Below are 144,179 nucleotides of genomic sequence, written 5' to 3'. Positions count from 1 at the left end.
TGGAATAGCCTTCGTATGAGAGGAGCTTCCTACGATTTGAGCAGTTCAGCGATCTCAGCTGAAATTTATTTCATTTCCTTAAGTCACTTAAGGCAGATGTCTGATTGGTACACCTGAGAACAATTTATACTTATGGTGGAGTCGGATCCGAACGTCACCGAGCTGCCAAAGCTATGTTTTCCTTTCAGCTATGTTGTTATTCACCGCATAAGCTGAAGTTCCAACACAGCTCTAGATATACTTTTAATCTGTTGGTCAATTTCGGGATCGTTAGTCGCTAGTTTGACTACTAGTAATTGTGATGTTTCCCTAAATAGTGAACGTATTCTATTATCGAAACGCTAAGCAATTACTTTCACTAAATTAGTCATAAATTTCAGTAACTGTTTCAATGACAAATACATAGTGAATAAACATTTGAGATTCGAAAAAAAGCTGCCAGCAGCTTTTACTATGAGTCGTTGCGTTGTCAGTGCACACCTCAGCACAAAACGAAGTTGTAGCAAAATCATAAAATACGGTGGCATTGCCACGCGTTTTTTGTGGTAGTTAATCTGCATTTTCTGCATATGCACAACAGACTTAGGAACGTTTTACTAATTATATTCCATTCAGACCTTTTTTGTGACTGGTATATCGTTGTGTCCGAATAATACACTAAAGACCAAGGTTTCAGGAACATGCAAATACAATATCAAAAACTTAAATAGTCTTCTTATTCACAGAACGTAGCTAGAAAATGCTGTGACAAGAAGGAAAATTATTATGTATTGCCGACGCAACATAGTACCGACGTGCAAGGTACTGGACCTTGACTTTCCAACAGCTAAAAGGGTCATTTAACATATTTTTGTATGTCAACCCGTATAAAATATTTCGAATAACTTTCAGTAAACAACAGTGTTACTGCTCAGTTGATCATAATTTGTTGTATGAACATAGTTACTTCGGAATGCTTCAGCTCCGTCTCCATTATATGTGCTTGTAAGCAGTGGGAAAACAAAATTCTGATATTGTGAGGAAAGTTTAATAATGTTTTAAAGCTGGGGTATCTTTTCTTTTCCATCCAGTCCCACATTCTTGTCGATTTAACGCAATTTATTTGTGGTAATCGGACATACAGGCTTTACGTAACGAAAAGAACTTAATTGGGATGCTCGTTTTACTACTACAGTGCTACATTTTAATTACTATAATTGTGATACCGGAATCTTTGGAACGCATTCAGACAGCACTGGTTATCAAAAAGTTTAATTTGGTTGACACCGGATGTATGGCAATCTATTTGCGTAGCAAATACGGCAAAGAACTTATCTGTGATGGCGGTGGGTCGGAGAATTACTGATTAACCATTTCATGGGAAGGAGACTCATTTTAGTTGAGAGAAACATGAACACACCAGACACGGAAACATAAGAGCTAAAATTTAGCAACTTCTATTCCCGATTACTGCATCTGCTCTGTGGACTGGTGATATTAGTTCCACGTGAATTAGGACAAGCAGTATACGTTGCTCACATCGGCAGTTTGACGGACTGCCGTAAGTGTTAATCCTTTGGAGAGTTATCAGTCCCTCGAAAACCAATTTAAATAACCGAAATGGTCTTTCGATTGACCATATTGGCACCGAAATAGTGTATCATAAGGAGAAAAACAAAATAAGAATTTGATTTTCAGAAAATCTTCCACCACGGAAGATCGCAATACGTACGGTACCTCCTTTCAGTCACTAGACAAATTCCGAAAACGAAAAACTAAATCAACTAAAATAGCTCACCAGAGGAAACACATCGGGACTGGACGAGATACTGGGACGCTGTATAGAGATTACTCTAAGAACTTATGACCCCTCAAGTAACACTTTCTCGTAGGTCGCCAGAGCATCTAAGGATAAAAAGGATTGGAAAAGAAGCTCAGGACATTCCGGTTTTCGAAAAGGATCGTCAGATAGATGCACGTAATTATATACCAATATTGCGAAGAAAATTTGTTGGAGAACATTGGAACATTTTTATGTGCACCCAGTACAAGGTTTTTGGAGAAAGGAAATCCAAAAAGAGTCTACTGAAGACACAGGTCTTGATCAACTTAGTGATTAACGTCGAAAGTTCCTTGGGGTACACGGAGGTGAATCTTTTGGCAACGGAACGGTTACAGTGCCAAAATATCGTAAGCGAAATGAAAAAATTTCTGCGGAGAATCGATTGATGGCTCTGGAACAGGTAGTACCATGAAAATTCTTTTAATTATAACACACTTCGCGTAAACAGTTCAAGTCCATTATTGTTAGATTACAATATTGACGATAAATCAATAGAAACTGAAACAACTACAAAGTATGTGGCCTTAACAGTCAGAAGCAACCTGAAGACGAATGACGACGTAAAAATCATTATAAGAATTAGTGGAAGACGGTTCAAGAGAAGCTACTGTTGAAATTGTGAGAGAGTAAGTCCCGAAGAGAATCGGTTTTCTCCCTTACAGCTCTCACGAAATGATAAAGATGTGAAACCCTGAGTCATTACAGACCTTACGGTAGCGTATTATTACGCGATCTTCTGAAGCGCCTCTCGCGAATACAACAGGAAAGTTGGGAATTCAGAAGCACTCTCGGCCACACGCCGTAAAGTGGCTTGCGGATTATAGATTTCTTTGTAATGTTTTAGGCGATTCACAACCGAGACTGTGAGATCCACATTCGAAGCACTCAGGAAATATTTGTAACCACCGTCCGAAAATACATTGATGGCTCTCGGATTCAAGCCCTGTATTATTCTGATTAGGACGTATGAGATCATAGCAGTCAACAGCAGCGGTTTTTATAGCTGATGCACACAGTCGGAGGTTTCTGCGTCAATGTTGATGGCTGAGGGCAGACAATTATTGGTCACTTACCTCCACTGGCTTCATAGTTTTCTCTTATATCCGCCTGTCTTCAACAATTAACCTTGTTTCGGTGTCGACCTAAGCTCCTTCTAGCAGTTATATACAGCTCACTTCACTTTTCACAAGCTTCTCTTTCTAGAAACACTGACACGCACCCGAACAGTTTCAGTTCACCAGGCAGACGAATGCTAGGCAACGCACCAATCAGATTCTGTGATGTTTCATTGTTGTGAGGCTCGCTTGGGTACAATGCTAAAGAATTATCATCGCTTATGGCTCTAGAATACCTTCTGGCCATTCGGGATTTGTTTGTAACTGCCGTACTTATCCATTACGACAGTCCTCGTAAGAAAAGATAAACAATTTATTTTTTCATCATCAAAAATCCGGAATCTAATTTAATATTCTCCTGAAGGAGCAATATAAAGGGTAAAAGAAACATTCAGTAGTTCCCACATTTTTCGCAGTTACTTTGACTAGAACCGTTCCTCGGTTTATTTTATTGTGGTGGGATCGAAAGGTTTGCATATTGTGATATTCTGGCAAAAATGGACACGAAATATGATTGCAGGAGGCATTTGCCGTGAAATTCGGAAATTTATGCATTACAGCAACGCCGCAATTGACGTAGGTCGTTGAGTGTGTTGATATTTAACCGACACTGAATAGCGTGAGTGTCAAAATGGACAGATCTTGAGGCGTAAACGTTGTGTAATGAAGAGTGAACGGCAGTACACAATGGTTCAAATGGCTCTGAGCACTATGGGACTTATTTTCTGAGGTCTTCAGCCCCTAGAACTTAGAACTACTTAAACCTAACTAACCTAAGGACATCATACACATCCATGTCCGAGGCAGGATTAGAACATGCGACCGTAGCGGTCGCGCGCTTCCAGACTGCAGCAGCTAGAACCGCTCGGCCACTCCGGCCGGCGCAGCCCACAATGACGATACCTTCTATGTGTTAACGAATTAACGAAGGAGTAGAGCATACAGTTGTTTCTATATCAAGTTGGCCGGCACAGGTTGGGCGTATGATGTACTAAATGATACAGTTCCCTGTGAAATACCCTCAATGAATATGGCATGTACACATACGACTGAAGGCTTTACATTTGATATGTGAGATACCACAAAAGTGCTACAGATGGGAGGTTTGCGTGACCCTTTCTAGAACAGTGCAATGCGTGAAAGGCACGGAAAAAATGTGATAGGAAGAAGGAAAGAAGACTGGTTTAAACGTCCCAAACAAAAAGATTGAGAACTGAGTAACTGAATGAAGAAGGACGTTTCATAGTGGGGGAAAGGAATGTACCAGGGCGAAAGATGCAGATACATTTCATATTAGAAGTTATACGTGTACACAAAAGTTGACAGTAATCAAGAAACGACAAAACGCTTTCAACTGGATAAGTGAAGAGCTACAGACTAGAATGAACTTAATCATGCGATGTTTATGTTACAAATATAACAATTACCTGTAATCCAACACGTTCATAATTCGCAAATTTGCATCTAAAAGAATGAAGTATGTATAGGAAATTTCTCCCCTTAATATGATGCGTGGTTATCCTCCTCGGTTTTCTATTGGCGTGTTACGTTTTCGGTCAATACTTTTTCAGATTCAGAGACCTATTTGTTATTTCGGTTTGTGAATATTTTCCATCACCTAAAACTTACGTCACGTCGCAGTTCGATGTGAGCACTTATTACCACAAGGAGAAGCAACTATGAACAAATGCGCAGGAAGTGTGGTCAACTCTACGAAGGAAAAATTGTGCTTGTTGTTGCAGTATCTCAAATCCGTATACACCTTCAGACGTTGGCATATCTCTAGAGATCTCTAAAGAACCAAGGCGACGGAGAATAATGACTTCCAATACCCGGTCCCAGTAACGAACAGCCGTTTGTCTTGATATCAACGCAGACGGTAAGGAAATACTGAAATGCAATCTTATTCGCTATTGTGGGCCACAGGTCGAGCGTTTGGGCTCATAGAACCAGGAAGGTTAGGACACCACAGGGTCTACGGCGAGCACAGGGAAGTGTACTACAGCACCTGACAGCGCGTGTAGATCAACACTGTCTGAGGCGCTGTGGTGATACTAGGCTTGCTACTTCTTGACTTAACCTTAAGAGAGACAGGTCCACAATTTTGGCTGCCAAAGGGCGAACACGATAAGCTAAAGAAGTTAAAGGCGTAAGAGCCACATCGAATAAGGGGATGATGACATGCATTGACAAAGAGTAACATGAAATCTGGGACAGGGTCGAAAGAGGAAGGAGAGCTTAGCAGTTTCTTCCTCAGACGAAAAGAAGGACCATAGTGTCATACTTCCTTCCAACCACGGCAGCTATACACTAAATGTGGGGACATGGTCCGTACCTACCTGCTTACTGAGTACATATGTTAATATGGAGCAATCGGCAACCCCGGCATCATCGTCTAAGAATGTCCAATCAGCCTAGATGTTACAGACAACGAAAGGAACGCCTTTGGTAATATGAGGCGTGTATTTTAACTAAGTATCGTTTTGAAATTTAAAAAAAATGACGTGCAATGATATCTCAATAATTTTATTTTTACGCGAAAAGATGTGATGAGATCTTCGGTCGGATTCGCCACATGCGAACGGGCATCGTCTTGCAGCAAAACGATGCCTCGGAATCAGACAATCAATGCAGTAGCTTACTGTAAGACATTGCACAATCTGAGCCGTTCAATTTAGAACAAAAGACGTGGCAAGATGAGCAAGGACAAAAAAATGGTTCAAATGGCTCTGAGCACTATGGGACTTAACATCTGTGGTCATCAGTTCCCTAGAACGTAGAACTACTTAAACCTAACTAACCTAAGGACATCACACACATCCATGCCCGAGGCAGGATTCGAACCTGCGACCGTAGCGGTCGTGCGGTTCCAGACTGTAGCGCCTATAACTGCTCGGCCACTGCGGCCGGCAGCAAGGACAAGGGCAGGATTCGAACCTGCGACCGTAGCGGTCGCGAAGTTCCAGACTGAAGCGCATAGAACCGCTCGGCCACAACGGCTGGCAGCGTCAGTATCCTGCAGCACAGGAATAGCCCTTGTACAGCCGCAAGCATTGTAATGGCAATGTGCTTAGTAACTGTAAACATCTTGGGTGCTTCGCGAAGGACTAACCTAGGCTATTCCCGAAGCAGTGGGTATCACTAGCCACCAAGTGTTGGCAACGCAGTGCGCTGAAGAATTGCTCCTCTGATTATTTAAAGACTCAATCGATGAGCGACAGTGCACCTCAGCTATGCACGGAAAGGTCATTGTAACCAATCCAACTGGGGTGAGAGGTGGAACGGCTCCTGCTGTTCTGGCCTCCAGGAATGGCCGACTTCCGGCCCTCAACTTGGTTGACTTGAACTGGCGTGAATTCTCAGAACGCGATGTGCCTCCGCCACCGCGTGGCTTCTACGACGATTCGAAGTAATTGCCAGAAAAACAAGACAGATTTCTCCATCTTGGGGAATTTCTATGTTAATTAAACGAGGTATACTTTATTCATGATGTTACCTCCACGTTATGGTCCTCTATGTAGGTAATACCTCGGTGGTGTCTGCGAACATGGGAAAATTAATTTAGCAACATCAACTCAGTAATTACGTTTGATTAAATGGTAATTAATGAATGCACTCGTCTGAGTTAGGTGAGGTTTACTTGGAATTTATTTGGAGTTGGAATCTGTGATCAGAATTGAACATTTAATTTTATTTCTCTTTCTTCCTTTGTGATGAAGACAGGTCTGGACAGATGCTGTCGCTTTGCCACGTTCGTTTTATGCTGGACAAAGTTACTATGATACAACTGACCCATCAAGATAGCGATTTGGGAAATACACCACCTCAAAGTAAACAGAGACCCCTCTGACTCCAGTACATAACAACATCAAGACACTCAGAAGTAACACAATTAAGGCATTTTGTATGGATAATAATTTAATGATTAGTACCTAGCTGGACAACCTGCGTACAATATACACTACTGGCCATTAAAATTGCTAAACCACGAAGATGACGTGCTACAAAAAAGAAATTTAACCGACAGGAAGAAGATGCTGTGATATGCAAATTATTAGCTTTTCAGAGCATTCACACAAGGTTGGCGCAGGTGGCGACACCTACAACGTGCTGAAATGAGGAAAGTTTCCAACCTATTTCTCAGACAAAAACAGCAGTTGACCAGCGTTGCCTGGTAAAACGTTGTTGTGATGCCTCGTGGAAGGAGGAGAATTGCGTACTATCACGTTTCCGACTTTGATTAACGTCGAATTGTAGCCTATCGGGATTGCGGTTTATCGTATCGAGACATTGCTGCTCGCGTTGTTCGAGATCCAATGACTGTTAGGAGAATATGGAATCGGTGCGTTCAGGAGAGTAATACGGAATGCCGTGCTGGATCCCAACGGCCTCGCATCACTAACAGTCGAGATGACAGGCATCTTATCTGCATGGTTGTAACGGATCGTGCAGCAACGTCTCGATCCCTGAGTCAATAGATGGAGACGTTTGCAAGACAATAACCATCTGCACGAACACTTCGACGACGTTTGCAGCAGGATGGACTATCAGCTCGGAGACTATGGCTTCGGTTTACCCTTGACGCTGCATCACACACAGGAGCGCCTGCGATGGTGTACTCAACGACGAACCTGGGTGCACGAATGACAAAACGTCATTTTTTCGGATGAATCCAGGTTATGTTTACAGCATCATGACGGTCGCATCCGGTTTTGGCGACATCGCGGTGAACGCACATTAGAAGCGTGTATTCGTCATCGACGTACTGGCGTATCAACCGGCGTGATAGTATGGGGTGCCATTGGCTACACGTCTCGGTCACCTTTTGTTCGCATTGACGGCACTTTGAACAGTGGACGTTACATTTCGGATGTGTTACGACCCGTGGCTCTACCCTTCATTCGATCGCTGCGAAACCCAACATTTCAGCAGGATAATTCACGACCGCATGTTGCAGGTCCTGTACGGGCCTTTCTGGGTACAGAAAATGTTCGGCTGCTGCCCTGGCCAACACATTCTCCAGATCTCTCACCAATTGAAAACGTCCTGGTCAATGGTGGCCGAGCAACTGGCTCGTCACAATACGCCAGTCACTACTCTTAATGCACTGTGGTATCGTGTTGAAGCTGCATGGGCAGCTGTACCTGTACACGCTGTCCAAGCTCTGTTTGACTCAATACTCAGGCGTATCATGGCAGTTATTACGGCCATGGGTGGTTGTTGTGGGTACTGATTTCTCAGGATCTATGCACCCAAATTACGTGAAAATGTAGTCACATATCAGCTGTAATATAATATATTTGTACGATGAATACCCGTTTATCATCTGCATTTCTTCTTGGTGTAGCAATTTTAATGGCCAGTAGTGTATTTTGCAAAATAATTCCTTAGCGTACATACAATTTGTTCTCAGTACTGTCTCCATTATTTTTTTCGTATTTTCATGGCCTCAGCCCATTGTTCCCCACTGCCCCGCTGCCTTGAGGTGCGAGCGCTTACAGCCACTAGTCGTCGCTTTGTAATACACCGTCCGGTTAAGTCTAAACAGGCCGGCGATTTGGTTTTTCGGCGTTCTCTGCGTGTGTAACGGGTGACAGACTTGCTACGGTGGCCCAGTTGCGGAACCTGCTGTCATAGACATGGGACGACACACTTAAACATCTCAGTTAACATAGTGGTACACATATTGTGTACAAATTGGCCACATCATATTCCTATCTACTGAACATATCTAATCGGACGTGGGGTCTTCTGTGATGTCACTTCAACTTTCCAGGTCCCAGAACTAGTACTCTACCTTAAGGAAACATAATTCTTTTGTTAGATGGACGAACTCCTTGGGCTGTCTATTCTCTAGCGATTCCGCTACGTTAACAGTCTGACCCTTCATTTGCTTCTCAGTTATGTCTCTTAAATTACTATACAATTATTGTAATATTCCCATCTACACTACATTTATTGTTTTGCTCTTCTCTCCAACGTTCGTTTTTCCATCGAAATCACTGGCCCTGGGGAAGGTTGCTAGATCGGTACTAGCCTCAACACAAGGCAGCATTTTCTCCGCAGATCGGGTTTTTCCTTGCTTTCTATATTCTGGGATTTCCGAACAAACTGTTCGTCGAGACAAACACGGTCATAATGGTATCCTGATTGTTCACTCCGGCTATCCCTTTCTCTTCCCCACATTAAACTTTACCCCTCTTGCAGTGCGTTTTCCGCAGTGTATATTTACATTTGCCTCATGCAAGTGCGTTTCTACACCCTTTTAAATAAAAGCAAAATACCGGATTTGGACGTTTGATGAGTCCTTCATCGTATTTTCCTAGCATACCGATAACATTACATAAATTTTGAGTTGCATCCGTGGTTTAGAGCAGGCCGACACGGTAGCTCAGCGTGTTCGGTCGTAGGGTTAGCTGCACTCTGTAATAAACAGAACTGAGTAAACGGATCAACGAAGAGCCTGAATGGGTGTCGTCGGAAGACCGCTCTGAACGAATTCAAAGATCAGTATAGAACAAAATGAGAGCAACCGAAAAGAAAGAAGAAAAGAGGTAGCGTCTTTGATTAGTAATCGAGGACTCTCGCTGCTGCTAGTGATTTTTTTTTCTCTGTTCTCATGTAATGCTTATAACAGGTTTAGTAGGACTGTGCAAATTATCAGTATCTAAGTACTCATTTAATGTTAACATTATCTTCACCTTGAAAATTGGTGTAAAAAATCGAAATGCAGATGGTTCGTTTCTCGCCACGTCCCAACATTTTTTCCTAACATACACCTAAAAAAAAAGGCTCAGTCGGGTAAAGGTCCGCGCCGTAAGTAGGGGATCCCGGGTGCGAACCCCCGCCCCCCCCCCCCCCTCCAAAAAAGTGGTAATCGTCAAAAAAAAAAAATGTTGCGTCGTGACCTCTCGTTCAATAGGGTGAGTGGCAGTACGTTCGCGTCCACCTTATTCTACTTTTTCATCTTCACTTTTTGATTTCTGAAAGATTCTGAGTCTTTCTTGTTCATCTAATACAGGTATTACGACATGTCGAAAGTCGATATTATTTGTTATAAACAATGTATCCACTGAACTTCTTGGTGCAAAGACCAACGTGTGGAATGTTTCCCCAGTAGACAGAAATCTTAACTTAACTGGCACTCATTTCCGAAAGTAAACACATCTTACACACTCGAAGTTTTTGCTTTTATGAAACTTTCTGTTAAGTATATACGAGGCGTATTCGGAAAGTAAGGTTGGATTAGGCGCGGAATGGAAACCACTGTCAAAATCCAATGTAACTTTTCGTAGTGGCTTTAGTGTGCCTGTCGCTCTTTTCAAGTCAGAGCACAAAGCATTTAATATAAAAAAAAATCGAAAGCGTCCACGGTCCCAGGTTCGAATCCCGCCACTGCTTACATATTAATTAATAATCTGCTTCGGCGGCCGAAAGCTTCCGGCATAAGACGTCAGCCTCATTCTGACAAAGACCGTGTCAAAAAGAGCGGACGAGCTTACAAAGGTTCAGAGCACACTCTTGTCCTTGGGATGACAAGCTGCCACTAAAGGTGGAAGAATCAGAAACGACCAAAGGCATGTGGGTGCAGAAGGCAATGGAAACCACTGTAATAAGACGCATAACGTTTAGCCACAGGATATGTAGAGTGTAATTGAAAAAGTGTCATGATGATCTCTCCATTGGCAAAAGAGTCGGGAATAGTACCCCATCAGGATCTCCAGGTGTGCACTTGGAAATTTTGGAAATTTGTGGTTATTTCCTATAGGACCAAACTGCTGAGGTTATCGATCCCTAGGCCTGCACACTACTTAATCTAACACAAACAAACTTACGCTAAAGACAACACACACACGCATGCCCGAGGGAGGGCCCGACGGGGGCAGCCTCGCGAACCCTGGCAAGATGCCATAGACCGCACGGCCACACGGCGGTGCGAGGTGGTAACTGCCAAGCAGCAGATAACCATGAGAAAAAGATTGAATAATCGACGAAAGGATAACGTTCTTCGAGTCGGGACTTGGAATGTCAGGAACTTGAACATGGCAGAGAAACTAGATAATCTGAAACGGGAAATGCAAAGGATAAATCTAGATATAGTAGGGGTCAGTGAAGTAAAATGGCAAGAACACAAAGATTTCTGGTAGATGAGTACAGGGTAATATCAACAACAGCAGAAAATGGTATAACAGGAGTAGGATTCGTTATGAATAGGAAGACAGAGAGTGTGTTACTATGAACAGTTCAGTGATAGGGTTATTCTTATCAGAATCGATAGCAAACCAACACCGACATCAATAGTTCCGGTATATATGCCGACGTCGCAAGCTGAACATGAAGAGACTGAGAAAGTAAATGAGGATATTGAAAGCATATTACAGTACGTAATGGGAGACGAAAATCTAATAGTCATGGAGGACTAGATTGCAGTTGTAGGGAAAGGAACAGAAGAAATGGTTACAGGAGAAAATGGACTTGGAAAAGGGAAAACGAGAGGAGAAAGACTAATTGAGCTCTGTAATAAATTTCAGTTAGCAATAACGAACATTCTGTTCATCAATCACAAGAGGAGGAGGTAAACTTGGAAAAGGCCGGGTGATACAGTAAGATTTCAGTTAGATTCCGAAATCAGATACCAGATTGTAAGGCGTACTCAGGAGCAGATATAGACCCAGGTCACAATATAGTAGTGCTAAAGAGTAGGCTAAAATTTAAGACATTAGCCAGGAAAATCAACACCCAGAGAATTATGATACGAAACTAGTAAGAAATGACGAGATACGCTTGAAGTTCTCTAAGGGTATAGATACAGCAATAAGGAGTAGCACTATACGCAGTACAGAGGAGAGGAATGGAGATCTCTAAAAAGTGCCATCACGGAAGTTGTAAATAAATCATAGGAACAAAAAAGGGAACTGCGGAGAAACCGTGGGTAACAGAAGAAATACTTTAGTTGATCGGTGATAGGAAGAAGTACAACATTTTACGGGGAACTGAGGAATACAGAAATACCAGTTGCTGAGGAATGAAATGAATCGGAAGTGCATGGAAGCTAAGACGAAGGGGTTGAATGAAAAATGTTAAGAAATCTAAAAAGAAATGATAGTTGGAAGGACAGACTCAGCATACAGGAAATACAAAACAACCTTTCGTGAAATTAAAAGCAAGAATGCAACGAGAATTCCACTGTTAAATGCTGAGGAGACAGCGGATAGGTGGAAAGAGTACGTTGAAGGCCTCTATGGTGGGGGGGGGGGGGGGGGGGGGGAATTTGTCTAATGTGATAGAAGAAGAAACTGGAGTCGATTTAGAAGAGATAAGGGATCCAGTATTGGAATCAGAATTTAAAAGAGCTTGGGAGGACTTACGATCAGATAAGGCAGAAGGGATAGATAACATCCTATCAGAATGTCTAAGATCATTGGGGGATGTGGCAACAAAACGTCTATTCACGTTGGTGTGTAGAAGTATGAATCTGACGACATACCATCTGAATTCCGGAAAACATCATCCACACAATTCCGAAGACGGCAGGAGCTGATAAGTGCGAGAAATGTCGCACAATCAGTTTGACAGATCATACATACTAGTTGTTGACAAGAATAATGTACAGAGGAATGGAGAAGATAATTGAGGATGTGCTGGATGACGATCACTTTGGCTTTAGAAAAGGTAAAGTCACGAGCGAGGCAATTCTGACGTTGCGGTAGATAACGGAAGCAAGACTAAAATCAGCGCACGTTCATAGGATTTGTCGACCTGGAAAAAGCAGTCGACAGTGTAAATGTTACAAGATCTTAGAAATTGTGAGAGACATAGGGATAAGCTATAAGGGGTAAAATACAGTACGTACAGGAGCTAAGAGGGAATAAGAAGAGTCAACGATCAAGAACGAAGTCCTCGGATTAAAAAGGGTGTAAGACAGGAATGCAGTCTTTCGCCCCTCTTTTTAAATCTGAACATCTAAAAAGCAATAAATGGAAATAAAAGAAAGGTTCAGGAGTGGAACTGAAAATTCAAGGTTAAAGGATATCAATGATTCGATTCGCTGATGACATTGCTATCCTGAGTGAAAGTGAAGAACGATTACATGACCTGCTGAATGGAATGAATAATCTAATGAGTAAGGAATATGGTGGGCCGCATCAAACCAGTCAGAAGACTGATGACCCAAAAAACAAATAGTTTTCTTTCTAGATAATGGGCTCAGTGCAGTGGTATCTCTCTCTCTCTCTCTCTCTCTCTCTCTCTCTCTCTCTCCGTCTCTCTCACTGTCTCCTCTCTCTCTCTGTCTCTCTCTGTATGTGTGACTGTGTGTGTGGCTCGGGAGGGAGGGTGGGACTTGGGAAGTGGATCCGTCCGACTTCTCGACGCTCTTGTGAAGGCGTTGGCGTTACATACAGATTCTCAAACCTCATCTCTCTGCGGTAAATGTTAGTGGGGGAGTGTTTCATAATTACGCATGTCATGCCTGTCACACACCGCAGTCACTTTCCCTTTGTCATCTGCCTAAAAAAGAACTAAATCCTCTTTATTGCAACACTTGTCACCTAACCCCACTGCGAGACATGAGCTCTATACTTCCGGTTTCCACTCTTGCGCTTCATCTCAAGCCTTTTCCAGTGGTATCAGCCACTTGTGCTTAGTGGACTCCGTAAGTTTTTCCTCAGTTTCCTTCTTAGTACTTGCTAATCGAAAGACAGCTACGTAAATCACAACTTATAACTAGGTGCACATTACCTCAGGAATACACAGCATAAAGGATAATTGTAATAATCTCACCTCGTTTCCCTAAGCAAAAGAAAGTTATGTGAACTACACTATCATCACAAAATCACGCTCGAGAATGCTAAAGTGGAGTCTGAATTAATCCGGTGGCATGATGGGATAATGAACGGCTTGATATTTGCAATATTCTGTATGCGTTCCACGGCATCGGTTTCTGTGTCGACGACTTGGTAGCTGTGGTCGCCCAGAACTTATACGACTCTGTATGGACTGTCATATAGGGGACAGATCTCGACTAGTTTCTTTTCTGAGGGATCAGATCGGTGATGGTTTCGGACTAGAATCAAATCGCCTTCCTTAAACGTAGGATTCTCAGCTGTGTGATGATGTTGTACCTTCTGATCAGCTTATTTTTTCCTCAGTCTTGTTAGTGTGTTCCACAATTTTGTTTGGAATACCTCTTTTGGGGAAGGAGGTAATTGCACCGCGGCAATGACAGGCGCAATTACTGGTCTCTGGAGCATAAGCTCGGTAGGGGAATAAACAGCAGAGTCGTGGATTAAACTGTTAAATGACCTCTTCGAGATGCGCGATATACTGTACCCATTTGGTTTGTCGAGCTTAAGAGTGAATCCGTATCAGTTTCCCCACTTCGAGGGAACACCGTTCAAATGTGTCTGCGGCAGCATGGTAAAGGCTTGTCCGGCGAACAGTGACTCCTCACTGCTGTATTTCGACGACCCAGGAGCGAGATGTAAACTACGGGCTACCTTTGCTTTTTCCGACCCTGTGAGTGTAACACCGCGAACAACTCAAGAGATCGCCTAGATAGGTGCACATGTGAAGGGCTTATTTCAATAGTGGTACAAGTGCGTTACCTCCACTTTTCTGCCTATAATTCTTCTGAAATAAATGATCCACACAAACAGAAAGAAAGGTTCATCTCTAGCAAGAAGCCATATGCTTGAATATTTCTGGTATCTCAACTGCAAGTTTTTCAGCGCTCATTTCGGTCTCTGTATCACAAAATGAACAAAAATGGACTTGTACCACTATTGAAATAAGCCCTTCATGTGTCAACGAGTGTCTTCCAAGTGGATCCAAAACAGCGGCTAGCTTCGATATGCCTGATCTGATACGAGAAATTCTTCCGCAGGTAAGTTTTCTAAAGGATTCTACGGGCAGCTCAGCTCCAATCCCAAATCACTACACACAGCCATCGGGACTAGATTGACTGTGCTCGTCAGCTTTCCTAAGTAACGTCTGTTACGAAAGCGGCTGCTATTGGTTGTGTACTATCGTTGTCGTTCTAAGACTGCACATAGTGTGCAGTTTTCTTGCTTTTCCTTCTTAGTGAATGAAAACACTGGAGGGCACCGGTAATCAAGTCATGTTCCTGTCAACTCTAAGACATGTAGTCGATCCTGTCACGGTCAACACGTCTGTATCCTTCGGTTGTTGGAGGATGTAACTGTAACAGATTAGTAAAGAACCACAGACTAACATTTTTCTGTAACAGATCGCTAATCAGTCGATCGTCTGTTCCAGGCGTTTGTGGACTTCATTTCTTACAGCAGATGTTTCATCGCATAGTAAGGAACTGATTTACAAAAGGAGCATTAGCGAAGCTACAGACAATGAAATTCTAGACAATTTGTAGAAACATATACTCAAAAATTAACACATAAATAAGAGGAAGCACTGTACAAGTTTTCATAAGTTATCAAACACGGAATGCAGCCGCTTCGGGGAGCAATATACTTGCTAAAGGACAAGTTTAAAGTATGCAACTGCACACAACAAAACTGTCTTTAGAACACAGACCACACCCAGAGCGAGCACTGAAATGAAGTAAAGCGTACCGCTATACCAGAAAAAACAAACAATGGTACAGATTTATTGTAAGAGTAACAGCGGTCGGCCAAGACAGCTTTCCATGCTACATGTCAGTCTGCAGCACCAGTACCTCGCGGCGCAGGCATAGCGATAGTAGAGTACCAACTACTGTAATTTAGACGTGCTTAGTACCTCTAAACATCACGAGTGGTTGGTGGACGAGTAAACTAGGCTGTTCCCATGATAATGGGAAGCACTAGCCGCCTAATGTCGGTAAGTACCGTACACTGAACCTTGGTGCATCTCTACAATTTGCAACGGAATAGACTGTAGAGCTGCACCTCTGATTACTTACAGACTAGGTCAATGAGCTACGGTACAGCTCCGCGGTACACGTAGTCCTTGTAGCCAAAGAGGTGGAACCGTTCTTGCTATCCTGGCCGCCTGGAGTGGCCGAGTTCCGGTCCTCAAGTTGGGCAACCTGAACTGGAGCGAATTCTCAGAACGCCTCCGTCACCGCATGGCTTCAACAACGACACGAAATAACGGCCACACAAAAAAGCTTTATTTCGCTGTTGGACGATTTCTATAGTGATTAAACGTGAAATGTTAAATTCAGCCGACGCCTCCAACTGTTGGGACTGTATATAGACAATACCTCGATAGTGTCTGTGGACTTGGGAAAATTAATATAGTAGTGTCAGTTCAGTAATTAAGTTTAATGTATTGTGAAGTAATTAATCGACTCATCTCCGCTAAGTATCACATCATTTGGATCTTTCTCTTTTTTCTCTGAGTTAGAATCTGTGATATGAATTAAATGATTAATCTTACTACGCTCTCTTCCTTTGTGGTAAGGAATGGTCTGGACAGATGCTGTGACCCCGATACGTGCGTTTTGTGCTTGACAGAACTACTGTACTACAAACTGAAACGAGATTCAGACTTATTATTTGTTATCCACGTGGTGTCTTTTCATACGAGCTCGCCTCTAAAACATCAAGAAAGGGACGCATGTTGAGGACAGTCTGGTGAGTAATACACAACTGTGGAGGACGTACATCTCATCAAATTTAAGTTCTCCAGAAAGCTGTCTCGTGGATATTCTTGGCCTTATATTGCTCCTGTTGTGGCGTTTCTGGAATAGGTCGAACTTATCATATCCCTTGTGCCTCGCAACCGTCACCAAACCTCTCAAATGACACTTGGTGGTACCTTCTACTTCGCTGAGTTTGATGTCACTGTCTCATTCGTAGTGAAGCTTCCAAGGATTCTGTAACAGAGAGGAAAGGGCATTAACCGACGGGTCCAGCACATGGATTCTCGTTACATTCATCTGACACTCTTGTTCCAAGCCTGGAGTTCTCCTTTGCAGTGTTGTTGTAACATTTGCGGTTCTTTCCAAAATCCTGGCTGACAGTCATGCGGCTGCTCATATTTTCTTGTTATATTTCTCTTAATTCGCAGCCAGTTCCTCACCACTAACGTACTAGATAGGTGGATTGCTGACACAGACTGCTACAGCTTTGGATAACGAAATCCAGCAATAAAACTTGTCGTTACTGCAAACGAGGAAAGTAAAGAGATCGACCAAATAACTGAAAGAACTCATAGTCGCAAGTAGCCCGCAAAGCAGGGGTTGCTTTCAACCGAGGTAAAGGTAAAGCTACGGGCACTAACTGCTCTATTCTTCAGGGAAGCTATGACACTGGAGTCCGAAAGTGTTTCCACCACTTAAAATGGGTGCTCAGTCTGTAGAAACGAAAAGCATGTTACATCAGTGCAATTTTCATCAGGAGGTCAGGACAGTCGGATAAAAGCCACACGCAATCAGTACAGACAGGTTGGTAGAAGGTCGTGAAAAGTGTTGAATCATCAAACGAACACATGTCACCTAGACAGTGTTGTTATTCATTGTGAGGCATCGTCAGAAGGTAGGGTAGGTACTTCTGGTTAGTGAGACAGAGTTCAAAGTATAGAGTAGTGTCGGTACACTCCACTGTAATGCGGAATTGACCATTAGACGTCACAAGAGGTCGACTCGGCAGTATATACCGAGATGGGGAGTTGTGGATTGTCAGCAGAACACGTAGTAACTGTAGACTGAGTGTGTTAGGAGAACTCAGCAAATTTTGAACTTGAAGTAGTCACTGGATGTCAACTGAGTGCAAAGGAAATGGTGGTACGGTACGAGGGTGCTTTCTATCTTTAAGTGTGGTCCTGTTATTACGCTTAAGACAACTCTAAAAACTCAAGGATACGAACTCATATAACAGTACTGAGGGTCATTTTGGAGGCGATGATTGTTCAATATACCCTATCATTAAGCAGCATATTTGAGCCAATGGCTACTAACTACAACACATCTGAAATGGAGTAGGTTCCCCAGAGTACTGACCTGATTCCATGGGAGTGCTCCTGGGATTAATTAGAACGCTGACTTCACACCAGATTCCACCGTACAATCGTACCACGTTCTCTTGAAGGTAATCGTCAATTTCGTCTCTTACTTACTGAGAAAACTAAACAGCTAAAAATTATTTTCAATATTTGTCGGTGGTATATGAAAGGAGGAAAAGAGGCTTCTTAAAAAACTTAAGAAGGTGTCTGACCAGGAAGTGATAACTCAAATTCAAGACCAAATTTCGAGTCATGCTGCAGTACTACAGCTTAGGAAAAAATTCTGAAGAACTGGGTGTCAGTATGGAGAAGGTATTGTCACGGATTAAGGAAGAAGCAACACAAACAGCCAAGAAGGCTAATGGTTGTGTTTTGTGCAGTTGTGACGAATTATCTGGTTTCGATTAGAATCATTTCATATTCATCAAAAAGCTTTATGTACTTAGAATTTCAGCAAATGACAACATCCTCACGCTTGCTTGGCGCAGTTTGATTTTCCACACCCATCACCTCGGCCTGGCAGTCGTGTGGTTATTTGGTGGGTAACTGCAGTGTAGATGGTGCCTTAGAGTACAATTGCAAATAAAATGAGAAATTTCGATGTTTAATTCCTACATACTGGTCTCAGGAAGCACAAGACTGAGTAAAGCGCGGTACACTAATGATGAAAAACTTTTGCAGTCTGACTTTAAAACTTCCGCTTGGTTCCTTGTGAGTGTATAGTCAGGAAATCAGTTTTTACAAATTTTCTAAAGTCCTGTTGAACGAACTTGCATTTGGATTATGGAATTTCCCTCACAGCTCCACTAAATCGTTCTGTTCGGCGTAAACATAATCTCTAAAGAATTTCAAGATTTAGTACAAGAGGTATGGTGGACGTGAAGAGGATAATGGTGGCCGGAATGATAATTTTCTCCGTTTATGCCGAGGTCACTCGGAAACGAAAGATATGATTGCAAGTGACATGCTTCGCTTAAGGGTCGACATGACGATAACGACTGAAGTCGTTGTGTGTAACTTCCTGATAGAAATAAGGAGGATAATTTTAACAAAGAGAATAGTCGTCGATAAGTTAGGGATGTGGGGCAGCAGTAATCGTCAATTGCTGTAACACTGTTGTGTACATCTTATTTTTATATTGGTTAATATTTTTTATTTGTGTGCAACAAAGTAACGAGTGTGTGCTCTTTTAAAGAGTAGTTTGTGTGCCATGATGCATTCCATTGATGAGTTCTTCTATGTGCTATTGCTTTTTAGGCCACTCTGTGTGACATTGCATGAAGACGGGGTCATGGTTTTGGTGTAATAATGTGGATGGATCACCGTAGAATATATCTTTGTATGCCACTTTATTAATTTTTCTTATGATGCTGATGTTGAATGAAATGTTATGGGAGCTTCTGTCGGTGAAAAACAATTGCAACGACTGAAAACACATAAATATACACACGCAATGTTACAAAGTACACAGAATACCACGTCATACAATAGATGCAGTACCACCAGCAGAGCCTCAGTAACGTGATCTGATAAGTGAATTTGAACGAAATGTATTTCTGCCTCTAGGTGGCGTCAACCTAAGTTATACATCTGAAGTCTGCAACCATTAAAGTTACCTATGAGACACATTACACCTAAAATCTCTGTGTGAAAAACATGCTGTGCAGTGGTAAAGAATATGTGTTATGAAAAAACCAAATGTTGCAAAATGGGCTTCAGAATCCAGTCCCACAACTTACTGAAAGAGGAAACTTGGATGAGTGTTACGGATCGCAATGCTGCCACGCTGTTACTGTATATAATAAAATATGCTTCATTATATGCACTGGTCACCAAAACATCACGGCGTGTTGGCCCACACTGGAACGAAGTACAGCCGCTGCTCTGATAGCAAAGACTCGACAGTCCTCTAAGGGTATGTGGTATCAGATGTCCATGCACAGGTCACAAAATTCCCATGAGTTATGGTCCAGATTTCAATGTGCGAAGTTCACTCCCGATAACATTCATATGTTTGTCATCTGTATCACACCAAACAGATTTGTTGGCCAATACATCGATGCGAGTAGATGCTCCTAAAATCACTGCATCAAAAATATGGGCTTGTGGGAAAGTCAGGTGTACTGCTGAAAGATGCCAATATTCGCGTAGTCCACAGCTGCCTTGGTGATTTTATTTACTACCATAAATATCACGAGAGCTAGCATGAATGTCCCCCACAGAATAATCCTGACCCAGGGGCCTACGTCCCCTTATATGTTCACTTTCCTCTCGTTTCTTCTACCACATATTCTTTCCCTACCCTTTTCCCTACCGATTCATAAAGAAATGACCGATAATTTGATTTCAATAAACCTCTAAGTTGCCTCCTCATTTTAGTTCTTCTGTACTAACGGTCCCGTTGTGAACGTTTCTGAAATCACAATAAACACGTACATCTGTGTTTCGTGCTGCGAGACCCAGAAAAGAGACAGAATAAAAGACTCATTCAATATATATATATATATATATATATATATATATATATATATATATATATATATATATATATATATATATATATATTTCTCATGAGTCTACTGACTGGTTTGATGCTGCCCGCCACAAATTCCTTTCCTGTGCTAACCTCTTCATCTCAGAGTAGCATTTGCAACCTACGTCCTCAATTATTTACTTGACGTATTCCAATTTCTGTCTTCCTCTACAGTTTTTGCCCTCTACAGCTCCCTCTAGTACCATGGAAGTCATTCCCTCGTGTCTTAGCAGATGTCCTGCCATCCTGTCCCTTCTCCTTATCAGTGTTTTCCACATATTCCTTTCCTCTCCGATTCTGCGTAGAACCTCCTCATTCCTTACCTTATCTGTCCACCTAATTTTCAACATTCGTCTATAGCACCACATCTCAAATGCCTCGATTCTCTTCTATTCCGGTTTTCCCACAGTCCATGTTTCACTACCATACAATGCTGTACTCCAGACGTACATCCTCAGAAATTTCTTCCTCAAATTAAGGCCGGTATTTGATATTAGTAGACTTCTCTTGGCCAGAAATGCCTTTTTTGCCATAGCGAGTCTGCTTTTGATGTCCTCCTTGCTCCGTACGTCATTGGTTATTTTACTGCCTAGGTAGCAGAATTCCTTAACTTCATTGACTTCGTGACCATCAATCCTGATGTTAAGTTTCTCACTGTTCTCATTTCTACTACTTCTCATTACCTTCGTCTTTCTCCGATTTACTCTCAAACCATACTGTGTACTCATTAGACTGTTCATTCCGTTCAGCTGATCATTTAATTCTTCTTCACTTTCACTCAGGATAGCAATGTCATCAGCGAATCGTATCATTGATATCCTTTCACCTTGTATTTTAATTCCACTTCTGAACCTTTCTTTTATTTCCATCCTTGCTTCCTCGATGTACAGATTGAAGAGTAGGGGCGAAAGGCTACAGCCTTGTCTTACATACTTCTTAATACGAGCACTTCGTTCTTGATCGTCCACTCTTATTATTCCCTCTTGGTTGTTGTACATATTGTATATGACCCGTCTCTCCCTATAGCTTACCCCTACTTTTTTCAGAATCTCGAACAGCTTGCACCATTTTATATTATCGAACGCTTTTTCCAGGTCGACAAATCCTATGAAAGTGTCTTGCTTTTTCTTTAGCCTTGCTTCCATAATTAGCCGTAACGTCAGAATTGCCTCTCTCGTCCCTTTACTTTTCCTAAAGCCAAACTGATCGTCACCTAGCGCATTCTCAATTTTCTTTTCCATTCTTCTGTATATTATTCCTGTAAGCAGCTTCGATGCATGAGCTGTTAAGCTGATTGTGCGATAATTCTCGCACTTGTCAGCTCTTGCCGTCTTCGGAATTGTGTGGATGATGCTTTTCCGAAAGTCAGATGGTATGTCTGCCAGACTAATATATTCTACACACCAACGTGAATAGTCGTTTTGTTGCCACTTCCCCCAATGAGTTTAGAAATTCTGATGGAATGTTATCTATCCCTTCTGCCTTATTTGACCGTAAGTCCTCCAAAGCACTTTTAAATTCCGATTCTAATACTGTATCCCCTATCTCTTCTAAATCGACTCCTGTTTCTTCTTCTACCACATCAGACAAATTTCACCCTCATAGAGGCTTTCAATGTATTCTTTCCACTTATCTGCTCTCTCCTCTGCATTTAACAGTGGAATTCCCGTTGCGCTCTTAATGTTACCACCGTTGCTTTTAATGTCACCAAATGTTGTTTTGACTTTCCTGTATGCCGAGTCTGTCCTTCCGACGATCATATCTTTTTCGATGTCTTCACATTTTTCCTGCAGCCATTTCGTCTTAGCTTCCCTGCACTTCCTATTTATTTCATTCCTCAGCAACTTGTATTTCTGTATTCCTGATTTTCCCGGAACATGTTTGTACTTCCTCCTTTCATCAATCAACTGAAGTATTTCTTCTGTTACCGATGGTTTCTTCGCAGCTACCTACTTTTTACCTATGTTTTCCTTCCCAACTTCTGTGATGGCCCTTTTTAGAGATGTCCATTCCTCTTCAACTGTACTGCCTACTGCGCTATTCCTTATTGCTGTATCTATAGCGTTAGAGAACTTCAAACGTATCTCGTCATTCCTTAGTACTTCCGTATCCAACTTCTTTGCGTATTGATTCTTCCTGACTAATGCCTTCAGCCTACTCTTCATCACTACTATATTGTGATCTGAGTCTATATCTGCTCCTGGGTACGCCTTACAATCCAGTATCTGATTTCGGAATCTCTGTCTTACCATGATGTAATCTAATTGAAATCTTCCCGTATCTCCCGGCCTTTTCCAAGTGTACCTCCTCCTCTTGTGATTCTTGAACAGGGTATTCGCTATTACTAGCTGAAACTTGTTACAGAACTCAATTACTCTTTCTCCTCTTTCATTCCTCGTCCCAAGCCCATATTCTCCTGTAACCTTTTCTTCTACTCCTTCCCCTACAACTGCATTCCAGTCGCCCATGACTATTAGATTTTCGTCCCCCTTTACATACTGCATTACCCTTTCAATATCCTCATACACTTTCTCTATCTGTTCATCTTCAGCTTGCGACGTCGACATGTATACCTGAACTATCGTTGCCGGTGTTGGTCTGCTGTCGATTCTGATTAGAACAACCCGGCCCCTGAACTGTTCACAGTAACACACCCTCTGCCCTACCTTCCTATTCATAACGAATCCTACACCTGTTATACCATTTTCTGCTGCTGTTGATATTACCCGATACTCATCTGACCAGAAATCCTTGTCTTCCTTCCACTTCACTTCACTGACCCCTACTATATCTAGATTGAGCCTTTGCATTTCCCTTTTCAGATTTTCTAGTTTCCCTACCACGTTCAAGCTTTTGACATTCCACGCCCCGACTCGTAGAAAGTTATCCTTTCGTTGATTATTCAATCTTTTTCTCATGGTAACCTCCCCCTTGGCAGTCCCCTCCCGGAGATCCGAATGGGGGAATATTCCGGAATCTTTTGCCAATGGAGAGATCATCATGACAATTCTTCAATTACAGGCCACATGTCCTGTGGATACACGTTACGTGTCTTTAATGCAGTGGTTTCCATTGCCTTCTGCATCCTCACGTCGTTGATCATTGCTGATTCTTCCGCCTTTAGGGGCAATTTCCCACCCGTAGGACAAGAGAGTGCCCTGAACCTCTATCCGCTACTCCGCCCTCTTTGACAAGGCCATTGGCAGAATGAGGCTGACTTCTTATGCATCATCCATAACGTTAAGAAATTGGCTGACACAGCTAACACAAAAGTCCCCTCTTTTACTATACAAGATTCGTTTATAGTTTCGGCAAAACACAACACTAGTTCGCCTACATTAGTTATGTCACGCCCTCTGGTCTACACTGTACCAGTTGCGAGTGTAAGAGGTTAGCATACTGCCCTCTTTCTGATGAATGCTACGAAGAAACGATTTGAGTTAATATTTTGTCTCCTAAAAAGATGTTGTCTTTGCGTCTTCTGCCATATGAGTTCTTATACTTGGCAATAAAAAGCAGTTTGCATATAGCACAGAGGCTGCAGAGATTAAAAAATTGAAGGTTTTACAGAAAGTTCCAAACAGTCGTCAACTAGAAGAAGGATGCTGCTATTCTTCAACTGGACATACAATTTAATGTAGAATATGAAGCATATTGCATCTTGGTCTTCCCACACACGGAAAGTATTACCACAAGCGAGAACCGCGCTTTCTGCCAAAAACAGACCTTCCTACAGATTAGAACTCGAACCCAGAAAGTTTTGATATGCAGTCTGGTTTTTCCCACTTAAATATCTAAACCACAAGGCTTATACTGCGTCCCTAGTGTTAGCATCCATTGCTCTCGATGACAGCTTATCCAGAAATGACCATCGACCGAGTGTAACAATAAAAATAATAAACGTGATTCATCCAACGAACTGACACAATCCCACTGGTCGTGAAGGGAATCTTAAAGCTCCTAGACCCTATCCAATTGCAAAAGATGGTGTCATTGAATCAACATGGGAATACGTAAGGGTCTGTTCAAGAGGTCCAATGTTCAATAGTGTGGGTTTAAAGATATACTCCGAAACGTGCCTGCACCAATACTCTACTGAGTCTTGAGCACTCCCACACACACCCAAATATACTGCTTTGCAGAGCAGCAAATCCCCTGTACTCTACATTCTGTGATGATGCTTACTCGTGGCTACGCTTTGTGTCTAGGGGGCCCGCTAGTAAAAAATGACCAACAAGTAAAAATAATCTTGTTCTGTAGAAAAGAGCACTTATTGCTAAATTACAAAAATGTGTAATTTATCGACTTTTTAATTTTCCGTTTCTTTGTGAATATAGTTTGAACGTAATGTTGCACAGGTGGTACACTCATCTGTCGTTTTAAAGTCCGTTAGAATGTGTGACGTAGCCGTCTTTTCCTCCTTCTGGCTTGTAGTCACGGATCGTAAACACAGATGTATTCTAGAAGGCTCTGACTGCGGGAACCTAAGTACAGGTGCATCTAGAAGGCTGTGTCCTAACTGCATCTAAAGATATAGATACATTTGTTTAGTTCTTCCTTTCAGAATTTGAAACACGTATACTATGTAGTTACTACCGTGTTGTTCTATTTCAGTGTATGGTTTCCTGTGCTAGAAATGCCGAGACTAAAGAACTTCAAGCAAAGGTTTCGAGGCAATCAGTTCAAAGCAACATCGAATAATAAGCTGCACATCATTTGGGATCAATTGACACCTGCGGAAATAGGGTGAAAGCATATAATACCCTCATACGTATTCCATCCTCTAATAGAGGTAATTAAATAAGGGGATCAGACAAATACAAACCTTCTTAAGAGATATTCCCATGATCTCTCATAAAATGCCAACGAAAGTAACAACAATTGCATAGGGGAGCGAATACGGAAAACAGCATTTATTGGGCTGACAGTGTTGAAGACAGGTGTGATGGATGGAGCGATAACTTTCAGTGATAGTGCAGTTTCTAGCATTCACGTCCCGAAAACGTTAGGTATCCAGATTGGGAGGAATACAGTTTAAGGTCTAACTGTTACTGATCAGTTGAAAGTAACCGAAGTGGAGAGAGTAGCAGAAGGTGTTACTCAGAAGGCTAGCATAATTCAGAGCGTGAAGAGAAAGGATATGGAGGATAAAGAAGATAGTGAGCAACAGGAATATGCAGGTTCGAAGTTCTAAAACGGCATACTTATTATTAATCTGATAATTAATCTACATTTTTAAATATGTTTCCTGTACTAAAATAAAATTTGTAACGTTTTCTGTAGCTTGACTGAGTTTCTAAGCTGTGCAGTCAGAGACCAAAGAAAACGGTTGATCACTTAAACGGTGTTCTGGTATTGTAGCCTGTTATGAATATTGTTGTCAACGTCACAATATAACCGATATCTAACAGATTTTCTCAAAAATGCTGTGGCTAGTAACGTTAATTGCAAGAACAAATTTTAGGCTGCTTCTGCTTCATAAATCTGAACTACTGAGAGGGAGAAGGGAGCGTTAAAAGGACCGCCCGTTCAGAGATGTGTCCCTTCAGTCTCTTTCCTTGGAAGCAGACGGCAGTAGCATGCGATAAATCGATCAGTTTCGTTGATTCCGAGATGCTCGTTCCCAGGCACCTAGGCATAACAATCGACTGAATTCGTAAACCTCAGTGGATTTCCCATTTCTGGCCAATATTCTCAGTAAAATAATTTCCACTCTTTCTCTACTCCGATTATATATTTTTCTTAGCGCGTCACGTGCTCGTAACACCACAGGCGGCACTCAGTTCGTAGTGGACAGTGGTCATTGTGATTTGGCTCATCAGTGCACCAGTATACTGGAAATTAAATATAAACATATGAAGATTCCAAATAGCAGAAACCGAACAAGATGAACTCCAAGCAGATCCATCACTAACAAAGACAGCTCCCCAGCTGTAGTATATACGTTTTGAAACCACCTGTACGGTGATATAGCCTATGGTCCAGCGCAGTTCAGCTTGGTAGGCACTCGTTTAGGAGTATTCGACGACAAAAGTTTCGAAATTTCACTTCATGCTTTATAACTTTACAAACAATAATGAATTACAGACTTGTTCTTAAGCGTAATGCCTAACATTCTGACTTCATATAGATAGGGTTGTGACTTCATATCTTGTGAGGTGCTTTGAGTATTTTTTGTTCAATTATTTGATTTACAAGCTATTTTTTATAGTTTTTATTCCTCTGTCACGTCATTTTAATCAACTTATTAACTTATTCAATAGTTCATTTTTATTCCAATAGGAATATCTGAGAATGTGAATTTAATAATTTTTATTTACCCAACATACTGTTTAAACATTTGAAAATACCGATATGACGGTAAAAAAATAAAAGACGAAATAATCTATATGTACTGATTGTGCACTGGTGTCGAGAACGTATTTTTCGTTATAAGGTGTACATTCTTTTGAATGTCAATTATCATAAAATGTTTAAACCATTAATTATTATTGCAGTATGATGATATAAACGAAAGCGGGGATTATAAGTAAAACGACATTCACAGAATGAGAAATAAAAGTAATGAATGCATTAAAATGGCTGAACATGTAGGATGATGAAATGAAAGAAATTAAATCGAAGTTAATACATAACAATAATCAAAATCAAACGAAAAAGGATTCCAAGTGGAAAAAGACTTAAAATTTTGTATTTGTGTGGGTCCACAGCCTCCAGATGCTTAATAAATGTAAACATGATCGGTAGTAGGCTGTAATGTGATGTTTATTTAATCGTGCGATTAGCTAATTTCGACAAGTGTCATTGTCAAGCACATTCGTAATATCTGTATGTCATGTCCTTTTAAAAATCACTCTAGTGGCTAGTTTTTACTTTTAGTTTTGAGTGATTTGAAAATGACATTAAATACGGGCGTTACAAACGTGCATGACAATGACGCTTGGTCGAAACTGCCTAATCGCACGATTAAAGAAACTTCGCTTTATAGCCTACTACCGACCATGTTTACGTTTACTACGGAAAAAGGCTGATAGGAAGAGAAATGAGATCAAATAACGTATTTCATACGACTACCAAAACGACGTGACACAGGTATAGGAACAAGTTACATTTAAACCAATTAACGAATAAAAGTAATGACGAAAGTCGTTTCGATAAAGTTTTTAAAATAAAAGAAGTTCAAACCACCTCACAAGATTCAAACCCACAACGCTTTGCATGTTGGGTCAGAGTTGAGCAATTACGCTATGAAGCCAGTCTGTACTAAATTACTATTTTTAAAGCAGTACACCATCAGGCAAAATTCCGAAATAATTTTTCGTCGGTTACTCGCAGACGAAGGCATACCTTGGTGAATGGCTGCAGGCTGCGATTCCTTAGACCTGAACTTACATCATTGTATACAATGTTTCAAAAAGTTTTACCCCCCGTCGGAGGTTCAAGTCCTCTCTCGGGCATGGGTGTGTGTGTTGTCCATAGTGTAAGTTAGTTTAAGTTAGATTAAGTAGTGTGTAATCTTAGGGACCGATGACCTCAGCAGTTTGGTCCCATCGGAACTTACCACAAATTTCCAAAAATATTTTACCCCGCCGCTGGGGACCTCTCCATGTAACTAAAAATAACGCAAAAAAGGGGAGACAACAGGGTATCAAAATTTAGTACGTTTATTAGGGCGATGAGAGTAAGGCGTATTGTGTGCCAAGAAAAACACGTCATTGCTTCTAACATCTGAAACATATAAACTGACACGCCAAATGTCCGAGTAAGAATAGAAACATAAAAAATCACTTCCTGTCTCAATCAAGCGCCTACAGGGTGGAGAAAAACTGTGTCACGACATTTTAACCCTGGATAGCTGATGCCAGTATGAACCAAAACTACTAATTTTGAGTAGGTCGACAACGTACAATTTTTAAACTACGGAAACTTGACGCCACGCACTCGGATTGGCCACGGGATTGCCCTCTTGCCGGATGCTCTGGACAACGCATGACCGCGAATGCTTTTTCTGCGGAATTTTGCGATGCATCCAAGGCGGCCCGCCAGCTCGGTGGTAGCAGCCAGCCTTCCACTCTGGGGGCCTGAGGGCGAATCCGCCGGGGTCCCGACACACCGGAAACAAACCCGTCAGCAGTTGTTAGTTCGCGTACAGAAAGTCTTTTACAAACTATGTCGGCCCTGAAAAGGGCCCTTTTTGTGGCTAAGACATTATTTACTTGAATCAGGTTCTTGAAGTGGCGACCATCTTTCGCGACACAAGCTTGGTAATGTCGAACGGTGTTTTGCCGAACTGTTTCAAAGTTCCTGGCATTGCTCTGATGTGATTGGCGACACGTTGAATGCGATCCACTTATTCCTCGTTTCTAGGTGGTTCGCGTCCGGGTGGGTGAACTAGAACCTTGAAGAAACCCCGCGGGAAAGTCCGGTGGCATGAGATCTGGTGATCGCTGGGGCCATATCCTACAAGCACCTCTGGCATTACCCGGCTGTCGAAGAGTTCCTTTAAATATCCGTGCACAACACGACTGTTACGCGCAGGCGTCCCATCATGTTGCAACCACATGCGTAGCCGTATGTCCAGGATAACATCTTCCAGCAGGCGCGGTAGAGTTTCTTGCAAAAAGTGAAGGTAATTTGCTCCGGTAAGTCGAGGAGGTAGATGAACCGGCCGAATCGGATGGTCACCCACAATACCTGCCCAAACGTTGAGCGAAAATTGTTCCTGGTATCCGTGGACGTACGTGACTAGAGGGTTTCCCCTTTCCCAGTAATGAACATTTCGGGTGTTGTAAAGGCCATCCTGATGGAAGGTGCATTCATCGGTAAACAACGCAATTGAGGGGAAGTTGAGATCTCGTGAAACACGTCGCAGAAAGCACCGGCAAAACTCTAGCCTGTGTTCGTAGTCCGCCACAGGAATTACGTCTTGAACAGGGTGGAAACTAAATGGATGCTGGCCGTCATCCCTCAAAACCTCCCGGATTAGTCGATGAGTGTCCAACCGTTCGAGTAATTGTCGTAGGACTGTGCGGCTGGCCCCGGCGGAGGTTCGAGTCCTCCCTCGGGCATGGCTGTGTGTGTTTGTCCTTGGGATGATTTAGGTTAAGTAGTGTGGAAGCTTAGGGACTGATGACCTTAGCAGTTAAGTCCCATAAGATTTGACACACACATGAACAATTGTCGTAGGTGCTTCGTCGAAGCACTCGAGGACAGTCTCTTGAAATGTAGCATCCCGTCGCGTTCGAGGTCTTCCGGCTTCACCATGACACACCACTAACGACACTATTTCGCCAAGTCGCCGGTGAATTGCTGTAAACGTTTGCGAGTGTGGTTGGTGTCTTGCTGGGTACCGTTCCGAATACAACCGTCGAACTTCATGCGCATTACCGTCGGCTAGTCGACAAACAAAAGACTTATTTCGATGTTCTTCAAATGAATGCTGTGCCGCTATGCTTACTGTATGACTAAATCGCCGCTGACGTGTGTGCGCTCCGAAGCGACGCTTACGTATTAATGCCTCTGACGTGAGGTAGAAACAAAGAGCAAGACCTATTCTACTCGTGTGCGTATCACGTTGGTGCAGTGACGGGGCGAAGGACGTTTGTATGTGTGAAACAACAGCCACAGCGCTGCCCCTCAACCGACGAATGGCAACAGGGCAATCGCACGGCCAGTCGGAGAGCGTGGCACCCAAGTGTCAGTAGTTTAAAACTGGTGCGTTGTCGACCTACACAACATCAATAATTTTGGTTCCTACTGACATCAGCTATCCAGGGTTACAATTTTCCTCCATCCTGTATTACGTCAGGAACAAGCCCAGATTATGTTTGTGTACGGCCATGTAGTTTTTCGGTTTTGTTAAGGTTCCCCTGTAATTGGTTCAAATGGCTCTGAGCACTATGGGACTTAACATCTATGGTCATCAGTCCCCTATAACTTAGAACTACTTAAACCTAACTAACCTAAGGACATCACACACATCCATGCCTGAGGCAGGATTCGAACCTGCGACCGTAGCGATCGCTCGGCTCCAGACTGTAGCGCTTAGAACCGCACGGCCACTCCGGACGGCTGCGGACTATGAACTATGTATATACACATCTACACTTAAAAACTAATCAGACTTGAACGACCAGCGGCAGTTGAAACTTAATAAACTACTCTATTTACATGACGTGCAAGATGAGTACATATGTTTCTGATGCAAATTTTGTTGTTGTTGCACTTGGTGCACAGATGTTTTACAAGTACAATACTTTTCAACGAATATAGGGCGCTGACACATTTTTTTGCAAGGTAAATATTTAAAATTGTACACAGTACACATTCCTCACACGCATGGAGTGCAAAAATGAATGAATAAATAAATACTTACATAACACACACACACACACACACACACACACACACACACACACACAAACAATTACTTTCATTATGATACAAGGGTCATATTATTCTGCCACATTTACACCCATTCTCATTCTCTCCCCCTCACTGAATCAATCAGGGTCCCACCATCGCCTCTCTGTCAACAAGTGAGTAGTGTGAGTACAGGAGAGTTTCAGTCCCGTCATCACAAATGACCCTTTTATAGTGACGGTGTACACCTCGTGTCCTCCGATCAAATACTAGTTTGCCGTACCGTATGCTGCGGCTGCGACGTAGCACCGCTTACACTGCTGTATAGGCAACAAATAGTCTTCTATAGAAAGGTCTCTCGATGCCATAAGACGCACATCCTTAGCCCGCCTCTGGGTGGCAGTTTCCCATGTGCGATATGCATTTATTTTTGTTCGCAGACCTACAAATCCATTCGCACTGACTTTCATTTGGCCAATAACCTTCTTGTCAGTGGAATGACACCGTGTATGAGGACGCGTCAAATTCTTCATAGTGGAATCTCATTACTTCATATGGATCGTAGTTCTTCGCCCAGTAGATGAAGCTATCTGTGTCCATGTAAAGTAACTTAGGATCAGGGAAATGAGGTTTCGCAAACTCATAATGTGATACGTGTGGAATTTGGATAGATCAAGTATGCACATACCCTAAGAAATAAGTTTAGTGAACTCTACTGTAAGCTTCGCCATCTCATCAGCAACGAAGTTCTCACAGAAAATTGTAACCCGTTTAAAATTTGGTCTGGCGATGCGTTTTCTTAGGCCCCAACCGCCATCCCGTTCGGTTCTGATCAAAATTTCACGATGCTCCTTCAAAATCTCCATAGTTCTCCCGAAAACTGAATTATTCGTTAATTTACAAAAATTTTCCACAAAGTCACACGTTGCAGAAGCCCACAGTGTTGTAGATTGAGAAATCTCCCCGCATTCTCTTTGACCAACCGTCCCTGAAACTCTGCCACCGATATAATTTGCAGCTGACAGGAAGTGGGAGGGTACTAAGCGCACTGCATTCCACGTCTCGTGAAAGAACATAGTGAACCGAGTCCGTAACTGTTGTTGAGCGAAGACTATTCCACACTAATGTCACTCACAAAGCCCATCCAACTGTACAAGATCTCTCCATATACGAGAATGTCAGGGAGGTTAGCACCCTTTATCGATGTATAGCAGATATGAGAGTGATGTGACGATATAACAGACTGTAATGAAGACGAAATGTATGGTTTATGCGTAATGGAGCTCCAGGCGGACGTAATTCTAAGCATTTTACGTACAGCTGCGCTATCGATTCAGAAGTATTGTTCTAGTGTCTGTGGTCAATACCAAGAAGGTATTTGTAAGAGAGAAATTATCGTGGAACATAAATACATACATTCCCAAGGATACACGGTTCTGCACTTCGAGCACGCTGTATTTTAGAGTGGCGCGCTTCCGACATATTGTATGTATGTATGTATTGAACTGGGGACCTAGAAACGACAGGGAGGCTTCGTCCTCACCGTAGCCCTCATTGGTACACAACCTCACAACGGGCTACAGCAGTCCACCCACCCCACCGACGCCCCACACGGAACCCAGGGCTATTGTGCTGTTCGGCCCCCCCCAGTGGACCCCCCGCCGGGAACTTCTCATTCCAGACGAGTGTAACCCCAATGGTTGCTTGGTAGAGTAATGATGGTGTACACGTACGTGGAGACAATGTTTGCACAGCATTCGCCGACATAGTGTAACTGATAGGTTATAAGGGGAACCAGCCCACATTTGTCGAGGCAGATGGAAAACCGCCTTAAAAACCATCCACAGGCTGGCCGGCACACCAGACCTCGACACTAATTGGCCGAGCGGATTCGTGCCAGGGACCGGCACGTCCCCGCTCGGGAAGCAGTGCGTTAGAGCGCACGCCTAGCCGGGCGGGCTTTCCGACCTATTACTCGTGTGGAATGCAACGCTGTTAATATTCCAATGTAAAAAATATATTCCATGCGCATTACATACTTTCTCCCTGCGAGTTTCTTTACGATAGACTATGGCGACAAACTGTTAAGTATGAAGCTACTTCCTTTCGCAACAAAGAAAACATCGATTTTTTGAAAAACAAACGCTACATTGATTTCCAGAAGTGTACGACGCTTGTAGTTTGCAAAGTTCAAGCCAGATTACGGTTCAGAAATCACGATACTCTCACAACAACCCTATAAAATGATAGTCGATAGCCGGAAATGCATATGCAGAAAGAAACACCACGGTCAGTAGCCAGAGGATTTAACAGTCTTACCGCAGTTCACCACCGCCCCTGGTAACCTTCCTCTTGCACACAGAAGTTATGGTCCGATGTTAGGTTGTACTGCTCATGTTCAGGATGATATTGCCGTTTCGTCTTGACGCCACGTCTCTATAATGCCTCCTCTCTCCACTATTAAGGTGTGTATGTATAACATCAGTCTTCTCTCCTCCTCCAGGACACGCAGTTTTATGGATCTTGCTCAGTAGTCTTTTCATGGTATTTTTCTCTAATTTTATGTATTCTCAGTCAATTTCCATAATTTTAGAAGTTTTTCGCGATTTTACATATTTCATACTGTTTCCCTCAATTTTTAGGTATTTCACATCAATTTTTCCTGATTATATTAGGTTTTCATCTCCTTTTACCGATTTTATGTCATTTTCCATATTTCTTCCATAGATTTCCCACATCAATTTTTCGTGATTATATAAGTTTTCATCTACTTTTACCGATCTTATGTCATTTTCCATATTTATGCCATAGATTTCCATATGTATATGGTCATATTGCTGATATACCCATGTGCTGTTTGATTTTCTACAAGTATATTTGCACATCTTACCTACTAAAAAGTCCTGCCCCTTCCATGATGATCCACTTGAATGCATTTTGGATAGGACGAACGTGATAAGTATGATGACAGCCGCTTCGTACCTATATGAAACTGGAGACTCAATTTATGTCCAAGATGTGACAGAGAAATGGAATACATCGCATATATCTTCGTTCATCTAGCCGAGGTCGCCGAAATAGGTTTACCATTGATGGATACATCTCATCATCATACTTATGTTGTAAGCCCTCTGATGACTGTGGTATAGAGACATCTGCTGTTAACGGTCGCAGGTAGATAGTGCTCTAAGGTCCTATTTCACTAGATCCACTTTGTACCATCCTTAAACGCAGATCCATGTCAGATTAGAGGCAGATTGCTCTTTTTTCCAGCAAAAAAATATCAAAGACAAAAGACAGCAGTCAACTTTCATGTATAACAATTATGTCAATAGACATACGGTAGAATGTTGCTTAAAAAACTTTGTGAACTTTTCCTCTTACTGTCGCATACTCTTTCCCATGCACAAACACTTTCCTGCACCAAGTAGAAGACATTCCTCTCAATTCCCCCAGCATGTCCTCTCAGTTTATATGTATTTTTCGCCATTTTTCGTAATTTTATCGATTTTATGTCACTTCTGCCTATAGAATCATGCCACGTACTCTAAAATTGCTTGTACATGTAGTACAGTTGTCAACACCTAGCGCAAATGCGTAACATTTCTGATTGTACAGCATTGTGGCAAGAAGTAATACACATGTGCAAGACACTTTCTTTATAGACACTGATTTGTACGTGAGAGACGCTCTCAGGCCATGTAATTTTCCATCAAGCTGAAAGAAATTGCTTAACATAGATGTTTTTTTCTTTGGTGTTTAAATTCTCGCTATTTGTTTACTCTGATGACGACATTGAAATAACAAACACGTTCTGCAGTGATCGGTAGTTTTCGCATCAAAATAATGGAAATTTTTTCCAGATTTCATGCTGGATGGACATGTCCCTGCTGATCATCTGTAATCGGCTGCGGTACACTTAGCTGGATGTCGCAAAATAATGAAATGCAAATTGGATCCTGCAGTTGAACGTAAAAGCTGTATCGACCTTGCTCATAAAACTACACTCCTGGAAATTGAAATAAGAACACCGTGAATTCATTGTCCCAGGAAGGGGAAACTTTATTGACACATTCCTGGGGTCAGATACATCACATGATCACACTGACAGAACCACAGGCACATAGACACAGGCAACAGAGCATGCACAATGTCGGCACTAGTACAGTGTATATCCACCTTTCGCAGCAATGCAGGCTGCTATTCTCCCATGGAGACGATCGTAGAGATGCTGGATGTAGTCCTGTGGAATGGCTTGCCATGCCATTTCCACCTGGCGCCTCAGTTGGACCAGCGTTCGTGCTGGACGTGCAGACCGCGTGAGACGACGCTTCATCCAGTCCCAAACATGCTCAATGGGGGACAGATCCGGAGATCTTGCTGGCCAGGGTAGTTGACTTACACCTTCTAGAGCACGTTGGGTGGCACGGGATACATGCGGACGTACATTGTCCTGTTGGAACAGCAAGTTCCCTTGCCGGTCTAGGAATGGTAGAACGATGGGTTCGATGACGGTTTGGATGTACCGTGCACTATTCAGTGCCCCCTCGACGATCACCAGTGGTGTACGGCCAGTGTAGGAGATCGCTCCCTACACCATGATGCCGGGTGTTGGCCCTGTGTGCCTCGGTCGTATGCAGTCCTGATTGTGGCGCTCACCTGCACGGCGCCAAACACGCATACGACCATCATTGGCACCAAGGCAGAAGCGACTCTCATCGCTGAAGACGACACGTCTCCATTCTTCCCTCCATTCACGCCTGTCGCGACACCACTGGAGGCGGGCTGCACGATGTTGGGGCGTGAGCGGAAGACGGCCTAACGGTGTGCGGGACCGTAGCCCAGCTTCATGGAGACGGTTGCGAATGGTCGGTCCTCGCCGATACCCCAGGAGCAACAGTGTCCCTAATTTGCTGGGAAGTGGCGGTGCGGTCCCCTACGGCACTGCGTAGGATTCTACGGTCTTGGCGTGCATCCGTGCGTCGCTGCGGTCCGGTCCCAGGTCGACGGGCACGTGCACCTTCCGCCGACCACTGGCGACAACATCGATGTACTGTGGAGACCTCACGCCCCACGTGTTGAGCAATTCGGCGGTACGTCCACCCGGCCTCCCGCATGCCCACTACACGCCCTCGCTCAAAGTCCGTCAACTGCACATACGGTTCACGTCCACGCTGTCGCGGCATGCTACCAGTGTTAAAGACTGCGATGGAGCTCCGTATGTCACGGCAAACTGGCTGACACTGACGGCGGCGGTGCACAAATGCTGCGCAGCTAGCGCCATTCGACGGCCAACACCGCGGTTCCTGGTGTGTCCGCTGTGCCGTGCGTGTGATCATTGCTTGTACAGCCCTCTCGCAGTGTCCGGAGCAAGTATGGTGGGTCTGACACACTGGTGTCAATGTGTTCTTTTTTCCATTTCCAGGAGTGTAAAAGAAAAATGGGCTGCACTTATTTTCGTAGAAAGAAGACATTTACTATCGTCGCAGTTTTGTTTTCCTTTCTTAACAGATGCTTGACTATAGGGGATGCACTGACATCAAATACAATTGTTCTCCATTGCACAACGGCGAGCTCCTGTTTGCGAGCGGGCCGTGTCTACTGTGGGCGGTCGACGGACACAGCCACGCTCCGACCAGAGGGCTGCGTGTGGGCGGCTATGCCGCTATGTTTTATATGAACAAGTTGCACTTGGGGTGGCCTTCCTTTTATCTCCTATTGTTCAGCTGACTATACACGCTTTTTTGTTGGCGAAGGACCGTCACCTCAACGTAGACAGTGACCGCAGCCAGGTTGGCGGAGCAGCTGGCGATTTGAAAAAGCCAGTGTCTCCTCTACAGGTGGATGGATGGAGGGAAGGCATGGATGAGGGGAGGTGAGAGGGCCTTGAATTTCGGCAGTTTGTAAGTGCCTCTTGAGGATAATGCACATTCAACTACCGACCCCACTGCAGTCTTTTGCGACGACGGTTTTCCCAACACATCTGTTGCTTTATTACCCATTCATTACAAGTGCTGGTTTTTTCACAACAATTTTGAAGTGTAATTAGAACTGCGATGCATTTTTTCCCATCAGTTGTCGTAGTGTATATTGGCTTCCATTACCTGGGTGCAGGGTGGTTTTTGAGCAGGCATCTGTTGTGAACTCTGATGTCAAACAACTATAGATGCTGTCCTTAGCTGTATGCTTCCAGGTAATATATTTGTTAAACTCCTCTCTGTCCAACACCAGCATCTCTTCAGTTGGACGTATTTCCCACGAAAAAGAATAAAGATAGTATCTTACACCCCAGCCTTTTCCCCACCAGCTTGTAGGTGAAGGGTAGAGTTTGCGTATGTCTGTCACTAGTTTCGAATGGTATTATGAATTTTTTTTCCCAGCAGGATAACACTAGATGTACGGTATTGCCAATTTTTGAGCTGTATTGCGATTTTATAAGGTCCTAGTGTAGCGCTATGCTTATAGTAATTAGGCGCAATCTTTACGATTAATTACATAATTAGGACCAATCTTTATGTTAGTTTCCCAACCAAAATAAATAAAGTACACTAACCTAACTTTTCTCTCCTGAATCTGGACAGTTTCCATGTGTTGGGGGGTGCACTTGGGTTTTCCATCCAGAAGGACCAGGGTTCGAATCCCAGAAAGAGCACCGCCATTTTTAATTGCTCACCAGTTCCTCGGTGGTGGGTAGGGTCGGACAGCATCACAGCCCTAGGACAAAGAAATTCCTACTAAAATTCGAAATTCCCGCCAATAGGGTAGGTGGGGGGGGGGGGCAGAGAGGGGTGGAAGGGGAGTGGGGCCCACGTGTAAGCTGACAAAAATACATGGCGTCATTTGGGGGTTGGGGTGGGGTTGGTCAGGGGTGGAGTATGTGTGGTTGGGGGGGGGGGGGGAATTAAGTGATCAGTTTAATTAATTTTCATATCAATTTGACATTAATTTGCTATCAAAATTGCACCAAGAACCCCTTCATCCTACTACAACAAGCTAGCGGCCTGCTTATCTCCTTTAGACCAACAACTGTAAGGAAAACGATACACGTTCATTCTTCATGATAACTACTTTTCTAACAATAGTAACTGAATGTAAAACTAAAATTAAACAATAGAAAATCCAGGATGGAATGTAACAGTGTTATGAAAAGGAAAGTTGCTACTCGCCATATAGCAGAGAGGCTGAGTCAAAGATAGGCACAACAAAAAGACTGTCACAAATTATCTGTTGGACAGCATGGCTTTCGCCAAAAATAGATGACAGACAAAAACACACACACACACTCACACACACATACACACACTCACTCACACACGCAAGCAAATGCAGCTCACACACACTGCAAGTGCAGCTAAAGTCGCCACAGACTGCAGTCGTGTGTGTGTGAGTTACGTTTGGGTGGGTGTGCTCTGTGTGTGTGTGTGTGTGTGTGTGTGTGTGCGCGCGCGCGCGTGCGTGTGTGTGTGTGTTTTTTGTGTGTGTGTATGTTTCTGTCGTCTGTTTTTGACGTAGGCTATACTGGCCGAAAGCCAATTAGTGACAGTCTTTTTGTTGTGCCTATCTGTGACTCAGCATCTCTATTATATTGTAACAAGTTTCCTTTTCATTATATTGCAGCTGCATATAGGTGGCACAATAAAAGCTGTCCGATGATCAGTCGTTCGGTTTCATCACATAATGGATTTGTCTGGAACACTTTATTTCTGCAAACGCCAGCGAACTAGCTGTAATAGAGCCAAAACTAAATGGTGAAGGTAAACGTTGCAGAGGATTTCAGTAAATAATGTCCGTGTTTACTATCCCTAGCATAACCGGAAGCAACTCGCTTACCTCTCGTGTCGTAAAAATGTAGCTGCCGTTCCAGTTTGTTTGTTCTCCGCTGTCACCGGGTTCTGACTTGACTGCAGCAAACAATGCATAACGGAAGTGACAACTGAAAAAGAATTCAGTGTTATTAAAATTGAAATTACAGAGTATTGGGCTGCTTCTGGATTTTATTTTTATTTACAGAAGCGAAAAAATCAAGAAAAAGATTCAGGGAACCGATCTGTGGTTAATATTCATAACAAAGTTCCCAGTCATTAATCACTAGTTCCCGAGCAACAACACTTCACAAGATCTTAAGATCGAGGCACAAATATTTATTCCAAGCATATTTAACAATTAGTTTCGTCTTTTTGCGGAGCTGTACTTCACACACAAGTTCGCGTGTAGCCACTTCGAAAACCAATCGTAGACTGACTTGGATTAACACAACATCTCACAAGTGCGTCATACGAGGCAATTTTTCAACAAACTGCTCTGTCTTTAAATGGGGTCAGACTCTGTACATGTATGCATGTATTACTATCCCGGAAACGGATCGAAGACTAGCTGTGAGCTATCTTCGCAGTTTGCGCTCTCAGTGGGCACTTGTGATTGGTCCATCCTTTCCATTACTAAACACTGACAGTAACTAAAATTTGTAATTACAGTTTCTTGATGAGTTGAGTGATGCTGAGATTATTATTAACGAGTTCTGTGTGCGTGTAACTGTTCTGGCGTAACCACAAGCGCCGGAACGAAGACGAAGAACGCAAGACTAGAGTAGTCGCTGGAACGACGTCGGTCAATGGTGAGCTGATTAGGATCGCACCACGACAGGAGCGACACCTGCAAGTAGTGAATATAAGCACCGCTCCTGCAGCCTTGGCCGGACATTAGTGGAGTGTACTCGCGGAGCATAGCACGGCCTAGGAGAAAGTGCTACGAATTCAGTTATTGGTGATCCGCAAACTGTGTGACAAACTTGCATGAATTCTGACTTGGTTGGGTGTCGCCCTTCGTTTGCGACACTTTTGTAAGTACAAGTCAAGTATTGTCAATCTGCTTTATTGAAATAAAACTACTAATGTGATTTTCCTGAACTGTTGTATATCATTCCGATAACGCAGCACCCCTTAGGCACCCCATACGAGACGAGTGGGCAAGGCCCAACAGTAACTTCATCAGCACAGCTGGAGCTGTGTATTAATATTTAAATATGAATAACACCAGGTTCGCTTCTCGGATCTTATAGTGGTAGGTGGTTCCCACTGTCCCTCTCCGCGGCTGTTGCTCGCTGGGCTGTTCTGATGCTTCGTGACCATATGTTCCGTAATTCAATGAGTCTGCTTTGTGATCATACCTAGCAACAAAATGTAATAAACGTGGGCTGTGATGTGGCATAAGAACCACAGCTTCCTCAGGGTCCGTCAAATAAAGTTCATTCCGGTGTCTCCGTTCCCTATGGCAATATTTATGTTACCTCCTCACTTTAAACGACTTCGCACATATACTGCTAGACATATTGTTATTGTGAGTGATATCAGATATTCTCATCTACTTTTGTGCATACTATTTCACTTATTGAAACTGAAGGTCAGCTGTGAATCTTGGAATCCTCTTGTCTAACGCAAATGGCTCTTTATTCACTCGAAGTAATGAGTGCATCGATGTGGGAGCTCAAGTTTATTCTTTATTTATAGACCACAAGAAGGCTTTTGTCTCCGTGTCTCAAACACGGCTTCTAATCAACGACAAATAACTTGGTTTTGACGTGACTGTGGAATACAGACTCAATTGCGTGACGATGATGTTTGGTTTGTTTGGTGCTCAACTGCGCGGTCATCAGCGCCCGTACAAAGTCCCAGTTTTTACGAAGTCCGGTTTTCACACAATCCAATCTAGCCATTGTCACGAAATGATGATGATGATGACGATGATGAAATGATGAGGACAACACAAACACCCAGTGCCCCGGCAGAGAAAGTCCCCGACCGGGCCGGGAATCAAACCCAGGACCCCGTGATCCAGAGGCAGCAACGCTAGCCAGTAGATCACGAGCTGCAGACGACGCAATTGCGTGAATGGATTCGTGATTTCCTTTCAGGAACGACGCAGTTCGTTGTAATTGACAGAAGTCGTCATGTGAAACAGAAGCGCTATTTGTGATTTCCCAAGGAAGTGTTATAGGCCTCTTGGTATATAAGCGATTTAGGAGACAATCTGAACAGCCCTCTTCCGCTACTGGCCATTAAAATTGCTACACCAAGGAGAAATGCAGATGATAAACGGGTGTTCATTGGACAAACATATTATACTAGAACTGACATGTGATTACATTTTCACGCAATTTGGGTGCACAGGTCCTGAAAAATCAGTACCCAGAACAACCATCTCTCGCAGTAATAACGGCCTTGATACGCCTGGGCATTGAGTCAAACAGAGCTTGGATGGCGTGTACGGGTACAACTGCCCATGCAGCTTCAGCACGATACCACAGTTCATCAAGAGTAGTGACTGGCATATTGTGACGAGCCAGTTGCTCGGCCACCATTGACCAGACGTTTTCAATTGGTGAGAGATCTGGAGAATGTGCTGGCAGGGCAGCAGTCGAACTTTTTCTGTATCCAGAAAGGTACAGGACCTGCAACATGCGGTCGTACATTATCCTGCTGAAATGTAGGGTTTCGCAGGGATCGAATGAAGGGTAGAGCCACGGGTCGTAACACATCTGAAATGTAACGACCACTGTTCAAAGTGCCGTCAATCCAACAAGAAGTGACCAAGACGTGTAACCAATGGCACCCCATATCATCACGCCGAGTGATACGCCAGTATGGCGATGACGAATATACGCTTCCAATGTGCGTTCACCGCGATGTCACCAAACACGGATGCGACCATCATGATGCTGTAAACAGAACCTGGATTCATCCGAAGAAATGACGTTTTGTCATTCTTGCACCCAGGTTCGTCGTTTAGTACACCATCGCAGGCGCTCCTGTCTGTGATGCAGCGTCAAGGGTAACCGCAGCCATGGTCTACGAGCTGATAGTCCACGCTGCTGCGAACGTCGTCGAACTGTTCGTGCAGATGGTTGTTGTCTTGCAAACGTCCCCATCTGTTGACTCAGGGATCGAGACGTGGCTGCACGATCCGTTGCAGCCATGTGGATAAGATGCCTGTCATCTCGACTGTTAGTCATACGAGGCCGTTGGGATCCAGCACGGCGTTCCGTGTTACCCTCCTCAACCCACCGATTCCATATTCTGTTAACAGTCATTGGATCTCGACCAACGCGAGCAGCAATGTCGCGATACGATAAACCGCAATCGCGATAGGCTATAATCCGACCTTTATCAAAGTCGGAAACGTGATGGTACGCATTTCTCCTCCTCACACGAGGCATCACAACAAAGTTTCACCAGGCAATGCCGGTCAACTGCTGTTTGTGTATGAGAAATCGGTTGGAAACTTTCCTCATATCAGCACGTTGTAGGTGTCGCCACCGGCGCCAACCTTGTTTGAATGCTCTGAAAAGCTAATCATTTGCATATCACAGCATCTTCTTCCTGTCGGTTAAATTTCGCGTCTGTAGCACGTCATCTTCGTGGTGTAGCAATTTTAATGGCCAGTAGTGTAGATTTTTTTGTTGATGATACTGTCATTTGCGGTCTAGAAAAGTCATGAGAATATCAAAACTAATTACAAAATGATTTAGATAAGATGTGCGTATGGTGAGAATAGTGACAATTGACCCTAAACAATGTAAAGTGTGAGGTTCTCCACATGAGTATTAAGAAACATCGTTAAAATTTCGGTTACACTGAGACACAGATTTGAAGGTTGACAATCCAGCTAAAACCCACAAATTAAATTGGAACCACCACAAATAAAATGTCGTGAAAACGAACTAAAGTCTGCGTTTTATTAACAGAACACTTAGAAGATCCAACGAATCTAGTTATGAGGCTGCCTACGCGACGCTTGTTCGCTGTGCAGTATAGATTCCAGATAGTTTTGACGTAGGACATACAACAATTTCCAGAAAGCGCAGCTCTTTCTGTATTACCGCGAAATATGGGAGAGAGTGTCACGGATATGATACGCGAATGCGAATATCTCTTGTTGACTCCCACTCACATAAATAGAAATAACCGTCACAGTGAAATAATAAAATGAGAGAAATCACAGATCCCACAACAAGATTTAGATGTACATTACTACCAAGAGCTAGTCGAAAGTGGAACGGCAGAGAAATAGTCTGAGGATAGTCCTATGAACCAGCTGATATAGTGTAAGTGTGAACTGCAGAATAGTCATGTACACGTAGAAGAAGTTGCTGATCATTTTCAGGTGTCTCTGGGTTTCGTAACAATTTCCTAATTACGTCACCTCCCTGTTTATAGCTTCGTCGTGTGTGAATAGCCTCACGTTATCTGCAGAAAGACATGACCGGAAACTGATGGCTAGGAATCCTGCCTACTCGGCTCGCTAGACAAACAATCAAACCACTCGTATTAATGAGTTTTATTACAATAAGAAAATTGAAATACTTAACTTTGACAATCACACAGATGTAATGCAACCAAAGAGCGACACACAAAATAATCAGTCTTTGTAGTGACTGCTGATCTTTAACTGACAAAAGTCTGCTATCGAAGTGGCTCACGTTGATGCTGCTATCGACGTCGCTAACATTGATGCTGCTATCGAAGTCGCTAACGTTGGTGCTGCTATCCAAGTAGGCCTCACCAAACGGGCGCAGCGCTTGCGTGCTGTTCATATGGGGGCCGCTACTGTGGCGTTGTCGTCCTGGAATTTAAGATGAAGGAGCAGAAATAATAGCTCTGACTTATGCCTATGACATTGTAATTGTTTCAGAAGAGACAACAGAGAACTTGGTTGATTTAAGTATTTGGAATTTTTTTGAAAGCATTTGTCTGGGATGTATTGAATGTACCCTTATATGTAAGTGAAACGTGGAGGGTAAGCAGTACAGACAAGAACAGGACAGAAATTTAGGAAATGTAATGTTATAAAAGACAGCTACTCAAACTGGTGGCACTAATGTGCATTTCGTGCAACTGTTTCAGCATCATGATCGACTTCAACTTAATGCAGCTGTTAGGCACGTTAACATGGGGCTGGAGAGTGTCCTGATGGCAGAGGGCATGGGTCACATTTCAGTGGTGGCAGCTGGGTCTATCAGTAGATCGGGTTTAGCTAGGCATGGGCTGCACCTCAATAAGTATGGGAAGGGGAGGCTGGCAAAGCTTTTAGGTAACAGTGTAGTGGGTGGTGGTGGGATCACTCATGGATAAATTCCTGTAGTACTTGGTGTTAGAGATGCACCTATATTAGACCGAAGTCAGCAGATAGGTTTATCTGCTTAAAGGAAGACCCTCTAACTAAGGGCTCACCTTCAGAGGATGTCATGTTTCCAAGTACAGAATTAATTAGCATATTTCATCAAAGTATAAGAGGTATTAGAGATAAAGTTAGTGAACCGCTTATAGATGTTGGCTCTGAAATTATTGGTATGTCGGTGCATCACTTAAATAATGTGACAATTCAGAGGCTTCTGTTACCAGGATACAGACTAGCTGGCTGTTTTTCAATTTGTTCCTTGTGGGGTGGGAGAGTGGCTGTGTATGTAAAAAAAAAAAAAAAAAAACAGTGTTCCAATGGACCATGAACGAATCAAGGCACGGTACTGTACGGAATGTTGTGCAGGGGCAGTTGAATTTAGTGAAACCAAACTTCTAATTGTTGTTTATTATAGGTCCCCTAACTCTGACTTCAGCGCATTTCTGCTCAAGCTATAGAGGGTTCTTTATTCACTTTGTAGGCAGAACCAGAAATTAGTGGTGGCTTCAATATAAATTTTGTGTATGATGGTGCAAGACAAAGGATGTTGGTAGCTCTCCTAAATTCATATGATCTGATGCAGATTGTTTTCTTTCCAACTAGGGAGCAAGGGAACAGTAGCACAGTCATAGACAAAATTTTCATTCATTCTTCATTACTAGACGGGCATTCTGTTACTAAAAGAGCGATTGGCCTTTCAGACCACGAACACTAATTTTAATAGTAAAAGCCTTTTGTACTCAAACAAATGTCACATGTAATAACAAACTATGTAGGAAAGTTAATCCAACAGTAATAAAGACTTTTTTAAACTTTGCCAAGGAGCAAGAGTGGCAGGATGTTTATAGTGCCAATAACATAGATGACAAATATAATGCTTCCCTTAACACATTTATCATGCTGTTTGAGAGTTGCGTTCCATTAGAACGTTCTAAATGGAGTACTAGCTGTAATAGGCAGCCGAGTGGCTGACTAGTTGGATAAGGATATCATGTAGAACAAAGTGGAAATTATCAAAATGTCAGAAATAGTCACAAGCAAACTACAATAGCCCATTACAAACAGTATTGTAAGATGCTTAAAATGTTACTAGGAAGGCAAAGAGCATGTGATATGCAAATAGAATAGCTAATTCACAGGGTATAGTTAAAACCATATGGTCAGTTGTGAAGGAAGTGTCTGGTCAGCAGCACAAGGTCGACAATATAAAGACAGTTCATAGTGAAAAATATCTGTTACTGATAAATCAGATATACGAGTGTCCAGGATTTAACAATCATTTTCTGAGCATTGCTGGTGAATTAAATAAAAACTTAGTTTCTACAGGGAAACGTATCACTCTCTTGGAAAATGCCTCTCTGAGATTGATATCTGAAATACGCCTCTGTGATACAGACAAGGAGGAGACTGAGTCAATAACTAAATCACTGAAGGCTAAGGACTCTCATGGATATAATGGAGTGCCTAGCAGAATATTAAAGTACTGTGCTGCACATGTGAGCCCTGTATTTATCCATATTTGTAATTTTTCCTTGAGGAATAGTCAGTTTCCTGAACGATTAAAGTACTCAGTAGTAAATCCACTTTATAAAAAGGGGAAACGGATAATGTAGTCAAATTTAGATTTCTATGCCATCAGTGTTTGCTAATGTTATTATAAAAGCTGTGTTTATAAGGATAATTGATAATTTTATATCACACGATTTGCTACCAAATGTACAGTTTGGCTTTAGAAGTCGTTTAGCAACTGAAAATGCTATATTCTCCTTTCTCTGTGAGGTACTGGATGGGTTAAACAAAAGGCTTCAAACGCTAGGCATATTTTTTGATTTAACTAAGATGTCTGATTGTGTTTATCACAAAATATAGCTCCAGAAGTCGGACCATTACAGAATATGGTGAGTAGCCCAAGATTGGTTTATCTCATACTTTAGCAACAGACAGCAAAAGGTCATTATTCACAGCGTTGAGAATGGCTGTGATGTGGGGTCTGAGTAGGTTATAGTCAAGTGGGGGGATGCCTCAGGGATCAGTGTTGGGGCCACTCCTGTTTCTTATTTATATAAATGATATGCCCTCTAGTATTATGGGTAACTCTAAAATATTTCTGTTTGCTTATGACAGTAGCTTGTTAGTAAAGGATGTTGTGCGAAACATTGACTCGGTTCCAAACAGTGCAGTTCATGACCCAAGTTCATGGTTTGTAGAAAATAAACTAATGCTAAATCACAGTATGACTCAGTTTTTACAGTTCCTAACACACAATTCAACAAAACCAGACGTTTTAATTTCACAGAATGGGCATATGATTAGTGAAGCTGAACGGTTCAGATTTCTAGGTGTTCAGATAGATAGTGAACTGTCGTGGAAAGCCCACAACAGGACTTGTTCAAAGACTTAATGCTGCCATTTTTACTATTCGAACGGTATCTGAAATGAGGGATCGTTCGACACAAAAATTAGTCTACTTTGCTTATGTTCATTAGCTTATGTCGTATGCTATTATATTTTGTGGTAACTCTTCCCATTATAAAAGGGTATTTTTGGCTCAGAAACTGGCCGGTCGGGCAATAAGTCGTGTAAGTTCACGAACCTCTCGTCGACCCCTGTTCAAGAGTCTGGGCAGTTTGACATTGGCCTCTCAGTACATATATTCCATACTGTAATCTTTTGTTAACAGTATTAGCTTATTCCCAAGAATAAGCAGCTTTCACTCAGTTAATACTCTGCAGAAATCAAACCCGTATTTGAATCGGACTTCCTTCACTCTTGTGCAGAAAGTTGTACAGTATATCGCTGCATCCATTTTCAGTAAGCTACCACTCGATTCAAAAATCACGTGCTTTCAAATCGAGACTGAAGACTTTCCTCATGGGTCACTCTTTCTATTCTGTCGAAGACTTTCTTGAAAAATTAAGCCGATTCTTGTTGTATTATTGATTACGTTTATTTATACTTATCAATTTTTCGGGTTGATAAATATTTTATTTTTATCTGTTACTTTCATTTTCTAATTTCATGTACTGACAAGTTACATAACCTTGGAGCCTTGGAGATTTGTTTCTCAATTTGACCATACGGAACTTGACGTGTAAATAAATAAATAAATGCTAGACAGCAGATTGGTTAATTAAAAACTAATGAAGAGGTAATGAACCGATGTGGAAGGAAAATAAAATACTGGCCATTTAACTTGCTACACCAAGAAGAAACGCATGTGATAAACGGGTATTCATTGGACAAATATATTATACTAGAACTGACATGTGACTACATTTTCACGCAATTTGGGTGCACAGGTCCTGAGAAATCAGTACCCAGAACAAGCACCTCCGGCCGTAATAACGACCTTGATACGCCTGGGCATTGAGTCAAACAGAACTTGGATGGCGTGTACAGGTACAGCTGCCCATGCAGCTTCAACGCGATACCACAGTTCATCAAGAGTAGTGATTCGCGCATTGTAATGAGCTAGTTGCTCGGCCACCATTGATCAGACATTTTCGATTGGTGAGGGATCTGAAGAATGTGCTGGCCAGGGCAGCAATCGAACATTTTTTGTATCCAGAAAGGCCCGTACAGGACATGCAACATGCGGTCGTGCATTATCCTGCTGAAACGTAGGGTTTCGCAGGGATCGAATGAAGGGTAGAGCCACGGGTCGTAACACATCTGAAATGTAACGTCCACTGTTCAAAGTGCCGTCAATGCAAGAAGAAGTGACCAAGACGTGTAACCAATGGCACCCCGTATCATCACGCGGGGTGATACGCCAGTATGGCGATGACGAATACACGCTCCCAATGTGCGTTCACCGCGATGTCACCAAACACGGATGCGACCATCATGATGCTGTAAACAGAATCTGGATTTATCCGAAGAAATGACGTTTTGCCATTCTTGTACCCGGGTTCGTCGTTTAGTACACCATCGCAGGCGCTCCTGTCTGTGATGCAGCGTCAAGCGTAACCGCAGCCATGGTCTACGAGCTGATAGTCCATGCTGCTGCGAACATCGTCGAACTGTTCGTGCAGATGGTTGTTGTCTTGCAAACGTCCCCATCTGTTGACTCAGGGATCGAGACGTTGCTGCACGATCCGTTAAAGCCATGCGGATAAGATGCCTGTCATCTCGACAGCTAGTCATACGAGGCCGTTGGGATCCAGCACGGCGTTCCGTATTACCCTCCTCAACCCATGGATTCCATATTCTGCTAACAGTCATTGGATCTCGACCAACGCGAGCAGCAATGTCGCGATACGATAAACCGCAATCGCGATAGGCTGCAATCCGACCTACACTCCTGGAAATTGAAATAAGAACACCGTGAATTCATTGTCCCAGGAAGGGGAAACTTTATTGACACATTCCTGGGGTCAGATACATCACATGATCACACTGACAGAACCACAGGCACATAGACACAGGCAACAGAGCATGCACGATGTCGGCACTAGTACAGTGTATATCCACCTTTCGCAGCAATGCAGGCTGCTATTCTCCCATGGAGACGATCTTAGAGATGCTGGATGTAGTCCTGTGGAGCGGCTTGCCATGCCATTTCCACCTGGCGCCTCAGTTGGACCAGCGTTCGTGCTGGACGTGCAGACCGCGTGAGACGACGCTTCATCCAGTCCCAAACATGCTCAATGGGGGACAGATCCGGAGATCTTGCTGGCCAGGGTAGTTGACTTACACCTTCTAGGGCACGTTGGGTGGCACGGGATACATGCAGACGTGCATTGTCCTGTTGGAACAGCAAGTTCCCTTGCCGGTCTAGGAATGGTAGAACGATGGGTTCGATGACGGTTTGGATGTACCGTGCTCTATTCAGTGTCCCCTCGACGATCACCAGTGGTGTACGGCCAGTGTAGGAGATCGCTCCCCACACCATGATGCCGGGTGTTGGCCCTGTGTGCCTCGGTCGTATGCAGTCCTGATTGTGGCGCTCACCTGCACGGCGCCAAACACGCATACGACCATCATTGGCACCAAGGCAGAAGCGACTCTCATCGCTGAAGACGACACGTCTCCATTCGTCCCTCCATTCACGCCTGCCGCGACACCACTGGAGGCGGGCTGCACGATGTTGGGGCGTGAGCGGAAGACGGCCTAACGGTGTGCGGGACCGTAGCCCAGCTTCATGGAGACGGTTGCGAATAGTCCTCGCCGATACCCCAGGAGCAACAGTGTCCCTAATTTGCTGGGAAGTGGCGGTGCGGTCCCCTACGGCACTGCGTAGGATTCTACGGTCTTGGCGTGCATCCGTGCGTCGCTGCGGTCCAGTCCCAGGTCGACGGGCACGTGCACCTTCCGCCGACCACTGGCGACAACATCGATGTACTGTGGAGACCTCACGCCCCACGTGTTGAGCAATTCGGCGGTACGTCCACCCGGCCTCCCGCATGCCCACAATACGCCCTCGCTCAAAGTCCGTCAACTGCACATACGGTTCACGTCCACGCTGTCGCGGCATGCTACCAGTGTTAAAGATTGCGATGGAGCTCCGTATGCCACGGCAAACTGGCTGACACTGACGGCGGCGGTGCACAAATGCTGCGCAGCTAGCGCCTTTCTACGGCCAACACCGCGGTTCCTGGTGTGTCCGCTGTGCCGTGCGTGTGATCATTGCTTGTACAGCCCTCTCGCAGTGTCCGGAGCAAGTATGGTGGGTCTGACACACCGGTGTCAATGTGTTCTTTTTTCCATTTCCAGGAGTGTATATCAAAGTCCGATACGTGATGGTACGCATTTCTCCTCCTCACACGAGGCATCACATCAACGTTTCACCAGGCAACGCCGGTCAACTGCTGTTTGTGTATGAGAAATCGGTTGGAAACTTCCTCATGTCAGCACGTTGTTGGTGTCGCCACCGGCGCCAAACATGTGTGAATGCTCTTAAAAGCTAATCATTGGCATATCACAGCATCTTCTTCCTGTCGGTTAAATTTCGCGTCTGTATCACGTCATCTTCGCGGTGTAGCAATTTTAATGGCCAGCAGTGTATGTTTGTGGCACAAATTGAGTAAGTGAATGGGTAGATAGGTCCTGAGGCATTTAGGTACAGTTAATTTGATAATAGAGGGAATGGTAAGGCGTATAATATAAATATAGACCAAGGACTGAATACAGTAAGCAGGTTGAACTGTATGTAGCTTGCTCTAGTTTATATCAATTGCGGAAACTATGTTGATTCCTCCAAAGGAGCGATTCCATCTCCAGAGAAGTCTGCTAAAGCGTGTGGAAAACATATCGTGTAATTCTAATGCATGTTGACCTGAGTGAGATAGGGTATAGTTCTGCCCATCTGCATTACTACCCTTCTTATAAACTGGAATTACTTGCACCGTTTCCTTGTTACTGTCACCCTTCATTGTTCCAGTGTCCTACGATAAACCATTACTGCTTGTTTCAGATGTCATTGTAGTGGCAGTCTCCGTTACTAACATATGATAAGTGATTCCCAAATATTTGACACATATGTTTTTAAAATTATTCTATCAAATGGTGTGGCTTGTTCTTTGTGATTGAGGGCTCATTCCATTTTCCCTTTTGCGTAATACGAGGAATGTTCCGAAAGCAAGTTTCGTCACTATTTTTGAAAGAGAAAATGGTAGAACAGGACACACGCAAAAAAAAAAGGAAAGGGTATACGAATCCATACCCATTGCTAGTTCAACGAGACAAGGGGCGTCAGCAGAAGAGGAATGACACACACAGTACGGTGATGGAGAGAGAGTAACAGCAGACTGCCGTTTTTCAAGTACACATCACGATGGCAGACGGACGAGTACTAACAGCGTGGTCGGCAACGGAAGTGAGTGCTGTTATGCTGTATGAATGGGCTCGTGGGACTAGTGGTGTCCGTCATCAGTGAAAGCCTGCACACCGTGTATGGTGAAGAGGTCATGTGTCGTCATATTGTTGGTCTCTGGTGTTCAGAGAGGGGAGGCAGAGTGTGAAGGATGAAGACTGAAGTACACGAATGAAAACAGTGCTTGAGTACATTTGCCGTACTGAGGCACACCCCATGTTCCACCATATATTGGGTTACCGAAACGTTTCTGCAAGATGGGTGCCGAGAAACCTGACCCGCATCACAAGAGAATGAGAATCAGCCTAGATTACTTGATGCGCTATGCGTGAGAGGGAAATGAGTTTCAGTTCAGAACCATCACAAGCGATGAGACATGGGTGCACCACTTTAAATCAGAATCCAACGCCGCCTCAGTGACGTGGTAACAACCCAGTTCACCAGCGACGAAAAAAATTCAAAATGTCACCCTCCGCAGGATGGGGTCTGAGACCTGAAAGGTCTAATTATCTTTGATTTCCTCCTGCAAGGGACCATCAATGCGGAGCGCTAATGCGACAGTCTCACCAAATTCAGGACCACCATCCGCCGAAAGAGAACAGTTCTCTTGAGTGGGGGTGTTATTCTATGGGGCAACAACGCAAAACCACACACAAACAAGGCTCGCACAGGATCAGATTCGTGCTTCGGATGGGAGATGTTCGATCACCCGGCCTACAGCCTCAATCTTGCCCCATCAGATTTCACCTGTCCCCTGCAATGAAAGCCGCGCTCTCGGGACGATATTATCCAACCCAGGGGTCTCCAAACTTTTTAGTCCGCGGGCCACATTGCCTCCTCCACGAAGTCATAAGGGCCAAGATCTACCTGGTGAGATTAAAGCACCCTAGCACTCCACGATCACCGTAATCTAAGGCTAAAGGAAAGATGCAATCGCAAAAATCTAAGGTTGTGGGAATAGCTAGCACTGAAACGAACTACGATTTTTATTTAATTACATAATTCTGACTGGTGGATGTACCTGACCGAAATTCTGGCGTATTTTATTCTGGCGAGCTTCACCGACAAAAAAGTATGTCACTGCACGTTCTTCACGAAAGGGTCCTGCAAAGTTAACGAAATCTCAAAATCATTGTTAGCTACACTATTACTGCAAGACGTAACAGAGGTAGAGTATGCCAACGCATTGTTATTTCAAGCGGCGCAACAGTAAGTTTAGTTATGCAGTCTTGTAGCGCGCAGCAGAGCCAATGTCGTGGTGTATTGGTCGCTGTGGGCCTCGAAACTCAAGTGTTGGCAGTATAGGTACCACCTCAAATATTTGGCGGATCAGATACGGGGGATGTCCGGCCAGCTAACGCGGGCCGGTTCGCCGGCTCTCGCGGGCCGGTTTCGGCCCGCGGGCCATAGTTTGGAGACCCCTGATCTAACCGATGCTGATGTGGAGCAGGCTGTGGGGCAATTCCTTTTATCGCAGGGCACCCAGTTTTACTGGAGTGGTTTCTTCAAAACGATTGCATCCTGCGATGAATGTTTTAATGTCCGTGGCGACTATGTCGAAAAATAGTGCAAGGTGTGTAATTCATGAAGCCATAGTGTATTTCTTTTTGGCAATAGTGTTTCCTTATGAAAAAAAAATCACTAAATTTACTGTCGGAACGTCACTCGTATTTTACTACGTCCAATATTTTACCTACGTGCGCCATTTCTGTCTTGCATCACTTCCCATAACAAATGGTAGCACAGTTTTATACTGTTGGTACTCGACTTCAGGTAGTCGCCGGATTCTGCTACAGAACCATCCTACATATCAGGTGGCAGTATAGTTGAGTCTCATTCCTGAACCTTCCTCATTACAGAGACAATATAACTGCAAGCGCTTATTTCCTGTAAGTTTATGATGACTATAATGTTGTACCAAAGCGATTGTCGATAGAATGTAAATGGAAATAGTTTGAGCCACGTATTTCGTTAGTACTTCGACAAGAATGAATCTGAAGTTTTTTTAGTAACTTATTCGAGTATAAAGAAAAAAGTTAATCGACTCCACTGACCCAAAGATTCGGTGTGCTTTAGTTCATTACTGTCTCACTTTAAGCTACATTTAAAAATCTGAATGATTCGAAATTAGCCAGAGCGAGCTATTTCAGGAAACGAACCATTGCATATCGTCGTTTTGCCGCTGTATTTGATATCATCCAATGCTTGAATGCTATTATATATCCCTATTTATAGCTTATTTCTCCCATATTGTATAGGGCGTTTAAACCCAACAGCGACACGTAAAATTAAAGCATATCCTGGGCGCTGAAAATTAGCCTCCGACGTGTGGAAGATATTTCGCAACAACCGGTAGAAAAAAAAATGACGTCTGATGCACTTGCAGCTACATTCCTGAAAGATTTTAAATATGAAATTGAGCAAAAAGTTCGTAATGATTTCGTATAATAGTCTCGATTCAATAGATAACAATACTTTTATCGCTTGCGGTATTGCATGAATGGAAACAGCGATTTGTTTGTAGCTTATTACTCGCTTTTTGCTTCAGCGAGTGTGTCAATGGATATAAAATTAAAATTTATGCCACAGGCAGATACAAAAAAAATGCAGAAACACGTTACAAACAAATTGTCATATATATTCTAAAATTAATTGAAATGGTTAATTGGAAATTAATTTTGAGAACTCGTTCTTAATTAGTGAAACAATTTAAAAGTTTATTAAATTAAATGAAGAAAAAAAGGATTAAATAATTGGAATGCCGAGCAGTGCAAACTATGACAATTTATTCACGACCAGAACTTCTTCCTCTGATCCACTTTCGTCTGAATGGTGGAAGTGTGTAGAGGTTAATGATTCATCGGTGTCAAACTCTTGAGACGCAAAGCACTGTCTTAACTAGAGGAAAAACAGATGCGGTCTTATTGTACGAGTCACGAGGTATTCGCCTAAGTGACTTTGCGTAAACAGGTACGTGTTACACAGGGCTGCTGAAGGAGGATTGTGTTGCGGTGTAGGAATGTAGTTTATTTAACGAGGAGAGTAACTGACTAGAATAAAAATAGCACAAAATGGAATGACTAGGTGCAGCTTATGAGTAGCTTTCAGAACAAATGAGGAATTTGGAATGTGTACAAGTAGGATAATTTCATGTGCTGTTTTACAAGATGGCAGAAGTAATAAAAAGTGGAATGCTAGGCACGACAGTGAAGCACTGTCAAACAAAAGAGTAACAGTTTGTGAGTTCGTTGGGAAGAACTGTTTTAAATAACAGCGTTGCTTGTAAAACTCACAACATTAATCCAGAGTGTAGGTCTGAGACGTTGCACAATTCATCGATGCCACTATGCTGAAACACTGACGAGTCCGTCATGAGTCTTTTCTCTTTTATTCTCCAGTCACTGATGCTCCCCAGATTGGGGGAGGGCTGGAAATGGAATACATTAGATCATAAAATATTACAGTTATAATATTTATCAAAATGTACTAGTCAAAATAGATGGTGATGTTTATGTGAATATGATGGTGATGCGACGTACATTTTTTTATTATAAGCGTGATATGATAGTTCTCCCGGTCACAGTGCGTTGGAACTGAGGTGTGGAAAGAACTAGGCAGGATGTTATATTGAAAAGAATGTGGGACGTGTATGTGAGCTGGAGTTGATAGGTGAGATGTGGGTATTACGAGATGAGAGGTATACTAGCTTGGCAAGGAAATGGCGGGTAGGAGACACATTTTGGAGCTGATTGGATCATTAGCGTAGGTTATACCTGAAAGGAAGGATACGTTTTGGGCATACGCTCTGGATGTTTGAGGGGTAGGCGATTGAAATTGTGTTGGAAGATGAAATGGAGAGTTCGAAGATGGGATATTAAGACAGAAGCTCTGCAGCAGGACACGACTCTCGAGCATGGAGGGATTAAAGGGCTGCGCAGCTCGCGTTTACAGCAGATGTAGGAGTGGTGAAGGTATTCTAGTTGTCTGAGGAGGTATAGGAACTTTATGAGTTGACAAAGGATAGACGGATGAAGGTAGTCGGCTATGGAAAGCTAGGTGGGCTGCAAGTCGTTCCAGGATTTGAAGGAGTGACACAACCTGGGAGGAGATGGGGTCCATACTTCATGGCATAAGTAAAAGGAGGAGGGGGGGGGGGAGTGGATAAGGATTTCATATGTATGGGTGAAGGTCGTGGGTGTAATTCCCATGTCTGTAGTTTTATCCTCTATGGAAGGTTTACAGCTAAGAATTCCAGGATATTTTTTGAGTGTTAGTCCAAGAAATTTCAGTTTTTACTTAGGTTGATTGGGCCATACTTGATTGTCAGATAAAGATGTCTAACACGGAATCTGGCATGGATTTTCTTGCAATTACTGCCTGTGTTTTCGCAGCTCTATTGGGAAGGTACCACTGGTTACACTTGGAGGCAAAGCTGTAGAGATGAAGTTGAGGGAGCCATTATGCAGAAAGGAGGTAGGATGGTCTCAGTTAAATTGAATTTATTGCCACTGGAAACTCTAAAGGGGTCGTACATATCCAGTATATAGTAATAACTTGTGTTTTTGATACCCACTGGTAACATTAATTAAATACAACAATATAGAAAACAAGAATCATTTAGAAAATAACAAAAATAAAAGGAATTAACTCAAGTTCCAAGTTACTGACAGTCTCAGAGTCCCTGTTATTAATATACGTTGTATTTAATTGTATTGTATGTTAACTGGGGGTCTAGCAACGATGGAGAGGCTCCGTCCCCGCTACACACACAGTGTTCCACAACCCCACGACGACTACCGCTGTCCACCTCACCCCTCTGCCGCCCCACACTGAACCACTTATTCTGGGATATTGTGCGGTTCGGCCCCCAGTGGACCCCACCAGGGAACGTCTCACACCAGACAAGTGTAACCCCTATGTTTGGGTAGTAGAGTAATGGTGGTGTGCGCTTACATGGAGAACTTGTTGCGCAGCAATCGCCGACATAGTATAGCTGAGGCAGATTAATGGGAACCAGCCCGCATTCGCCGATGCAGATGGAAAACCGCCTAAAAACCATCCACAGACTGGCCGGTTCACTGGTCCTCGACTCAAGTCCACCAGGCGGATTCGTACCGGGGACCAGGCACTACTTCCCAATCCGGAAAGCCGTGCATTAGACCAAATGGCTAACCGGGCGGGCATTAATATACGTTACTGGCAACCTCAGAATAACCTGATATTTGCCGATTAACTACAACTATATCAACTTTTAAACCTATTGTTACTAATTAATTGTAGTCCGCAAGTTTTGGTCAGTTACAAATGTTGCAGGGCAGCCTAACTGTCTATAGTCTCTCTTCCACCTGAAAAAAGGGGCAATTGAAGACGACGTGATCTCCACATTCACAGACTGGTATGTCATTACATCCTGTTCGAAGCATATGTTTGGCATATACACCTGTTACAAATGCACCATACCTCGAGTGGGGGAATATCGCACAGTGTGAACCTCTGCCTGATCCATGGAGAAATGCTGTAAACCAGCCTTGCAATGCTTCTAGTGTCCAAGATTACCATTCATCCAACTTCTTGGCCCGTAAATGTCTATCAATAATAAAGGTCCGTCATATCGTATACACGATCATTTTGTTCACGCCCGAACCAGTACAGTGCTGCCTTGTGACGTACCCTGTTATCCATCGGACATATCCCGAGAAATACCAGCAGACCCTCGACAGGTATAGCGCGAAAGGCAACGGTGAGCCTCAAAACTACGCCCCGCTGAATTCGTTGCAGAATTGTTTTGTAGCTACCTAGTCGGGGGCGATGCACCCAAAGCTGGCAGCGAAGCCCACAATGGCGTTGAAGATATCATCGTGATATGGTCGCACTTTATATAAAGGTAATTGGTGGTCATCAGTGCCAGCACGGGTAACCTTATGAATAATTTTACCCGTTGTTTACAGTAACAGATTTTACACGTTCTAAAATGTTTCCGAGAAGACTGCCTTAATATCTAAAACCAGTGCTGCGTTTTACATGGATTCTCTCAAACGTCAGGGAAGGATTTCTGCAAGAAAAAGTGTTCCCTTCCGAAGTACGTATGTGTATTTATGATAGCTACATTCATTTTGTTGCCCTTGCAATAAGCAGCCTCTGGACAAGCACATCATTCGTCTTTTCCTCAAGTCTCGCCATGGAGTCTCCAGACATAACTACTAAGATGTTACCTGTGTATGCAACAACACCTTCAGTAGCATCTGCACACTCTAACAGATGTAATAGGGGTTCAGTACTATGATCTCAGAACAATGGACCACTTATGGAACATTAACCGTTAGTGATTTCTTTGATTATATTACTCTACCCCAATCCACTAGAAGCTACATACACTACAGTATTCTACAATGCTCTCATACACACATTTGGGGACCCTAAGATTTAGGGGGGCGTGAGAACACCGCAGGCCACCAAAAATGGTCGAACGCTCCTGCGATGTCAATTATGTGCCCATTTGCATACACCATTGTCGAATTTCCTGCAATATGAAGGGCTCTATTAACCACGTCAGATATAGCCTTCATATATCGACAGTCATTTAGACCCAAGAGTTCCCTATGCACGTGCAACCGGTCACAGAGCAGTTGCTCCAGAACATTCGATAAGACGCTTACTAACCAAATAGTTGTATAACTATACAGTGATCCTAGCTCTTTATCCATTCCCATTTTAATCAGTACTACTCTAGCTGTTTTATATGTGGCCAGGATCATACCTATTCCCATTGCTTGTTTATTAATGCTGTCAAATACATTACTCTCAGTGGATCTACCATCCACAAACCTCATGGTAGACACCATCTGCACCATATGCCTTTCCAGTTTTGAACTTGGAAGCTGTCATAACAACTTATTCTTCAGCGAAAGATATCACCAACTTTCGATTGTCATATTCGTTATCTAGTTCAATTCTAAGTTGTGTGTATTTTGAGTATCTGTGTTTGTGGTACGAAAAAGAAATAGGGCATTTGGCAGCTATTTTGCTGAGTCCAACCATCCAGCCATGATTGAGCTATTCTCTATATGAACTGTGGATGTGACAGTAGGTTCCTTAAAGTGTTCAGCCGGTAACTCACACTGTCTTCCCCCTATGTCAAATTCCAGTTGCCTCCATAGAAACGTCTCCCAGCGTATTCTTTTCGTTTTCTGAAGGAATGTTTCGTAGTGCAGCTTAATTGTCGTGCATGCATGGAGCCTAGCACTGTGCTCTGATTGCCCTAAAGCACTTGGATAAGCTCTTGTTCTTGATATAAATATTGGATTACAGTGGAGTGGTGCAACAGCGTAGAGAGTAGCTATGCTTGGCAACTGCCACACTGCTGCTTCGACACTGGGTGTAGTGGGGCAGAGGCCCTATTCTGTATCTTTCCGCCATTTTGCCGATCGGTTCGGTATGCGAGCGCACCGAACGGTCTTGTTTCCGAAGGAGAGCCACAACATTATTCTGTAAGTTTTCCAGAAGCGAAGCCGAGCGGTCCTAGCGAACCAAAACGCTGTTTTCAGTTCTCCTCGCTCAACCAATCAAAAGCAATCTGCCTCAGATCCACGTATTTGCACTGCAGCGCCACAGCGGCTAGCAGCCGACACAGGCATGCTATTATGCACAGAACCAAAAACTGTGGTTAGACTGTTAGAGTACGTAATACTGTTCAAATATCGCTGACCATGTGCTTCCATGAGAGCATGTTAAAGATAGTATATCATTCACATTGACGTCTTGTTTTGGATTTTATGTTCCAGAATATGACTTAGGAATAGAGTTCAGCACCACATTGTATAAACAGATGTTTGGAAACACCCGAAAAGTTCGTCATTTTTCTGTTATTCATCGTTTCTTAGTTGCTTTAAAATTCATGGAGGTATGTTCCATCTGTGCAACTAACTGAAGGCAGTTTATTGCCACATACGTTTCGCTTCTTTTATTAGTGAAGATGCTTCACAGCTAAAACAAGCAAAACACGTGTGGCAATAAACAAACTGCCTACAATTAGTTGCATAGACGGAACACATCTCCACGAACCCGAAAATTTTTTTAAGAGAGTATCAAAGAATAACAACATGCATAGAACGTGGTTGCAACTCACTCCTAGAGATTCAAATGATGAAGTCGCCTACATCCCTATATGATAGATCAACGATTTGGTTCATGAAAACGAAATTAAAAAAAAAAAAAAGAAGTGATCGGTTGGTAGGGCATATTCTGAGGCATCAAGGTATCACCAATTTAGTATTGGAGGGCAGCGTGGAGGGTAAAAATCGTAGAGGGAGACCAAGAGATGAATACACTAAACAGATTCAGAAGGATGTAGGTTGCAGTAGGTACTTGGAGATGAAGTACATTGCACAGGATAGAGTAGCATGGAGAGCTGCATCAAACCAGTCTCTGGATGGTTCAAATGGCTCTGAGCACTATGGGACTTAACATCTGAGGTCATCAGTCCCCTAGAACTCGGGCCGGCCCCAGTCTCTATACTGAAGACCACAACAACAACAACAAAAAGCGCTTTCTCGAGAGCGTGTGGCGAGTTCAGTTATAGAACTCCGTTGTAGTTTATAACATGCATCTCATGAATCAGAATGCTTGGTATATGGTAGTATAATCTAAAAATATTGTGGTGGGAATCTTTCATGTCTGTCTACTGTTGTTAAGGATTCGGTCACAGATAAATACTTGTGAGAAGCTTAAGGATAAAGACGATTGCTGCTAGTTTCATTTGCAGTAATTGTTGTGCTCTTAGATTCCTGTCTGACCACACACTCGGAAATCGTTACGTATTCAGGAAAAAATGGTGAATTATTTGTGACAATTAAAAGTATAAATGTCACTGTCAATTGTTTCACACACAGCAGTTTTACCTTTCACTTCTTCAACATATCATCATCATCATCATCGTCGTCATCATCATTATCATCAGCAGCAGCAGCAGCCAGTTCTATCACTTAATGATGAGGCCTCTTTGAGTCGGCTTGTAACAAAGCATCCCAGTAAGATCTTCCATTTCTTTCGATTCTGAGCTTCCCTTAAACATATGGGAGTCACGAAATCGAAGTTACTCATTACTTACGTGTAAGTAACAACGTGTATATCACAAAAATGTCTAACTTTCACGTTTAACGAAGTCTCAGAACATGTTACAAACACGAAGGGGATACAAAATTATTTTGGTAGGCTGTATTACTCGAACCCAAGATTTTTGAGACAGCAGTTCATTGCCTTACCCATTATACTACTACGAGTCAACTTCATGTTGATAGTTATTCCACGTAATTCCAGTCGAGAGAAACACAGCTGACTTGGTTGCCAAATGATGCGAGCATAAGCCGTAAATACACGATATTTTGTAAAGTTTCCTCTATCACGCTTCACAAAATTCCTTTGCATTATTACTTGAAAGTTTTAAACGCATTTGGATAGTTAACACGGAAATCTTTTTCGGGAAAAAGTACATGAAGTCGCCAACGATTTCAGCTAACACTCATGTGATATACGTAACAAGAGCCGACCCTCTCAAATTTAATGATTTTTTAAACTATTAATTACTTAAAAATAACAGGTATTTGTCAGAATACTGACTGAAACTGCTTTTTATGTTTTAATCATTCACAGTGACAACAGTACAAACCATATTTCTAACAAAGGAAAGTAGTCTATTATGAACTCACTTTTAAACCGGACGCATCCTGGTGATTCTTCAGTTACTTAATCACTAAATCCGAAGCTAAAGCCGTTCAGTATGTTTAAAATAACAAATTATAGGTGTAAATAATTCACACCGAACCCTACGAGAGGGCTATACCGAAATCCAGAACGTCTCTGTACAGTTGTTGAAAAATCGGCCGGAGGAGCGATCGGTAACAGGTCTCACAAGGGAACCTCGCCATCGCACCCCACTCAGATTTACTTATAAGTTGGCACAGTGGATAGGCCCTGAAAAACTGAGCACAGATCAATCGAGAAAACAGGAAGAAGTTGTGTGGAACTATGAAAAAAATAAGCAAAATATACAAACTGAGTACTTCATGCGCAAGATAGGCAACATCAAGGATAGTATGAGCTCAGGTGCGCCGTGGTCCCGTGGTTAGGGTGAGCAGCTGTGGAACGAGAGGTCTTAGTAGAGACGCCGGCACGGTAGCTCAGCGTGTTCGGTCAGAGGTTTAGCAGCGCTCTGTAATAAAAAAAATTGAGGTAATCGATCAACAGCGAACTTAAACGGATGTATCACGACGACCTCCCCGAGCAGATGCAACGAACAAAAGCGAACAAAATGAGATTTGAAAACAAAACAAAAAAAAAGTGAGAAGTTTGCTTTCTTTATTTTCGCAAAGTTATGATCTGTCCATTCGTTCATTGACGTCTCTGTTCACTGTAATAAATTTAACATCTGTGTTTTGCGACCGCACCGCAAAACTGTGCGATTAGTAGACGAACGGACGTGCCTCTCCAATGGGAACCGAAAACAGTTGATCGCAAGGTCATAGGTTAACCGATTCCTCCACAGGAAAACACGTCTGATATATTCTATACGACACTTGACGGCATGTGCGTCACATGACAGGAATATGTTGTCGACCCACCTAACTTGTACACTTGGCGAATGGGTAAAAAGATTCTTATACCTTGCCCGATTTAGGTTTTCTTGTGGATGTGATAATCACTCCCAAAAAAGTGATGAAAACATAAGAGTTTGTCACATAAACTGCAACAAATGAATGCAACAGTTTCACAGTCGCACAGCTTTCCCTGTGCTCTGTCAAAATATATGTTTTTAACGTTTTCAAATTTTTCCGTATGTAGACCGTCAAATCCTGCATATGTCCAAGCAAATCTGAACATGTCCTGGAATTTTAGAGAGCCAAGTTGATTGTGTGTGAGTGCCTGAACTTTGATAATTGACCCACGATCACGTAAACAATACTGCTCTGTGTACCTCTGCAGCTTCGCAAAATCATAGAACCTTTTCACAAAGTATTTCACTTGCCGAAAACCAAACACAGCTAACGGTTGCACAAGAGGTGTACAACCTGGAGGAATGGTAATCACGTCTACTCCCACAATAAAATTGTACAATGCCTGATCCTTCTGTCCTGTATAGCTGTCAAGGTGTAAGGCAAAAGCTTTGTCCTCATAAGGAGCAATCACACGTTCATTAAAGTCTTTCACTAGTCTTTTCTTCATTTTTCCTGACGCACTGCAATTCACAATGACATTCAGCGTTTGCGCAAGTGCCCTATTCACCTGTTTCTGAACTTGCGGTCCAAATACACCATTTATTTTCCTGCAAACATAAATCAAATGTAGGTAAAAGAAATCCTGCTTTGTTCAGAGCATATTGTATGGTATAACTACTGTGAAGTGGCATGCAGCTGGTCTACAGTACATTCCGTGTCGCCTTCTCCAACTAACGATAACGTGCGGGTCGATTTCATTTCATAGTTAAAACCGGACTGATCTGTGTTGATAATATATGCGTCTTCATACTGTTGGAATCTGACGTTAGTTTCTGTAAGAAACGTCTTGGAACACTATAAAAGTTCTTTCAATTTATTCGCGTAGTTCTTGCTTACATATTTCTTAATCTTCCTGCTCGTAATTTTGTATTTTCTTTTGAACGTGACAAGCCAATGAGATGAAGCCTTGAAGTCCAGGCCGATTTGTTTAGCGTAATGTAATCCCCAAATCTGTAGGTCTGTAATATGCACTGCACTTAATTCATTTCTGGCTTTAATAAATTGTCGGTATACATGGTTTTCTAGTTCACTGAACTTCTGTCTTCGGGTTCCACCTCGTTCCACGACTTCTTTGCAATATTTAATTGTGCTTTTTCCTCCATCCCTTTAAATTTCTTAAATTTATTTGCTACTTCACTCCATAATCTATATTTGCCTCTTTTAATTGGTTTGGACAGTAACCTGTATTGGAGCATTTCCTTCATGTAACCCAAAGAAATACCATCAGATTGAAGTCGAAGTATTTCCTCTTCGTGTTCTTCCTACGGATCGTCAACAATCTCATCATCTGGTACACACAGCCCCGCAGCAATCAGCAAGGTATCATCACCCTACGTAGGAAATGTAGGAAATAATCATACAAATGTTTGACAATCGTTCGATCCTTAAGGAACTTTCCGATTTCTTACAGTTCGGAAAATATTCATTGACCTTGTTATTGAAGTCGCGAGCTATATTTGCTGGATTCATATTGCCCACGGAATACATCTCACGTATTTAATGCACTCTCGTCGAAAGTAGCGAACAGTCAACTGCCAGCCAGGGAGCCTCGTTAGCAGGAATACTCTCTCTTCCGTGCGCTGTAGTCGACTGACGTCGTGTGTTTCGATGTTTGTTTAGGTGTAGCGTCCCCATACTACGGCGCAGTTGCCTCGCCTCTGATGGGCGGACGTACAGATAATAATTGTCTGAAAATAAAAAAAGTTAAACTCTTCCCCCCCCCCCCCACCCCCGCGAGGGAAGACTTGAACCAAGGACCTCTCGTTCTGCAACTGCTCACGCTAACCACGGGACCAAGGTGCTCCTGAGCTCACTTTATCCTTGATGTTGCCTATGTTCCGCTTGAACTACTCAGTTTGTATATTTTGTTTATTTTTTTCATAGTTCCACACAACTTCTTCCTGTTTTCTCGATTGATCTGTGTTCAGTTTTTCAAGGCCTATCTACTGTGCCAACTTATAACTAAATCTGAGTGGGGTGCGATGGGGAGGTTCCCTTGTCAGAAACTTACAGAATAGTAGAATAACGTCGGATAAAGAACCGAAAATAATGTCACTATCGACGATACAGAATAGGGTTGCAGGGACCGGCGTGACAGCTGGTAGGCTCATTTCACTGCGTAGTGTAACTAAACTGGTCTGACTACATTGTGTTCTATGTACCAAGAGTAACTTCCGATAGAAGATGTTTTATCACGCATTTTGTGATACCCTTTTTTAATCGTGATAAATATTGTAAATCCTTCTTATAGGGAAAATGTCCTGATTATTTTGATGAATGCAAATTTCAAAGAGGTAGGTAAGCATGCATAAATTTACTAACCTTTGACCAATGTGTTGTTGTCTTTGTATTTAACAATCTATGAAAAATCTGTGGGTAAAATAAGTTAGTTGCTGGGGAGTAGTTTGCTGACAGATTATGGCCACACACCGTCAAAGTTGAGCTACTGCAGCCCATTGTGTTGAAATAACAATGCTAAAAACTTTCTTTTAAAATTGTGAACCACAAAGAGAAAATGTTATTTAAAATTTGTGAAATGATTTCAAGAACATGTCAGTAAACTGAAAACTGAAACATTTTCATTGTTTTGATTAGATTTGATACAACAAGATCAAACCTGTGAACTTCTGCAGTCATTTTGACTAAATTTTACAGGAAAGCGAGCTACACCTCTAGGGGTGAACCACGAGAAACAATGAAGAAGAGTTTCCAGCAAACTACTAATAATTTTGATCAATCAATATTTGTGAACTTTTCACCCCGTTTGCTCAGTGTGCTGTTGTGAAGGACGAAGTATATGTCCTGAAAATTAGCATAGACAGAATTTAAATACTTAATATGAATCAGTAATTATAGGGTGGGGGGTCAGAGTGAACGGCACACGCGCAAGCCGGCTGACCTGCAATCTTTCTACTTGGTGAAAGAAATTGAGTCTCACGGAACTCTTAGCTTTACTTGTCAGCTTCATGATGAACTGCCTGTCATTTCGTTAACGGTCATAGTAATTGTGATATTTCAAAGTCAAGTAAACTACTGCAAGAATTTCAGAAAACTTGTATTGAAAAATAGGGGTCGCTATGTACTTGCATTTGGTGCATGTTAGGTCACATATTTCTGCGCATGAAATGTAGCTGAGATACTGAATTATTCTTTAAACTTAGAAGGGTATCGCTAACTATCACCAATCTCGAAAAAATTGATTCTATGTAAAGTTCTTGTCCTGAACACCGAAAAAGGCAGAATGAAACACACAGATCAAAACAATTTTTGCATCACCTCGGATCCGAGAGTTCCGGAAACTGTACAGAAAACTGGAATACAGACCAACATAAACATCATTTCCGTCCTTTTTATTACTGATGAAAACCACACATTGCATGTTGTACCATCAAACAGCGAGACCTTCAGAGCTGGTGGTCCAGATTGTTGTACACATCGGTACATCTAATACCGAGCAGCACGTCCTCTTGCATTGATGCATGTCTGTGTTCGTCGTAGCATACTATCCACAAGCTCATCATGGCGCTGTTGGTCCAAATTGTCCCACTCCGCAATGGCAATTCATCGTAGAAACCTCAGAGTTGTTGGTGTGTCACTTTGTCCATTAACAGCCCTTTCCAATCTGTGCCAGAAATGTTCAACAGTGTTCACGTCTGGAGAACATGCTGTCCACTCTGGTCGAGCAATGTCAATATCCTGAAGGAAGTCATTCACAAGTTGTGGACGATGGGGGCGCGAACTCGTCCATGAAGACGAATGCCTGGCCAATATATTGCCGATATGGTTGCACTATCGGTCGGAGGACGGCATCCACATATCGTACAGCCGTTACGACGCCTTTCATGACCACCAGCGGCGTACGTTGTCCCCACATAATGCCACCCCAAAACAGCAGGGAACCTCCACCTTGCTGCACTCGCTGGACAGTGTGCTTAAGGCGTTCAGCCTAACCGGGTTGCCTCCAAACACGTCTCCGACGATTGTCTGGTCGAAGGCATATGCGACATTCATTGGTGAAGAGAATGTGATGCCAATCCTGAACGGTCCACTTGGCATGTTGTTGGGCCCATCTGTACCGCACTACATGGAGTCTGGCTGCAAAGATGGAGCTCGCCATGGACGTTGGGAGTGAAGTTGCGCATCATGTAGCCTACTGCGCACAGTTTGAGTCGTAACACGACATCCTGTGGCTGCAAAAAAAGCATTACTCTTTATGGTGGCGCTACTGTCACAGTTCCTCCGAGCCATAATCAGTAGGTAGTTGTCATCCACTGCAGTAGTAGCCCTTGGGCGGCCTGAGCGAGACATATTATCGACAGTTCCTGTCTCTCTGTATCTCCTCCATGTCCGACGAAATCGCTTTGGTTCACTCCGAGACACCTGGACACTTGCCTTGTTGAGAGCCCTTCCTGGCCAAAATAACATTGCGGACGCGATCGAACCGCGGTAGTGACCGTCTAGGCGTGGTCGAACTACAGACAACACGAGCCGTATACCTCCTTCCTGGTGGAATGACTGGAACTGATCGGCTGTCGGACCCCCTCCATCTAATAGGCGCTGCTCACGCATAGTTGTTTACATCTTTGGGCTGGTTTAGTGATATCTCTGAACAGTCAAAGGGACTGTGTCTGTGATACGATATCCACAGTCAACATCTATCTTCAGGAGTTCTGGGAACCAGGATAATGCAAAACTTTTTTTGATATGTTTATTTGTGATATTCCTCATCTCTCATAAATGATTAGAGATAATGAAACAAGATTTTGGCAAATGATTGTATGCAAAGAGGAGACTATTTTGCCATATGACTAGTTGACGAAGGTTCCGTATCTAAACTATATTGAAGCTACTACAGATTTTCAAATGAAATAACGTCATTTTTAAGGGCTATCGACAGGTGATAAACGAGAATTATTACAGGTGTCTAGACCGGAAGCTTTACAGTCCATATGTTTTAGATATGAATATTTCAACAAACATTTTTCCATACCACAACGATTAACACAATGTACTTGTGGAATAATGAGTGCTACGTGGAGCATATTTTGGAAGCCAGTAGAAAAACTTCACCAAAATGTTCTGACGACATTGTGAAGTGTACAAGTTCTCTCCAGCACTGCCATTGACCTACACGGATCCCTGAGTGTCGATGAGTAACATACAGTAGACATAGAGCGCCCTACGCAAGGCATTTATCATACAGGACTTTAACAGACCTACAAATGAGGCTATCCAAATGACACAGATTTGATCAATTTTTATCAGATAATAAAACACGAGCTCCATGTCTTTCTAAGGCATGCTACTTCAGCTTTATTATCGCCTCTCGTTTTAAGATAATGAAAGAAATAAGACAGTAATGGAATGTATTCTGTGTTTATACCCTGTAATTCTTCTGACACCGCATCACATAACTTGTCCAAAACGAATCAGTTGTGATTGTAGTTCTCTCTGTGGTGCTAGGAAGTACACCAAGTAAAAGCAGCTGCCGTCACAGCTCCGATGACACAGTTTTGTCAACAGTGCAACGAAAGAAACACAGGCACCAGCAACAATACTGAGGCGCCCCGCTCTAAGCCGCCATGCACGCCGCGCCACTGTAATGACACGCACTGAGCAGCACTGGTTTGTTTCGCCATGGCTGCTCTGCACGCCGCACAGCGCTGGTCTAATTGTGCCACGCCGCTCCACAGCCTTACTCTTCGTCTCAGTGTGGTAAGTTCTGGGCTCCAAGGTATTGTATAGCCTCAGTGTTTACCTTTTCCTTGGGAATATAAATCTCCCGTGCTCTTCTCAGGAGTTCAGATAGTAGCTGCACATCCGACTCTGCAATTCCATTGGAAACGCTGCAATGCAGGCAACTAAGCCATCCCAATCGATTTTCCTGATGCCTAATCCAATCATGCTTTCCTACGCTGGTCTCTCTCTACTTTTGCCACTTTCCCTTTCAATGGGCTGCAATGCAGGTGGTGGCAACATATTGGAGTAGATGTTAGTTTTATTCTCGCCTTGCTCTTTTAGAAGCTGTATATGGGTGTATATATACCCATGGCTCCATGTCATCTAGAGAATGGTCATGGACTGTGTACCTGTCACAATTTCTCGATTCAATACTTAGATGCTGCTTCCGCTGCTCTGTTACATTCATAATGCTCCATGAATTGTACTAATTTAAATTACTTCCTCGCTCCACTTCTGATTCGGGGGAGACATTCCACTGCTCATCATTCCAAGTTCGATCTTGATGTCAGCGCCTCGCGGGGTTACCGCCAGGTCACAGGTGTTTTGTCGCGTGGCTCCCTCCCCACTCCCCCCATCCCTCCCCGTCGGAGGTTCGAGTGCTTCCTCGGGCATTGGTGTGTGTGTTGTCCGTAGCGTAAGTTAGTTTAAGTAGTGTGTAAGCTTACGGACCAATGACCTCAGCAGTCTGGTCCCATATGACGTTACCACAAAATTTCCAAAACTGATGTCAGCATACTGCACCTTCAAAGCTGCAATGGCGAGTAGATCCTGCTGAGCAGACTCTGCCAGCGGGTAACTGTCTTAATTCACTTTTCTCTCACAAAAGGACCGTAGCGTTCCGCTGTCAACAACAGCCAATCACGCGCCACGCGCCGACCGCTCGCCCACATGCATTTCAGTCCATCAAAACGCCGCCACACATTGTCACCTGCCGACCGCCAATTACTGTTCATCGTAGACAGGCGGTACAAGGCGTGGACGAGTTCAAGCCGATAAACTAGCTCAAAAGGGAGTCTGTAGCCTCCTACAAAAAAATGGTTCAAATGGCTCTGAGCACTATGGGATTTAACTTCTGAGGTCATCAATCCCCTAGAACTTAGAACTACTTAAACCTAACTAACCTAAGGACATCACACACATCCAAGCCCTAGGCAGGATTCGAACCTGTGATCGTAGCGGTCGCACGGTTCCAGACTGTAGCGCCTAGAACCGCTCGGCCACAGTAGCCTCCTACGAACACTATCATTGTGCCATGTCGGCCCAGACAAAGGGAGCTGAGGTCGAGGACATTTTATGTAAAATCTTGAATATGTCATTACAATCTTGAACATGACAAAGTCAGCCACTGTAGAATCATGGATCAATGAGAATCATACAGCCAACCAGTTGTATGTCAAAAATTTACGCAATTCTTTAACTAGGTTTCAACATATATAAAAATTCTTCTTTCTCAGAACAACAAATAACACTATAACCAGTACATTGAAACCATATGTGCAGCAAAAAGGAACATTAAAACTTACATACAGTGAAAATAAAAAATAAACTTACATGTCACACGTGGCGTGAAAAGAGAAACCAAGTCATAGGGGATAGTCTACAATAAAATGATCCATGTAAACATGTAAAATCTGTGGTAGAGGCGTATCATGCTCACAGGACAGAATGGACAAGACAGCAGGAAACTTACGCACAGATGGCACTCATATAAGCGGTGCAAACCACAAAAAGCAACTGACATGTTAATAAAATTACATTAAAATAAGACACAAAGGAATTATAGACATTGTTTGCGAATGGGCTTGATTTGAGTTGATGAGGAAAGCCTGCTACTACACATATGCTTTGACCACTAAGCTGTCCACACACAGTGGTCATTAAAACTCTATGGACCATCCAAGCATGCCTCCTGTGGGACACAAATTCTCAACTTATCCATACCAGGTGTACCAATATGAAATGAGCGTTAAGATACAAATATGTCGATAGGGAACATTTTTTGTAAACGAGCCTGAACATTTTTTGCTTGGTTGGTATGACATCTGTCAAAGATATTTAGTATACATAAAGTCACGGAACAAACAACATCATATGTTTTCATGGTGCTACCAATGTCGAATTTTGTACCAGAAAGTGATGATTTGCTGAAAGCATCAATTTTTTGTTTTCATTTGAAAAAGTGCTGCAGAGTCGCATCGAATGCTTGTCGAGGCATATAGTGATCATGCTCTATCAGAAGCAACATGCAAAAGATGGTTTCAACGGTTCAGAAATAATGATTTTGATGTATGAAATGAAGAACGTGGAAGACCACCAAAAAAGGTCGAAGACGTCGAATTGCAAGCAATGTTGGATGAAGATGATACTTTGAGTCAGAAGCAAATGGCAGCAATGCTAAATGTTGCACAACAAACACTTTCTGACCGCTGGAAAGCTATGGGAAAGATCCAAAAGTGTGGGAAATGGGTGCCACATGAATTGAATGAAAGACAGATAGAAAAGCGAAAAACCATTTGTCAAATATTGCTTCAAAGACATGAAAGAAAATCAATTTTGCATCGAACTGTTACTGGCGATGAAAAATGGATTTATTTTAAGAATTCTAAACGGGAAAAATCATGGGTTAATCCGGGACAACCATCAACAACGACTGCAAAACCAGATCGATTCGGCAAGAAGACAATGCTCTGTGTTTGTTGGGATCAGAAAGGTGTGGTGTATCATGAGCTTCTAAAACCCGGTGAAACTGAATACTAATCGCTACAGACAACAAATGATCAATCTGAACGATGCATTATTCGAAAAAAGACCAGAATGGGCCAGAAGACATGGCAAAGTAATTTTTTTACACGACAATGCACCTGCACACAAAGCAAAACTGGTTCAGGATACAATCAAAACACTTGGCTGGGAGCTGCTACCCCACCCGCCGTATTCACCAGACTTGGCCCCTTCCGACTACCATTTGTTTTCATCAATGGGACACGCATTGGCTGAGGAACACTTCGATTTCTACAAAGAAGTCGAAAATTGGGTGTCTGTTTGGTTTGCTTCAAAAGACGCACATTTCTATTGGCGGGGTGTCCACAAATTGCCAGAAAGGTGGTCAAAATATATGGAAAGTAATGGTCAGTACTTTGAATAAAGTGTTTTTACTTTTCAATTCAAAATTAGTGTTTCATTTTCACAAAAAAAACCTCACTTCGTACCGATACACCTGGTAAATGCCCATTATTCTCTTTACTTGTGGAAATATGTACATTAAAATAACATTACAGAAACTGTAACATAGCAAAAATTAAAAGTAAGCAAATAACCAATGCAAATGGTGAGCGAACTTTCGACACATATTAAAGTAGGATAATAACAGACTGTATCTTTGAAAAAAGTAACATAACGAAACATAGCGGAAGCCTGATACAGCTGCGATGTCAATGTAAGAATAGGCCGAAAGAAATCGAAAACGTTTCTGTTTTTAGATTGTAATTGATCATTAAGGATAAAGCCCTTATAATTGAAATTGTGATCAAAAATTTGAAATTACTCCAGCAGATCTGATCTAAAACCCTTCTTCCCTATGGAGAATAACTTTAATGTGTTTTACATTGTGTATTTTGTGCTAATTTAAGCTTCCTGTCATGATCTAGTGCGAGAACGTAGTCATATGTTAAGTTGACACAAGGAACAAAATTTGCCTCTGTCTGTAAGAATAACCTTCAATTTCTTTTTCATTGTGTCATGATCGCTTTCAAGATTACTAGCTTCATCGTCAGCGCCATGTGAGGAATGGCTCTGCTAACCCTAAAAATCAGTAATAACACAAAAAAAGAAACTAGAGATCATTCGTGCTGTCAGAGGTAAATATATTTCTAGTCTCAATGGTTTATTATTGACTTCCTTATATTAATAAACTGCTTTAGAAATTGTAGTTCATCTTCATCTCTTAATTCTTCTGATACATTTCCCACATTTAGGACTGGAACCCATTCCAGTGACGAGGTAATGTTCTCTTTCATTATTTATGCCCACAAAGAAGTTAATATGAATAATTCCACTATGACATTTCACTTCCAATTTATCCCTTTTTGCCGCTCAGTGTGTGGGGTGATACAGCTACAGCATGTTGCAGCACAAGCCCCGCATGAGATTACATTGGATGTGCTCAGAATATACAACAGTGTACACACCTTGAAACCAGACAATATTTTTGTAACAGCGCCAGAGTTGAGAAATCAATATGTGTATAAAATTTCGTGTTCTTTGTATTACGAACTTCGCGAAATTCAAAGGCAACGTTATAAAACATTAGAATAGTCGAAACTAGGATCTGTAAGCAGTAGGTAATTTTTATTGAAAAATTGCAGAGGAAGTTAAATATACTTAGATAGATAAAACTTAGTACTACTGCATTATCACTCTGTTGGGTGTGGTGAACTGCTGTTGTGAACCTCAACGAAACAAAGTCATACGTAAGGAAGCGAATGTCAGTGTGAAACCCAAAATTGTTTCAGAAGAATGTGTATTCAGAATGCAAGAACGCTTATTCAGGAAGCTGAAAACGCAGAAGAAGATAACCAGCGCTTCTGAAGGGTGAAGTTCTGCAATACTATAGCTTCGGCTAGGCACCATCAGGAGCTGTCTAAATAAGAAGAGTAGAACAAATGAAATCATTGCTGCTCAATGGCGACTCCCAGCTGCAATAGCCTGTTGTCTCCTCCAGGATGGGACTGCTGTTTTTGAAGAAATACTAGGAAGCAGACTCTCAAAATTTGCTCCTAAGTGAGACCCTCATTGTCAGATGTTCACCAGTTTTCTCTGTACATGGCCGTATCATGCTGTGCACGTGACGCGAACCACTATGCCTGTGTCAGCTAGTGACTTCAGGCTGGAGACTACTGCAGAGACACATAAAGTATCCAACCATCTACTAAAGACTTCATCTCTAGTAGCAACAGACAACCACGAGAAGTTGGGACAATATGCAAACGACTTGGCACCTTTGCACCACTGGATTACACTTTGAGTGAGTACCTGCTACTGGTGGCCACCTCTCTACAGGGACACATGTTCGAACCCAGACTAGGGGCTGGCGAGGTCTCTCTGCAGTGTATACAAGTTCCTCAAGGCTTCCACCATCCATGATCACCACCCAGTGTGGGCATATGCCTTCGACTTCGGCTACACTATATGTTATTGTTTGAACAGTGTCTACATTAGTAATGTACTTGGCGACTTACACGGACTGCTATGAGTGGCGTCTGATATACCTTAGGGGCAGCTTCGCCGATACGGCTGGCTATTGCAGCTGGGGTGTGCTGTGCTGGCTCCATTTCTGGCAGTAGCTGATCTCCCACTGAAGTCACACTGCTGTAAACCTGTCTCTGTAATAAAGTGAATGGAAGACTATTGTCAACAAGGAAATATGACTCGCCAAGTGTTACAGCCACCACCATCCCTACAATCCACGTCCCAGCTTAAGGAAGCGATACTTCATCCTACCATAAGACAGCCGCTTCTACCGGCACCTTGGGATCAGTCCCTGATTCCAACAGTACTATCACATATATGGTAGGAGATTGTATTGTATTGTATGGAACTGGGGACCTAGAAACGACGGAGAGGCTTCGTTCCCGCCGAAACCCCCAGTGGTTCACAACCCCACAACAGGCTGCAGCAATCCACTCACCTCACCGCCGCCCCACACCAAACCCAGGTTTATTGTGCGGTTCGGCTCCCAGTAGACTCCCCCTCCCCGGAACGTCCAACACCAGACGAGTGTAACCGCAAATGTTTGCGTGGTAATTATGATGTACGCGCACGTGGAGATACTATTTGCGCAGCAACCTTCGAAATAGTGTAACTGAGGCGTAATAAGGAGAACCAGCCCGCATTCGCCGAGGCAGATGGAAGACCGCCTTAAAAACCATCCACAGACTGACCGGCACACCGGACGTTGACACTAATCCGCCGGGGCCATTCGTGCCGGGGACCGGCACGCCTTCCCGTTCAGGAAATCAGTACGTTACACCGCACGGCTAACCAGGAGGACTACGGTAGGAAATACTCTTCCACCAGATAAAAATGTTCAAATGTGTGTGAAATCTTATGGGACTTAACTGCTAAGGTCATCAGTCCCTAAGCTTACACACTACTAAACCTAAATGTCTAAGGTATGTCTACCTTAAAAATAATAAAAAGTGTAACCCAAACCTTTAACTGTGTTTTTCAAACTGAGGTAAACACAGCTTGAGAACGGTACATAAGATTTTGACTGGAGTTTTACGCCGGCTTTCTAAACCGAATTTTCTATTAGCATACTACATAGTTTTGCAGTATATACAAAAGTCAATTGCCAGTGCACGCTTTTGTCTCAGCTTTGTGGGCAAAGAATATGACATTTCTTTCAACAGAATGAGATTTTCACTCTGCAGCGGAGTGTGCGCTGATATGAAACTTCCTGGCAGAGTAAAACTGTTTGCCGGACCTTTCGCGTTAAAGTGCTCTACCATCTGAGCTAACCAAGCACTACTCACCCCCCATCCTCACAGCTTTAGTTCTGTCTCCTACCTTCCTACTTCACAGAAGATCTCGCAGGAGGACGGGCCGTGAGTCGTGCTTGGGTAGCTCAGATGGTGGAGCACTTGCTCGCGAAAGGCAAAGGTACCGAGTTCGAGTTTCGGTCCGGCACACACTTTTAATCTGCCAGGAAGTATCAGTTCTTTCAACACTTCATCATCTTGTTAAATATTAATATTTTTCAATTATATTGTGTATGCTGATGGAAAATGTATTGAAGTTACTCATACAAAATCTTTTGTCACACGTCCAATAGGAAGCCTTTTGGAATTCCGACAGTGAGCGAAGTTCCGGCAGCGAGGGGTCTTCTCATTAGCTTCAGCAGCTTACAGGCAGCGTCTGATATGGGACAAAAATAATTTCTCGAAGAAAAAGTGGAAGGAATAAAATTATAACATCAGATTTAGCGTTACTTTTTATTCTACTTGAAAACAAAATCACGAGAGCTACCCCCAGTGCAAGTGCACACTCTGCTTTCAGCACCTAAGCTGCGAAGATGAATTGCCATACGCAAGTATAGTTCTCTGTCACGTCGGCAACGTAACATCGGACTGAGGGCCAGTCTACGGTATCAAAGTGTGTCCCTCACGAGCAGCAGTGCCGTCTCCCTGATTTCCCTCGGGCATCGGTACCCAGAAAATTCATTTATATTTCTTTCCATTTTAAATGCCGAAGGAGAACTTCCACATGCTATATTACTTTTAGTGCAGAGTACGTACTTAGAATAGCACAACAGTACTAAAAAAACTTAAGCAAATCTCTCTTACATCATGCTTGCAACTTTTATGTTTTCTGCAAAAGTTGGAAATCCATTTAGCGTATCTCTACTGAAGTCCATGTGATCTCTGCCGAGAGAAACATTACTCATTCCAATCGAAATCGAATATGTATTTAAACAGGAATTTACTTTTTGAAACAATTTTAATGCATCGTTTACTTTTCGGTCTCAGTTGCAAAGTTTTTTTTAAACATGATTGGTTTTAACCTGTTTGCGTCAACTTCAAATTTATGTACCTCCCCAGCAACCTGTCATGTCTGTATCCGAAACACACATAAAAATACTTTATTTTGGCCATACTGCAGTTTATCATTGTTACAGACAAGTCTTTCCACTAGGAATGATTCCAGCTCCTGTATCATCCAAGTCTGTCTCAATCATTTCAGCTCAGCTTACTTCTACCATATAATGTCTACCACAGACATTGTTACATGACAGTCTATTCTTCACACCAGTGGCAAATTAACATGTCCTACCCATCTCTTGTCCATCTCCTCCTTTTCCCTATCTCTTTCCATTTTCTCCTCCTCCCTCTTTCTGTCTATCTCCTCCTCATCCTATACCTGATCCTTCCTCCCATTCCCTCTATCTATCTCCTCCCTCAAATCTTCGTCCATCCTCTCCTCCGCATTCTCTGTCCATACCCTCCACCCCCTCTCTCTTCATCTCCCTCTCATCCCTTATCTACCTCCTCTTCCTCCTGTCTATTTCTACGCGCCTCCTCCTCCTACATGTCTGTCAATCTCTATGACCACCTCTCTCCGTTAATCTCTTTGTCCACCACTCTCTGCCCATCTTCTCCTACCCTTCTCTCAGTTCATTTCCTCGTGTCCTCTCTCTCTCTCTCTCTGTCCATCTCCTCCCCTTGTCTCTAATCATCTGCTCCTCATCCAACTCTCTCTGTCCATCACCTCCCACCTCCTCCTATGATCCTCTTTCTATCCATCTCCTTCCTCTCCACTTTCTGTCCATCTCCTCCTTCCACTCTTCCAGTACATCTCCTCCTGCCCTCTTTCTGTCCATTCCCTATTCCCCCCTCTTTCGGTACATTCCTCCATCTCCTTGGCATCTGCTCACAGTATTGTTGCTAACATTGCTGACTCTCGATCATAAGGGGGGGGGGGGGTGAGGGGGGTCAATTCCTGGCCAGGCTTGGGATTTTCTCTGCTAAGGACATGGCGTGTAAGTGTTGTTTTCATCATCATTTCATAATCATTGACGCACAAATCGCTGAAGTGACGTCAGACAGAAAGAGTTGCAACAGGCTGCCGAACTCCCCACAAAGGGCCTCCCAGTCACTAATGCAACAATGTAAGCGTATTTATTTCCACCTCCTTGTCTCTTTCCATCTCCTTCGTCCCCATCTTTTTATCCATTTCCTCCACCTCTCCCTCTCTGCCATCTTTCCTTCCACCTCCTATCTCAATGTCCATTTACGCCTCCTGTCTGTCCATCTCCTCCTCTCCTTCTGCCTATTCATTAGGTCCTGGCCCCCTTGTTTCCCCCATTCCTGCACTTGTTGTCTATGTCCGCTTCCCTTCCTGTCCATATCCTCTTCCCCCCTCTCTCTGTCCCTCTCCTTCTCCCACTCTACCTTTTACACCTGCTCACTATCCCTGTCCTCCTACACCTGCTCCACTTCTTCCTCTCTCTACTCATCTCGTTGTCCCCCCTCTCTCTGACCATCTTTCTCCAGCTCTCTGTGCATCTCTTCCTCTCTCTTTGCCCATCTCGTTCTCCCTATCTCTATCTGCCCAACTCTTCCTACTCCCTCCCTCTGTCGCTCATTCCCTATTCCCTCTTTACCTCTCCATCTCCTCCTCCCCAACTCTCTTTGTCAGTTTGATCCTCCAACCTCTATCTCTGACTTCCTCTTTTCTCTGTCCACCTCGTCCTCCTGCCTCACTATCCGTCTTTTCATCCAACATCTCTCTACTAATGCATGTCCATCTGAATATACAGCCCACTTAACAAATGTCGGTTCTACCCATATAACATACCTGTCATACAGGAAGCCAAGATGTCAGGGTTTAACAGTCTTTTTCCCTCTATCTGCACCTCTAGGAGCTGGGTGGTTCTTACTCCCAGAATAAGTAGTATGTGTACCAAATCTTGTTGGACTCGAGCAAGTGGTTTAGAAGGAGATGATGTCAATACTCATGCATACTTGCATACATACATACATACATACATACATACATGCATATATACATTTTTGTACATATATATGATTACACAGTCGTTCCTGCATTATGTTAACTCTAGCATGTTCTCACCTTTGCACTTATTCTGTGCTTTCTGTGTTTTCGCCTTAAATTTCCTGTTAATAGCACCATATACTCTTTGAAATTTGTTTACTTTTTTGTTAATCTTGCAAAAGTGACATACTCAACAAATTGATTATACCGGAATTTGTGCTGTGGTGGAATGTAGGAGTACCTCTCAAGAAGTGGGAGGACAATTTTCCTCGAACTAGAAACCGGGCTGAAGGCTTACAACTTAAAGATGATGATGATGATGATGGCTTAATTTTTGCCACCAGTTTGCACTATCAGATTTACAATGACTGAGGATGGATCTCTTCTACTTAAGACAACTTTATAGCTTTGCAGCCAGCAGAAATCTTTCTCTAACAGCTGTCAGCTCATATCACTAAACTGCCTTTTTTTAAAGGAATCCACAATATTTTCATACTCAGGGTGTTGAGAATATGTGTGCATTGCTCAACAAGGACCGCTAGTGCAGCAGATTTGTGCAATATGCAGGTTGGACTGCTTCACCATGTCCTTGTGGAAGTTGTAAAACGAATCTTGGAAACCTGATGATCAAGCTTCCACTTTGATATACGTATAGGAAATAAAAAACTAAATAACCAAAATACACACAGTCGATCGACCTTTTATTCATGACATAAACGCTAAAGTGATATTTAGTTCCAAAGCTGTTGGTCTACATCTGAACTGGAGGTAGACTGGGCTATGTCCATCATTGAATAATTCTATCCCAGTGGTCCTTGATTCTGCAACTTCATATTATGCTTCTTCATATTTCATGATATGAAGAAGTCTCTCATAACTTTTCTTTCCAGAGATATAAATAAATTAAATAGGTTGTGTGTGATTTCTGCAGGAATAATTGAGAGATTCTTTTTATTTTACGAGATTTCGTCGTTAATGATACTCATCTTCTGACAGTAATCCTTACTTTAGGTTAGCTGCTGTTGTGTTCAGTCTAACAACTGGATTGATGCAACTCGCCACTATAGTAGTTTATGGTATGCATGGCTTTTCATCATATGACGAAACTGTGGGTCGCCACCCCCCCCCCCCTTTAGAATTTTTAAAATTCCCATTTCAACTATTGCACACTTGCTAGCGATGGGTATACACTAACAAGTTACAAGTTATTAGTATTGAAATCATGACCTGTAATTGGTCGTAGTGTTATTAGCGCCACCACCGTTTAGGATAGGGAAAGTTGGTTTTGTGCGATATTCGGAGCACGAGTTACAGCCAGGTGCAGGCCAGGTTGCAGTAAGTTACGCTTAGCAGCAGTTGCGAAGGCAAATAGAGGCCACAGGGGCGTAGAACTGCCTGAGAAGGCACACACTGCAGTTTTCATGACGCAAGTCACAGGCAGAAGAGGGCCATTGGCCAACCTAAATGTTATGCATACGTGACACGAAGTGATGCGCTTGGCAAAACAGTCACACAGTCAAGTATAAATAAGTGCTATTTTCTAAAGAGATTCCTTCAAGTGTGGCAGTACTCCTGGACAGCGGGGCATATCACACCACCGGGCTACACACAGCAACAGATGGGGTGCCAGCATCCCAGTCCACAGCGGGGCATTGGTTCTACCCTCAGAGGCCAACATGGGGTCCACAGCCAGCCAGGTGGGTCATTATTCAGCTCACTACTGCGGGCAGCCGTCTCGGCTCTCGACACACGCTGGAGGCTTCCGAGGCGAGGGCCACAGATTCTGACGCCGGATCGCAGGTGGTCGTTGCTGCTGTGTTCTCAGCTATGCCAACGAGGAACAAGCAGCTGCGAGGCCAGCCTGCGGCTCCCGGCAGAGCAGCGCGGAGACAGTGGGGATGGTGGCCGCTGAGTCGACTGCTGGTGCAGCTATACTGACGTAATCGGAACTCTGCAGCTGGCATACAAGGCCGGCACGGCACAGCACAGCGTTGCACAGAACGCTGGGGTGCTTCCTCAGCATTGCAGGGCTCTGTGACGCAGACCGAGGTGAACAGAGCACTGTAATGGAAACAAATAAATAATCTGGAAAGTTCTCGCCGATTCTTAATATGGCACCTCCTGGCACCCATCCACTACATTTGGTGTCTTCCCACTACACTTGGTCATCCTGATACATTCGGCGGCAGAAAGCGCCACAACATTTACCATTTAATTTATTTCATTGATATTCTGGAATAACTTTCGACTTATGAGACAGGTCATTTCACGTACCTTGATTATGCAACCTGAGACTTCTTTTAGACTTCCTTTTCTCCCCAGTTCGGTTAAGTCCCACCTCAGTAGCGTTCGATCTAAAGTTCAGCATTCCTCTTTAGGGCAGCATTTCAAGAGCTTCCATTTCCTTCTTGTTTTAACTGTTTATCATCTAGTTTTCACTTCCATACAGGGCTACACTCTGGACAATAGTTTCAGGAATGAGTTCATGACTTTTAAATTTACGTTAGATGTTAACAAATTTCTCTTTTCTGGCAAATGATTTTCTTACTATTGTCATTCTAAATTTTATATCTTCTCTACGTCGACTATTATCATTTGTTTTGTTGCCCACATAACAAAACTCGTGTACTGTATTTAATGTTTTACTTTGCAGTCTCATTCCCTCAGCATCATCTGATCATATCCGTCTACATTCCATAGCCTTGTTTTCGTTTTATTGGCGTTCATCTTAGAGCTTCTTTTCAGGATACTTTCCAGTTCGTTCAACTATTACCTTTTGTCGTCTCAGAGAGAATTACAGTGTCAACGGCAAATCTGAAAGTTTTCATTTCTTCTGTAAGCCTTCTATACAACATTGCCTTTATGGAAGAAAACTGAATATGTTGATTTCAAAAACTGTTCTCTTACGTAACGTGTACCTTAGGCAGCGCATTCTGTTGCTAAGCACAACTGACTGTTGGTTGGTCATACTCTGTGCATGTGAAAAGTCTCGAGAAATAAAACTTTAAACCTCATTGAATGCAATATTTGAAAAAAAGAAAACGAGTCTAATTAAATGGCAAAATAAACTAAGTGTGAGCTCAATGAAACTTGACAATTGAAATCCAAACATGTTTGATGTCATACATCAATACTTTTGCCCGAAATAGCACCCTGAAGTCTGATTTTGCGGAAAGGTAATATAGGATAGGCTGTCGTCTTTGTGCATCTGTTGAAAACAGTTCCACTGATGACAGATATTGGTCTACTGACTCAAGAACAGCAGACAAAGTAATGTTACCTAAAGGAACATGTATCACTGAATGTGCGATAACATTGTGTGTATTACCTGATTCCTGTAATAAAGTATCTCTCACGTCTTTAAGGCGTACGAAATTTACTGTTTAAGCAGCGATGTTTTCAGTCCTGTCTATAGTGCTGTCTGCTGCCGGAGTTGCGAGTAATTGCTGTGTGTTATTTCCACGCCGCTGATTGTTAGTCGGGTTACACGGTTTCTCTTCAGCTCTCTCTACGTGTCCCTTCAGGCTTGATCCACTTGCGTTTTGCCAACAATGACTGTGTTGTTGTCTGTTATTATTTCGATAATGTTCCCCCACTTGATGATTGCCTCTGTAATTTCCGTTAAGCCTTGAGTTCTGTGGGATTCATCTATCAGAATTGTATCCACTAGAATACGATTTGCGCCTGTAGTTGTTCCAATTACTGTGATAGTGTCTGTGCTCGATTTCATAGCGCCTGTCCTGTCCATTACCGTGATCATGGTCGTCACAAAGGAAATGTCTTCTGTCACGATAATTGTTCTGGTTTACCAGTGCGACTCATACGGATGATGACTGTTTTGTCTTCTGTAATTGTCTTTGTGACAATGAGTTTTGCGATAGCGTTCGTCATTTCTATGGTCGTATGGTAGAAATGAATGCCATGAGTCACGATGTCTGTTGTCATATTTTCGACAGATACGGTTGCTGGAGTCTAATTCCAGTCTTTGTAACAAACCCTGGAAAGCATCAAGGTCGTCTTTCCATCTGCCTTTCAATATTACGTGACGCAGATGTGAAGGCGATTTTGTTAAGCAAATGCGTGTCACCCTGATTTGTCAGATGATGATGCCTACTCTAACAACCCTACCACAACAAAGGTCAAAATTTTAATAACGATGGTGGTGTTGCTCACGCCGCTAAATACTGCATTATCGGGCAACAACGGTCATATTATGTGGCAGGTGTCATTAGAGCACAGTTAATAGTCATTTCCAGTAATAATAAAAAAAACTAGGCACTCATCTTTTTGTGTTTCCCACGCAGGTCTCGTAGTAAAATCATGGCTCAATCGTTGAAAATCTAGGTGGTTATGATTCCAAGCTCGGATGTAAAGAGTCCTAGGTTTTATCGTGCTATATTCAAAAGTTATGTAGATGCGCTTCACAAACCATTCCTGGAGATTAAACCTCTCAAATTTAGCGCAATAGTGATGTAAAAAAATAATCAGCACTCCGAATGTAAGTTACTCTTCCTTTTAATTGCTTTTATTGCAATATCACGTAAACCCAAAACATCACTTCACAATATAAAACATACTTGAAAACATCTTCCTCACAGTAACTGTTAAAGTTCACATTTTATAATCGGACTACAATACGCGTATTTCCAACATAGCGTCCAAGACTTGACCTCCTCAAGGTCCGACTCTCTAACAAGTTAACAACCAACTAACTATCGCTTACGCACCCAAAAATCAGAGTTACAAGTACATCAAAGATCGTAGTGACAAAAGAAAGAATACACATAAGAATAATATCATTTCAATATAAACATATCGATGTATCAGAAGTGAAATCAAATCTGAATGTTGTCTCAGAAATATGTTAAGTAGTTAACAGAAATACAGTAGAAAATTACTAGTATCGAGAGGTTCAGGTGAGGTACCATAATGGTTATGTAATTCAAGTACCATTACAATACCCCCCCCTCCACACACACACACAATTCCATGCACAAGTTGCATGGGACTGGGTGTCCCAAACAGCAAGATAGCAAGGTAGTAAGTTACAGTAATCATTACACAGAATAATAGTATCTTTGAAACAGTACACAGAGATTCTTGATCCTCGTGGTTTAATATTAAAGAAATTAAATGTAATAGGTGTAACCTCCCCACAGTAATTTAAAAGAAAAGAAAAAAGACAATACTTAATACAAATGGGAGCCGAGTGTAACCTCCCCACAAAAATTTGAAAGAAAGAAACATGACAATATTTAATTATGAATGCTAATGGACACTGCTCTAAGCGTAACCTGCCCACAATGAAATGTACTGACAATGGCAACAAAATGTGAAATTCGCAATCTGACTCAAATATAAATTCTTCATAAAAAATTAAAGTCCATTCAGTGATAAGGAAATTCAATTAAACCGAAATATCGGTCTTTGGCCCTGTGCAAAACAATCAGAATTAAAGTCTTACCCCAGAATAAATGGATGTCACATTTCTGCTCTTATCTTTCCGCACGGCTTGGAGGAACTGCATTGCAAATAATAATATTCTTTTTTTTTTGTGATTTTAGTGAAATTTTTCTTCAAAAGAAGTGGAATGAAATGGGAAGTGCAACGAAATCTTTAGTTCAATAAAAAATTAAATTTTTGAAAAAATGCTTTTGAAATAAAAATTATTATTGGGGAACTTGTTGGAGAATAATTACAATAAATAAAATTTTTCATTATCTAATGATTATATTAATTAACAGTATACCTTATTCACCATCTTGACCAGTGTTGCCGACCGCCTACATCACACAACCGCACTGGGCTGCTACTACTGACCGACCGCTCTGCATGACGACTATTAGCGTACTGCACGCGACGACTACTGACAGAGTACTGCTCTCAACTAGACAGAGCTACAGACTCGCAACGACTGACTGACTCAGAACCGCTCGCAACACTCGCGCGGTCAAGCGCATACTCTCTGGTCACAGATGCTACAATGCCTCGCCATTGCTGCTATGTTACATACGTGTTTCATAACCCTCCACTGGGGGGGCAAAAATTTGGCAGCGATGGTGAGTCATTTGGACTTGCCAATCGCGGCGAAATTTTTTTCTAATTAATAAACTTCTACAATTTACATAATATTTAGATGTAGTACATAAATTAAATGTTGTGCACACGCACTAAGTACAAAATATATAAGACAAAGACAAGATGTGAGTACAAAACATAGTAGCAAATGAGAAAAATGTATATACAAATTATTTGACAGAAAACAAATTCATTGGCATATTTAGAACAAATAAACAGACTGGCAAAAAATATTATGTTGACAAGTGACATGAGTGTACTCGCACTGGAGTTGAGAACATATCAGTAAATGATGAAATGTATATACAATTAGTAACAAATGACGTAAGTGCATACGCATTGAAGTATTGAATATACAGAATAGTACAAATCATATTGAAAAATGAGAAAAGTGCACAGGCACTGAAGTTCAGTAGAAAACATATTAACACCTAACATAAGTGCACATGCACTGTAGTTCAGAACATATCATTAAAATAAAAATGTATATACAATATAAAAGACAAGAGTGTACATATACTGTACTTCAGAACAAATCGAAAAAAATGTCTTTAGCATTTTGACAATAAATAAACATAATGGCAAAAAAAATCATATCGATAAGTGACATAAGTGTACTCGCACTGGAGTTGAGCAAATCTAAAAAAAATGTATAGCCATGAACATAAATAATGTTACCAAAAAATAATTTTCACTATGTGACAAGAATTAGGATAGGAAGGGGAAGGATTGCATCATGGTTGTAGCACTTTAGATTGCACACAGCTGTTACGAAAGTCCATATCTTTCCACAGAAGTACAACACCAAGTGGCACAACTTGAAGATCTTTTCCCATCAGAATTTATCAGTGTAGCCAAGACACTGAACTGTCGTAGTAATGTTCCATGTTTTCATTTTGGCAGTACATTAGGTACACCAAACAGTGGGACCATAATAATGTCTTCATCGCTCACGGTGGTGGACAGCATGTCGTGTCAACACCACGCTCTTACAAGACACACCCACGTAGAATTAGTGCAAAACCAAAGATAGTGCTCCATGATCACTAGGATAGACAGGACAAATGGACATTGCAGTAATTCAGGGTAGTTAGCTCATGAGGTGAAGGACATCAAGTCACATAATATTGACAATTACAGACTTAATTAGCAGTTTGTGGCATTCATAGCCCAGTTATTGAACATTTCTGTACCAAGTATGTAGTATTACAGAAAAATGTTCATTAATTATTTTACATAGAATCAGTAGTCTTCTTTTCCTAGTTACAAAGCATTATGAAATAATCGCATTCTTTTCCAATTACACAGTATAGCATAGTTAATTAATCATTTATCATTCCAATAATAATCATTAGCCTTTTCCTAATTAGTTAATTAATCATTTGTCGTTAATTAATCATTTGTTATTCCAATAGTAAGAATCATTAGTCTTCTCATTACAAAGCATTATTAAACAGTAATTATGATTCATTAGCCTTCTAATTACAAAGCATAGCATCATTCGTCATTTCAATATAGTAAGAATCATATTCTTTTCCGGTTACAAAATATAGCATAGTTAATTAATTATGTGTCAGTTAATTAATCATTTGTCATTTCAATAGTAATAATCATTAGCTTTCTCCTAATTACAGTTAATTAATCATTTGTCATTCTAATATAGTAAGAATCATTAGCCTTCTCCTAATTACAAAGCATAATTCAACAGTCACATTCATTTCCAATTACAAAATATGAACATTGAAAACAAGAACTAATTAATGGCATAATTAATAACAATTCATCGAGTGACATTAATTATTGGCACTCAGTGGCCAGCAAGTATTGAATGGAATAAAACATAGTTCATCATTCAGTATTATTCAGATCATTACAAAGTCATTATTAAAAATCAGTTAATTACAGTCATAGCATTAATAATCATGGACATTATAAGTAGTCTCATTACAATAAACAGTGGCAGTTATTAGCCAGTGACAAAGCATTATTTTATATAATTTTTTTTTGTCTCATTAAGAAGTCATTACTGAAGTGACATACTATTCAGAGCTAATCAGTGTTATTCAGAATTTTCTCAAACTGGTATCACTACTTGGGACTGGTAATACATTTTTTTTTTTTTTGTTAGCAATGCATTGCGTTGGGATCGATAATTAATTGCTGAGACATAACACTATTTGCTGCAAATGAGGATAGGTAACGTCATTCGTCATGAGTCAGCTGTAGCAAGATTGTGTAACAAAGCAGTATATGTGATCACATTTATAAATGATAAACACAAATGGGTAAAAAAAATAAAAATGCAAGTACAAGAACAGGTATAATAACTAACAGGTTTAGTAAGTATCATGAAAAGCTTCTCCTGGAAAAAATACAAAATGGATTATTGACCTGAAAGAAGAAACGCACACTATGCTGAAAAGTAGTGAACTTCGAATTAACAGGTAGTGAAATGTGTATAAAATGTGTTCCATAGCTGTCCTTTCCAAAACTTTCCGTCATCCTACTACGCAATGTAACACCTGCTGTCAAAGCAAACTGCAACAAATACTTAAATAACTACATAGCATAAATACATAACTTCAACATTATCCTCATCTGTAAAGAAAACTTCATTATCCATATCATCATAACTTCACTATTATCATCACCTGTAAAGAAAAACTTCATTATTCATAATACCATATCCTTCATCATTATTCATCAGCATTCATTATCATCTGCAAAAAATCACTTCATTCCTCATTATACAACTATTCCTTATCTCTAGCATATTTCATCACTAAAAACTAAGATGTGTAGTTCTGTCTGACAGCCTGCATCAATCACCTTGTATTCTGAAAGAAAAAATTAGTTAAGACTGCTATTCTATGATGAGTATTGTATATTCTTGTTAACGCCTGCCAATCCTGATCCATTTACTCTTCCTCATAAAGTTATTGCACCTTCTTTCGTTTATTCCGTAGGTGAAATTCCCATTTCTGTTGAATTTATCTCTTACACGCATCATTTATTTCTGAAATTCATGAACAAAGATTAATGTCTTGCATTTAAATCATATACCCACTAAATAATGACTGGTTTATGGTGACACAATTAACCATATAGGATAACATGACAGAAAACGTAATATGTCAAAGACATTGACAGTGTTCAGATGCAAAAATGTACACAGAATATCACAATGCAGCAGCAAAAAATGTAAAACAGTCACGATGTTGAGATGTCATAAGGCAAAAAAAATGTCAAAGTCAACTGGTGTGTGTTATATCTTAACTATTTCACAATGCATACAAACAAAACATGAAAACAGTCGTACATAAAAAGACAAAATGTGACGTTCGTTGTGTTCAGCTTGTATGTAGTGTAGTTAATAGAGGCGAGAATTAAAGACTTTAATGAAAAAAAATGTAATGAAATTAACATGTCATTAGCTAACATTGCATAATTAGTCATAAAATACGTAAGTGTGTCTGAAAAAATATGCACGGTCTGATGTGTAACGACAAGAAAAGCGACCTGCTAACCTTACCTTGCCGGGCACTTGCCAAGAAAAAATACGATAATCATCAGTAATTAGTCAGGTGAAATAATTGCATTAGTAAATGGCATCATAGTGTGTTGAATCATAAAGTGTCTTCATTCAATAAACGGTTTAATGTTTGAGATATGGTGGTTGCCTTTCGATTTTCTGGTTCTCAAAGTTTCGACGTGTACAACATTGGGGTGAGGGATGCTGCGAATCCGATATGGACCTGCGTATAGAAGTTCAAATTTACTGCACTTACCTTTTAATTTACTGGATAAATAGTGTGTACGTATTAATATCTTCTGTCCAACGTGAAAGTCGCGGCGTGTACAAACCTGTTTTTGCTGTCTTCTCCGGCGCTCTGCGGCACGTTTGATGTTCAGCGCAATGTCAAATATTTCGTGGTGTCGTAATCGACGAGATGTAGGAAATGTTATTAATTCTTTAATTTTGTTAGGTGGTTCAGCATTTTTCAGTATAACAGACGGAGATAGCATAGTGGATTCATTTGGAATGGAATTAATTACATCTTGGAATGAGAATATGTGTGTGTCCCAATCAATATGTCTTTTGTGGCAGTATATTCGGCACAGCTTACCAATTTCTTTCATTAATCGTTCACAGGGGTTCGAAGAAGCATGGTACTTGGATATATAGATCGGAGAAATGTCTCTAGCTCGTAACATGCGTGTCCATACGCTACTACGAAATTGAGATCCATTGTCAGAAATTACTTTCATTACATGCCCTACATGAGATAGAAAATGTTTTACAAATGCTTTCGAAACAGTTTTAGCAGTAGCTTTGCGTAATGGAGTGAAAGTAACAAATTTTGAAGTGAGCTGAACAGCGACAAAGATGTAGCAAAAACCTCTGTTAGTTCTCGGAATCGGACCAAAAATATCTACAGCGGCCATGTGTCTTAACTTAACAGGTATAATGGGATATAAAGGAGGAATATGTGAAGTGGTGTCTGATTTAGCTTTCTGGCAAATTTTACAAGACGCTAAAACTCGTCGTATACGTTTCTCCATGTTGGTAAAATAACAGTTCTGTCTCAGTATAAGAAAACATTTTCTTGCTCCGTAATGTGCGTAACTTAAATGAGTGTACCAGATTAATTTGTTAACCAGTTCGTCAGGAATGCATAATAACCAATTGTTGCTGTCAGGATGAGAGCGGCGAAACAGAATGTCATTGCGTACAGTGTAGTGGTTCCTAATCGTAACATTATTCTTATCTTGCCAAAGCTGTTTAATTTCTTTCCACACATTGTCTTTATTTTGCTCCTTTGCTATGTCCTGTAATGACGATGAAATAAAGTTTTCAAATGCAACTTGCTGAATGTACATGACACTGAAATTTGTTTTGCAGAAGTTGGTTGCTACGTCTTGCTGATTGTTGCCGAGAGAACGCGATAGTGCGTCTGCTATAACATTTTGTGTGCCGGGAATGTGAACTATTGTAAAATTAAATTCCTGTAAATATAGTTTCCATCTACTTAATCTATCGTGAGTAAATTTAGCTGAAAGCAAAAATTGTATGGCTCTGTGGTCTGTGTAAACGGTGGTATGTCTGCCATAAAGAAAGTGCCGAAATCGCGTAAAAGCCCATACAACACATAATGTTTCAAGTTCTGTAACGGAATAATTTCGTTCAGCGGGTGACAAAATGCGGCTTGCAAATGCGATGTTTTTAATTACTATTGAACCATCTTCTTCAATTTCCTGGAAAATGTGTACGCCCAAAGCGGTATTGGAACTGTCGGTGGCAATCGAAAAATTTCTAATAAGATCTGGGTGCGATAATAGTGGTGCATTCAACAAAGCATGTTTCAGGTTCATGAATTCAGAATGTGCTTGCTTATCCCAAGACCAAATAGTGTTTTTACCTGTTAACTGGCATAGTCTAGGCGTGTCTAAAGCGGAGTGATGAATAAATTTACGAAAAAAGTTAATTAAGCCCAAAAAACTGCGTAATTGTTTCTTCGTCGTAGGAACGGTAATGTCACGTAGAGCTTGAAGTTTTTCCAGATCAGGTGCAATGCCTTCTGCTGAAATTACGTGTCCAAGAAATTTTATAGAAGTTTTGCCAAAGTGCGATTTACTGAGATTAACTGTAAGTCCTTGTGCATGAAAAGTTTGTAACAGTTGTTCAAGAATCAGATTGTGTTCAGACCAGTTAGCTTCTGCGATAAGAATGTCGTCTACGTACGTCGTAATTCTGTCTCTAAGTTCTGTCGGAAGTATTGTGTTCAAACCGCGAATAAAAGCTGCAGAAAAAATAGTTAAGCCGAACGGTAATTTGCAAAATTGATAACAGTCGCCAAAACAGAGAAAAGCTGTATATTTTCTACAATTCGGATGAAGTTGAATTTGCCAAAATCCTGATTTCAAATCTAGTGTAGAATAAATAGCTGTACCATGAAATTTCTGTAGAAGTTCCTCTAATGTCTGTGGTCGATCTGTTTCATTAATAATAATGTCATTAATGTGACGTGAATCAAGTACAAGGCGAAGTGAGCCATCTTTTTTCTTAACAATATGTAGCGGGTTTATGTACGGACTAACTGCTGGTTCAATAATTCCTTGATCGAGCATATCCTGCAATTCTTTTTTAACTTGTTCTCTGTGAATATACGGAATGGGATAATGCTTTGCTTTAAATGTGTCGTGCGGTTTGACTTGAAATTCATACATAAAGCCGGACATAGTACCAGGAATGTTGTCAAAAACTGGAGCTTGCTGTAAAAGAATTTTATGTAATTGCGTTCGTTCGTCGTCTGTAGTTGCACTGCTTTGTCTAACTTTATCGGAAATCATTTGTATTACGTCGTAGTCCACTTCGTCTGGAGTATTATAGTTGTGTACGTACGTATCCGTGAACAATGTGGGATTACAGTCTATGTCACGTGTTGCGGAAATGACCTCTGTGCGGTTAATTGTTTGCTCTTCCGCAGATAGTGAGTGCTGAAATTCTAAAGCAAGTTGTACATTTTCATCCTTTAACATTAAATAAGAATTCTGAAAATCAATAACTGCGTCGTGTTGTACCAGAAAATTCGTACCTAAAATAACGTCTGTTGTCAATAAAGGAACAATCCAAAAATTAGAGTGGAAAGTATGACCTCCAATACAAAATGATAAATGCGTCTGTAATTTAACATCTACACCTTTACTCGATACTGCTCCTTTCACTTTTGTTTTGCCTAAAGGTAATGTCGGATAGGTATTCTCTTTGTTGCACTCATTAAAAGTCTCCTCATTTATTACTGATATTGGTGATCCGGAATCAATTACTGCTGAGAATTTCGATGAACCAATATTAATTTCGATGACAGGATGTGAAATAGATTTCTGAATAACTGGTCTTTCCTGTAAAAGAGTGTCTCTGATGTCGTCAAAAGTAATTACATTTTCGTGAACAACATTTTGCGTGTCTAAAGTAGTGCTTGTATTATTGGAAGATGCGTCCTGTACATTATCTAGTCAGATTCTATCTGACGTGTTATTATTATTAGGCGGATTCTGTGGTATTTCGACTATTTGAACTGTCCTATTACTTCTTCCAGACGTGTTACGCTCTGGATGGTACCTACTGTCGGGTTCATTCATGCGAATATGTTCTTGCGTATGATTTTGCTGTTGGTGAGACCGACTGTTATTATATGTACGCTGGTAATTGTACTCATCGTTTTTACGTCTGTCGTAATAGTCATTCCTATACGGTGCATTGCGATGGGAATTGAAATACTGTCTTCTTTGTACGTAGTTGTTTCCTTGCTGCCGTCCATTACTATTTGTTGGACCAGGGACTATACGTCCACGCGGCGAAACATTAAAGCCTGGTTGACCTTGTGCATTCCATTGTTGGTTAGGTATGCTAACCGGCTGGTTTTGATGTTGTTGTTGTGAAATACCTCTATTGTTACTAAAGTGCGGTTCCTGTTGCTGAAAAGTTTGACGATATTGATAATTAGAATTTTGGCTGTTATTAGAATTTTGGTAGTTGTCGTTCCTAAAGCGTCTGTTATCTTTCCTATTAAAATTACGTGTCTGATCATAATTGCTGTACTTTTGTTGACCTTGGTTATTATAAGAAAAGTTTTTGTTTACAAAAGAATAATCAGATTGCTGTACTTCCAAGAGCTGTAAAAGATCTCTAAACGCTGAAATATTTTCTTTTTGCTGACCTGTTAGAAGTGACACTCGTAATGACCGTGGTAATTTGGAAATGCATAATTGTATAAGTGCGGATTCACTGTACGGCTCACTTAGGTACTGGTTTTGTTGGACCATATGCTCAAAAAATTGCGTGACACTGGGAAAATTTGAGTTCTCGTAATTCGGCAAACTAATTAACTGATCTTTAATTCCGCGCTGTGTCGTCTTCGACCAGTACGCTGACAGAAAAGCATTCTGAAATTCCTCTACCGAGTAACATTGCCTCGCGATCGGTCTCATACGAGTTGCCGGTTCGCCTTCCAAAAAGCTGCAAATAAATTCAAGTTTATGCGTTACAGGCCAAGTCGGTGGAAGAGCAAAGCTAAACTGTTGAATCCAATCCAGTGGGTGAATCTGCGTTCTATCGTTTTCAAATATTTTGAACTTTCTTACTGACAGAAAATGTTTGTAATCGAAATTATCATCTCTGTGTGATGCAACAGGTTCAGGATCGTAAGAGTATCTATTGAACTGTGGTTGTTCGGAATCTAAGTCCCGTACTCTCTGCAGATTACCCAAATTATACGCGCTGCGTGAGTCTGACACATGTTCATAAAGTGGCGTCTGTTGTGGTATGTTATTAACTGAAATGTTTTTCATCTCTGTTACTTCTTGTTGTAAACCTGACAACTTCCTACGTAACGTGTTGTTAGATGAATCGATCTCATTAATTGTCTGCTGTAAATTTTGAAATTCAGATGTTTGGATAAATGAAACCGGTGCAGTATCGTCTGATTTATTGTCATTAGTATTTTCGATAACAACAATACGACTGGCCAATTCATCACATTTTTCAGTCAGTATTTTAACCTGATCATCGGTTTTAGAATCGGACGCATTAATCTGTTTTTGCAACTTACGCGTAGTTTCGCTCAGTTTTTTAACATCAGCTTTGATGACATCGCAATCCTGTGTTAGATCTAATTGTTCGAATCTGTCTGTCACTGTTTGAATATTTACTGTGTGTGTATCTGTTTTTGATTTAAGATCAGAAATTTCATCCCGTAATTCCGCGTTCAATTGTTCTATGGTATTAATTTTGTCGGACACTGTAGTAATATTATTGTCTACATACGTCTTCGCTTTCGCGAACATTTTACGTTTATCCTCTTGTCTTTGTGCAGTGATTGTTTCCATAACCTGACGTTTGACTTTATTTTGATCCTGAATAAATTTGCGGAAACGCGTATCACTGTTCTGTATGTGCTGATTAAAGCGCTCGTTAATCTGAGTGTTCTGCTGTTCGAATTTCGCGTCTATCTTTGCATCCATTGTGCGCGAAAGTTCTACCGTCATTGCTTTAAATTCGTCCCGTAATTGTGTAGCTTTTTCAGAGCATTGTTTAGCGACTCCGCTAATTTCGTCTCTGAGTGTTTCTGTTGCGGCTGTTTGCATTTCCCTTAATTCTTGCGCAACAGACTTAATTTCTTCGCTATTTTTTTGTGAACAAGCCTCAATTTCCGTGCGCAACTGTTCCTTAGTGTCATGACACTGCGCGGCAACGGCTCTAATTTGTTCACTAAGCTGTCTGGAATTGTCGTCTAATTTATCATTTAAGTGTTGTTTGAGATTTTCATTATCTTGTTTGTTCTGTTCCCTAAGTTGTTTAAAATCTTCACTTTGTTGTTTGACCTGGTCATTAAGTTGTCTAAAATTTTCGTTCTGTTTACTAAATTGTTGTTTGAGATTTTCGTCATTTTTATTAAATTTTTCATTAAACTGTTTGAAATTTTGCCGCAAAAATGCCATAATTGGATCCGATTCAAAATTAGCATTTCTATTCTCTGTGCTGTTCAATAGTGGATCTGGAACTTTCTCGCTTACTGTAACCATTCGGTTATTCTGAGATTTAGAAAAAAGTTTGTCAGTCGGATGTACACTGTCAGTCACTATTTCGGAATTAAATAAATCCGTCGTACTTTGAGTATCCTGTTCATTTTCATTAGACAAATTTGTCTGTACGTTATCTGAATTTTCCAAATCGGGTATGTTAAGCTGGGTAGCGCGCATTACAATAGAGCGTTCTGCGTCATCAATTGTCGTTAAATTAACAGACGAGACAAGTAGGTTCGTTTGTTCATCGTTAAGGTAAAAGTCATCATTAGTGGTTGTAATGCACTGATTGTTGGTGAACGCAGGATTGACATCATTACACTGCGTGTCACAATTACTATCGGTCACGCTGTTTAAGTCGGTAATTTCATGCAAAATACCTCGCGATACACTATTCACAGTCTTTCGCGGCATTTTTACAGTAGTCACAAATATTCACAAAACAATAAGCACAATGCAAAAACAACACACAAATACAACAGAGCAACGAATTGCCGTTGACCTGTAGAAAGAAAGTCACAAAATTAGTAAAAGCGTTGCGCCAAATCCTAATTATATCTAAGCAAACAAGAGCAGATATCTGACTGTTGTTCAAAAGACTCTCAACGAAATTCGATCCTGGACTGGGTGTCGCCAAGTGTAACCTCCCCACAGTAATTTAAAAGAAAAGAAAAAAGACAATACTTAATACAAATGGGAGCCGAGTGTAACCTCCCCACAAAAATTTGAAAGAAAGAAACATGACAATATTTAATTATGAATGCTAATGGACACTGCTCTAAGTGTAACCTGCCCACAATGAAATGTACCGACAATGGCAACAAAATGTGAAATTCGCAATCTGACTCAAATATAAATTCTTCATAAAAAATTAAAGTCCATTCAGTGATAAGGAAATTCAATTAAACCGAAATATCGGTCTTTGGCCCTGTGCAAAACAATCAGAATTAAAGTCTTACCCCAGAATAAATGGATGTCACATTTCTGCTCTTATCTTTCCGCACGGCTTGGAGGAACTGCATTGCAAATAATAATATTCTTTTTTTTGTGATTTTAGTGAAATTTTTCTTCAAAAGAAGTGGAATGAAATGGGAAGTGCAACGAAATCTTTAGTTCAATAAAAAATTAAATTTTTGAAAAAATGCTTTTGAAATAAAAATTATTATTGGGGAACTTGTTGGAGAATAATTACAATAAATAAAATTTTTCATTATCTAATGATTATATTAATTAACAGTATACCTTATCACCATCTTGACCAGTGTTGCCGACCGCCTACATCACACAACCGCACTGGGCTGCTACTACTGACCGACCGCTCTGCATGACGACTATTAGCGTACTGCACGCGACGACTACTGACAGAGTACTGCTCTCAACTAGACAGAGCTACAGACTCGCAACGACTGACTGACTCAGAACCGCTCGCAACACTCGCGCGGTCAAGCGCATACTCTCTGGTCACAGATGCTACAATGCCTCGCCATCGCTGCTATGTTACATACGTGTTTCATAGGTTAAAAGTTTCTTTAGCCATATCTTTTCAAACTTGGAAAAATTACTAAATTTTACAACAGGCCTCCCTTCACTCTCTTTACAACAGTACATATAAATATCAAAATGTAATCTGTTAATCTGTAACAATTGCATGCAAAGAAAAACTCATAAAATTTTTGAATCTTAGTTACAACTATGTACATGAGTACAGAATATGTCTCCTAGCAATATAATAAGAAAAGTATTAAAATTTTTTCAAACAAGAGTCCAATTGTTATTTTTAGTCCATCATTTATATATAACTCACTGTCCATTTCACCACTGTAGTTCCTGTTCTCCTAGTTAAGTTTTTCCTCTAATAACAGGTCCATAGGTATTCCTTTTACATAGTTCCTTTTAGCTGGTGGGTTCTTTATCTGAAATTATTACATAGGCTTTACTGTTCAGTTCAGTATAAATTCCTACACAACTATTCAGTGTTATATTCTATCACCAAGAATGATCAAACACTAGTAGAATGACGTAAAAGAAACAATATGAAAGATTATGACAGTCTAAAAATTATTCATATTCAAGAAAATTCTATATATTACAAAACACATTAAATCTATCATTTTCTAACATTACTTTAAAAAAATCTTGTTTGTGACATGTCATTAGCAAGCTTGTTATCATCCATAGCCCTTCAACATTCTGATGTGAAAGTAATTGGAATTTTTACTCTGCTATAATATGGTATGATAGTATATAAATAAATTTGGAAATTAATTTCAAAGTTATTCAACCAGATACAGTTTACTACATTAACATGGAAATTTGTGACAAAGAAAAGTATTACCAGACAGCATTTAAAAAAGCAGTTGCTTGTTGATCTGTATTGAAGAGCATGAGTGCATGGTGCAATTATAGACACTGCAACAAGGGAGGAGCGATACCTCAAAATACACTCCTGGAAATTGAAATAAGAACACCGTGAATTCATTGTCCCAGGAAGGGGAAACTTTATTGACACATTCCTGGGGTCATATACATCACATGATCACACTGACAGAACCACAGGCACATAGACACAGGAAACAGAGCATGCACAATGTCGGCACTAGTACAGTGCATATCCACCTTTCGCAGCAATGCAGGCTGCTATTCTCCCATGGAGACGATCGTAGAGATGCTGGATGTAGTCCTGTGGAACGGCTTGCCATGCCATTTCCACCTGGCGCCTCAGTTGGACCAGCGTTCGTGCTGGACGTGCAGACCGCGTGAGACGACGCTTCATCCAGTCCCAAACATGCTCAATGGGGGACAGATCCGGAGATCTTGCTGGCCAGGGTAGTTGACTTACACCTTCTAGAGCACGTTGGGTGGCACGGGATACATGCGGACGTGCATTGTCGTGTTGGAACAGCAAGTTCCCTTGCCGGTCTAGGAATGGTAGAACGATGGGTTCGATGACGGTTTGGATGTACCGTGCTCTATTCAGTGTCCCCTCGACGATCACCAGTGGTGTACGGCCAGTGTAGGAGATCGCTCCCCACACCATGACGCCGGGTGTTGGCCCTGTGTGCCTCGGTCGTGTGCAGTCCTGATTGTGGCGCTCACCTGCACGGCGTCAAACACCCATACGACCATCATTGGCACCAAGGCAGAAGCGACTCTCATTGCTGAAGACGACACGTCTCCATTCGCCCCTCCATTCACGCCTGTCGCGACACCACTGGAGGCGGGCTGCACGATGTTGAGGCGTGAGCGGAAGACGGCCTAACGGTGTGCGGGACCGTAGCCCAGCTTCATGGAGACGGTTGCGAATGGTCCTCGCCGATACCCCAGGAGCAACAGTGTCCCTAATTTGCTGGGAAGTGGCGGTGTGGTCCCCTACGGCACTGTGTAGGATCCTACGGTCTTGGGGTGCATCCATGCGTCGCTGCGGTCCGGTCCCAGGTCGACGGGCACGTGCACCTTCCGCCGACCACTGGCGACAACATCGATATACTGTGGAGACCTCACGCCCCACGTGTTGAGCAATTCGGCGGTACGTCCACCCGGCCTCCCGCATGCCCACTATACGCCCTCGCTCAAAGTCCGTCAACTGCACATACGGTTCACGTCCACGCTGTCGCGGCATGCTACCAGTGTTAAAGACTGCGATGGAACTCCGTATGCCACGGCAAACTGGCTGACACTGACGGCGGCGGTGCACAAATGCTGCGCAGCTAGCGCCATTCGACGGCCAACACCGCGGTTCCTGGTGTGTCCGCTGTGCCGTGCGTGTGATCATTGCTTGTACAGCCCTCTCGCAGTGTCCGGAGCAAGTATGGTGGTTCTGACACACTGGTGTCAATGTGTTCTTTTTTCCATTTCCAGGAGTGTATGTGGATGGAAAAGAAAGATAGAAATTGGTACTACTGGAGAGTTCAGCCTACCCCCCTCTCATCAGCAGAAGAAGAAAAATAGAATAGAATCAGTGACAGGCAGTAGGATAAGAAATAAAAGGGTAGGGCTCAAAAAATAGAACTGAGAGTAGAATATCAACAGCCGCCGACCAATATAAAATACAATGCAGACATGGCAGAACAGACGACTGTGATAATCCCCCTACAGTAGCTTAAGACACCCATCACTGATATATATTGTCTATCCCAATATTCACAACCCCAATACAGATTCAATCTAACTGTAGCATAAAAACCTACAATTTGATATGTACAAAGGAAGGAAAATGCTCAGGGCTACACTGAGTCTTACAAAAACAGAAAAAAGATTATCAAAATGACAAAAGTAGAGGTTTAATGTTACAACAAGCGTCCTCTTAATTTCATCAACATAATATGCAAAATATCAAAAGGTATCACACTAATCCTAAACATGTTATATAAAAAGACAACATTAAGAAAAATGACAATTGGCAGTATCTGTGTGTTGCCTCCGTAGGCAGACAGAATGGTTCACCAATAATACACAAAAGAATGATTTAATTCCACAGTGTGGAAAGCCCTCAATTTCATACATCCCAACTGTCAAGTGGGCAAATAAACAGGCATATCCTGTTCATAATATTCCAATTTCAGTCTTTTCCAACATATAGACTTAGAAAAATATAATAACAGCAACAAAATGTTTTCAGCATAAATGACATCAGCACATGAAGAAAATAGTACTAAGCACAAAATATGAATGTCAAAATGTTCATTAAAATGTCTAATAACTAACATGAGTAAACTACATCTACAATAGCACATGTCCTACCACACAAAGAAAAGAAAATGCAGTAGCAACCATCAAAATATTTTCTTACATCTAGTCATATATATATATATATATATATATATATATATATATATATATATATATATATATTGAATAGTACATATATTACATGTTTAGATGGTTCATAAGGCAATATGATTTTGCACATCCTTTCAGCAATAAGTAAGCCGCAGTACCATATATAGTTTCCATATCACATGATAGGAAACAAACTTCATAAACAATATAAAATGTGAAAAATTTTCTTTGTATTCCAGGTTATTGAGATTTGCAAATTTTATTCTAGGTATCAGACTTATAAGGTTTCAATTCAGTTACATTCCTCAAACCAAATAATTTCCTAGATTTTGGATAGATTAATCTGTAAGCATTTTGGTGAGGATTTTCTTTCATCTCAAATGGTCCTATATAAATGTCAAAAAATTTCTTTAATTCTGAAGTCATAAGTTTAGCATTTTCTTTCATTTTAACCAAAACCAACAAATCACCAATATTAAAGTGTGAAAACCTGCCTTTTGCATTGTTTCTTTTCTTTCTGTAATCTGCTTGTGTTTTCATGGTATCTTTTACAATTTGTTCTCTCTCCTGAGGTGACAAAATTTGACAAACTGGAAAATCTATGTGTTCAGTAATAAAGCTAGTGGGTCTTTTGTTAAACATAATTTCGAATGGTAAAAAGCCAAATGATGTATGTTGCAAACTGTTCATTATATCTTCGAATTCATTTACATATTTAATCCAATTTACATGGTTCTTATTACAATATGTTCTGCACAACCTCCCTATCTCTCTCATGTACCTCTCTGCTGGATTACTGGACGGATGATAAACTGAAATCAAAATATGTTTTATGTTTGCATTTTCAACAAAATCTTTCCATACTTTAGATGTAAATTGTGAGCCATTGTCTGACAAGATTGCTTGTGGAGTACCTACCTTATTGAAATAATCACTGTTTAATTTAGATGTAGTCTGTTTACTTGTGGCTTTCCTTAATGGATACAATTTGATGAATTTTGAGAATATGTCAACAATCACAAAGATAAAACTGTAACCTCCTTTTGACTTGGGGAGGGGTCCATAAATGTCACAAGCTGTCAGCTCTAAATTTTTGCTGGGCGTGTTTGATTACTCACCTTTACTCTTTGACATCGGTCAGAGGCTGCTAATTTTTTCTTCACTCTTCTGGCAATATTATAAAAATAGACGTTTCCCTGAATATTTTGTATGCATTTGACAGAACCACAATGTCCAAAGCTCTCATGTATATACTTAACTAATGTGTCTATGTGCTGCTCAGGCCAACATAATTTCCAGTCATCCAAATCAGGTCTTAATCTTCTGAACAGAATCCCTTTGTGTACCTTATAATAATCAGCTACCTTTTGCTTAACTCCCAAATAACTTTTTACCAATTTCCAATTTTCATCGTGATTTTGGTGTCTCCTAATGTCATTACAAATTTTTAAAATTTCTCCTTCCTCTTTTATCCCCTTCAAATACATAATTTTGAAATTTTTGTCATCAATGCCTGTTTCATTATCAAATTTTAGCCCAATAGGTGACCTAGAAAGTGCATCAGCAATAACATTTTCCTTCCCCTTAATATATTTAATTTCATAATCAAATTGTTGTAAAAATAATGCCCATCTGGTGATTCTACCATGATAAAACCTACACTCCTGTAAGTAACTTAGTGCTTTGTGGTCAGAGCAAACAATTAATTTGTGTCCAAGAAGATAATTTTTAAATTTGTTAAAAGCCCAATGTATAGCTAAAAGATCTTTTTCAGTCACAGTGTAAGTCTTTTCATACTTTTGTAATACTCTACTACCAAATGCAATGGAATGGTGTTCAATATGATCTCTTACGACTTTTTCCTGAAATAAGTGTGCTCCTAATCCTGTATCACTGCTGTCAGTCATCAAACAGAAGGGTAAAGATATGTCAGGCCTATATAGAATTCTGCTGTGTGAAAGTTGTTTCTTTATCTCATCAAATGCTTTTTGACAATCAGGTGACCAATCCCAGACAGTATTTTTCTTCAATAGGTCACATAAACAAGAAGTGTTCATAGCTTGAGTACTGACATACTGTCTGTAAAATCCAGCAAGACCAAAAAAAGATTTTAATTGTTTTTTATTTTTAGTAACAGGAAAATTCTCTATAGCTTCAATTTTTTCTCTGTCAGGTTCAATCCCCTTTTCCGAAATAATGTGTCCCAAAAATTTCAATTCACTTACTCCAAATTTATATTTTTCTAACTTTAAGGTCATACCCCCTTCCCTTAATTTTGTACACACCTGTGTTAGCAATTCAAAATGTTCTTCCCATGTTTTTCCAAAAATCAAAATATCATATACGTATACAGTAAGTTTAGACAGTAGTTCATGCCCCAAAACAAGATCTGATGCTCTAATATACTCAGCAACAGAAACAGTTAGTCCAAATGGTACAACACAATAATGATAACTTTTTCCCCCATACAAAAATGCAGTGTATTTTCTAGAATTTATTTCTAAAGAAATTTGGTGAAAGCCTGAAGTTAAGTCTAAACTGCTCATGAATTTCACACATTCAAATTCATGTAATAGTTCATCTATGTTTTCTGGATGATCATTTTCTCTTTTCAAAAATTTCTTAAGGTGCCTAGAATCAAGTACAAGTCTAACACCACCTCCACGTTTGGAAACCACCACCAAAGGATTATTATAATCACTGTTACTTCTTTCGATTATACCCCATGCTTCCATTGTTTGTATCTTACACTCTACTTCTTTTCTTTTTGCAAAAGGAATACTATAAGGCTTGAGGAAAAAAGGTTCATGATTTTTAAGGTGTAAAGTGAATTGATAATTCCTGACTCTTCCAAGTTTTTCATTGAAAACATCTTGAAATTCCCACAATAAATTTTTCAACTGTTTTTTTTTATCACTGTCCAAATTAATTGCTTCCTCTACTTTGCTTTTAACTAGGTTTTCATAATTTTGACCAGAAAAATTTAGCTCAGGCTTGTTATCAGAACAGTACAAATTCTCTTCATAGTCTATGATTTTCCTGACATGATTGCAACCTTCTCCACAGTGCATAATAAACAGTTGTTTACACACAATAATATTGTTTTTGGGTTCACACACAATTAACATCCTCTCACTCCAGCTAAATGCAGCACTTACCTTCGACACCCAGTCCATGCCAAACAATATGTTCTCTTCTAAACTTGGAATAACAAGACAATCCTGCTCAAATTTTACATTTTCTATTTCAAATGATAAAAATACTTGACTTTTGATGACTTTACTGTGTTTGCCTGTAGCTCCTCTTATCTTTACTCCCATGACAGGGGCCTCAACAAAATCAACACTGTCCTTAATTTTTTTCTAAATTTATCTGAAATAGCTGAAATAGGACTCCCTGTATCAATGAGACATTTACCCTCCCAACTGTTTACTTTAGCTTTAATGTATGGACACCCTAATTCACATTCTTCTACTTTTTCTTTTAATGGTTCTTGTAACAGGTCATTTTCAGTTTCTCTAAAATTACCCTCATCATTTTCCTGATCAATTTTTAACAACTTCACACACACATTGACACTTTCATTAACATCACCTATGGATACAACAGGTTGAGCATACAGCAGATATTCATTACATTTTACACTTTGCCACCAGTGAGGATATAGCCTTCTACAAATTTTAGCTAAATAGTTCCACAACTCTTCCCTATCTGTTTTGTAATTGCAACTGTTCCATAATATTTCTAAAAATTTTTCACATTTTCCTTCAGAACTTGTATGTGGGTTTAAATACTTCATACTATTAGCTGGCACAACATTACAGTTCTCTGCTACATGAAATTGGTTACACTGACTTAACTTTACCTGTTCTTCAGATGCATGAGTGTCCTCCTCCTCTTTACTAACCACACCTATCTCATCACTAACCACACATACCTCATCATAATACTCACAATTATCAACTTCATTATCACATAGCTTCACTACTTCACTTGAAATAATCTCGATGAATACCTGATACTCACCTACAGCATTAATCTCACCATTACTTACCTCCATACAACTCTCAACAACATCATTAGCTTCCATATTTTCATCAAAATCAAAACTTTCCTTATCATGCATCCTACCCACAGTCACATTAAGTTCCATCTCTCTCTCTCTCTTCACATAACTTTTCATTTTCATTATATAACTTATTTAAATCAGAGCTGTAATGTTTGTCAGATACTTCAGAATTACATAGATTATTATTCTCTACCCAATTATAAAATTTTGCCACAATTGCAATATCCTCATCTGCCTTGTTCTCAGAAGTAGTTACCTTGTTGCTTTCAACATGATTGTTTTCTCTTATTGTATCCCAAAATTTCTGATCAAAATTTAAAGTATTAATTTGGTGTTGAACATGAGTGTCTGTTATTTGTGGTGTGTATTTGTTTTGTCTTTCACTGGTTTTATTATAATAATAAGTTACATTTCTCCTTCTTCCTCTGTCTCTAAATTCCCAGTTGTTATTGTAGGTCCTATTGTGATTAAATTTTCTCGCCCCAAAACTGCGGACCCTCATTGAGGTGGTCCAGAGTTTTCCTGCCTGCTTTGTCTGTTTGATCTCCAATTTTGTTCCCCCCTGTTTCTGTCATCCCATCTGTTTCTATTTCCAGAATTTCTATCCCTGTCTCTGTCATTACCATTATGATCCCTATTGTTTCCCCTGTGTTGTTCATATCTATTGTCTCTGTATTCTCTCCTCTCTTCATACCTGTTTGAATACCACCCCCCCTATTGGTGTTCACCATTGTTAAAATTTTGCATATTCCCTCTTTCTAATGCCCTATCCAATTTATCCACATATTTTAAAAATTCTTCCGAAGAATAATCAGGTCCATGAACTAAATCCCATTGCAGTTTTTCAGGTAGCCTTCTTTTCAACGCATCTATCTGTGTCATTTCATCAAAACGTTTATCTAAATGTATTAATTTTCTCAATTGATCTTTACAAAATGCTTTCATGGTGCCCACTCTCCCTCTGGAAAAAGGTCCATTTAAAAATTCAGATTTAATCCTCCCCTGTTCAGATTTTGACCAAAATTTTTTAAAAAGCTTTTCTCAAAATTTGCAAAGGTTTCCCACTGATCAAAATTTTGGTTACCCCAGGATAGGACCTCCCCTTCAAGAAATTTTTTGACAAATTTAATTTTTGAATTATCAGACATTCCTGGCACAAAATTGTCCTTGCAATGGCGCAAAAAATCAAATGGGTGCAAATTATCACAAGGAAACCTTTCACTAACAGGTTCGACCATGCTGGCCCATGACTGTGCAAATTCTTGTAAACAACACATTCTTCAACTTGATTTCTTTTAGTTTTCAAAATGTCTAATTTATTGGTAAGATTTGATTCTAAACTTAAACCTTTTTCTCAACACTACTGACTGCATTAACACTGTTTACTTTCAAGTCATTAAATTTTTCATCTAGTGATTCATTTTCATTTTGAAGTTCCTGAATTTCCCTGGCCCTGTTACTATTTTCAGCAATGAATTCATTTTCAAAATCAATTATTTTTTTCTCCACATTGTCTACCCTTGATTCTACCACCTTTACGTTACCTTCCAGTGTATTTTTGACCTCAGTTAACTCAGTTTTTATTCCATTTAATTGCTTATTCAAATTCTCCCCTAACCTTTCGTCAATTTCAGCTCTCATTTCAGATTTTAAACTATTTATATTTTCATTCTGCTTACTCAGAAGCTGCATAATTCATTCTAATCTATCAATTTTTGGATCCCCCCCTACTATTTCCTCCCCTGCATTAATTTTATCCATTATTAACAGAAATGAACCACTAGAAGTGACAATACTAAATTACAAAATTCGTTAGAATTTTTACTTAACTTATAGCGGAAGTCTTCTCCCTCGGAATCCAGTTGTAGTGTTTATTTTAAATCCTCTGTTGTCCCATTGTTTTTTGCGTCCATTTTTGGTCCTGTGGTTGTCACCTTTTGATTGTCAGGTTTTTGTCGAAATTTTTCATAACAGATTGACTGTGTACTTTTCCTGAAACACATCTACAGTTAATTCTTGAATATTTGGTGCTGCCTATCCCGGCTAGAGCACCCACATTCTAACAACCCTACCTTAACAAATATCAAAATTTTAATAACGATTATGGTGTTGCTCACGCTGCTAAATACTGCATTATCGGGCAACAACGGTCATATTATGTTGCAGGTGTCATTAGAGCACAGTTAATAGTCATTTCCTGTAATAATGAAAAAACTAGGCACTCATCTTTTTGTGTTTCCCACGCAGGTCTCGTAGTAAAATCATGGCTCAATCGTTGAAAATCTAGGTGGTTATGATTCCAAGTTCAGATGCAAAGAGGCCTAGGTTTTATCATGCTATATTCCAAAGTTATGTAGATGCGCTTCACAAACCATTCTTGGAGATTAAACATTTCAAAGTTAGCACAATAGTGTAAAAAAATAATCAGCACTCTGAATGTAAGTTACTCTTCCTTTTAATTGCTTTTACTGCACTATCACATAAACTCAAAACATCACTTCACAATATAAAACATACTTGAAAACATCTTCCTCACAGTAACTGTTAAAGTTCACATTTTATAATCGGACTACAATACGCGTCTTTCCAACATGGCGTCCAAGACTTGACCTTGTCAAGGTCCGACTCTCTAAAAAGTTAACAAATAACTAACTATCGCTTATGCGCCCAAAAATTAGAGTTACAAGTACGTCAAAGATCATAGTGACAAAAGAAAGAATACACATAAGAATAATATCATTGCAATATAAACATATCGATGTATCAAAAGTGAAATCAAATCTGAATGTTGTCTCAGAAATATGTTAAGTAGTTAACAGAAATACAGTAGAATATTACTGGTATCGAGAGGTTCAGGTGAGGTACCATAATGGTTATGTAATTCAAGTACCATTACACTACGTAACATCTGTTCAAAATATATTACTGAGTTTGGACACGGATTGATCAAAATTTTCCATCATTATTATACTATGATCATTCGATTCAAAGTAACTTGTGACCCATACGCAGACAAGAAAGCATGGTAAAAATCAGCTTCACTTTGACAATCAATTATTGAAAATGACAGTCACAGTCGCAGTATTTATTTTGCTGCCAACCGGTTTCAACCTGCGATCAGGTCATATTCAGGGCAATTTGCACTGTAAAGTTATAGTATTAGTAAGTAATCATGTACGTAATCTACAAGCAATTAGTCAATGTTACACAAATAAATAGATTTTTATACCAATTTGGTCGCTCGCTGGAGTCGTCACCCTCCCTGTGCATGGTTGGTAACTATGCATGGTTGGTTCCCTGCATGAGCTTAAATAACGGCCAACAAAACGTGGGCAGACGGTAACGCCCTCCACGGTGACCAACGGTAGTTACATGCTTAAGTAAGAAATCATAAATTTTAAAGTTTGTTCCAGTTGTAGTATAAAACCTAATAAATAGTAACTAATTAAATCTCGAGATATTTACATTTATTTAAAATTCAGGTAACTATTAGTCCATTCATTTTTCACATCATTTGTGGATAGAGTAGAGCCTTCTATGTTTTGTGGTAGGGATGGCGTTGCCACGGGCGATAGTAAATATCAAGTGCCCCCTAGCCTGTGTGGTTGGGACGCTGTCGTCATGGTAGCCGCTTCGTATAAGTCATATGCTGTAATATCATCTTTGCGCGGCGTTCGTTGTTATGGTAACGACGTATCATAACGATTTTTCCGCCATGTTTTTGTCAATCCATATGGTCTTCTGCTACGGAGTTCTCTTTACACAGCATGCATTGTTGTGATGTGTTCTGGCTGCTATCCATAAAAGTTGTTCCTAGTAATTAGTAAAAAACTTTAAAATCACTGTATTCTCTGTTACAAAATTAACATATTAGAAAAAAGAAGTCTATCAAGTGTGCCTTAGCCTATTTGGCTAGGATTTCGTCGTCATAGTAGCCTCCTCGTACGTGTCGTCTGCTGTAGCATGGCATTCAGTACCGTAGCATTGGTGTACCACAATCCTCCCTTCATCATGCTGCCATCGATTCACATAAGTCGTTATAATATGGATACTCATCCACAAAGTTGTTTCTGAATTTTATATTAATATTTTAGGACTTATATAAGTTAATCTTTAAGCTTTGTAGGTCTTCATTATAAAATTTAAACACTATAATAAAGTTAGTATCAATATACATCGTCATACAATATTAATATAGCTGAGAAGGAGAAGCAGTATCGTCATGAACTAGTAATATTTGCGAAGATTTCAAAATAATTATTATCACAGTTTCCTATTTGCTCATTAAGAATTGCCGTTGGATCCTGTTTATTGTGTAGGAAGATCTCTAAATTTTCCAAGATGTCCATCATGGGTCCCTTCTGGGCTACATGCAATACCTTTAGATTTTCTTCTATATTAATTTCTGTGTGTTTCTCGGCATCTAGGTGTTGTCCAAATAGCGATTTATTGCGTGCTATTCTCGTGGTATGTTCTTTGAAGCTAGTTTTAACATTTCGTCTTGTCTGTCCAATGTAGATTTTTTTTTATAGTCTTTGCAAGTTAGTTTGTAGACGCCCGATGTAAAGAAGATTTCATTTTTAAACTCTCCTATGCTATGTCTAAGGTTATTTGCTAAGGTGTTCGAAGAAAAGGCTATCGTAATGTCTGATTCCTTAAATAGTCTATTTATTCTATCCGATATCGTCCCCATATCCCAGGACTTCCCAACCTTTTCAGCTGGTGGACCCCTTCTTCAGTCAAAAATCCATGGCGGACCCCTAGTCTGTTCCCAACGCCCCCCGAAGTATCAACAATAGTCTTTGGTTTAGAGATGTATGAAAACAACTTGAAGCTCAAAAATCGACTTATGAAATAGGTAGTGCACTGACAAAGCAAGTTTAACATTTAATGATGCCTGGGGACGCATACGTGCCAGCGAGTGCATTTAATGGTCGACAAAGCTCGCTCCGCGCATGCGTAAAAGGTTTCAGCGCATCTACCGCCGTGAGACGGCGTACAAACGACCCCCGTATTGTTGCGAAACAGTCGATCAGAGAAGCCGCATTCTCCGGCACTAAACTGTGTATGCGTTCTCGCTTAGGAACCGCAAAGGCTGCTTGGGAATACGACCTGAAGTAAAAATACACATTTTTTCACACGAAAAAAAATAGTGATGAATTTGATTTTCACATTTTTATTCAATAATTTTACTCACTATTTTACACGATTTGGTGAAGGGTGGCCGCTGACCCCGTAGAAAGAGCCAAGCACTGCCGTATCCGATACCGTCTGCCCACGTGTTGCTGGCCGTTATTTAAGCTCATGCGGAGAACCAACCATGCATAGTTACCAACCGTGCACAGGAAGGGTGACGACTCCAGCGAGCGATCAAATGGGTATAAAAATCTGTTTATTTATGTAACTTTGACTAATTCCTTGTAGATTACGTAAATAATGACTTACTAATGTTATAACTTTACAGTGTAAATTGCCCTGAAGATGACCCGATCGCGGGTTGAAACCGGTTGGCGGCAAAATAAATAATACGATTGTGACTGTCATTTTGAATAATTAATTACAAGTAAATTAATCGCTGTTATCTCCACACAACTATCTTGCCTAAAAACTTTACAAACTCTGATCACAGATCGCATTCTCAAGGCTGGCTCGCACACGAGATTTTCACACATGAATTCCAGTTTGTGACCTAAATGTCAGTTTGGTGATAGCGAAAAAAGAATTGACCCATTCAGGCTTGGGAGTGAATTATGGACGGCGAGAAAGTGCTTGTTATCGAAATTGTCGCATCGGTGAGAGCCGAAATGATTTCTATAACGCCTGACAGGAGGGTCAGTGTCGTGTTGTCTTGTCGAAAAATACTGTTCCTTGTGAAAGTCACAAAGACGCCACAAACTGTATTTCATCACAAGTTTCAGATCGTGGGTGTGATTATGAACACATGAGTCTTTCATGTCGTCATCACTATTTAGAGTGCGTTCGATACGCATCAAATGTTCTCGCAGGTTGTTCACGACTTTTTTCTGTTGCTGATTAACTTAAAACTGACTTTCTTTAACATTCTTAAGTACCTGATATTCTGTTATGTCTAAAAATGATACAGGATATGTGACATCAGAATCATTGTCTATATTTGTAGACCAATTTGCTATCTATGTTGGTAGATCTTCGACATTCATTTTTAATGTACAAAGTTGTCCTTTTTGTTCATCAAAGTTCAGCTTTAATGCATCTACCTGTTCACTAATTGTTTCAACAGTGGTATTAAGGGGGCGGTGACGTTCTGTCAGCTGCGTGACTATTGCGCGCGGTACAGAGGTACTTATTTTTGTGGTAAGCTCTTCTTTGTCGTTCTGCTGTGTAATTTTAAAATTCTTTTGTTCCGTTTCAAGGCTGAGTAGCAAGGCCTCTAGCTCTGTAATAACAGGATGCAAGTTATTTATAATCTCTTGTCGAGTTCCTACGGAAAGGTTTTGCTGTTTTCTCTCAAGTGTCCGAATGTGAGATGTGCGTTCATTTTCCGTGTTTTTGATATCTTGCTTATGATGTTGTGTTTTGTTTAAAGGTTTTGTCTATTTTCTGAAATTGTTCAAGTGCTTAATACATCGTCAGCAGCAACTCTAGCATAGTTGAATTATTGGTTTCTACATTCAAGTTTACTGGATTTGCCACGATTGATAGTGTGTGCTCAGTTATTAATATTGGCTCGTTTACTGTTTGATTAAAAGGAATAGAAGCAAAAACCCGAATCGATTGCTTCAGTAAGTGGTTGCGAGATTTCGCATAGCTGAGGCGATTTTTCCCCTGCCGATTCGTCTTCTGAAATTTCTTTCCCACTGTTGGCAATCTGTTCTGTTGCAGTTCTGTTGCATTTCTTAATAAAGAACATATCTGTGTTGGACAGTTATTTGCCTTCTCTGAAATTCTAAATAAATTATTTATGTGTAACTACAGTTGTGCGGCTTGAACTGATAATAATTGCGTCATTATTTCGTCACGTGGTTTGGGATCTAGTAGCGCCGCGAAATATTGTCTTGCTAGCGTTAATGTTGAAATGTAAAGACTTGTGATGTTACAAAATAGAAGTGATGTTGCTATTCAATGGAAAGTTGGAAATTGAGATTTAACTAACTGTTTTATCAATCACAATTGGCGTAAGAATCATGGATTGACCATTGTCATAAAATATTGCATTATGAGATGTGAATAGTTTTTACTTGCGGTTTCGCGTGGCTTGAGGCAGTCACAACTAGCGTGCTATTGATTAAGAAGTTGCGTTATCGTCTTTCTAATTACTTCATGATCGTAGATACGATCATACCCGGTTGTGAAGTTATTGTTATGACAAAAAAATTTCCTAAGGGACCAGAAAGTTCTTAAGGGCGCAAAAACAACTGTAACATCACACAAAAGAGAAATTCAATATTAAAGCTGATGCAAGAAGACGATAAAACAGTTTTCTTTTTATCAATGTAACACGCACATTGGACTGCTGATCTTGGAGTCTGTAATATTAGCAAAATGCATAATTAAAATGAAAATAATACTGAGGAGATAATAGAAATGAGCACTGCTAAATGATTCAGTATTCCCAGAACAAATATTTATTATAACTAAAACATATATCGTACCTTAAGCTTAATACTACAATGACGGTAGATTTTTATGTCCATATCATGTCCATTGAGCGCTCTTTTATATAGCCATTGTCCTCTTGAGTCGCTCGTGCTTCGTCACGGTAAGTTACAACAGTTCTTCTTCCTACACTTCACTCAAAACTTAGACGGAACACGTTTTTATTTATTTAGTAAAAATAATTAGATCAGACCGCCACAAATCTGCGTCCGTCTTACTCGAGAAAAACAGTAAAAGTCTTCTTAGCGCTCAAGGCTTCATTTGTTATCCAGCGAACAAAATAGTGAAGGATCGTATATCTATCCGTATTTTTCTGTTTTTATTGCCGCCCAAAGACGACAAATTACATCACTAGAAAATTCCACCGTCGCCATGCGACGCCTTATTATATATTAATCATTATTTACAAACAAGTATTTGCCTTCTGGCTGAAAGTATTAACTACTCGTATTTGCTGTTTTAATGAAGTCAAAAATAGCGAATATCTCATCGCCTCCCATGAGGAGAGAGGGAATGCCGAAGGATTACCTCGATCCTCATGTCCTCATGAGATATTCGTGATTTTTGGTGTGACATTTACATAATGTTACTGGCGTACTATGTACTTAAATTGAAATTACATTTATAAACATACATCAGATATTTATCATTTTTCAAAATAAAGTTTTTCATTCTTTGTTCATCAGTCACTTCATTCCATAATACCAAGATTAACATTTATGTGCATATTTAAGTTTGGTCCATATTTGCTTATAACAATAAGTGAACGTTCATTTCGCACTTCAGGGGATAGAATTCAGGAATTACTTTCTCTTGAGCTTAACAACTAATACATGAGTACAGTGAGTGCTTATTTTCACTAAACTAGAGTGGACAATGTTCGAGCATCTGTTGACTCCTTGTGGTTCAATTACAGTTTAATAACGTAGCACTACACTTCGTGATGCTTTCACTTTCTGTGTTAGCTGTCTACGGCGTTCATCATGCAGTACATCTGTCCTTTCCACTGTGGTGCCAGGAATTCAAGTGGCTTCCCGGGTTTTTATTTACAATATGAAACAGAAGAAGTAGAAAATTATTAGTATAACTTATAACCTATTGGATACATTTGTTAAGGATCGGGACTGGTCTGGAGTTTAGGATCTTCCTATAGTGCACATTCATTTTCTTTGTCCATCAAGAGACAGGATTATAATTCATTTTAGCAGTGTTCAGGAGTGCCGGTATTAATGGCTTTAAGGTCTGAGTAATCTAACAATCTACTTCTCACTCATCTTAACTTCAACTCAAGAAAATCGCTTAATTTATATATGAAGATGTAGTCACACAAGTGTACAAATGTCTTTCCTCCAGTATGTACGATGGAAGTCATGGCGGTTAGCAGTTTAAAGTTTGGATTGTTTCGTCACCCACACGTCAGCCACTCACAGCGGCTGCACAGTGTTGCGTGAGCTCCAACACTCAGTATCCGTTCGCGCTCAGGCTGTAAGAGAGCTGCTGGTCGTCGAGTGCTCCTTTTTTTTTTTGTGAACTTCGTATCACACGAGTGCATCGATACAAACACCTCGCGCGCGTTTCCCATCGGAGGAGCCGGACACTGTAGTTGCCTCCATACTTCTCTGTCAACTGCCTCCCATGAGGCTCACAGGTAAGTGACGACGAATGTTTTAGCTGTCGCTGCACTTAGAACAACACTGAACTTTGCGTTGCACCTGTTGTCGTAGCCTTGACTTCTTTTTTTTACACTTGCAGTACAACACTACCACTAGTATACAGTGAACAGTTATTTTTATTATGCACGTCGCACTTTAGTGTGCATCTTCACACAGCATTCGTGCTTAGTTCCTTCGCCGATGGAGTTCATTTACAAAACAATCAATTTTGCACGTTTCCTCCACTGGTATAGAAAGACTTATATTCTACTATTTACAAAATGTCACTTACGAGCTAATATTTACAATTAATGGTCACTCCTTTTGTTAAGTCCAGTGAACAACTGCTTTATGAATGGACTCTTTATATCTCAAGATTTGCTTTCACTAGTGAACCTAAAAATATTCTTTCAAACTTTCTTTTAAGTGCTCATCTCCTCATTATGAAAACTACAGGTTTCGCAACACTCGTTGCATTTATTCTTTAGTGCACCCAAGATCATTTTCTACTGCCACGCAGCATATCTACTACTTAACGAGTACACATTTAACGCTGAATCTTTTTTTTTTCTTTTTGTGCTTTCCTTTGTGCTTGCCAAATTTTTTTTTATATTTGAGGGCAGACTGGATAACAATAGTTCTCCCTCTTCGCTTCATGTACTCAGCAATCGTTCTCTGTTAAAAAAAAAATAGGGTAACGCGTGTCTACTTTTTTTTTCGCATGAATGGAATTACCGACAGTTCACTGGGTTTACGCAACCGGTCCATAACAAACATTACCAAAGCTAGCGAAGTTCATCACGCTACGTGTCTCATTTCTCATAAGCACTGCTTTGCCTCGAAGCACACGTGCCTTTTACAAGTCGACCCTTGGTCTGGGTTAATGAACCAGGATCAAAAGGAACGGGCACAAGGAAAATGGATTTCATAAGAGGAGTGTCTTAGGAGACATTTTTACAATAAAATCTGCATGTAAATAAAATTATCATAATAAACATAGGCACATATATAAATTTCAACGTCTTTCATTACACCATGCTTTGCTACTTCTACGTCTTACTCTGGTTATAGTCAGTATTAAGTTTAAATATCACTGCATTGCTTGTTCTTTAGATTAGCCTTCAATTAGGGTATTGAATGGTCGCTAGATTACACTACAGATCTTCTGAAGATCTTTACTTGGACTTATTTATGATACAGGGGGCTTGCTGTGTGGTTATTTAGTACCTCGATTCTACTGAAATCAATTCGTCAGCTAACATTCCTCATATACTCTTTACATTGGGCTCAGATCACAGGGAAATAGTTTACTTTCATAGCAATTAGTGGCCTCGTGGAGTACTTACGCTACATTATTGATGCTTCATGGTTTGCCTCTATTTGTACTGTATTTCACCTAACTTAGTTTACTACAGCTTATTGTCTCCTTGCGTGAACACATGTGGGTTACCACTTGTTTTTCCATTTAACAGCACGCTTTAACTGAACTTTAAGCTATTTCTTCTACTCCTGTCCACTGTCTGGACTGTTTGAACATGTACCCTTTTTTTTTAAGCAGGTAATTTGGGCTTTTACTACAGAACTTCAAGTACTTACATTACTAAAAATAAATCTATAAATATTCTTGTACCTTGAGAGAAGTGCTTATTTACGCATCCTCCTCCATTTCTCACCTTTACATATTTATATAGCTCCGGGCAATCGCCTCGCAAGCACTTTTTTTTCTTAATACTAACTTAAAATTAAATTGAAATTCTTGGTGCAACCCCTATTTCCTGCTTCAGATTGTTGAAGAAATATCAGTTCAATGTCCATCACTATAAACAATTTTTCCATACATAGCATTTAATACTTAAAGTTTACATGTAATAGCCGTTACCATGTAGTCAGTGCGCTGTTCAACACAATACTTATCATTAACAGTTCACACAAGGAAATTTCCAGTAAGCAAGAGGCAGGAAACCGAAATAGATTCTATCTGCAGTTGAGGCTGTGTCTGTAAACTAACTCTCTGTTTCAATGGACCAATCGCTCCCGATATGGAGCAGCCTTGAATCGGCAATGATAAAACTTTTGAAACAGAAGACACCTGTCTGAAGAGACATGGTGACATGACATTGATGTTTGCTCCTGTATCAACAACTGCTGTGACAGGAATGTTAGTAATAGAAATCTTAATCGAAGCCTGGACCTGTTCATCATAAATGTCATTAATGTCTTGAGCTTCTAGGTCAGGTGCAAGGTCATCTCGTAAGTCGGTCTCATGGTCGTACCGTATCGCATTAACATACTCAGAATCAGAGTATTCGTTAGTACCCCCACTGGAACCGGCAGCGACCTCTAGGAGGCTGAAAGGCGCTGCCTCTAATTTTCCGCAGGATGTTTAACCTGTTTGTCATTCATGGCCTTAGGTGTTTGTTCCGTTTCATATTGGTGCTGGTTATGTGGTACAAATGCCTGTGTAAAGGGGTCAAATCCACTGGGTGCATTCACTTGTGAATAGAATACTTGAGAAGGCTGATGTCGCCCGATCTTTTGGTTGCCGGCAAAACCATTTCCTTGTGAAGGAAAGTTCGCATTTGGTGCCATTTGAAAATTGTTCCGCGGTCCTCTATCCTGTGAATAGTTGTTCTTATGTTGTGCTGGGTGGCCTCCGCCTTGCCCATGCCATTTGCTATATTTCGACCTATAACTTTGATTGTACACTGGCCCATTTGAAAAATTACCACTAGTTTGTGGAGAATTTCCGTACTGCTCAGGCGCAGAATTAAAGGGTGGGTTTCCGTACTGATGTTGTACCTGGTGGTTGTAAATTGGGTGGTATCTCTGCTGATTACTGTAATTGGTTTTCTTCTTCCATTTAAAGTTATTGCCGTTTGCGTTTTGATAACCGCTGGCAGGTTGGTAACAGCGGTCGCAGTAGCTCGCTCTCTCCTTGGGCGCATTGTTGTCCGCGTGCGATGCATTCTGCTGGCTGCCAGGGAAGAATTTGCCGCTGCCAACCTTGGAGCGCACATCCTCGCTAATTAAATCTAAGGAATCCAGCACAGAAAGGAATACATCCGTGTCTTCTTCGGACACATTTACTAATTTCTCTCTAATAGACACAGGAAGTTTGCTTTTGAGAATCATAATTACGTCCTTGGAAGAAATCGGAGAATCCCAGAATTTAATTTTTGCTAGATACTTCTCAAAGTATCGCCGGAGACTTCCATGCTTCTCATTGAAAATTTCCGCACCATACACCTCCTTCCTTAATCTTTGCTGTACCCCATTACTCCAAAATTTTGCCAAGAACATTTTCTCAAACTCTTCATAATTCCTACACGTGTCTACCATTTCCGTTCCCCATAATGCTGCATCACCAGAAATAAAGCCAGTGACGAACTGAATACGCTGTCTGTCTGTCCAGCTCCTGGGAAATATGCCGGAAAAATTCTTTAGGAACACGATGGGGTGTATTTCTCGCTTCTGCGGATGAAAAACAGGAAAAGTGCGATGCATAATCACACTTTCCTCTTGCATTAAACTCACAATTGTGGGCGGATCATTTAGTTTCCCTACTCGGGACTCAACAGGACTGTTGTTTTGCATGTAATCAGGCGGTGAACGATAAGGAGTTGACTGACATTCGTCACCGTCTAAAGAGTTGTTCCCTATAGTTTGCGTATGTGTGTGCGGATTTTCTACCCAGTTTCTCAGCATTCTGACTTCGTCCACTACTTGCTGCTTCCACTCGGGAAGATCCCGTGTAAGTGTCCTCCGAATCTGTCCCAATTCAGAAACTACTGTGTCTCCCGACTTACCAGGAGCAGCTAAGATTTCATAAGTTACATCCTTGACAGTCTCCCTAAACTCCTCCCTGACCTTCTTTTCGATAAAAATATCTTTACCCTTTATCCATTCACTGTAGTGTTCCGACAATGCCTCCGCGTGTGCTTTCACGGTGCTCTTAACCTGTTCTTCGATATTGATTGAGTCTATCTGCCTCGACAGATCCTCTACTACACCTTCAATGTCAGATACTGCATTTCTAACTGAGTTTATTTCTTTGGTAGCTGCCTGAATTTTTGTGTTTAATGTTCCAGATACTTCAGCTATTTCACTTTTCACCTGTTTCTGCATTTTCTGAATTTGATCACTGATCTTAGTTTGCACCTCACCCAAATGGGTATTGCGGTGTAACGACGTATTTAGGTTTTCGTTTGATATATGACCATGTGCAGACTTCGTCACCTACGTCAGTTACAACCCATTTCAAAAATGATTCATATACTTTTTAAATTGTCATAGAATGGTTCTTGAACGAAACTGTAAAACATCAGTTGAGTCGTGTGCAGAGAATTACATCACTTGGGCCAATTGGTTTTCGTAACTTTTTCGAATTTAAAGTTCGTTTGTTTCTCCTCAGAAAATTATATCGACACACGTTATCTTGATCTAATCGATATCAGAATCACACATTAAATAAACTTTTCAGATTCAAAGTTTCGGCCAACGCTGTCTGAATCAATAATCTTGTCAAATATATTATTAATCCGTTCACATAACTCTTCATAAATAAATCTTCAAGACACGTGTTTCACCTTTAGTAACATACACTATTTTATTAGCTTCCTACACATACAGATGTGAACTTGAGCGTTGACAGACAGTGACTGACATCTCAATAAGATTAAGTTCTATTTGATGTCATTGTTGTACAAAAAGAGTATAAAACTTCATTTTTAATTTTTAGAAGCACGACGCAACAACTCGGTTCCAGGATCTTCTGTTGCTCCTTGGCTGTCGACCCGCGACGTATAGCGGCCAGCAATTTCCTCTCTGGTCGCGGCAACGAAGATGCTGTCCCCGTTCGTTGCGCGACCTCTCCGTACATGAAACACATAAAAAAATACAAACTTTTAGATAATTCACATTTATTACCAATAATAAGAAAACACATAAACAAAACTAAATTAAACTTATAGTCACCTGCAAACTGGGCTGACTTTGGTGGATGGGTGACGCTTAATTTCGTCCCACTACATACCCCACCCACAAGCTCAGTTTGTCAGGTTTTAACCGGAATTAAAACTGTTCAATATACAATATTTAACTGTTAATACATTTTCCTCACATTTTACGTAACCTCAAGTCCTTGCTATTAGATAGATTTAATCCTTTTAACACGATACCGTTGTGACTATTTGTCATTTACTCTTAATTGTGCTCTTATGGTAATTCGTAACCGAATATAGGGAGATTGCTCCTCTTCAGTTAATAGTTGCTAATAAATAGTAATTTAGTACGTTCTTTAACGTTGTACATTAGGACAGAGCGTTCAAATTGTGATAGATTAGTTCCAATTTCATTTATTTACTAGAGTTATTCTTTTCAAGAATGTATATTACTAATAAGTTTCTCACAATAACTAATAGTACTATTTACTTTACATCATTCTCTTCCCTAATGCCTTATTTATGCCTGAGGTCAAGAAGAAATCAAGCAAAACTCTCTTTAGAATCTCGGCACGGCTTTCTTTACCTTCGGACACCTTGTTGGGTAATGGCCATTTATTTAGGAGAAACAAGCGAGAGAGCCCCGTTTGGTGTGTTCTATATTAACACTATTGCAAACCTCTATTAAAGGCACTCTGCTATGTTCTCGTGAGCCATATAGCTCTGGACGCCCATGGTCCCTAAAACTATTAACCATCCCCTTTGGTTCCTACTATCCGAGTAAATTTAAAATATGCAAAATTCCTTTTGACCTAAGAGCAAAATTTCTTCCATATAAATCCCCCTTTGGGTTATCTTTCTCTTTTTGAAGTACCAGTAGATTATTGTAGAACACTTGTTTAAGCTTTCTGTTCTATTCTTTAAAATAATACGTAACTATCACGAAAAACTTCACATGAATAAACTATGAACGCTCTTCCGTATGTAACATATACTAAATATTAACTTATTTAGGAATGAAGAGTTTCATTTGATCAACACTATATAATCCTTTAATTACACCTGATGAAGGTTCCATAAGAAGTAATGCTTTGGGATGTACAATCTTATGTACAACATATGGACCTTCAAAGATAAAGAAGAATTTTCTACATTCCTTATCGATCTTAGAGCTTTTAGGATGAGATCGTACTAACACAAGATCTCCTACCTGAAATGAGGGTTCTACAGCCTGTTGATTATAACTTTTAATTCTCCGTTCGGCATTTTTTACAATCTGTTCGCAAACTTTTCCGTCTGGAATATCTTGTTGTATCTCATTTACTGGTGGCCAAGGTAAAGCAGCTAGTAAAGGCTCACCTATAATTCGTTTGCCTAAAATTTCTATAGGTGATAATCCCGTCGTTAGGTGAGGCAATTCATTTAATATCTTTTCGAATTCAGGCATTAGTTTGGCCCACCGAGTATGTTTATGTGCACAATAAGTTCTACATAATCGTCCTAATTCTTTCATTACTCTTTCTACTAAATTACTTTGAGGGTGATATTTCGAAATTAAGATATGTTTGATTCCATATTGTCTTATCATATCTTGAAATCTTTGACTAATAAAGGCACTACCGTTGTCAGACATAAGTCGTTTAGGAATGCCCCAGTTAACAAAGTAATTTCGGGTGAGGCAGCGTATAACGCTTGCTGTATTCGCTCGTTTCAAGGTATACAGTTTCACATGTTTGGACCAACATTCCATTACAACAAACACATATGTTAATCCTCCTGAACTCCGAGGCAGAGGGCCGAAAAAATCTAATGATAGTAGATCCCACAAACCTCGAGGAATTACAGCATATAATTTATAACGCTTGGATTTGTTATTAACTTTAACCTTTTGACGGGTTTCACAAGCCCTAATAATACTTCTCACAATACGTGACATATTTTTGAAATAATAATACTTCATTAGATGTTTAATACATTTATGAATTCCAAAATGCCCGTAACCTTCATGAATATAAGTAATTAACTCGTCCACAACAGTTTCCAGAATGCAGATTTTCCATCTCTGGTGTTCCCTCTGTGCTTTCCAATACACCAAGTCGTTAAAATATAATCACACACCCCGGGTGTTAACTGTTTCGTCCCCATTATTAATGTTTTGTATAATTCGTAGAATAACATTTTTCTTTCCTTTATGTAATATGGTAATCCACTAATTAGGACTCGCATTAGATGACTTTCAATTAATTTAACACGGTTTAAATTCCATTCAAAATAATTCCTATAACCTCTCCACCGTTTAGAATATGGAGGAGGGGCTAACAACTCTAAAGTTAAGTGTTGTTGTTTTCGTCTTGACCAATAATTTTGTTTAAACTGCTTAACAAAATCATCCCAATCCCTGAATTCATTTCTATGCAGTACTGCCCATTCCGCAGCTTCTGCTTCTAAATGTCCTATTACAAATTGAATGCGTTTTTCATTACTCCATTTAGAAGATAATGATGTTTCAAAAGCTTTTATAAAGATTATAGGATGAAGTTCGCCTCCTGGTTTGAATACAGGAAATCGACTTGCTACATTTGAATTTGTTGTTATGTCATCCAGACATTCTGCGAGAGAAATAGTCGGATTTTGTTTAGCTGGCAGAGACGGAGTTGCATCGGATTGGCTTGCCGTGACTGCCTTATTCATATTGTTGCCATCCGTGCTAGCAAATTCGATGCGACTGTTGTCTCTGATTATGTTATTACCTCTGCTACCTGAAATGTTCTCATTATTATCTAATTCCGATAACCGTTTCGTAATTTCCTGTATCCGCATTTCTGTATTGGATACGCGATTAGCTAATATCGATTCTTCACTGTGTTCACGATGTGAACGCTCTGTACCTTCGTCAATATTATTATCTTTGGCAGTCTCAAGATTACTGCATATTTCAGTAATTAAAAATTTCATGTTTTCGATTTCGGTATGGTCCTTTTCTACTTGATGAGTTAATGTCTCTAATTCTACATTATCTATTGAAGAAATCTCTCCAGGTTTGGTAGAGACCTCTTTAATAGATTCCAATAATTCTCTGCGAACAGTTTCTGTTTGCATAGAAAATTCATCTCGTAACATATCGTTATTTTTCTGTATTTCATTTACAACTAAGATATTGACACTATCTAGTCTCTCGGATAAGTCAGTAATATCGTGTCGCATGCGAGCTTTTTCCTCGCGCGATTCCTGGATATGTTCTTCTAACCTTTTACAATTATCAGCAATCTTATTACTAAGTCCTACTAATTTTTCCTGCATTTCAACTTTAGAAGACTCTATTTTATCACTTAATTCTCGACTGGTTTCATTAAGATATTCCTGCAACCTGTCTGTTGATTTTGTTAGCTCCCCTTTAAGTCTAGCAGTAGATTCCTCGTTAGACTGTTTTAATTCCTGTTTTAGTTCCTGTTTCAATCTAGCAGTAGATTCCTCATTAGACTGTTTTAATCTAGCCATAGATTCTTCGTTAGACTGTTTTAATCTAGCCATAGATTCTTCGTTAGACTGTTTTAATTCCTCTTTTAATCTAGCAGTAGATTCCTCATTAGACTGTTTTAATTCAGCTAGAAAATCCCCGTTAGATTGTTTTAATTTAGCGATCGCCCTAAAAAGGGATCTCATGCTCCTATCGGACATAGATTGCTCTTCGTCTGACATTTCACTTCCCGACATTATTGTAAGATATTAACTATTTACACACGCAGACTTGTAATCAACAATCCTGTAAAAGCACACTTCCTATGTACAACACTCCACTTCCAACTTGAAACAAACTCACCGGACACTAATATTGTAATTTGTAGTTCTCGATGATCAGTGTGCTGCTATGGGGCTGCAGAAGAAACAGCCGTCGATGCAGCCGCTGAGATGCTGCGACCCCGCTTCCGCAACCGGCAGGACGCTGAGTCGAACACCGGAAACGTCGCTGGCTGCAACCACGCCCGGCACCGCCGTAGACAGGCGAAGCCCTCAGCAACACCTCTAATACCAGCCGGAGGAACGCCCCGCAGCTGACGTACTGGGCCTATTAGTTTAGGGAGAAAAAAGGTTGTCGGGGTTTGCAGCGTTCAGCTGCTGCCCAACAGACGCGCCTTCTCGTGGAACAACTGCGTGACCGTACTGCTTGGCTGCGGCTCCGTCAGATGCCCACACCCACGAAGTCGCCGCTGGCTGGTGAAGGCTCCACGAAAACTCGCGTTGACTTCCGAAGGACTCTTGATTTCTTGTTTCGTACCTGTGTGCCTTAGTTGCACACAAGTCCTGTTTCTAAGGTCGCCACGGTGCGGTGTAACGACGTATTTAGGTTTTCGTTTGATATATGACCATGTGCAGACTTCGTCACCTACGTCAGTTACAACCCACTTCAAAAATGATTCATATTCTTTTTAAATTGTCATAGAATGGTTCTTGAACGAAACTGTAAAACATCAGTTGAGTCGTGTGCAGAGAATTACATCACTTGGGCCAATTGGTTTTCGTAACTTTTTCGAATTTAAAGTTCGTTTGTTTCTCCTCAGAAAATTATATCGACACACGTTATCTTGATCTAATCGATATCAGAATCACACATTAAATAAACTTTTCAGATTCAAAGTTTCGGCCAACGCTGTCTGAATCAATAATCTTGTCAAATATATTATTAATCCGTTCACATAACTCTTCATAAATAAATCTTCAAGACACGTGTTTCACCTTTAGTAACATACACTATTTTATTAGCTTCCTACACATACAGATGTGAACTTGAGCGTTGACAGACAGTGACTGACATCTCAATAAGATTAAGTTCTATTTGATGTCATTGTTGTACAAAAAGAGTATAAAACTTCATTTTTAATTTTTAGAAGCACGACGCAACAACTCGGTTCCAGGATCTTCTGTTGCTCCTTGGCTGTCGACCCGCGACGTATAGCGGCCAGCAATTTCCTCTCTGGTCGCGGCAACGAAGATGCTGTCCCCGTTCGTTGCGCGACCTCTCCGTACATGAAACACATAAAAAAATACAAACTTTTAGATAATTCACATTTATTACCAATAATAAGAAAACACATAAACAAAACTAAATTAAACTTATAGTCACCTGCAAACTGGGCTGACTTTGGTGGATGGGTGACGCTTAATTTCGTCCCACTACAGTATTTAATTCAGCTGTAATTTCTTTATGCAGATCTGTTTTGATTGTGCCTAGCTCTGTTTTTAATGATTCGCTTATAGCATCTAGTCGGGCGTTAACAGTCTCATTTTGTGTTTTTATAGTCTCATTTTGTGTTTTTATATTCTCATTTACTGCGTCAAACTGTTGTTTCAGCATTTCCATTAACGCACCGAGGTCATTTGTAGCTGCAGCGGGACGAGTTTGGACTTCAGGGTCACTTTCCCCTGTTACAGACATGGTTAGTTCAGTTTCCACACGGGAACCTACCGTTCGCGATCGTAAAGGGTATGGAATACTATTAACGTCTTCACTCCCGTCTCCTGTTGTCACCTGTCTCTGTTTACTATCTGCCATTTTCGTCAGTAAATCAGGTGCTACGCAAGGCTTTCGTCGTTTGTCAGTGACGTGGTGAGTCCGCTAAGAGCACCACTCTCGCGTGAGCAACAAATGAAATTCTATCTGGCGAGAAGACAAGATGGAACCTAAACGTTTCAGACAAATGAATGAAGATGCTCTTCACTGCAAATTGCGCACACTATCCACCATGTTGAAAATGCAATACAGGTATACTAACAATGGGGAGAAATAATTTCTATTATCAGCCTACGAATAATTTTACTTTGAAAGATAAAATAAAGCAGATTTTCTATAGCGGGAAGGAGATAGAAAGGATGTGGATCGACTTGGAAAAGCAACGTTGCTACTGAAGCACTACACTGCGTATGCAAAATTCTGACTTACTTTTTGATGGCTTGAATTCCGCTATGTTGTCTCAGCAAATTCACGTCTCTTTTCTTTTCTTTTCTCTCGGTAATTAAACTGCATTATTGACCGTTATTCTCACAGAGAGACGATGTGTACATGAAACGACAGAACATTTATTAACACAAACACATAGAAAATTTTCCAAGAATTTGAACTAATTTTTGGTCAAGTCCCTGTTCGGGCGCCAAGTGTGATGTTACAAAATAAAAGTGATGTTGCTATTCAATGGAAAGTTGGAAATTGAGATTTAACTAACTGTTTTATCAATCACAATTGGCGTAAGAATCATGGATTGACCATTGTCATAAAATATTGCATTATGAGATGTGAATAGTTTTTACTTGCGGTTTCGCGTGGCTTGAGGCAGTCACAACTAGCGTGCTATTGATTAAGAAGTTGCGTTATCGTCTTTCTAATTACTTCATGATCGTAGATACGATCATACCCGGTTGTGAAGTTATTGTTATGACAAAAAAATTTCCTAAGGGACCAGAAAGTTCTTAAGGGCGCAAAAACAACTGTAACATCACACAAAAGAGAAATTCAATATTAAAGCTGATGCAAGAAGACGATAAAACAGTTTTCTTTTTATCAATGTAACACGCACATTGGACTGCTGATCTTGGAGTCTGTAATATTAGCAAAATGCATAATTAAAATGAAAATAATACTGAGGAGATAATAGAAATGAGCACTGCTAAATGATTCAGTATTCCCAGAACAAATATTTATTATAACTAAAACATATATCGTACCTTAAGCTTAATACTACAATGACGGTAGATTTTTATGTCCATATCATGTCCATTGAGCGCTCTTTTATATAGCCATTGTCCTCTTGAGTCGCTCGTGCTTCGTCACGGTAAGTTACAACAGTTCTTCTTCCTACACTTCACTCAAAACTTAGACGGAACACGTTTTTATTTATTTAGTAAAAATAATTAGATCAGACCGCCACAAATCTGCGTCCGTCTTACTCGAGAAAAACAGTAAAAGTCTTCTTAGCGCTCAAGGCTTCATTTGTTCTCCAGCGAACAAAATAGTGAAGGATCGTATATCTATCCGTATTTTTCTGTTTTTATTGCCGCCCAAAGACGACAAATTACATCACTAGAAAATTCCACCGTCGCCATGCGACGCCTTATTATATATTAATCATTATTTACAAACAAGTATTTGCCTTCTGGCTGAAAGTATTAACTGCTCGTATTTGCTGTTTTAATGAAGTCAAAAATAGCGAATATCTCAGACTGAATTACCAACAAAATGAATGTCGAAGATCTGCCAACATAGATAGCAAATTGGTCTACAAATACCGACAATGATTCTGATGTCACACAGCCTGTATCATTTTTAGACATAACAGAATATCAAGTACTTAAGAATGTTAAAGAAAGTAATAAATTCTTTTACCCCGACAGAAATATATGAGAAAAAATTATATAATACTGAAAAGTTCCACATGGCTTGTGCTATTGTCTGCCTAGGCAACAAAGATTTTCACCCTCGATGTCTCCTCAAAAGGAAGAAAAAGGAATTTCACAGAAAATCAAATACAAATATGACAATGAAATTACAACAGTAGAAAGAGAAAATACAGATATTAGTTCGTACGCAAGTAGGGCTGATTTCGTTTCGAGAACTTGTGTTGCAATCTAATTACGTAATCATAGAGAAACTAGAGGACTATCCTAGGCGAAAAGGGGTTACATGTGCAACCTTTCTATGAAATATTGTCTGTGTAGGAGAAAACTGAATACGTTGATTTCCGAAACTTTCCCCTCATGTAACGGGTTCTTTAGATATCTTATTCTAATGCTGAACAAAAGTGACTGTTGGTTGCCCTCTGTCGCCCATGTGAACATGCTGTGAAATAAAAATTAAAACTTCATGAAATGCAAAATATGTAACAAAGAAAACGAGTCTAATTAAAAAGCAAAATAAACTTCGTGCTCAGTGAAAACTCTGTAACTAAAACGAAGTAACGAAATACGTTACGAATGCTGCGTGATATTAAGTGAAATGATAGAGTCGGAAAAACCACAAAAAATAAATTGCTGTTCTACACGGAAGAAAATAATAGATAAACATTACCAGCACTATCCACTGAAAAGTCATGTACTTGCTAACACGTCACCTGACAGTCCCGACTACACACTTTTTGCACAAGAATGCAAGACGAGGTGTTCAATGAAAAACAATTGACCTTTTTTTTCAGAAACTATCTGTTGCAGCATGTGGCATAAGGTGCAATGCACATATGACAGGATATTAACAGTTTTACTATGAATCATGGAGGTGGGATTTACTTTAAAGAAAATCTTTTTTCAGAGTTCAAACTCTGATTAAAAGACAAAAAGACTGCACACTATAAGAAGACTCCACAATTACAAAATTCTCTCACTACAAAGAAACTATATACATATCTTTAAAATTCCGACAAACTCTTTCCATGGGTATAAAGAACAAGAGAGTATTATAAATGAGTTGTCGTCTCCATGATAAGCATTCCAGATAACGTCTCCCAGATTCACAAATAACATATCTCTTTATCTGAAAAACTCAACTGCTCGCTACTATGCCCGGAGTAACAATGCCCCAGCACTGCACAGTTGACTGACCAGCAAGTCAACCAGAGATGAAACGAAACACTTGAGTCAAGGATGTTATTAACTACTCCTGCAGTGTGCTGATTCATATTTGTCCCAGTACAATAAAGGTGCATCGTTTACAACAGCAGAAAGCATTTGAGAACTTTACAGCTTTCCCTGAAATTTAATTATCTTTCCAAATATAGCTTTGGTTTCCTTCACAGTTTGCTAAACATATAGAATGAATGAAGTCTAGGATTGGCTACAACCCTGTCTTACCCCGTTTTCGACTAACTTCTCATTCATGTTCTTCTACTCCTATCATTGCATTCTAGTTTCTGTGCAAGTTATAGATGATGACCTTTCACTCCCTGTATTTCATCCATGCTACCTTCAACATTCCAAATAGTGTATTCCAGTCAATATTGTCAAAGCCTTACGAAATTCTACAATGCCACAAACTTAGGTTCGCGTTTCTTCAACTTACCTTCTACGACAAGTCATAGGGTCAGTATTCCAGAAATCAAACTGATCTTCCCCGACGTCGTCTTATGTACACTAATCGAGCCAATATTTTGAAGTCACAGCTTGTTAAACTGTTGGTTTGGCAGTATTTACACCTTTCAAAACCTGCCTGCTTTGTGCAACAACTCCCCCTCCCCCCCCCCCCCCCCCCGCAATCGTACTATAGTTCAATTCTTTTATCTTGGCGGCTCGCGCATGCCCGCCCAGACGCGGGAGATTGCTGCGTTGCCAGTTGCACACGACGCACGCGCCAATAGAAGCAGCGCCATAGTATAGCATAGTTCGCAAGCTTACCTGTAGGGGGGGGGGGGGGGGGAGCGCGCAGTTCGTGAAGCAAAGCCACCACGGCCGCATTAACCCTTTCGCTGCTACAAAGACGTGCTCCCTGCATTCCGCGCTGTGCGCGATTTTGTCACTGCACTGCTCGCCTGTGCAAAAAATGGTTCAAATGGCTCTGAGCACTATGGGTCTTAACATCGGTGGTCATCAGTCCCCTAGAACTTAGAACTACTTAAACCTAACTAACCTAAGGACATCACACACATCCATGCCCGAGGCAGGATTCGAACCTGCGACCGTAGCAGTCGCGCGGTTCCGGACTGAGCGCCTAGAACCGCTAGACCACCGCGGCCGGCTCGCCTGTGCAGACACATCGTGTTCCGACTGCTTTGACAGTCTTATCAATCGATTCCACGAAAACTATTTGGCTCAAAAATTAGATTTTTACACGTCTTCTTGACTGATACCTTCCCCCCATAAATGACTTAATTTTGTTTCGATGTTCAACGCACTTATTATGCAGCATTAAATATAGTAAACCATTGCACGAAATTTTGATGAGTTTGCAGAGGTAAAAGTCCATAGAGTATACTTTCCGTATGGTCGCTTTTAGTTGCCAATGAAATGTGGACAAGATACCTAAATTTCATATAAAATTTACTGTATAACAATAGCTCATTTAAGTACCACATAGGTGTCGTATGTAATATTGAGAAATATTCCGTCTTTCGCGACTGTAACAAAAGTTTTATTTACACTGAGCACGTCAAGAAGACGTGTAAAAATCAAATTTTTGGGCCAAATAGTTTTTGTGAAATCGAATGATAAGTGTGTCAAAGCAGACACCATGTGCGTGCACAGGCGAGCAGTGCAGTGATGACAAAATCGCGCACAGCGCGGAATGCGGGGAGCGCGTGTCTGCAGCAGCGAAAGGGTTAATGAAGAGAGAAAGCACTAGAAATTTCAAAAAATTGCATTCAAACGAATATAATTCGTGAAGTATGGCACTTCGATATTGTTTTTAAATAATGAAAATATTAAGCACCAGATAAGGTTTGAACTCAAACATTTCACACAGCAACCCAACACCTTAACCGTTACGCTAACGCACCTCGTCTGACTGTATAAAGCCATGAGGACTATAACACATCACGCAAAATACTGACAAACACTGTTGGTATGATTATGAATTATTCACGCTTAGTCGAAGTAGAATAGAAAATAAACAATTACCACTGTTCTTTATTGCGAAAAAGTGGTTCGTGAGAGTGATACAAACACCTTTCCTTGCTATAGCCTGAATTAGGAGTCTTATTGCTTGTTTGGTTTAATTAATTAATAGAATACGAATCACTTGGTATAAAGAATGCTTTTCCAAACTTTCTATAAAAGAAAGTCAAGACATTGCTTTTGTTCTATTACTTTATTTATGACTGAACGTTTCTAAAACTGAAGACACTCGTCCATGCTCTGCACTGCAGTCGAGATGTGGCAAGGTCGTTCTCTGTTCATTGGCTAACTGTGTTTTGTGACGTCAGATGCGCAGAACGAACCTAAACTCGGTCGACAACATAAATGACGCGCACTTTAAACCTCCGTAAATGTCTCACAAGGGGAGGCCGCCAATTGTGAAATTCAGATTCGATTCATACTGCGCATAATAAAAGCTCATGGCCAGAGGTGTAATGTGGCAAAGCGCCAAGATGCACTTCTCAGCCGTTGTCGAGAAAATCGACAGTTAAAAGAAACTGTTGCCGTGAAATACTCTCTACGATTAGTGATTTTCTACAGTGTGGTGGTGCAGCGGTAAGCGCTCGGGTTCATAATCCGAAGGTCGCCGGATCTAATCTCGTTCTATGCAACTTTTTTTTAGTATTTGTTTTTTGTAATATATATATATATATATATATATATATATATATATATATATATATATATATATATAATTCCCGGCAATCAGTTGCAACAATTATGCATATAATAAGTTGTTGAAAGTCGTTTGGCGTGGAAAAACTGGCGACTTCGAACATAATTATGTTTTCCGCAAACAAAGTTGTATTTCACAAATGTTATTAATTGTCTGCATAATGTTAACCACGTATAGTTAACGGAAGACGTAGAAACGAATACGTATAGCATAAGTCAAACGTTCGAATTAGAATAGAGACCCCACGAACACAAACTTGCTGTGCCAAGTATGAAATATAAACTCCGTTACTCGCTCGTTACACTTGAAGGACAGATGTTGAATGGGCCGAAACGAGCCGCCACATAACAGCGTAGTTGCCTGCTAACTTCGAAAGAAGGTAGATGCGGTCCCTAGCGCAACTTACAACATCGTCGAAAATCTGTGCGGACGGGACAGCTTTGGTACACCCTGTTAAACAAACGGAAAAATGGAGGCGGTACAATTGGAGAGCGATACGCCTTCACCAACATGCATAAGCAATTCATTAATATTTGAATTGCAAAAAACTAATAATAAATATATATATATATATATATTTGAATTGCAAAAAACTAATAATAAAAAAATATTGCATGGCGCGAGATTCGATCCTGCGACCTTTGGATTACGAACCCCAGCGCTTACCGCTGCACTATGACGCTGTAGAAAACCATTAATCGTAGAGAGTATTTCACCGCAACGGTTTCTTTTAACTGTCGATTTTCTCGACAACGGCTGAGAAGTGCATCTTGGTGCTTTGCCACATTACACCTCTGGCCATGAGCTTTTATTATGCGCAGTATGAATCGAATCTGAATTTCACAATTGGCGGCCTCCCCTTGTCAGTTTAGCCAGTGAGACCATAGATGTTGGACGGTATAACTGGCCCCACTTTGTCACCCGAGTTTTGGGATAATTAAGCCAGTTCGTCCTTGAACTGACTTTGTGAGTCACCAGGTAGGAATTCTTCCTACCTGTTATGTGGAGAAGCTCTTTTTGTCTTATGTCCCTTAGCAAAGCCTTATCAGCGTTTCGGATTCTGAAAGTGCAATACTACTGTCTATGTTTTACGTACTAAACCGGGAAGACGTTTCTTGTGCAAACAGTTTTTACACGGGATGACATTATGGTGCGTTTATTTAGGAAACACAGTAAAATGAAATTGTTCACCCTGATTATAAGCTAACTATTTACTGTACGAAAACATGGTCTACAGCTTGACTAGATCGAAAGACATCCTACCGACGACTGCCGACTATGGTGCACAGTCTGTACCCTGAGCAAACAATAGGTGTAGTTCATATAAGATCGTACATCTTCGTTTATGCCAAAGTTGTTCATTGATTTATTAATATCAACGTTTCCTGGGATAGTAAAATTACTGAAGGAGAGTGTTTATGATCCGTAGACTCCGCATTGTATCTGAGTGGCAAAAGGCAACTCTAATTAGCAAATATTCATTAATAAGTATTACTTGATTCGCGCCAGAATAAATGTACTTTCCCCACGTATCTCTTTGCTGGCGTCACGAGCGGTTTCTGCATCGGCACCTCATCCCACTCGCATTGAAAGCGCCAGATGGCCAACTGCCTACAGCTCGCTCCTTACTCCATACACCCTGCAGCGCTGATACATTCACGTATGTGAAGTAGCAAATCTAGACATAAAGTAAAATGCGCTCTTATCCTCAAGTACGGGGTACCTTACATTTGGAACTGAAATTTTGCGTTCTTCTTGAAGTCTGAAGATATTTCGCCCGTGTCACACATATTGCGTACCATGGCTGGCTCCTTTAAGGATCTCGAGATTTCTGGGGGATTGTCGTCAACTCCAAGGTCCTTGTACCGACCTTCGTCTTTTAGTGTTCGGTCAAATTCTGCCCTCAGTTCACACATTTAATCTTGATCTGTGTCCTCCTCCCTTTCCACAACAATATCTTTACGATTATTTCCCTAATGCACCCCTCTATAAATCCCTTCGACTTTTAAGCCTTCCTTCCTCTGTACAGTACTGGGTTGACTTGCGAATTGTAAGCTTCTCTTTTCCCCAAAGGTCTTTTTCATTTGTTGTACGTGGTATGTACTGTAGATACAAACGCCTCTACTTCTTTGCATTTTATATCTAGTCTTTCACGTTCCGCTGTTTTGCACCTTTTAGGCGACTTGATTCCATTTGCCTGCTTTAGCTGCTATATTGTTACACTGAATAGCCAAAGAAACTGGTACACCTACTTAATATCGTGTAGGCCCCACAGGAGCACGCAGAAGTGTCGCAACACGAGGTGGCATGGACTCGACTAAAGTCTGAACTAGTGCTGGAGGGAAATAACATCATGAATCCTGCAGTGCTGTCCATAAATCCGTAAGAGTACGAAGGGGTGGGTGGAGATCTCTTCTGAGCAGCACGTTGCAAGGCATCCCAGATGTGCTCAGTAATAATGTTCATGCTTGGGAGTCTGATGGCCAGCGGAAGTGTTTAAACTCAGAAGAGTGTACCTGGAGCCACTCTGTAGCAGTTCTGGATGTGTGGGATGTCGCATTGTCCTGCTGGAATTTCCCAACTCCGTCGCATTGAACAATGGACATGAATGGATGTAGGTCATCAGACAGGATGCGTACGTATGTGTCAGCTGTCAGAGTCGTATCTAGACGTATCAGCGTTCCCATATCACGCCAACTGCACACGCTTCGCACCATTACAGAGCCTCCACCAGTCTGAACAGTCTCCTGCTGACATGCAGGGTCCAAGGATTCACGAGGTTGTCTCCATATCATTCCATTTCTATCCACTCGATAGACTCGTCCGACCAGGCAACGTTCTACCAGTCATCGACAGTCCAATGTCGGTGTTTACGGGCCCATGCGAGGCACAAAGCTTTGTGTCGTGCAGTCATCAAGGGTACACGAGTGGGCATTCGGCTCCAAAAGCACATATCGATTGTGTTTCGTTGAATGGTTCGCAGGCTGACACTTGTTGATGGCCCGGCACTGAAATCTGCAGCATTTGCGGAAGGTTTGCACTTCTGTCACCTTGAGCGATTCTCTTCAGTCGTCGCTGATCCCGTTCTTTGGAAATTTGTGGTAAGGTCTTATGGGACCAAAGTGCTGAGGTCATCGGTCCCTAAGCCTACACACTGCTTACTGTAACTTAAACTAACTTACGCTATGGGCCCCACACACACACCCGTGCCGGAGGGAGGACTCGAACCTACGACGGGAGGGTCACGTTCTTGCAGTATATTTTTCCGGCCGAAGCGATGTCGGAGACTGATGTTTTACCGGATTCCTGATATTCACGGTACACTCGTGAAATGGTCGTCCCCACTTCATCGCTACCTGGGAGATGCTGTGTCCCTTCGCTCGTGCGCCGACTAAAACACCACGTTGAAACTCACGTAACTCTTGAAACTTAAATCTCGATAACTTGTGATTGTAGCAACACTAAATGATCTAACAACTGCGCCAGACATTTGTGGTCTTATGTAGGTGTCTCTGACCGTAGCGCCGTATTCTGCCTGTCTACACATCTCTGTATTTGAATACGCATGCCTATACCAGTTCTTTGGCGCTTCAACGTATATTTTCTCGTAACAGTTAAATCCAACGTCTCGAGTCTGCTTTCTGCGTCAACATCTACATCTACATATGTACCCCGCAAGCCACCGTACGATTCATGGCGGAGGGTACCCTATACCGCTAATATGCATTCCCCTTCCTGTTCCACTTGCAAACAGAGCTAGGGAGGAACCACTGCCTATGTAACTCAGTACGAGCCCTGATTTCTCTTACCTTCGTTGTCCTTACGCGGAGTGTACATTGACGGCTGTAAGATCGTTCTGCAGTCAGTTTCAGATGTCGATTCTGTAAATTTTCTCAATAGAGTTCCTCGAAAAGAACATCGCCTTACCCCCAGGAATTCCGATTTGAGTTCCCGGAGCAACTCCGTAACACTTGTGAGTTTACCTTTAACAAATATAGCAGCCCGTCTCTGAACTGCTTCGATCCGACCTGGTGGTGATCCCAAGCACTCGAATAATTTTCAAGGACGGTTTCACTATTTCATCTCACATCTTCTGTCGTTTTCCTTCTGTTTGAGTCAATGTTTGAGCGATGCTCACTTTGAAACTCTCAACAACCTGTAGTTCTTCCTATTTAGTTACATCCCATTCACTTTATGTCTTCCTTTTATGAACTTTTTTTCAGTTTTAATCTGCAATTCACAGTCGTTCTCTTACCATTATACATCCATTGCAAACTTTCCGGTGTCTCCTGGTCCGTTACACGTATACATTCTTTTTTCGTGATTCTTCTTAAACCATGCGTCAGAAATGATTAAACTGTGCTCTGTGCAAAATTCAGATACGTCAAAACGATTTTGTTTTACACCACATAGACTTCTGGTTACAAGTCCATTTTTTCTTATACTGGTTTCATCGTTTTGACTTTCTCGCATAGTTTAACGCGACGTACGACAGCTTGTAACTCAAAGTGTCGAGTAAACCCCGACCGAATCCTAGCGGATGCTTAACACCCGTTGGTTTGGTACACTGTCCAGCATAAGTGTGCTTTTCAGCGGTTTTTCACGCTCGTTTAGGCTGTTTCTCGGCTAGTCTCATCTCCACCTAAGAAAAGACGTTACCCAATGCAGCAGCTACTCTACACGGCATGGATTCGACACGTGCTTGGTAGGTTTGCGTTGCCTTTGACTGGTAACATCAACATTACTCATCCGACCAGGCGACACGTTTCAGTTGATCCAAGATCCAGTCTCGATGATCCCGAGCCCACTATAATTATAGCTGACGATGTCCCTGGGTCAACATGAGATCTGCCCTGGACGATGTGCCCCAAAACACTTGTGCCTGCCGCAGAATTGCACTCTGCCACAGATCGACGAGTATCCTGCTTCACAAAGCGTACAAGCCTCCGAATTCCACGTTCTGTTCAAAGACGTGGACGTCCAACACCTTACTGCCTGCTCGTGGCTGAACCCTCCATCCATCACGTTCCATCAAGGTTTGCAGTAGCAACTTGCTTGCAACCGACTAGCTTCGCTCCTTTCCGATGCTCGTTACCAGGCTCTGAGACATAATAAACTCCAATTTGCCAAAATCACTTTGGTGACAAAAGTCATGAGATACCTCCTAATATCGTGTCGCACCTCCTTTTGCCTGGCGTAGTGCTGCAGCTCGACATGCCATCATCTCAAGAAATCGTTGGAAGCCCCTTGCGGAAGCATTGAGCCATGCTACCTCTATAGCACTTTATAATTGCGCAAGTGTTGCCGGTTCAGGATTTTGTGCACGAACTGACCTTTCGATTATGCCACACAAATGTTCGATGTGGTTCATGTCGGGCGATCTGGATGGTCAAATCATTCATTCGAAATCTGTGTCCCAGTCACTTGGCATGTTGTCGTCCACAAACATTCAGTCCGTTTGTAAGTAGGCTGTTTAGGTTTTTTTATTGGTAACGCCACCTCTGTATGAAAATCACTGGCTGTGCTGTGTGCAGTCTGCGGCTGCTTTGCATTGTTGTAATACTCGCCATTGTAGTGTTGGGCAGCGGCAGCTGGATGTGAACAGCGCGTAGCGTTGCGCAGTTGGAGGTGAGCCGCCAGCAGTGGTGGATGTGGGGAGAGAGATGGCGGAGTTTTGTAATTTGTCATGAACTGCTATATTTATATATGATGATATCAAGGTAAATACATTGTTCGTTCTCTATTAATATCTTTCATTTTTACGTAATTACTAGCTACGGCAGCTGCGTCGTTAGTGTCATAAGAACGTTTTGTGGCTGCCAGCGGTGTGAGTCATCGCCTATTGTCTCCTTGTTGGCGCGCGTCGTTATTGGGATTTGGAGACCTAACTTCTACAAATTCACCGTGACGAGAGGGCCCTGCCCTGTTTAAGTCCCGCCAGTTCTGATGCAATTCAGGTCTGTCGTTACGATCACATCGTCTGTCGTCATGTCGGTAGTTCCTGTAGTTTCTTTCTTGTCGGTTAAGTGGTGGAGAATTTCTCACTGAATCGTAACTGCGCGCTGGACCGTTGCGTCTAAAGTTATTCTGTCTCCCGTAATAATAATTATTTTGGTTCCCATATTGTCTGTTTCTCTGATTGTCTCTGTGATAGTCACTACCGCGGAGAGGTGATCTTTCCCTGTAATTATTACTACTCTGCCAACGGTTGTAATACGGGTGGTGTCTGTTTCGGTCACGATTTGTGTTGTGAGAATAGCCTTGTCGCGTCCAGTTATTATTTCTTTCATCGCGGAATTGCGACTGATGTGATCTGTAATTGTTGTGCTCCTGCGTTGCGCGATTGTCAGTGTCAATTTCCAGTTCTTGTAACAGTCCCTGAAATGCTTCAATGTCGTCTTTGCAACGTCCTGCCAAAATAATATGTCGTAAATGTTCAGGCAGTTTGATTAAGCAAATGCGGATGAGTTCTGAGGGGCTGTATGGGTTTGAAAGATACTGATTCTTATGTAACATGTCTTCAAAATTATTCACAAGACTGGAAAATTCAGATTGTTCGAAACGTTTCATCATTATGATGCTATGTTTTACTCGATCTTGTGTGGCTTGAGACCAATATGCTGAGAGGAAGGCATGGTAAAACTCTCCTTCACTGTGGCAATCGTGAATTACCGATCGCATTCTTACAGCTGGTTCATTCTCCAAGTAGCCACACATAAATTCTAATCTGTGCTCTAATGACCAGTTGGGAGGAAAACAATAAGAGAATTGATGGAGCCATGCTTGTGGATGAATGTCGTTGCCAGAATTCTTAAATGTTTTGAATTTACGTGTAGTAATGAACAGCTTATAGTCAAAGTCATCATGTCGGCGAGTCGCATATCGGTCATTGTTACGTCGTTTCGGCGGTTCCATTTCAAAATTCGGTGCACCTTGCCAATTTCTTTCATAACTTCCGAAATGCCCTGTGTTATTATTTTGTGGCTGTTCCGTATTTCTGTGTCCCTCTTCCCGTATTGGGGCGCGAGTATCCTCTGAAATACGTAATTCTTGTATTACCTGTGTCAGCTGATCTTGTACTTCTCGGATTTCTCTTTTGTACTGTGTATTGATTTGATTTTGATTCTGTTTGAATTTTCTAATTTGTTCATACTCTTCTATGTCAGTGAAGGCTACAGGTCTTGTGTCATTCAGATCATCATCTACCTTTGTAGATAAGTTAGTGACCTTATCCGAAAGTTCGGCTACTTTCTCCGATAGTGAACACATTTCCTCAGCTTGTTTTTCTGAACCAAGTTTCAGAGTGTCCATTTGTGTTGAAATCGTATCTACTGTGTCCTTTAAGTTTTCTTGAGTTTTTGCAAGTTGCGTAACCGAATCGGTAGATGCAACTGAGTCAATTTTAGCTTGCAAGGTGTTGTGATTTTCATGAACAATGGTTTGCAGTTCTTTTATGGCTGCTTCGTGATTCTGTAATACATTTTCATGCCGCGAAAAAATGGGTTGAAAATGCTCACAAATTTGTGTTTTTATGTCATTACAGACTTTTTGACATTTCGATTCAATGTTATGTAACTCACTAGTTAAATCTTCACGTGTTTGTTCAAGTGTGGTGTCTAACTTTTGAATATTTTGTCCCATTGCGTCTAACTGTTGCTGTGTTTGTCTCTGGTGTTGTTCCATTGTGTCTAACTTTTGAAGATTTTGTTCCACTGTGTCTAACTTTTGCTGTGTTTGTCTCTGATTTTGTTCCATTGTGTCTAACTTTTCAAGCTTTTGTCCCATTTGTTGCATTAATTGTAATAACAATGCACTGGTGTCTGAAACATGTTCTTTAGTGCTTTTCGGCAGTGAATTTGCACCGGAAACATTCACATTTTGACAAGTGGAAAATGTGTCTTGACTCACTTGAGAAAACGGTGAGAACCCAAAACCCGAGTCTGTAGTATTTGCAATATTGTGTTCTGTCATTCCCGATTCCTGAGGCGAGCTGTTGCCGACCAATCGATCGATAACGCTTCCCTGTTCACTACCTGTTTCACTGTCTACACCATTGTTTGCCGCCCGCTCCATTTCCCTATGCGCAATTACCAAATTACTACTTTGAACAGTAGTTAATTCATTACCCAGTGGTGCTGGCAAGCTACGCTCGTCGTCACTATCATTTCTCAATTTACTTTGGAGCCTAGTGTTACGTTTTTCACACGCCATAATTGTCACAATATTTCACACGATAACACAGAAAAACACAATTTGAAGATCAAAAATAAGAGAACACATTAACATAGCACTGAAAATAATATCTAGTTAATTGCAGCTGCGAAATACTTGGTGCAAATCTACATGCATACCACAACTGTTTTACTGTACAACAATGAAAGTCTGCAACTACAAAGGGGATTCTCTCTACAATTACGCGCTAGCAATAAACAAAAGCTACACTAAATACACAAACTACAAGAAAAAATCAGAAGATTCCAGTGAGGTATCCTTGGCTAAGGGTCGACATATGAAACGTCCCCTTTCAACAATTATACAAGACTGTGCTTAACCTGACACACAATATTTTTAGCGCAACGCAATCTGACTTTCAAAATTCCCTACAAAAGAATGGCCCTGACTAACATTAAACTATACCTTTCACAAATCACTTACCTCACAAAATCTTCGCTGCTCAAGCTACTGCAATACAGCGAGTGCCACTACTGCCAGCTAAATAAAAGATTCAAACTACGGAAGGCACTAACTACTGATAGGGATAGTTAGCAAATGAAAGATATTAATAGAGAACGAACAATGTATTTACCTTGATATCATCATATATAAATATAGCAGTTCATGACAAATTACAAAACTCCGCCATCTCTCTCCCCACATCCACCACTGCTGGCGGCTCACCTCCAACTGCGCAACGCTACGCGCTGTTCACATCCAGCTGCCGCTGCCCAACACTACAATGGCGAGTATTACAACAATGCAAAGCAGCCGCAGACTGCACACAGCACAGCCAGTGATTTTCATACAGAGGTGGCGTTACCAATAAAAAAACCTAAACAGCCTACTTACACGTTGTCTGGGTATATGAAGTTCAACAATCCCTGAAAATGTTCTCCAAGTAGCCGAACACAACCATTTCCCGTCAATGATCTTTTCAGTTGGATCTGAAGACCCAGTCAATTCCATGTAAACATATCCCACACCAGCCTGCACATTGCCTTGTTAACAACTTAGTTCCTTGGCTTCGTGGTGTCTGCGCCGCACTAGAACCCTACCATCAGCTCTTACCGATTGAAATCAAGACTCATCGGACAAGTCCACGGTTTTGAGTCGTCAGGTCCAATCGATATGGTCACGAAGCGAGGAGAGTCGCTGCAAGCGAGGTCGTGCTGTTAGCAAAAGCACTCTCGTCGATCTTGCACTGCCAAAGCACAATGACGCCAAATTTCGCCGCACTGTCCTAACAGATACGTTCTTAGAACGTCCTACATTGATTTTTTCGGTTATTTCAAGCAGTGTTGCTGGTCTGTTAGCACTGACAACTATACGAAAGCGCCACAGAGTTTTCCGGGGTTAGAAATAACGCCTGAAATTTCGTATTTTTGGCACATTCTTGACACTGTGGATCTCGGAATACTAAATTCTCTAACGATTTCCCAGATGGAATGTCCCATGCGTCTGGATCCAACTACCTTTCACCTTTCCGAGTTCAAAGTTTGTTAATTTCCCTCATGTAGCCATAAGCACTTCGAAAGCCTTTTCACACGAATCATCTCAGTAAAATGACTGCCCTGCCAATTCAATGAGTTTTTCTACGTTGCGTACGCGATACTACCACCACCTGTACATGTGCATATCGCTATCCCATAAGCTCTGTCGCTTCAGTGTACGTCGGTGAATTTCCCAATTTGAGCCGTGCTGTCGTCTCCGGTCTCCTTGTATATTTTTCTTACCTCATGTATGCAAGGCCACTACAAGGCATTATTTTATCTCGTTGTCGACAGTGTTACAATGTTTTGTCCTCACTGTAGACGGTTATCTACACTTACCTCCATGCCGGCCGGAGTGGCCGAGGCTTTACAGTCTGGAACCGCGCGAGCGCTACGGTCGCAGTTTCGAATCCTGCCTCGGGCATGGATGTGTGTGATGTCCTTAGGTTAGTTAGCTTTAAGTAGTTCTAAGTTCTAGGGGACTGATGACCTCAGAAGTTAAGTCCCATAGTGTTCAGAGCATTTTGAACTTACCTCCATGGTGTCAGAAAACAAGGAGAAAACTAGGAGGCATACAGAAAAACGTCACATATCAATGGATAGCGTCTGTCTCCAAGTCTCGGCCAATAGCAGGATAAAGGGCATTCATCCTCTCCTGAAAACGTCTCCCCACTCGTGGAAAATCCCCCGATCTCCCCACACCTACACCACTCCAGTCCTCACCATTCTCCTTTCCCCATTCGCACGTAGCAATGCGGAGGTTCAACAAGCAACTCGATGGATCGAACAATACGGGAGCTGTGTGGGTAGCCACATGAACGTCGCTAAATCCTGCGCGATGACCACTGGAAGGGGACATCGTGACAAATGTGTGGCACCATTCAGGCAGATGGAGACTCTAAGCTGTCTAGGGATAGTTTATACTCGAGACATGTGTCATTGCACCACGGCGATCAGCTTCTGGCTCTTCTTCAGAACATCAGGACAGACGTTCGAAGTCAGCTATGGGGACCAATGGAAATGCTAAAAAAAAAGCAGTTTATTAACATTTGTATGACATCCCTGGCAACACACATTGCATACGTTTCACCTACCTCTACAGTGATGACGCATCATATCCAAATGGCCTTCGGTTATTTTATCAGTATCTCGTATTCAAGGTAAAGCATGACACGCTCACACACGGTCTTGCGCTGGTCAGTGTCCATGTTCGCAATACAGTTCTATACGCAAGCAAAACCTCGAGGTTATGGAATCAGAGGCTCAACAGTATTACAGGGCTTTTGGTCGACGAACTCGCACCTACTTCGCGTCAACCACCGATCGCCCTTGCCCGAATTGCATCAGCGCTATCATGTGTCAAAGTTTTCCATCTGGAATACAGTTATGTCCATGGACATATTCCTCGCACTAGCGCTTCCACTACGAGGGATATTTGTCGCCTCTTAATGTGGACTCATCGCAGGAATGCCGTCGGACGTCATCACCCAGAGGTTAGGTGGCCGGCGGTGTGGCGCGCGGTTCATCAACCAGACTTCACCACGGAAGCGAGCGCCCAGTGGTACATCGTCATTATCGGCAAATACCCAACGTCACACAAACTCCATGTCATCACCCTGGCAGGCGGCTCCCTCTGCCTGAGGTATAATGTGGACGACACGGGCGAACACCGCCTCCTATAGGATTCCATCTCCAGCAGATACGGGCGCTTTATCCCCGGGTACTATCGCACATAATCGTCCCAGTATGCTCCTCTTCCCGGACGAGAAGTATTTCCCACCATGAAAGACGTATTCGGTCACTTAGGTGAAGTGTATGGCCTTCATTATCTTTTAGGAAGTGGACCCAGGAACGCGATCGATTTTTGGACGTTTTTGCTGACACGACACCACATAATGGGACTTCAAGTTAAATACCAGTCCACTTTTGCTAACTGTGTAGGAAGCATTTTTCCCAACCCGCCCCCCAGTTGGACCTCCCCAGTCAGCGATGATGACAGGTGAAGAAGCTATGTTCTCATGACCATCAAAGGCTCGGCGTTCGATTTCCGAAGGCATGTCCCCAACCAGCGTCCTCAAAAAGAGCAGTTTCCGATTCTCTTTCGTACACCAGCATCATCTTTGAGTTATTTTTTCTGTTTTCTATGTTAAATGAAGGAGTTTTCTGTTGTTCTTTTTACACTAACTACGAAAAATGAAAAAATGGTTAAGGCAACCGTTCGCTATAAGCGGGAAATCCACGTTCGAGTCCAGGTCTGGCATAACTTTTCATATGTTTCTATTAAATAGTATGCGTGATTTATAGCAGTATTCGCAATTAGGGAGTAAATTTCAGATTTTGAATAAGGCTATCAATCGTCAGCAGTGCCCGTTCGGAGATGCATGCGTGTCCAAAGGAACACTGCACCAAAATAAGCAGATACTGTAAATTACATACATTGCACTTCTGCACAGTTTATTCACTATCCGAAACGAGTAATTATATTCGCTATTACTTCTTTCCATTGCACCCATTACACCACAAGTTTATTTGGAAATTTAATCTCCATTTATATTAACACATCTTGGTAAACTGGCCTGCGTGATATAATTTCAATGAACTTATATTTTACGTTTTTAACCACATGGGGACTGTCCGGAAATACTTATTAATTCTTTCCCAAGATATAGTACAGCTCTGGCCTGCTTATCTCCATGTGTATCGCCTAATGGTTCCTGAGCAGATTTGCATAAATCCAATGTAAATTCGCTTTATACGATGCTCAACTAAATAGATTGTTCAAATCACAGTCACACTCACTTTAATGAAGACCAAACAATAAACATAATTTCGGTTTAGAAATGACAAGAGCCATAGCAACAGATGCAGTTATAATCTTCTACCAGTCCAGAAGACTGTCCCAAAGTTTACTAAAGTTGCTCTGTAATAGAAAGATAGGAAATTTCGCACGTATCCTTGACAGACATTAAAGCGACTTTTAAGATAAAGTTCAGGTTTTTAGTGTTGCATTGCACCAACTTTTTACTGGAACAAATTAATTTGTTTAGTTTCTGAATGTCTTTATACTGACCCCTCAATACTATATCTTCACATGAACGTTAAAAGATGTTAATCATTTCCAAAGTTATATCTGGTGGAAATTTATTGAAAAAGTAATAAAAATATGTAAATTTTCAATGGACAGCATCCAGTATTGGAAACAGCAGTAAGGTGGAAGACAAATTCGCCAAGGAAAGTACAGGGCGCCCATTAATAATCTTTACAAATTCAGTAATACCTTTGAAACCACACAAGTTATTAACAAACGGTTTTCAACATGTGATAAAGTAACTCATGCAGTTTTGTTTCCTCTTTCATGCACATCAGTGTGTGGCACGGATAACGTATAGTCAGCGTTCCATTTCTCTCCGCGTACCATGTTCAAATGCATTGCAAATGTGTGCCTTTAAGTCCTGTAGGTTACTAAACTTAGTTCGGTACACCAGATCCTTCACAAAGCCCCACAGGAAGAAGGCTAGTGATGTGATTTCAGGGGATCGAGGCAACCATCGAACTGGACCATCTCTTCCAATCCATCTAACCGGAAGCTTTTCAGCTAGAAACAGGCGGACATTTAGGGAATAATGGGGTGGTTCCCCATCTTGCTGGAATATGACATCATGTTGCAGATGTTCCATTTGTCGCACAGCAAACTCTCGTAACATGTCCAGGTAAATACTATAGTCGACGGTAGACGGATGAAAAAGCATGGACCAATGATACAATTGTGCATCAGTTCGCACCAAACATTTCCATTTCACGTGTAACATGAGGATGTTGTGAACCTCATATACGAACATTATGATGATTCATTTTGCCAGATACATGAAACGTTGCCTCGTCGAAGACACAATTTTTTTTCCCAAAAAGTCATTCTTCGCATCAGTCTTGCCTAGTATATCACTGCAAACTGTTCGTGCTCAGGTTTGTCCATAGGCTTTAATGCCTGAAGCAGCTACCCCACGTTGGGATACTTGGCCCGATGTTTATGGTTATACTGCTTACCTCACCCCCGCCGCCAAAGGAGGTAGGGGAGCAGCGATTATTGTACGCGATGCATTGCAGTCGAAGATGACACTTACTTACAGCCAGCACGAGGGCTAACGGTGACAGTACACGGGATCAGACTAGTGAATCTTTATGCTCCATCCGGCACCGACCAACAACGAGAGCGCTCACAATTTTATACTGGAACATTCGCGGCGCTTTTTCTGGGACGATACGAGCACGTAATTATCAGAGCAGATTTCAACTTCGTCCTCGAGAGGGAGGGTCAATATCCAAATTTTACTACCTGTCCCGATCCCCGTTGTTTAGTACATCGACTCAGTCTCGTAGAAACCTGGGAGGTGGTACATGGCGATCGCATGGGATGTGCGTACGTCACGAGCCACTCAACCAGTCGATTCGATTGCGTCTTTGTGACTTCCCCTCTCGCTTCGGACGTCCTGAATGCGGAAAGATGGCCTTCGATCTTCTCAGACGATAGTGTTTATGTGTGCACGATCAACTCCGACGACAAACGATATGGAGCACTCGGGGTCCATGTAAACCTAACGTTGCCTGCTTACAGGAACAGGGATATCGTCGAATGGTCAAGACCACATGGGAATAATGCGAAAGACGCATCACACAATACTCGTCCGTACTTCTGTGGTGGGCACAACGTGTAAAGCCACTGATGCGCCGCGCGCTGGTCCAGCATGTCAGGGAACGAATGTAATGGCACAATGACACGATGGAATTTTATTACATACCCTCCAGTACTGCATCCTGCCGTCTCAGATCTCAGATCCCGTCGACAAGCACTGATCTGTTCCTTAGATTTGCCTGACGGCCGACGGTTGTTATCACAGGCGGACATCGCAATAGCCTTCGAAGTTCTTCACTATCGTCACCACGTCTATCGTGAAGAAGAGACTGATGTCGAGGCACTTAGGGACATACTACAGACAATCCATCGTATCCTTGATGGGCGGACAGCGAACTCTCTTTTAGCAAACATCTCCACTGGAGACAACACTGATGCGCTCTCCAAGGGGACTCTCAACGGATCGCCAGCACCAAAAGGTCAGCCGTTAGAATTTTAGAAGACTTTCAAGGACTTCATTTTTCCGCGATGAAGGGAAACGTAGGAAGAACTGCTGTGTCTTGCGAGGCCGCCGCTACCGGAATTTATGGTAGATCTAATTGTTCCGATACCCAACCCTCTGGAATTCGCCACCTAGCAGCTAACAGCCAATAACTTTACTCAACTCAAATTTTAAGATTTTCGTTCGCCTTTCAACGAGTCCTGCACCAGATCCTGTCGCCTTCACAGACGTCCTTGGGCGGAAACACTCATATAAAATCAACGGCATGTGATTACACGTACGCCCTCGCTGTTGCAACAGTCAGTAGACTGCAGGGAGCCGTGCACGATGTTCGTCGATTTCCATCAGGCATTCGATAGCGTGAACCACACCTTCTTCGCGAAAGTGAAGGAACGGATAGCTTTCCCACTTGCCTTCGTCCTCTTGATCATGAACCTACTTCGCGACGCTTCGTCGAGAGTGATACGTCAGTTTTGCCTAGCATATCCACTGCAAACTGTTGGCGCTGAGGGTTTGTCTGTCGGCTTTAATGACTGATGCAGTTGCACCTTGTAGGGGTACAGCTGTAACCTCCTATGAAAGACATTGTGCACTGTTAATCGCCCCATTTCCAACTCTCTGGCCGTCGTACCCACAGACTTTGCCGGATTCCTTGCATACGCCTGCCGTACCTTGTCCACATTGGCGTCTGAAACAGATGGGCGTCCCACCCCTTTTTCTATGGAAAATATGTTATGTTACCATAAACGACGTATGCCAAGCCCGAATAGTCGGTCGGTCTGCCCCGATAGCTGAATGGTCAGAGTGATTGACTGCCGTCCTAAGAAGCTCGGGTTCGATTCCCGGCTGCGTCGGGGATTTTCTCCGCTCAGGGACTCGGTGTTGTGTTGTCTTCATCATTATTTCATCCCCATCCGGCGCGCAGGTCGCCCAATGTGGCGTCGAATGTAATAAGACTTGCACTAAGGCGGCCTGACCTGCCCCGTATGGGGCCTCCCGGCCAATGACGCCAAACGCTCATCTCCATTTCCATAGTCGGTCGGAACGTTGGTTGCCTTCCATACAATGTTCGAAATTTTCGTTGCACTTGGGTATAGGACGTTGTCTGTATGAACCAGGCCGAACACAGAGTTTTCTCCTGTGATGACCACGTTTTGTCAGGTTTTCCAGTTCAATTTTGTATCAGAATTGCAACACTTGGCAGGTAAAATGGATACCTTGTGTTTCGATACAGAACTTTCAAAACTGTTATACAACTCTCGAGAAATATTGGTAAGCAAGAAGGTTTTGTAAATATTGCGTAGAATATCTTAAACTGCATAGTTAAAACTAGAGCTGAAATACCTGTTTTATAACAGAAAAGGTATTCAAGATTATCAAGAAAACAAACAGTGGCAGCACTAGGAGTAATTAGAGGTAATGGTGGCATTGCTGAGCTCTTGGATCAAGTAAATGCATATCAGTCGCTCACACGTTCACTTTGTAATAATGAAGATACTGTCATGTTAATAGCATCAACCGTTAACTTGAGAGAAATTACAAGATCATAAAACATCATTATCTCGAACATTTCTGTTGAGAAACCCGACAAGAAGTGACTATAAAGGAATGTAAAGAGCATTACATAAATAAAATGACGTATTTTATTTTATGTTACGGAGCACTAAACGCATTAAAGACTTTTACTGGTGGCAAGATGCCTTCAGAAGATGAAAAATGTTTCATCTACATCTACATCTACATGGATACTCTGCAAATGACATTAAGTGCCTGACAGAGGGTCCATCGAATCACCTTCACAATTCTCTATTATTCCAATCTCGTATAGCGCGCGGAAAGAACGAATACCTATATCTTTCCATACGAGCTCTGATTTCCCTTATTTTATCGTGGTGATCGTTCCTTCCTATGTAGGTCGGTATCAACAAAATATTTTCGCATTCGGAGGAGCAAGTTGGTGATTGGAGATTCCGTCGCAACGAAAAACGCCTTTCTTTTAATGATGTCCAGCCCAAATCCTGTATCATTTCTGTGACACTCTCTCTCATATTTCGCGACAATAGAAAGCATGCTGCCTTTCTTTGAACTTTTTCGATGTACTCCATCAGTCTGATCTGGCAAGGATCCCATTACGCGCAGCAGTATTCTAAAAGAGGACGGACGAGCGTAGTGTAGGCAGTCTCCTTAGTAGGTCTGTTACATTTTCTAAGTGTCCTGCCAATAAAACGATGTCTTTAGTTAGCCTTCCCCACAACATTTTCTATGCGTTCCTTCCAATTTAAGTTGTTCGTAATTGTAATACCTAGGTATTTAGTTGAATTTACGGTTTTATAAAATGGTTCAAATGGCTCTGAGCACTATGGGACTTAACATCTTACGTCATCAGTCCTCTAGAACTTAGAACTACTTAAACCTAACTAACCTAATGACATCACACACATCCATGCCCGAGGCAGGATTCGAACCTGCGAC

This window comes from Schistocerca piceifrons, chromosome 2 (genome assembly GCF_021461385.2).
Source record: "Schistocerca piceifrons isolate TAMUIC-IGC-003096 chromosome 2, iqSchPice1.1, whole genome shotgun sequence".
Taxonomy (NCBI): domain Eukaryota; kingdom Metazoa; phylum Arthropoda; class Insecta; order Orthoptera; family Acrididae; genus Schistocerca; species Schistocerca piceifrons.
The sequence above is the reverse complement of the archived record's forward strand: the minus strand, read 5'-3'. Positions refer to the sequence as shown.